Source organism: Cibotium barometz, chromosome 1 (genome assembly GCF_041138505.1).
Source record: "Cibotium barometz isolate CiBa-2024 chromosome 1, ASM4113850v1, whole genome shotgun sequence".
NCBI lineage: Eukaryota > Viridiplantae > Streptophyta > Polypodiopsida > Cyatheales > Cibotiaceae > Cibotium > Cibotium barometz.
This window is the reverse complement of record NC_141046.1, coordinates 46238881-46383059: the sequence shown is the minus strand read 5'-3', so window position 1 is coordinate 46383059 and position 144179 is coordinate 46238881. Positions and strand designations below refer to the sequence as shown.

The window sequence follows — 144179 nt, the reverse complement described above, 5'->3', positions numbered from 1 at the left end:
CAAAGCCATGTATTTCTCTAGGTGGTCTAATGAAATTGTCACTATAATTGGCATCCTCATTGAAGGTTCTATGCCTTCAAGCATAAAGTGCATCATGCAACTTCTTGCTATGATCAATTGAGTTTGGCTAGGTCTCTCATTAGGTTCACACCTGCTATTGAGGCACTTGGCCCTGTTAATGTATTCTTTCATCATCTCAAATTTTTTTTCTTAAGAGTGTTTGGTTCATTTACTGAACTCCATTTGGCTCCAGCCTTGGAATTAGCAATAAAAAAGATTTTTTAAAGCTTCATTAGTTACTTTTCTTTTAGGCTTTAAAGATTCAAACCACCATTTGGTAGCCTCATGCTCTAGGGTAAATCTAAATTCTCCAACCTTAGTGGGGTCATCATCCACTTCTAAAGCTTCACAAACTTTGTAAGATTCCTCCCTCCAGCTTTTGAGGTGTACAGGTGTAAGAACCTCCCCTTCTGATCTTGTAATTATTCCCCTCTTTGAAATAAAGAAAGATTCCGTTTTATCCTATTTTGGCCTATAGAGAGATAATCCAAAATTGAGATATTTTTGGATATAAAAATCCTCCTAGTGTCTAAAATGGTTTTCCCTGAAACAGAAATTCAAAAAGAACTTTCCAATGTGCATTTGGAATTAATTGAAAAGAAGTATAAAGGACCTTAGCCTAAGGGTCTAGATTTTCAGAAATTTTTGGATTATGGTCCAATTAAGGTTCTTATGGGGCCAATAGGATCAATCTAAGTGTGGGGAGGAGATAAATCCAATTTATAAAAGAAAAACTCCCAAAAATGAGTAAATTCTCACATAAGATGAAGAGTTGACTAAGGACAAGGTTTATTAGTAAAAAACTATGAGTATTACTAAAAAAATGAGATATTTTGGGTATAATGATTCAATTTTGACACCTTGGTAAGGAGAAGGGAGCTCTTCAAGGAGGCACCTATTTTACTTGTGTGGTGGAGTTTTAAACTCAAAAATATTGTGATATTTTTATCTCTCCTCTCTCCTAGAGATCAAACCAAATCAAAAGGATATTTTCTATTATCCTCTAAAAATCCTCTACAAATTGAAGAGATTGGAGCTTCTCTCTCTCTTCAATCTTCCTTGGTGACTCCAACAACATACCAAACCAATTGATTGGTTGGGGCCTCTACTGTGATCAAAGAATCAAGTAATTTAGGAGGTAAAGTGTGGATTATTTCATTTATGCTTAATTTATAATGGTTTTTAAGCATTTCTCACTCTCCCCCAAAGAATGGTCATTCTTATGACCTATTCTCAATTCAAATGAAGCTTCTCATGAAGCATTTCTCTAATCTAAAAGTAATTTCTATGCTTGTCTGATTGGAGGCCAAAATAATGGCTTTTAATACTTTTATGCTATTTAATTTACGGTAAAATTAAGAATCAATCCATAATTGGATAATGATCTTATTAGTGGTTATTCTAGTCACATGAATAATACTAAACTTTATTCTTTCAAATTTATTGAGAATTATCAATAATAGCAACGGAGCTATGGCAAAATTTTTAAAAAATAAACACATAAATCATTTTCATTTATATCATGAAAAGAGGACTTCCTACCATATTCTAGGATTAATCATCCTAGATTAATTGAATGATTCTCATTATAATCATAGAAAATCTGAATTTTATGTTTATGCATAAATAGTAATTAGCAAAAGAGAAATTTCTAGTAATTTATTTTTAATGTTAAAAGAGGAATTTCTATGACATTTGGAAATTCCATCATTGAGATGGGAAAAGAGAAATTTCTAACATATTGGAATTAATGAGTATTTTAATTAAATTCAAAGATAAAATTTAGATAAATTTATTTTATCTATGAGAAATATTTAAATGTTAAAAGAGGATTTCCTATCACATTTGGAATTCTATCATTTAGATGGGAAAAGAGAAATTCCTAGCATATTGAAATAATGGATATTTTATTTTAGATGAATTTATTTTATGAGAAATAATTGACGAAAAAAGAGGAATTCCCATGACATTGGAATGCAAATTAGATGAATTTATTTTATGAGAAATAATTGACGAAAAAAGAGGAATTACCATTACATAGCATATTGAAATAATGGATATTTTATTTTAGATGAATTTATTTTATGAGAAATAATTGACAAAAAAAGAGGAATTCCCATGACATAGCATATTGAAATAATGGATATTTTATTTTAGATGAATTTATTTTATGAGAAATAATTGACGAAAAAAAGAGAAATTCCCATGACATTGGAATGCAAATAATCAAATGCAAAAAGAGGAATTCCCAGGGTATTTGAGATCCATGAAATTAAATGGGAAGAAGAGAAAATTTTAGTATAATTCAATTTATGATTATTTACCAAAAGTGAAAATATAGGTAGAATTGATTTCTATAAATCCCATGAATTCTTTTATTCAAAAGAGGAATATTGAATATAATTCAATGAGGAATTGAGAAGGAATATGGAAATAGTCGTCGAGAAAAAAAAACCTTTGATTGGACCAAACAATTGGTAGAAATTTAGAAAAAGTCCCATTATCGGTATCGAACTAGAAAAAGCTATTAAATGGGAATAGCATGTGAATGGATGTGATAAGATGTGTATGGGATGTGATAGGATGTGAATATATGTGATAAGATGTGTATGGGATGCGATAGGATGTGAATGAATGTGATAAGATGAAAATAGGATGTGATAAGATGTGATGTAATGAAATGGATGTGGATGTGAATAATGAGATGAGAGGATATGTGAAAGGGTGAGATGGAAAGTACATGGATGTGGAAGTGGATGTGTATGTGGAAGAATGGATGTGGATGTGCATGTGTGAGAATGTGATGTCGATGTGAGTAAATGGATGAGATGTAATGTGATGAGAATCGGGATGTAAATGGACGAGATGTGATGTCATGTGAATTGGGATGTGAATGAATGATATGTGATGTGAATGGATGAGATGTGATGTCATGTGAATTGGGATGTGAATAAATGATATGTGATGTGAATGGATGAGACGTCATGTCATGTGAATCGGGATGTGAATGAATGAGATGTGACGTGAAATGGATGTGATGAAATGTGATTTAAATTGGGATAGATATGAATGGATGATATGTAATGTGAATGAATGTGATGTGATGGGATGTGAATCGGGATAGATGTGTACCAATGGATAAGATGTGAATGAATGTGATGTGATGAGATGTGAATGAATGTGATGTGATGAAATGTGAATATGGGTAGATGCGAGTGGATAAGATCTGATGAGGATAAATGAGAAAAGATGCAATGAGATGGAAAATGATGTGATTGGATGAGAATGGGAATACATATGAAAAGGATGTGGATTAAGTAATGTGGATTGATGTGGAACAATGTGGAAAGACGAGAGTTCATTATAGAAACTGTATTTATGTCCTATTTTTAAATAACTATTTTATGTCAAGAATGCTGGAGAAGCATTTTGACCGTCTTGTGAGGTCGTGGAGACCTAATCTGATAAAGTTGCAACAGCTAATGGTGGAGAGTCAACGGAGGACGTCTCACGTAGCAAGGTCGGCCGAGGTCTTGACCAGCCTCGGTTCGATTTAAATGGTGAGCTTCCGGTACGGTGGATGAGGGACTAAGGAAGCAGCCTATGAGTGAAGCGTTAGGTCACCTGCGAAGGATCCTAGAGGGTGTTGACCATACGGTGCTCGGGCTCTGGGTCACCGAAGATACCCACACGTGCATCAGGGAAGATATTGGAACAAGGAGTAAGAATTGTTTTCTGAAACCAGGCATGGATCTGGTTGATTGACCTTGTTGGTCCTCACAAAGGAAGAGTCCATGGCTCTTTTATATGGAGCTATTGGTTGATCTTGCTGATCTTCAACGGAGATGGAATGATTGGAAATTAAGATTCAACCGGATATTTTGGAGGATTATGATCAGTGACACTATGGTTTCATTAAAGGATTGTTTTAAAGATAACTAAATCTGTGAAAAAAAGGTAATTTCATATTGGGTGTGTAAGTGGTGTGACTGATGAAGGAATGATTGGAAATTAGGATTCAACCGGATATTCTGGAGGATTATCCGGTTGAATGATTGGAAATTAGGATTCAACCGGATATTCTGGAGGATTATGATCAGTGACACTATGGTTTCATTAAAGGATTGTTTTAAAGATAACTGAATCTATGAAAAAAATGTAATTTCATATTGGGTGTGTAAGTGGTGTGACTGACGTTAAATTTGCATGAATATCCAGCTAGGGGGCCTAGGAACTCTTTCCCTGGTACCCGGGACAAAACCTAACCAAATTCTTAATTGGATCCCATCACTACAGTGGTTGGGCAGTTGGCTAACCCATGGGACTGGATGGGGTTAGGCTGGACTGATGGATCCGTAAAATGAGACTCAATTTTGTTGTAGTACGATAGATGAAGTAAATCCGAGATAGTAATTATTCGATGGAAAAGAATCAACGGCTGTGCCTCTCGATGGGGAAAAAAGCGTTGATCTCTATGATCCAAGTGCAAGTTTCTTTCTTGATCTGACCAAACGACTTATAGGTTTGGTCGGATCAGTTCGGTCAGTAATGACCTTGACTGCATTAGAGCCAAAAATATCTTGGAGGAATCGCCCGTGCTTTTCGAGCGAGGGAAGTTTTTTTGGGTTCGGTTTTGGAAGAACCGAGGGATTAGTCTCTTGTCCGGATATCCATGGGCGAGGCCCCGAGTGAGGGACCCTACACCAGTTAAGGAGTGCTACTTCCGTTGCTAGCACCCTCGAATCCATTGCGCGGAGGGGGCAGGGATCTTTCAGCTGGTATCAGAGCAAATTGACTAAAGTGGATCAACTGAAAAGCCAAAAATGAAAAAAAAAGTGAAGTAATAGTAAAAGGTTGTAATTGTGTGATAAAATTCATACAAATTGATATTCAGAATGAAGATTCATAAAATTGAAAGTGGGTCTTCAAATGGAAGTACTGCAATTGACTTGCTGAGGCCTAGACATGATGATATTTATCTTATGATTCCAAGGACCATGACTACCCGTATATACGAAGGGTATAACTGTAGCCCTTTACTGGCAGTATATACAAGTAAATCTAAGACCTTAAAATTATAAGCAAAAATGCTATCCACCAGATGATGAATTCGAATGTGGTTGATATGATTTTAAAACTGTGGTTGAGAACTAATGAGTTGATTTGGATTCTGATTGAAAAATGATTATTCCTGAGTTTTGGTTGAAAAGCGATAAGTTGAGCAAAGCCACAATGAGGATGAATGGGACAAGTCCCTGTGATGATGTTTGTAACTGGAATGATGATAATGACTTCAACAAATCACTATGAGATTAGTGGATTGTGCTGTCAGATTGCTACTGTTAACACTTGACCCGGTGGATCAAGTTAATGGATGACAAATTGAGAACTTGCTTAACTGAAACTTCCATGGAGGAACGTTCAGATGGAATTTTCAGCCTTATGGACCATTATTGTGTTAAGAATACGAATGATATGTTTTGAATGAATTGTTATCTGATAATGAGTTCTAAATAAGGGATCTTTATCCCATGATTCTGTGGAGAGCTGTCCAATCTAAAGAACCCCAGAATCAGTTGGATCTAAAGTCGGATTTGAATTGTAAATAAAAAGACTTAACAAGAATTTTTCGTATTGATAGGATCATGGATCGAGGTCGTCGTGGTAGGAATGATAACCCCCAACTTGATGAGGAAGAGCTTGACTTGGATGTTCGTAAAACTCTTCATAGATCGCAGCCTGGACCTTTCAAGGGTGAAGGGAAAAACTTGGGCGAGACTGTGGAGAAGTGGATTGAAGCAATGGAAGAGTACTTCGATGTCACCGGTACAATTAGAAGAGCAAAATGGCTCTTGCAAGGCTGAAGACAGTAGAAACAGCAAGAGTAGCATGGAGAAACCACTGCGAGACAAACCGTGTAGATCGAAACACTCAGACATGGAATGATCTCAAAATTTACTTAAGGAAGAGATTCTCTCCTCCCGACTTTTTTGAAACAAAGATGAATGAATTCTTAGAGTTAACCCAGGGGAGCAGAACTATTGAAGTATATCACCAAGCGTTCGCTCTCCTCCTCAAATACTCGCCACCACCGCTGGATGAGGAACAACTGATGGTGGTCAGGTTCATTTGGGGACTGAACAAACCTTTGAATATCCTAGTGAAGAATGCCAAGCCAGTTTCCATGGCCAAATCAGTGCGGACGGTGAAGGATTTCGCCAAGGCCTTTGATGTCAAGGTCCTACCAAAGCCAGCACCATCACCTTTCAAAAGGTTTTTAGCTCCAGAAGGTGATTCCAACCTCCCACTGTCTAAGAGATATAAGGGTCAAGCCCAGGATATGGGAAGTTCCAGAATGGAAGAAATGTCATTTTCTTGGAACTCAATCCCTTGGAATTCAACTTCAAAAGTTCCACCCTTGAACAAGGAAGTGAAATGCTATAGCTGTCAAGGATTTGGACATCACAGTATGGATTTCCCAACACCTTTTGGCACAAGGTTTTCAGGGCGGGAAAATCAGGGATCAAGATTCAAGACTCCAACTCCTTCCTTCCAGAGTAATCAGGTTTCTTTCCCGCCAAAATTAGAGAAATCCCAGAGGTAGAGCGTCTAACCAACCCGTAGTTTTAATCCAAAGTAATAGGGGAAGTCAAGGAGAGATGTTCCCAAATCGGCCATCCACTTCCAAGATCCACTTCCAAGGCAATAACGCTGGAAGTGATTGAAGAAGAAGAAGAGGATGAAAGAGATCATACTCCACCTACGAGATGAGGACATCTCGCGTTTTTTAAGTGGGGTAGGATGTAAGATTCCTCCCTCCAGCTTTTGAGGTGTATAGGTGTACACCTCCCTCCCCAGCTTTTGAGGTGTACTGGTGTAAGAACCTCCCCTTGTGATCTTGTAATTATTCCCCTCTTTGAAATAAAAGAAGTTATAACTATGCCAGTCTCTAGAATGGCTGTCACACAGCCTGTCATCCCACTGGCCGCATATCACCCAAGATCTCACCAACCATGCTAGTGGTGTAAGTGTGGGACCTATCCCCCAGGCGGGTCGTCAGTGTCCACCGCCTCACTAGATGAGCTCGATATCTCAACACTCCCCCTCGAGCTTAACTCCATCTCATGTACACCAAGCGAAGCCCTGAATCTGCGGAGCTTCTCTGTACCCAATGCTTTGGTGAAGATGTCAGCTACCTGATCCTCTGTGCTGACATAAACAAGGTCAAGGTCTCCTACCAAGACCTTCTCTCTGACGAAATGGTAGTGGACCTCTATATGCTTCCTGCGAGCATGAAAAACTGGATTCCTAGCCAACTGTATACTGCTAATGTTGTCACAGAAAATGACAACTTGTCTATCCACTGATAGACCCAAATCTGCAAGTAGCTTTCTCAACCAAGCTACCTCCCATGCTGCCATAGCAGCTCCTCTGTAATCGGCCTCTATAGTACTGGATAGAGCAACCAAGTGCTACTTCTTGCTGCTCCAAGTCACAGCAGCACTCCCCAAAGAAAACATGAAGCCACTGGTAGATCTTCTATCTGAGATACTACCAGCCCAATTAGCATCTGTGTACCCATGTACACATATCTCTGTCCCAGTCTCATAGAATAGTCCACAATGCAAAGTAGACCTCACATACCTCAGTATGCGTCTCAATGCATCCAAATGCGGTTTCCGTGGAACCTGCATAAACTGACTCACCAACCCAACAGCATAGCTCAAATCTGGTCTGGTGATCGTCATATAGATCAAGCTTCCTACTATGCGCCTATACATAGTAGGATCCTCCAAAATCTCTCATGAATCTGCACTCAACTTGCCATTCTAATCCAATGGCACTGAGATAGGCTTACAGCCTGTCATACCATACTTGGACGACATGTCCAAGCCATATTGTCTCTGCAGTAATCCAATAGATCTCTGCATCATGGTCCCCCGTAATGATCAAGTCATCTACATAGTAGATGACAACAAGCACAACCCCTCTATCACCGTGTCTCACATACAACGATAAATCTGCATTGGCTACATGAAAGCCAATAGTGACAAGATATTCAAAAATCTTGTCAGACCATGCTCTTGGTGCTTGCTTTAAGCCATACAAGGCTTTCTTCAACCTGCAAACATGCTCAGGGTGACTCACATCCTCATAACCAAGTGGCTGCAACATATACACCTCTTCCTGCAAATCCCCATGCAAGAATGCATTCTTTACATCCATCTGATGTAAAGACCATTGCTTTGAGGAAGCCACTGCTATCACAACTTTCACTATTGCCATCTTGGCAACTGGGCTGAAAGTTTCCTCATAATCAATGCCATATGTCTGCGCATATCCTTTGGCTACCAATCTAGCCTTGTACCTGTTTATGCTTCCATCACTGTTATGTTTAGCTTTGTACACCCACTTGCATCCAATGGCTTTCTTGCCTTCAGGCAATTGCACTAAGTCCCAAGTTTCATTTTCATATAGTGCAATTGCCTTCAGGCAATTGCACTAAGTCCCAAGTTTCATTTTCATATAGTGCATCCATCTCCTCATCCATAGCTTTCTCCCAACACACATTTCCAACAGCCTCATCAATGCATGTGGGCTCAACAACCTGCACAACCTTTGCCATATATGCATAGTGATGTGCCACATAACCATCATATGTAAACCTCTGCACAAGGTTTTTCACTCTCCCAGATCTTCCAGCTTTTCATTCATGGCTTCCATAGCCTTCTTTACACCAGGTGTTCTCATAGCTGGGATCCCAAGCTCCTCATCAAGGCTCATCTTTGAGCCACTAGACTCTCCATCAACATGAGAATGCCCTACAGAAATGTCAGGCATACCAAGGGGCTCAACCACTTTCTCTTTTCCTTTACGTGATGTACTAATCACATTTGCAGGGCTGGTATTATGACGCAGCCTGCCACTCCATGGTCTATCAACGGACCCACTAGATGAGGACTCTCCTGGTCCACTCAAAGACTGTGATTGCTGACCTGCATTCTGTGCAACCACACTTCCACTCACATCAGTCCCAACAGCTTCTTTTTCAACAGCATACCAGCTGCTCATCTCATCAAAGACAACATCCCTGCTTACCCTCAACTCACGTGTAGTAGGGTTATAACACCTGTATCTCTTTTGCTCAAGAGAAGATCTAATAAACACACATTTTTCAGCTTTTGGATCCAGCTTAGTTCTTAGCTCATCTGGCACATGCACATATGCAATGCATCCAAAGACTTTCAGATGAGACAAATCAGGTTTTCTGCCAGTCCTCTGGAGTTACATCATGTATGGCTGCAGTTGAAGTCCTGTTTATGATGTAAACTGCTATAGAAACAGCCTCAGCCTAATAGCTATGTAGCATATTCTTCTCTTCCATCAATGTTCGCGCAATCTCGGCAATGTGCCTGTTTTTCCGCTCAGCAACTCCATTTTGCTACGGAGTGTCTGCATGTAAACTGTCTCCGAATACCATTCTTCTTCAAAAATTCAGAGAACTCATTGGAGAAGTACTCTCCCCCTCCATCTGACCTTAGGCACTTTACATATTTCCCTATTTGCTTTTCAACCATAAGTCTGAAATTCTGAAAGTGAGTGAACACCTCACTCTTCTCCTTCATGAAATATACCCACACTTTCCTTGTGTGGTTATCAATGAATGTCACATAATACGTGCAGCCTCCCATAGAAATGGTTTTTGTAGGACCCCATACATATGAATGCACAACATCTAGTGCATTTCTGCTCACATATCTGTTACGTGAAAATACATGCTTTGTTTGCTTTCCAAATTGGCATGCTTCACATATTCTCTGCATACCTTCCACTTTAAATTTTGGCAGACCTGTCACAATTCCTTTAGTCTGCATAGACTTCATTCTCTGCACATTCACATGTCCAATTCTTTTATGCCAAATGTCTGTGTCTGCAACAATTCTTGAACCAATCCCCTGGAATTCAACTTCAGAAGTTCCACCCTTCTTGAACAAGAGAGTGAAATGCTATAACTGTCAAGGATTTGGACATCGCAGTATGGATTTCCCAACTCCTTTTGGATCAAGGTTTTCAGGGCAGGAAAATTAGGGATCAAGATTCCAGTCTCCAGCCCCTTCCGTCCAGAGTAATGAGAGTTCTGTCCGCCAAAATCAAGGAAATCCCAGAGGTAGACCCTCTATCCAACCTACAGTTTTTCAATCCAAGGTAATGCAAGACCTCCACCTCAACAAAATAAAGGAAGTCAAAGAGAGTTGTTCCCAAATCGTCCAATCTTTTCCAAGGGAGTAACGCTGGAAGTGATTGAAGAAGAAGAAGATGATGATGAAAGAGATCATACTCCACCTGCGAGATGAGGACATCTCGCGTTTTTTAAGTGGGGTAGAATGTAAGATTCCTCCCGAGCCTCTCAGGATGTCCAGTATCTTCCCCAGTAGTCAAATCCCTCTTCAGAAATATAAAAGATCTTATTTCTACCAGTTTTGGCCTAGAGAGAGAAAATCTTCTAGAGAGTGGTAATTCAGTTTTTAAATATTTTTGGATGGAAAAATATCTCTTCTTATTAAAATAAGTTCCCCCGAAACCGAAGTTCAAAAAGATTTTCAGAAGGTGCATTAGAAATCAAGTATAATCTGTTCAAGAGGCCTTATCCTGAGGGTCAAGATTTTTTCAAAATGTTAAATTAAGGTTCCTATGGGCCAATAAGATTCATCCAAATGTGTGGAGGAGAAAAATGGAAGAAATAAAGAAAATCCCCCCAAAAATGAGTAAATGCTCACATAAGATGAAGAGATTACTATGTACAAGGTTTATTAGTAAAAAACTATGAGTATTACTAAAAAAATGAGATATTTTGGGTATAATGATTCCATTTTGACACATGTGTCAGGAAGGGGAGTCCCTTCAAGGAGGCACCTACTTCACATGCTTGAATGAGTTTTAAGCTCAAAAATAATGTGATATTTTTATTTCTCCTCTCTCTTGGATCAAACTGAATCAAAAAGCAACTAAACCGAATCAAAAAGAAACCAAACTAGGTCCAAATCTGGTCCAAATTCAACCAAACTAAATCTAGAAAATTCTAGAAATTAGTTGGTCTTGGTTAGAGCCTCCCTCTCCTATAAGTAGAACTTGAGCCCTTTGTTAAAAAAATAGGAGAATTATACTATGCCAGAATTGTGCTGAAATAATGATAATTTTTACTATTCTCTAAAATTCTCTCCAAATTGAAGAAATTGGAGCTTCCCTCCTTCTTCAATCTCCATTGGTGGCTCCATCAGCATACCAAACCAATTGATTGGTTGGAGGCCTCTACCCCGATCAAAGAATCAAGCAATTTGTAAGGTAAAGTGTGAATTTTGATCTTTTTCCATAATTTCTCAATGTTTCTCTCTTCTCAACCCCTCTCAAGCTTGAGAAGCTTAATTGAAATGGCTTTTTAATGCTATTGAAGTTAATTGATGAATGGAAGTAAGGAAATACATAAATTTCCATGTATAATGCTATTGAAGTTAATTGATGAATGGAAGTAAGGAAATACATAAATTCCCATGTATGCTTAATTTTTATGGTTTTTTTTTTAAATCTTGTCTTCTCTAAATTGAATATGATGTTATGCCTCATTGAAAAAAGGCATTCCCCTCTCTTCTTTAGTAAATCCAACCATTCTTTATCCTAGATGAATGATTAATGGATAAAATCAAGTTTTTCATAATGTTTCGCTTTGATAAGTAGAAAATGTTTACATTAGAATGATTTAAATACTCTTGGTGAACTTTCAATTAATTTTAGAGAATTAAAAATTAAAAAATGGTTAGCCATACAAAGAAGGTTATGGCAAAATTTTATAAAATTGTGAAAAAATAAGTTTTAATTTTTTTTATTCAAAAAGAGTAATTCCCATTGTATATGTATTCTTAAAGTGTTAAATTTCATCCTAGGTATAAGAAAATGCATACTAAAAATATTTTATTAAAAAAGTGTTACTTTCTTTAGAATTAAATTCCATGCATAGAAGGAAGTATATTGAAATTGTTATTTTGATTATAAAAGTGTGATTTTCATCATAAATGATTTTTATGCATAAATAGATGCACAAAAGAAATTCTTTTATATTAAAAGAGTAATTTTCATCATAAATGACTTGTATGCATAAACATATGCATAAAAGATATTTTTTTATATTAAAAGTGTGATTTTCATCATAAATGGATTTTATGCATAAATTAGATGCATAAGAGAAATTCTTTTATTCTAAAAGTGTAATTCCTACTAAATTGGATTTATGCATGCAAAGATGCATAAAGAATTTATTTTAATCCAAAAGTGTTCTTCTCATCAATTTTGATTTTATGCATAAATAGATGCATAAAGAATTTTATTTTTAATTCAAAAGAATTATCCTCATCAATTTTGATTTTATGCATAAATAGATGCATAAAGAATTTTATTTTTATTTTAAAATAATTATTTTCATCAATTTAGATTTTATGCATAAATAGATGCATAAAGAATTTTATTTTTATTCCAAAAGAGTTATTCTTATCAATTTTGATTTTATGCATAGAAAGATGCATAAAGAATTTTATTTTTAATTCAAAAGAGTTATTCTCATCAATTTTGATTTTATGCATAAATAGATGCATAAAGAATTTTATTTTTATTCCAAAAGAGTTATTCTTATCAATTTTGATTTTATGCATAGAAAGATGCATAAAGAATTTTATTTTTAATTCAAAAGAGTTATTTTCATCAATTTTGATTTTATGCATAGAAAGATGCATAAAGAATTTTATTTTTAATTCAAAAGAGTTATTCTTATCAATATTGATTTTATGCATAGAAAGATGCATAAAAGATTTATTTTTATTTCGAAAGTATTATTTTCATTGAAATTAAATTTATGCATAGTTAGATGCATAAAAGATTTATTTTTATTTTGAAAGTGTTATTCTCGTTAAAATGGAATTTATGCATAGTAAAATTCATAAAAGATTTATTTTTATTTTGAAAGTGTTATTCTCGTTAAAATGGAATTTATGCATAGTAAAATGCATAAAATGTTTATTTTTAATTCGAAAGTGTTATTTTCCTTAAAATTGAACTTATGCCTAAATAGATGCATAAAAGGATTTTTATAAAAGTGTTATTCCTACTAAAGTTATCTTTATGCCTAATTAGATGCGTAAAGAATCTTTATATCAAAAAAAATTAAATTAGAATTCTCTTACGTTCAATAAATAGATGTGATGAGATGTGATAGGAATCAGATAGATGTAAATGAATGGATGGAAGTGATATGAATCAGATAAATGTAAATGGATGAATGGATGAGGATGTTTGTGGATGTGGATGTGGATGTGGATGTATGAATGTGGATATGGATGTGGATGTATGGATGTGGATATGTATGTGTATGTATGAATGTGGAATGTGGATATGGATGTATGGATGTGGATATGGATGTATGGATGTGGATATGGATGTGGATGTATGAATGTGAAATGTGGATATGGATGTATAAATGTGGAATGTGGATATGGATGTATGGATGTGGATGTGGATGTGGATGTGGATGTATGAATGTGGATATGGATGTGGATGTATGGATGTGGATGTAGATGTGAAAATGAATGTATGGATGTGGATGTGGATGTATGGATGTGGATATGGATGTATATGTATGAATGCGGATGTGGAATTGGATGTATGGATGTGGATGTACGAATGTGGATGTGTATGAGGAATAATGAATGCGAGTGTGTATGTGAAATGATGAGACGTCGATATGAGTGAATGGATGAGATGTGATGACATGTGAATTGGGATGTGAATAAATGATATGTGATGTGAATGAATCTGATGTGATGAGATGGAAAATGATGTGATTGGATGAGAATGAGTACACATATGAATGGAATGTGGAATAAGTAATGTGGACTGATGAGGGATAGTGTGGAAAGACGAGAGTTCATTATAGAAACTGTATTTGTGACCTGTTTGTAAATGACTGTTTTATGTCAAGAATACTGGGGAAGCATTTTGACCGTCTTGTGATTAAGGTCGTGGAGACCTAACTGATAAAATTGCAACAACAGGTGACGGAGAGTCAACGGAGGACGTCTCGCGTAGCATGGTCGGCCGAGGTCTTGACCGGTTCGACTTAAATGGTGAGCTTCCGGTACGGTGGATGAGGGACCAAGGAAGCGGCCTATGAGTCAACGGAGGACGTCTCGCGTAGCATGGTCGGCCGAGGTCTTGACCAGCCTCGGTTCGATTTAAATGGTGAGCTTCCGGTACAGTGGATGAGGGACCAAGGAAGCGGCCTCTGAGTGAAGCGCTAGGTGACCTGCGAAGGATCCTAGAGGGTGCTGACCATACAGTGCTTGGGCTCTGGGTCACCTCGAAGATACCACACGTGCATCGTGGAAGATATTGAATCAAGGAGTAAGAGTTGTTTTCTGAAACCGGGCATGGATCTAGTTGATTGAACTTGCTGGTCCTCAACGGATGAGTCCATGGCTCTTTTATATGGATCTACTAGTTGATCTTGCTAATCTTCAACGGAGATTCCATCTTGATTTTTATAAGTGATTATATTGCCGGGTACTATGAGCTAGGAACTATTGAAAAGCCCCTGAGTGGACACATGGTGAGCGTTCTGGTTGCCAATGATGCCATAGATACTCCGATGAAGGAATGGTTGGAATTTAAGATTCAACTGGATATTCTGGAGGATTGTGATCAGTGATACAATGGTTTCATTAAAGGATTGTTTTAAAGATAGCTGATACTGAGAAAAAAGGCAATTTCATATTGGGTGTGTAAGTGGTGTGACTAGTTTTATGTTTACATGAACATCCGGCTAGGGGGCCTGGGAACTCTTTTCCCTGGTACCCGAGACAAAACCTAACCAAATTCCTAATTGGATCCCATCACTACAGTGGTTGGGCGGTTGGCTAACCCATGGGACTGGATGGGGTTATAGTTCGATAGATGAAGTAAATCCCGGACAAAAATTGTTCTATGGAAAAGAATCAACGGCTCTGGCTCTCAATGAGGAAAAAAGCATTGGTCTCTATGATCCAAGTACAGTCTTTTTCCCTAATCTGACTATGGGACTTACGGGTTCGGTCAGATGAGCTCAGTTAGTTAAGGCTTTTGACTACGTTAGGGAAAAGTTATCTTGGTGGAATCGCCCGTGCTTTCCGGGCAAAGGAGGTTTTTTGGGTTCGGTTTTGGAAAAACCGATGGATTAGTCTCTTGTCCGGATATCCGTGGTGGGCGAGGGCCCGAGTGTGGGACCCCGCCCCGTGCAAGAAGTGCTACTTCCGCTACTAGTACCCCTGAAATTGTTGCGCGGTGGGAACAGGGATCTCACAAAAGCTACCGGACTAATCGGGTCCACCCGTCCGTAGGATGGTGCCATCGTCGGGGCATTCCATCCTCCCACTTTCCACCCTACTCACGCGTCAATTTGTTTTCTAATTAATCCTACCACACTGTTTGACATAAATAAACATGTTCCTTAATTAAGGTCCTTTTCACAAGGTTTGCTAAAATAGCCTTTTTACACAATACAATAATGCCAAGACAAGATTTATATATAAAAAAATTTATACATGAATCAATATCATACAAGCCAAACCGGCTCTCTTATTCTTTTCCTTTATACCGCCGATGATCTAGAATTCGGCCTTCCAGCCTCTACATGCTGGGCAAAACCCTACGGGACCATACACCTCATCGTCGTCGGTCGTCGCTGGCGAGGACTCAAGCCGGCCTATTGCCATCTCAGGCTCCATCACTCGATCCTCCCACCCTCAGAGGGATGTTTGCACACTAGGGTGGGCTAATTCACCGCACTAGCCTAGGCCTTGAGAACTAGGCAGCATCACAATCACTCGCCTCAATCGGCGAACCTCATTCTCCCAATGGTATGAGGGATACCATGGGCCAACTTCGGGAATTACTAACATCTTCGCCATCCGCGACTATACAAGCACAAGAACGGGGTAGCGTCAAGGCAAGGAGTGTTGTACCTGTATCTTAATTTAACCAAGATAACCATCCATTTACTCACTAAACCATAGGACTAGAATCCATGTTACCTTCTTAAGAAAACAATCCTTTTCACAAAGATTTTAGCATTTCAACTTGAGATTGCGAGATAAGACATTCTTTATTAAGGCATGTGCTGTTGTTTAAAAGAATACAAACTTTAAATAGTAAATCAATCAAATAGATCACTATTAACAATTAATAGAGAATCCGAGGCCATACCTCAATCCCTAATAATGATATATAATTGAAAAACAAAATATGTATATACCTTATAGAAATTTGTCGTTTATCGTTGCCTTTGCTCGTTATTAACAAGAGCTTTAGAACTTGACATATGAGAATAGAGTCTTCTAATACCTTGTCTTACGATTGAAATCATCCAATCATCCCCAAGCCTTATCTCCTCTTACTCATACCGTGACACTTCTCTCTTTCTAAGGTCTATGGCAAAATAGCCTTCTCTTACAGAGCTACAGCATACTATTCTTTCTCTAAAAGAAAAGCTATAGAGTTTTGGTCTCTTCCTCCGAAAGACCATAGCAATCTAACCTTCTCTTCTAAGAAATTAGATAAGAATGAAGGGATATATACATCTCAAGCTCTAGGATTACCTTGAGGCTACTTCCTGCCTTCTTACAGTTTTCCCTGTGTAGAGACCCTGACAAAATCAGCGAATTGTTTCGGCCATAACTCTCTGATAAAAACTCAGAATATGGTCATATAGCCAGTCAAATGAACCGGAAGTTATCTAGTGTACAAGCTAGCGTGGGTGAAATAGGCAAAAACATCTGTATATAGCCACAAACGCGTCATCTTTAAAAACGCATTGCTTTTCCATATTTTTAGTATGCATGGACTCTAAATATGTAAAAGTACTCTAAATATGACCTCTTATCACCTAAATTTGAATTTCTATTTTTGGAGATACTTATCTCTTTTTAATAGAACTATTCATGTCTTCTTATTTCTTTTAGGATTTTTTTTTGGAGCTAATATTTTTATTCTAACACTTTCCTAATGTTTCTAGCCTTATTGTCTCACTCTTCTCTAAGTACACTCTCTTTCCTTATTGAAATTTATATTAAAAGAGACACATACATACATGGCTTGGGAGAGACCTTACAATCTCCCCCACTTAAAAGATTCGAGATGTCCTCATCTCGCGAGCTAGGGTAGTATCTGAGTAAATCCTCCTGTCTCTTTCAAAGTGGTGTCCCCACACTAGGTAGAAATATTCTTTTATCTAAACATTCTTCCAAGTCCCTTATTTCATGTGTTTGGCTTGTTTTGTTATCCCTCCAAAAGGTCTATTATTCTAAAGTTAATTGGCCTTATTATCCTAAGTTCATGCATCCATATACCTCTCAAATGCTATGAACCTTCGAATTCCTTATTCTATACCCCATGCAATATGGTACTTAATAAATTGTCATGAAGAAACGTAAGGGAATCAATCCTTTACGCAATCTAACCTATGATAGCAATTTCATAATCTTAGTATTGTCTTGTAGAATACCTCTATTCATCATGCACATTACTTCACATGACTCTTGCACCAATCCTCTTCTATTTACTCATAGAAATACTTGTTGAATTCGGTTATCTTTAACCCTGCTATCCCTATTTCTTGACCTAATTTTTGCTCTAACTCATGATTCCTTGTAGCCAGGGGTGGGCTTGATGTTCCTCTTGAATTAGGAGACCTCTTCTTGATACTTGTTGAACTCAGTTATCTTTAACCCTGGTATCCCTATTTCTTGACCTAATTTTTGCTCTAGCTCATGATTCCTTGTAGCCAGGGGTGGGCTTGACGTTCCTCTTGAATTAGGAGACTACTTTCTATATAAAAAAACTTTATCACAGTCTCTGGCTATAATTATGGCTTCTGAAATAGAGGATAGTTTTACATTCTTGATGAGGTTATTCAAAGGTAGATTAAGCTTCCAAATGAATCGATGGACAAGAGTTACCTCATCCGTCTCTAGAGCAAATCGGAGAAGTTTGGTGGTATTCTTTTAGGGTCTTCCTCTTGGGTTAGCTCCAAAAATTCATTCATTTTATCCTCTCGAAATCCTGGAGGACAAAACCTTTCACGAAGGTGTAATTTCATGGCATCCCATAACTGATTCTGGTTCTAGTGGTTAGATTGTGAACAATGCTTCCAACTAATTTGGCATTTCTTATGATTTTTTAGACGCGAGCAAGGGTGAGCTTGCTTCTTTCATTGTATCCATTTAAAGTTCAAAACTATCAATTACTTATCATAGCACCACATTTGAAGGCAGTCGGGATTAATACATCTAAGATCTTCATTTTTTTGAGAATTACACATCTCGTGTGCCTTGGGATTGACACATCCAAAGATTATCAGGATTGACACATATGAGATGATTAGTTTTCTGAAAAATATCACATCTAGTATCTTGGGATTAACACATCTAAGAGCATGATCCTCTAGGAATTACACATCCGAGACCCATGTTTGTCTGAGATGGGTTCAAGATCTTGGATGATTATCCTAGTGTAAAGCATCCAATGGATGGCATTCACACGTCAACTATTCAAACCTTAATAGAGTTATACTCTTAATAATTTGTAATATGCAAACTAATGAGATATATCCTGAAAATGTCTCTAAACAAAGTTTCGGTCTATCCTTCTATTCAGTCTCTCACTAGTTTCTTAATTTGATCACCCTATGTTTTTCCTCAAAAGGTTTCCTCCCCACTCTTATTTCTCAAATTTAGTGTATAAATATCTTGCGTGTGCACCTGCAAGATACAAGCACAATTTCATAGGATGATTGTCTCAACATATGAGGATATTCAAATCACTTCTATGGCCTAGTAGAGATGATTGATTCGTCTATGATAAACAATCACTTGTTTTAATCCCTTGATAGTTAACCTTTGAAAAACAAATCCTAGGAACTAAGATCGGCTCTGATACCACTTGTAAGGTTCCCCCCTTCCAAAAATAGGGAAAACACTTAAGATAGTCCACTAAGTCTTATCTTGGAGAAAATTTCTAACTCATCGACACCTTGACCATGCACAGATTCAAGGATACGATTCATAGGTAAGACCTAGTTCTATCCCGTAGGGGGAGCGTGGTCTTCTAAAAATCAAATCACCCATAGGGTAATTGATCATAATTTGGGCAACTACCAGTCTTGATTCCTAGAGACAGCGCTTTTTTCCTCAGCCATGCAAGGCATAGCCGCTGGCCTAGTCTTCTAGAATAGAATTTCCGGAGAACCTATTTATCTAACGTAGGGCTTTCACTTAATATGTTGGAAAGCTACCCAACTAATTGGGTCCACCCATCCATAGGATGGTGCCGTCGGGGCATTCCATCCTCCCACTTTCCACCCTACGTCAATTTGTTTTCTAATTAATCCTACCACACTGTTTGACATAAATAAACATGTTTCTTAATTAAGGCCCTTTTCACAAGGTTTGTTAAAAGAGCCTTTTTACACAATACAATAATGCCAAGATAATATTTATATAGAAAAAAATTTATACATGAATCAATATCATACAAGCCAAACCGGCTCTCTTATTCTTTTCCTTTATACCGCCGATGATCTAGAATTCGGCCTTCCAGCCTCTACATGCTGGGCAAAACCCTACAGGACCATACACCTCATCATCGGCCGCCACACTGGCGAGGACTCAAGCCGGCCTGTCGCCCTCTCAGGCTCCATTGCTCGATCCTCCCGCCCCTCAGAGGAATGTTTTCGCACTAGGGTGGGCTAATTCACCGCACTAGCCTAGGCCCTCATTCAGAACTAGGCAGCATCACAATCACTCGCCTCAATCGACGAACCTCATTCTCCCAATGGTATGAGGGATACCATGTGCCAACTCCGAGCCTTACTAACGTCTTCGCCGTTCGGCTATACAAGCACAAGAACGGGGCAGCGTCAAGGCAGGGAGAGTTGTATCTATATCTTAATTTAACCAAGATAACAATCCATTTACTCACTAAACCATAGGACTAGAATCCATGTTACCTTCTTAAGAAAACAATCCTTTTCACAAAGATTTTAGCATTTCAACTTGAGATTGTGATAAGACATTCTTTATTAAGGCATATGCTGTTGTTTAAAAGAATACAAACTTTAAATTGTAAATCAATCAAATAGATCACTACAATTAATAGAGAAGTCGGGGCCATACCTCAACCCCTAAGAATGATATATAATTGAAAAACAAAATATGTATATACCTTATAGACATTTGTTGTTTATCATTGCCTTTGCTCGTTAACAAGAGCTTTAGAACTTGACATATGAGAATAGAGTCTTCTAATACCTTGTCTTACGATTGCAATCATCCAATCATCCCCAAGCTTTATCTCCTCTTACTCGTACTGTGACTCTTCTCTCTTTCTAAGGTCTATGGCAAAATAGCCTTCTCTTAGAGCTACGGCATACTATTCTTTCTCTAAAAGAAAAGCTATGGAGTTTTGGTCTCTTCCTCTGAAAGACCATAGCAATCTAACCTTCTCTTGTAAGAAATTAGATAAGAATGAAGGGATATATACATCTCAAGCTCTAGGATTACCTTGAGGCTACTTGCTGCCTTCTTACAGTTTTCCCTGTGTAGAGACCCTGACAGAATCAGCGAATTGTTTTGGCCATAACTCTCTGATAAAGACACAAAATATGGTGATATAACCAATCAAAAGAACCGGAAGATATCTATTCTACAAGCTAGCGTAGGTAGAATAGGCAAAAACGTCTGTATATAGCCACAAATGTGCCATCTTTAGAAACACGTTGCTTTTTCACATTTTTAGTATGCATGGACTCTAAATATGTAAAAGTACTCTAAATATGACCTCTTATCACCTAAATTCGAATTTCTATTTTTGGAGATACTTATCTCTTTTTAATAGAACTATTCTTATCTTCTTATTTCTTTTAGGCTAATATTTTTATTCTAACACTTTCCTAATGTTTCTAGCCTTATTGTCTCACTCTTCTCTAAGTACACTCTCTTTCCTTATTGAAATTTATATTAAAAGAGACACATACATACATGGCTTGGGAGGGACCTTACAATCTCCCCCACTTGAAAGATTCGAGATGTCCTCATCTCGTGAGCTGGGGTAGTATCTAAGTAAATCCTCCTGTCTCTTTCAAAGTCATGTCCCCACTAGGTAGAAATCTTCTTTTATCTAAACATTGTTCCGAGTCCCTTATTTCGTGTTTGGCTTGTTTTGTTGTGCCTCCAAAAGGTCTATTATTCTAAAGTTAATTGGCCTTATTATCCTAAGTTCATTCATCCATATACCTCTCAAATGCTATGAACCTTCGAATTCCTTATTCTATACCCCCATGTAATATGGTACTTAACAAATTGTCATGGAGAAAGGTAAGGGAATCAATCCTTGATGCAATCTAACCTATGATAGCAATTTCGTAATCTTAGTATCGTCTTGTAGAATACCTCTATCCATCATGCACATTACTTCACATGAATCTTGCACCAATCCTCTTCTTTTTACTCATAGAAATACTTGTTGAATTCGGTTATCTTTAACCCTGCTATCCCTATTTCTTGACCTTATTTTTGCTCTAGCTCATGATGAATACCTCTATTCATCATGCACATTACTTCACATGAATCTTGCACCAATCCTCTTCTATTTACTCATAGAAATACTTGTTGAATTCGGTTATCTTTAACCCTACTATCCCTATTTCTTGACCTTATTTTTGCTCTAGCTCATGATTCCTTGTAGCTAGGGGTGGACTTGACGTTCCTCTTGAATTAGGAGACCTCTTCTTGATTAACATGGAAGGACTCATGTCCTTCTCAATACTTTCTATATAAAAAAACTTTATCACAGTCTCTGTCTATAATTATGGCTTCTGAAATAGAGGATATTTTCACATTCTTGATGAGGTTATTCAAAGGTAGATTAAGCTTCCAAATGAATCGATGGACAAGAGTTACCTCATCCGTCTCTAGAGCAAATCGGAGAAGTTCAGTGGTATTGTTTTAGGGTCTTCCTCTTGGGTTAGCTCCAAAAATTCATTCATTTTATCCTCTCGAAATCCTGGAGGACAAAACCTTTCACGAAGGTGTAATTTCATGGCATCCCATAACTGATTCTGGTTCTAGTGGGTTAGATTGTCAACAATGCTTCCAACTAATTTGGCATTTCTTACGATTTTTTAGATGCGAGCAAGGGTGAGCTTGCTTCTTTCATTGTATCCATTTAAAGTTCAAAACTATCAAATACTTATCATAGCACCACATTTGAAGGTAGTCAGGATTAATACATCTAAGATCTTCATTTTTTTTAGAATGATTAGTTTTTTGAAAAATTACACATCTAGTATTTTGGGATTAACACATCTAAGAGCATGATCCTCTAGGAATTACACATCCGAGACCCATGTTTATCTGAGATGGGTTCAAGATCTTGGATGATTGTCCTAGTGTAAAGCATCCAATGGATGGCATTCACACGTCAACTATTCAAACCTTAATGGAGTTATAATCTTAATATGTAATATGCAAACTAATGAGATATATCTTGAAAATGTCTCTAATATAAACAAAGTTTCAGTCTATCCTTCTATTCAGTCTCTCACTAGTTTCTTAATTTGATCACCCTATGTTTTTCCTCAAAAGGTTTCCTCCCCACTCTTATTTCTCAAATTTAGTGTATAAATATCTTGCGTGTGCACCCCCAAGATACAAGAACAATTTCATAGGATGATTGTCTCAACATGTGAGGATATTCAAATCACTTCTATGGCCCAGTAGAGATGATTGATTCGTCCTCATATGATAAACAATCACTTGTTTTAATCCCTTGATAGTTAACCTTTGAAAAACAAATCCTAGGAACTAAGATCGGCTCTGATACCACTTGTAAGGTTCTCCCCTTCCAAAAATAGGGGAAACACTTAAGATAGTCCACTAAGTCTTATCTTGGAGAAAATTTTTTCGTTCTAGTGGTAAGATTGACAACAATGCTTCCAACTAATTTGGCATTTCTTACGATTTTTTAGACGCGAGCAAGGGTGAGCTTGCTTCTTTCATTGTATCCATTAAAAGTTCAAAACTATCAAATACTTATCATAGCACCACATTTGAAGGCAGTCAAATACTTATCATAGCACCACATTTGAAGGCAGTCAGGATTAATACATCTAAGATCTTCATTTTTTGAGAATTACACATCTGGTGTGCCTTGGGATTGACACATCCAAAGATTATCAGGATTGACACATCTGAGATGATTAGTTTTCTGAAAATTACACATCTAGGATCTTGGGATTAACACATCTAAGAGCATGATCCTCTAGGAATTACACATCCGAGACCCTATGTTTTTCCTCAAAAGGTTTCCTCCCCACTCTTATTTCTCAAATTTAGTGTACAAATATCTTGCGTGTGCACCCCCAAGATACAAGCACAATTTCATAGGATGATTGTCTCAACATGTGAGGATATCACTTCTATGGCCCAGTAGAGATGATTGATTCGTCCTCATATGATAAACAATCACTTGTTTTAATCCCTTGATAGTTAACCTTTGAAAAACAAATCCTAAGATCGGCTCTGATACCACTTGTAAGGTTCCCCCCTTCCAAAAATAGGGGAAACACTTAAGATAGTCCACTAAGTCTTATCTTGGAGAAAATTTTCTACTCATCGACACCTTGATCATGCAGAGATTCAAGGATACAATTCATGGGTAAGACCTAGTTCTATCCCGCAGCAGGGGGAGCATGGTCTTCTAAAAATCAAATCACCCATAGGGTAATTGATCATAATTTGGGCAACTACTAGTCTTGATTCATAGAGACAACGCTTTTTCCTCATCCATGCAAGGCACAGCCGCCACACTGGCCTAATCTTCTAGAATAGGATTGCTCGAGAACCTATTTATCTAATATAGGGCTTTCACTTAATATGTTGGAAAGCTACCCGACTAATCAGGTCCACCCGTCTGTTGGAAAGCTACCCGACTAATCAGGTCCACCCGTCTGTAGGATGGTGCCGTCGGGGCATTCCATCCTCCCACTTTCCACCCTACTCATGCGTCAATTTGTTTTCTAATTAATCCTACCACACTGTTTGACATAAATAAACATGTTCCTTAATTAAGGCCCTTTTCACAAGGTTTGTTAAAAGAGCCTTTTTACACAATACAATAATGCCAAGACAAGATTTATATATATAAAAATTCATACATGAATCAATTTCATACAAGCCAAACCGGCTCTCTTATTCTTTTCCTTTATACCGTCGATGATCTAGAATTCGGCCTTCCAGCCTCTACATGCTGGGCAAAACCCTACGGGACCATACACCTCATCGTCGGCTGCTAGGGGCAAGGACTCAAGCCAGCCTGTCGCCCTCTCAAGCTCCATCGCTCCATCCTCTCGCCCCTCAGAGAGATGTCTGCGCACTAGGGTGGGCTAATTCACCGCACTAGCCTGGGCCCTCATAACTAGGCAGCATCACAATCACTCGCCTCAATCGACAAACCTCATTCTCCCAATGGTATGAGGGATACCATGGGCCAACTCCAAGCCTTATACTAATATCTCCACCGTCCGGCTATACAAGCACAAGAATGGGGCAGCGTCAAGGTAGGGAGAGTTGTACCTGTATCTTAATTTAACCAAGATAACAATCCATTTACTCACTAAACCATAGGACTAGAATCCATTTACTCACTAAACCATAGGACTAGAATCCATGTTACCTTCTTAAGAAAACAATCCTTTTCACAAAGATTTTAGCATTTCAACATGAGATTGCGATAAGACATTCTTTAAGGCATATGCTGTTGTTTAAAAGAATACAAACTTTAAATAGTAAATCAATCAAATAGATCACTATTAACAATTAATAGAGAAGCCGAGGCCATACCTCAACCCCTAAGAATGATATATAATTGCAAAACAAAATATGTATATGCCTTATAGAAATTTATCGTTTATCATTGCCTTTGGTCGTTAACAAGAGCTTTAGAACTTGACATATGAGAATAGAGTTTTCTAATACCTTGTCTTACGATTGAAATCATCCAATCATCCCCAAGCCTTATCTCCTCTTACTCGTACTATGACTCTTCTCTCTTTCTAAGGTCTATGGCAAAATAGCCTTCTCTTACCAGAGCTACGGCATTCTATTCTTTCTCTAAAAGAAAAGTTATGGAGTTTTGGTCTCTTCCTCCGAAAAGACCATAGCAATCTAACCTTCTCTTCTAAGATATTAGATAAGAATGAAGGGATATATACATCTCAAGCTCTAGGATTACCTTGAGGCTACTTGCTGCCTTCTTACAGTTTTCCTTGTGTAGAGACCCTGACAGAATCAGCAAATTGTTTTGGGCATAACACTCTGATAAAAACTCAGAATATGGTCATATAACTAGTCAAAAGAACCGAAAGATATCTAGTCTACAAGCTAGTGTGGGTAGAATAGGCAAAAACGTCTGTATATAGCCACAAACGGGCCATCTTTAGAAACGCATTGCTTTTCCACATTTTTAGTATGCATGGACTCTAAATATGTAAAAGTACTCTAAATATGACCTCTTATCACCTAAATTTGAATTTCTATTTTTGGAGATACTTCTCTTTTTAATAGAACTATTCTTGTCTTCTTATTTCTTTTAGGATTTTTTTTTTGGAGCTAATAATTTTATTCTAACACTTTCCTAATGTTTCTAACCTTATTGTCTCACTGTTCTCTAAGTACACTCTCTTTCCTTATTGAAATTTATATTAAAAGAGACACATACATACATGGCTTGGGAGGGACCTTATACATACATGGCTTGGGAGGGATCTTACAATCTCCCCAACTTAAAAGATTCGAGATGTCCTCATCTCGCAAGCTGGGGTAGTATCTAAGTAAATCCTCTTGTCTCTTTCAAAGTGGTGTCCCCAAAACTTCTTTTATCTAAACATTGTCCCGAGTCCCTTATTTCATATGTTTGGCTTGTTTTGTTGTGCCTCCAAAAGGTCTATTATTCTATCATTTCACATCTCATCTCATTCAATCTTATCTCGATTCACATCTCATCCATTCACATCCCATATCATTCATTTACATCCGATTCACATGACATCACATCTCATTCATTCACATCTTGATTCACATCACATTACATCTCATCCATTCACTCACATCGACATCACATCCTTTCACATACACATCCACATACACATACACATACACATCCATTCTTCCACATGCACATGCACATCCATTCTTTTACATGCACATGCACATCCATTCTTTCACATACACATCCACATCCATGTCTTACATCACATCTTATCACATCCATTTCACATGCTATTCCCATTTAGTAGCTTTTTCTAGTTTGATTCCGATAATGGGGCTTTTTCTAAATTTCTACCAATTGCTTGGCCTAATTAAAGGTTCCTTTCTCGAACGACTATTTCTATATTCCTTCTCAATTCCTCAATTGAATTATAAGAAAGCATTATGGGCCCAAGGCCATGGACAACTAGTAAGTAGGTGTGAACTCTTGGGTGGAGTATAAATACCAATGTAAATGGGATTATGGCTCATTCATGATAATGTTATCTGTTCCAAGAATCAATGGTGAGCTTCTCCCGTGAGATGCTAAGTGGTGACTCCTTCATGAGCCACTCCCTTGGTGAGGGACTAACCCACCCTGTTACTTTCTTTCATTGGTATCAGAGCATGGCTTTTGATCCATGATTTTTAATTTTTCTTTTCTTCTTCTCATTTCGTGAAATTTCTGCTTCATTTGATTCATGGGGGAAGGGGATATGGCTAAGGTAGAGTTTGTGGTTCAAATCTGAGCACATGGACCTATTTTTTTTAAATGAGTGGACTAAATTGGGGAAAATTTCTAATCTTGATTAGCAGTTGTTAATCAAAAATGTTTTTTTGTTTGGGAGCTTTCTTGCAAACCCTAGCCATGGAATCTCAACATGAGCAAAGGGCATTGAGTCTCTCATGTATCTAGCAATGTTTTATGAAGTATTTCACCTATTTTCCATGAGCAATGGGGCTCCCAATGTGGCTGCAAATCACTACCAAAGCTGCCCACGTTTTTCACCAAAGTGACCCTAATCTTCATCTCCTTCAACAAATTCAAGCATTAAGGCTTCCCGGGTGACATTGGTGAGTTGCTCCATCACTTCCTTACAATTTTGAAGCATTCTTTCAAGCTATGGAGTGAATTAGGGTTTTATTACACATAAAACCCTAATTTTCAGAAATTGGACTTTAATCATGGCCATTCATGCTGCTCTTTATGCATTATGAATGCTTGAATGCTACACATAGCCATTCAATGCTATGCCTTGCATATTGGCATAAGTGAGCATAGCTTTTGGCACATTTGGGGGATTGAATAAAATGTTTTGGGTTGGAAGCCCACTTTTTGGTGACACCGTTTTCCATTGCCGGTTGCACGTTTTTGGTCATAACTCTCTCATACGAACTCCGTTTTTGGAGTTCTAGTACTCAAAACGACCGGCTCGTCGTCCTCTTCGAGACGAGCTATAGGTATTGAGGTGCAGGATTCAGCAAGTGCTCTCTGTTTTCACTTTTGTACTAGATTTTCTAGTCTCGAGCAGGAACTCGCGCCCAGAACACGACCCGAGATCACCGCTCCGTGACACTTGGATGTTGTTGATGTATGTGGAAATGTATTGACATTGCCATGAGTGAATGTGATGAAGGAAGCACTATGAACCATGTATTATGATATGAATGAGCATGAGTTATGCTATAAATCAATTGTAAGTCAACTCTACTCATTCATTTGAGCTTGTAACCACATTCCACTCACGATTGTACCCCACTTTATTCCTAGAATCTAGAATGAAGTAAGGGTACCTTGGCATTTGGAGGAGTAGCCAAGGGGAGAATGTCTTGAATCTTCCTTGCCGTTAGTGCCGGGTAACACGGTAAGGAAGAGGATTAGGTACTTGGTGGTAAAGAAATGGCCTCAACCTTCACCTTGGATGTAAACTTGGTGAAGGGGTGAGAAGTGCTTGGCCGGGAGATCGGCAAGCATTGACGCGCTTCATCGACCACTTCATTCGACTTGAGCAAACTAGCAAATCCTCTACATCGACTTCTTATGCAAAAGGACAAAATTGATGCCATAAGGTCACATGCTCAGATGGAAAAATGATTGAGGATTGATTTGCTTACAATGGTCAAATGCATAAGGATTTTAATACTTGATTGAGATGCTTTGATTTGATTGAGATTTGGTGCAAAAAGAGGGGAGACCATGGTAAAATTTTTGCAAAATTTGCCTACTTGCAGCCAAGACAAATCCTTGAATTTCTAGGGTTTTTCAAAATCTTTTCAAATCTATCCTGAAAGCTCTTCAATCTACCCGAAAACCTCTTTCAAACAAGCTAAAGATCACTCAAATCGGAGTAGTATTGAGCGGTCAAAGTTAAGAGTTGACTTTCAGCTAGAATAGTTGACTAGTCAAAGGCTGTTGACTTTTTCAAATCTATTTTTGGGGATCCTTACTCGTCTCGTCAAGAGCTTCGCATCGATATAAAGATCACCCAAATCGGGGATAAGAATTGAGCGGTTAACATCAAGAGTTGACTTTCAGCCAGTACAGTTGATTGGTCAAAGGTTGTTGACTTTTTCAGATCTGTTTTTGGGGATTCTTATTTGTCTTGTCAAGAGCTTCGCATCGATATAAAGATCACCCAAATCGGATACCGTTTGAATAGAGAAAAAAAAATCAAGTAAGTGGTCTTTGCAAGGAGGGATCAATTACGCGCATGGAAATGACTAGAGGAGGTCAAAACAAGGGAGCCCGGAATGAAAATGATCAAAGACAACCGGAAGCAATGATGGCAACGAGTTCATCAACGAGGAATGAAGAAAGTTCAACCATAAAAGCACCATCTCCAGATGAATCTCAGCCAGTGGAAATGCCTCAATCTTTGGGAACTACTCCGCTAACAGTGGACATGATGTTAATGGCTATGGAGAGTATGTTTCAAAGGATTGAAAATAACCAAACAAATCGGCAACAACAATTTGGTGAACACCTCATGGAACGGTTCGACAAGCGACACCACTACCTGGATGACGTGATGCAAAGAGGGTTAAAAGACTTGGAGAAAGCCATTAGTGCATTGGCTCCTCTCAAGCTCAACCAAGAAGCCAATATGAATGCAATGGATGGTGTACATTATGATGCCAAACATGATGGAAAGCCTTCTATGCCAGAAGAGAACAAAGTAAGACAAATGATGTCACCTCAAATGATGCCACATTCTTCTTACATGGACAAGGGCAAGAGACCTATGGGTGATGCTTCTTATGAGAGATCCAATGCCAGTATTCCAAGAACTTCATCCTTTATGCAAGATGCAAGAAGAGGGTATGAACAGAAGAGATTTAAAGATGTAGGTGATTGGCAATTGGAAGATGAGCAAATGCATAGACACTTGGGTGAAGGAAGAGGATTTGATGATCCAAGAGCACGGCAGAGGGGTTCAAGAATGCATGGTGATTTTGACAATGCTGTGAAGGACAAAATCATATTTAATAAGTTCAAAGGAGAATCAAATTCTATCGAAGACTTTGAAGAGTGGGCAAACAAGATGGATCTCTACTTCGAAATCAGCCCAAGGAGCGAGATTACCAAAGTCTACTTCGCCTCACTTCATCTTGAAGGTTTTGCTCACACTTGGTGGAGGAGGAAGCAATCTCATGGTTATGTCATCACTACTTGGGAAGAATTCAAGAATGACATGGCAGAAGAGTTTACTTCTCGCATGCAAAGGGACAATCACATTGTGGAATGGGACAAGCTAGAGCAAATCACTACCGTGAAGGAATATTCTCATAAGTTTCTAAAGCTTCTATTATACTTGGACGACTTTGATGAGCATTATCTTGTTGTCAAGTATATAAGGGGCTTGAAAGCTCCTATTGGTGGTGATGTCAAGTCTCATGAACCCGCCACTTTGAAGAAGGCAATGATGCTTGTAGAAATTCATGAAGAGAAGTACTTGACAAAGTGGGCTAGCAAAGGGAATATCAAAGGGGAAGTGATCACAAGGACTGACATGGGTTCTCATGCAAACACAAGACCTAATCTTCCAAGATTTCCTACCGTGTATGGTAGAGGGTCTAATAGACTTCCATTTAAACCATCATTTATGTCCAACAAAGCTACATACAATGAGTCCAAGCCAGCAAATGGGGGTTCAAAAAGTAAGGTTATCAAGGAGGACCGTTTGTATGAAATGAGGCTCAAAGGTCTATGTTTCAAATGTGGAGAAAAATGGAACAAGGATCACTTCAAAGTATGCAAATCCAAGGATATGTCCATAAGCTACATTATCACTGAGGACAATGCTAATCATGAGGAGGAGGAATTCCTTGAATGCAATGATGCCTTAGGATGGGGAGATCCTCATGAGGGTGGAGGTTCTCATGATGATGGTTTTGATGAAGAAAATCCCGAGTTTCCTTTTGATCCGGGTGAGAAACTAAAGTTTGCTCATGACAAAATGGATGATGGGATGCCTCTATGCGTGTGGAATGAAAACAATAGTGCACATACTACCTTGTGTACAATCTCTCATGATGCTTATGCGGGAAGTAAGGGTGCCAACACATTGAGATTGAAGATCAAGGTGAATGGGAGAACAGCATATGCACTCATTGATACTGGAAGCACGCATAGTTTTGTCAATAAAAGGTCTTTGAACAGTCTCAAAATGCAACCAACTTCTTTACCAAACAAGCACATGGTGCAAGTGGCCAATGGTGATTCAATGGGTTGCAATATGAAGTGTCAAAGTACAGAATTGGAGTTGTCCAAGAGCTACTCTTGCAAAGTTGATCTTTTGGTGATTGAGTTGGGACCAATTGACATAGTACTTGGATGTGATTGGCTGTCCACTTTGAACTCTTTTACCATGAACTTACAGAAAAGTTTCATGAGTTTTGTGCATCATGGAGGGGTTATTACATTGAATGGAATGCAAGGGTCCAAGCTCTTCATGATCAATGCTACTCAAATGAAGAAAGAGTTCAAGAAAGAGGGCTATGTTTATGTACTACAGCTTTGCAAAGAGGAAGATAATAGCAAAAAGGATTGCATCGAAAATGTGGACATGGTTAAGCTACTCAAGGATTATGAAGATGTGTTTACCATGCCAAAATCAATGCCGCCAAAGAGGAGTGTTGATCACGCTATTGATTTGGAACCAAATGCCAAACCAATCAACAAGCCTCCCTATCGTTTGTCAAAGGTTGAAAAGGAAGAGGTGGCAAAGCAAGTCAAAGAACTCATTGACATGGGATGGGTTGAACCAAGTCAATCTCCTTTTGCTTCTCCGGTGCTACTTGTTGTGAAGAAAAAGGATGGTACTTTCCGCATGTGCATTGATTACCGTGATTTGAATAAGATCACCATCAAAAATCGTTTTCCAATACCAAGGGTGGATGATCTTTTGGATGAGTTGAAGGGTGCCACATGCTTTTCAAAGATTGATTTGCGTTCCGGATACCATCAAATAAGGATGAAAAGTGGTGATGAGTTCAAAACAGCATTTCGTACAGAAAGGGGTCTTTACCAATTCATGGTTATGCCGTTTGGATTAACTTTTCAAGCATTGATGAACAAAGTGCTTCAACCTTTCCTCTACAAGTTTGTATTGGTCTTTTTCGACGACATACTTATCTATAGCAAACATGAGGAAGTGCATTTGAAGCACGTGAAAGAGGTTTTGGAGGTCTTGAGGCAAAACAAGTTGTATGTTAAGGAGACAAAATGTACCTTCATGGCACATGAGGTGGAATATTTGGGTCACATTGTGAGCAAGGATGGCATTTGTGTGGATCCAAAGAAAGTGGAATGTATTAGGAATTGGCCGGTTCCTTCAAACACTACTCAATTGAGGGGATTTTTGGGGTTATCTTCATTCTATAGGCGCTTTATTGCCCACTATGCAGAAATTGCAGCCCCAATGAACGGACAAATTGAAGAAGGAAACCTTCTTTTGGGATGCCATTGCCAACAAAAGCTTTGAAGATATGAAGAAGATGCTCACATCAGCACCTATTTTGGTATGTCCAGACTTCACCAAACCTTTCACAATAAGGGCGGATGCAAGTGGAAGAGGGATTGGTGCGGTACTTTACCAAGACCATGGAGTCATTGCTTATGAAAGTAGAAAGCTGAATGACAAAGAAAGAGAACTCCATGTGTATGAGCAAGAGATGATTGCTATACTCCATGCTATCAAGAAATGGCACCATTACTTATATGGGAGTCATTTTTATGTGAGAAGTGATCATAGGGTGCTGAAGTATTTCCTCACACAACCCAATTTGTCTCCTAAGCAAAGAAGGTGGGTAGCAACACTACAAAACTATGATTTTGAAATCACATACACAAAGGGCAAAGAAAATGTGGTTGCCGATTCCTTGTCTCGTATGTGGGCCTGCTCATTGTATGCTATTTCTGAGGTGCATAAAGATTGGATCATGGAGATACAAGAAGAGTACTTGTTTGATGAAGAAACCTCACAAATAGTTCAGAAATTACAGCAAGGTGTATGTGAAGAGTTACCCCATTATGAGCTGAAAAATGGTCTCTTCTACTACAAAGGAAAAGTCTACTTGGTTCCTACTTCATCATTTATCAAGAAGATCATGGAAGAGATGCATTGTACTCCTATGGCTGGTCATTTGGGTGTCTACAAAACCTTTGATGCAATAAGGAAAAGTTTCTTTTGGAAGGGGATGTGGAAGAGCATTCATGCTTATGTAAGTGGGTGCCGGTCATGTCAATTGAACAAGGATCCTACACATAAACCGGGAGGTTTGCTTCAGCCATTGCCCATTCCCGAAGGCAAATAGAGTCATATATCAATGGATTTCATTACTAACCTTCCGCGCACAAAGAAAGGGTGGGACAGCTTGTATGTTGTGGTGGATAGATTGACCAAAGTGGCCCATTTCATTCCTTCCAAGGTCACATATTCAGCCCAAAATGTTGCCAAGCAATTTGTTGATGGGGTTTTCAAGTTGCATGGTATGCCGTCACAAATTGTGAGTGATCGCGATGTCAAATTCATGAGCACTTTTTGGAGAACATTGTTTGAATATATGGGAACCAAGCTTACTCCAAGCACCGCCTATCATCCCGAAACCGATGGTCAAACAGAAAGAGTAAACAAATGGGTGGAAACATATCTACGCCACTATTGTCATGATACTCAAAGCACATGGGATGATTGGTTACCTTTGGCTGAGTTTGCTTACAACTCAACATATCATGTGAGCATTGGCATGTCACCCTTTGAGGCTTTATATGGTTACAAGGTCAATTTGCCTATGTTGGTGGGTACATATGAGACTTCTAACCATAATGCCAAGGAGGAAGCTGAAAGGATGCAAGCTTTGTTGCAACAATGCAAAAGTAATTTGAAGGTTGCACAAGAGAAAATGAGACAATATGCCAATGTTCATCGAAGACCATTGGAATTCAAACTGGGAGATTGGGTTCTTTTGAGAATACCAAAGTCAAGATATGCGTCTTTAAAGGGAAGCACCAACACCAAACTAGCTCATCGCTATTATGGTCCTTATCAAGTGATACGAAGAGTTGGGGAGGTTGCATATCAACTCTTACTTCTATCTACAACAAAGATTCATGATGTGTTTCATGTCTCTCACTTGAAAGGATATGTGGGTATGATCGATCAAATGGTTGATGAGTTACCTCCAATGAATGAAGAGGGAATGATTGAATACATTCCAGAAGCTATCTTGGGTACAAGGAAAAAGGTACTTCGCACTCGTACCTTGGTGGAGTATCTTGTTCAATGGAAAGGTTTACCTAAGGAAGAAGCTTCATGGCAACCTATTTCAGCATTGGAGGGATATGAAGCATTGATAGAGCAATATGGGTTGGTGTAAATTCAGCCACATGGAACATTCTTCTCTGAATTTGGGGTATTCATTTGAGGTTTCGAGGACGAAACCATTGGGGAAGGGATGGTTTGTAAGAAAGCATTATGGGCCCAAGGCCATGGACAACTAGTAAGTAGGTGTGAACTCTTGGGTGGAGTATAAATACCAATGTAAATGGGATTATGGCTCATTCATGATAATGTTATCTGTTCCAAGAATCAATGGTGAGCTTCTCCCGTGAGATGCTAAGTGGTGACTCCTTCATGAGCCACTCCCTTGGTGAGGGACTAACCCACCCCTGTTACTTTCTTTCATGAATTATATTCAATATTCCTCTTTTGAATAAAAGAATTCATGGGATTTACAGAAATCAATTCTACCCATATTTCTACTTTTGATAAATAATCATAAATTAAATTATACTAAAAATTCCTCTTCTTTCCATTTAATTTTTTGGATCTCAAATACCATGGGAATTCCTCTTTTTTGCATTTAATTATTTGCATTCCAATTTCATGGAAATTTCTCTTTTATCAATCAATATTTCTCATAATAAAATACCCATTAATTCCATATGCTAGGAATTTCTCTTTTCCCATCTAGATGATGGAATTCCAAATATCATAGGAATTCCTCTTTAACCATTTAAATATTTCTCATAGATAAAATAAATTTATCTAAAATTCATCTTTGAATTTAAATAAAATACCCATTAATTTCAATATGCTAAGAATTTCTCTTTTCCCATCTAAATGATGGAATTCCAAATGTCATAGGAATTCCTCTTTTACCATTTAAATATTTCTCATAGATAAAATAAATTTATCTAAAAATCATCTTTGAATTTAAATAAAATACCCATTAATTTCAATATGCTAGGAATTTCTCTTTTTCCATCTAAATGATGGAATTCCAAATGTCATAGGAATTCCTCTTTTACCATTAAAATATTTCTCATAGATAAAATAAATTTATCTAAAAATTATCTTTGAATTTAAATAAAATATCCATTAATTATAATATGCTAAAAATTACACTTTTCTCATCTAAATATTTGAATTTCAATATGGTGGGAATTCCTCTTTCATCATTTAAATTTATCTATTCAAAAAGATTAATTTAACTAAAATTCTTCTTTAATTTTTAAATAAAATATGCATTATTTTAGCATCCCAATTTTTCTTTTGCTTCATTGGAATACATGGATTTCCATTGTCATGGAGGGATTACTCTTTTAACATAAAAATGAATTATTAGAAATTTCTCTTTTTTCTAATTAACTATTTATGCCTAAATATAAAAATTAATTTTTCCATGATTATAATGAGAATCATTCAATTAATCTAGGATGATTAATCCTAGAATATGGTAGGAAGTCCTCTTTTCATATTATGAATGAAAATGATTTATGTGTTGATTTTTTAGAAATTTTGCCATAGCTTCTCTACTATAATTGATAATTCTCAATAATTTTGAAAACATAAAGTTTAGTAATATCATATGATAGAATAACCATTAATTGGATCAATATCCAATTATGGACTTGATTTCTAATTTTTCCATGAATTAAATAGCATAAAAGCATTAAAAATCCACTTATTTAGCCTCAATTTGACAAGCATAGAAATTACTTTTAGATTAGAGAATAGCTTCATGAGAAGCTTCATTTGAATATAGAATAGGTCATAGGAATGACCATTCTTTGGGGGAGAGAGAGAGAGAGATAGAGAGAGAGAGAGAGAGAGAGAGAGAGAGAGAGAGAGAGAGAGAGAGAGAGAGAGAGAGAGAGAGAGATGCTTTAAAAAAACATTTAATTTAAGCATAAATGGAAATTTATGTGTTTTATCACTATAATTTATTAAAGAACTTCAATTGTATTAAAAAGCCATTCAATTGAATGCTTCTCAAGCTTGAGAGGGGTTGAGAAGAGAGAATCATTTGGAGATTTTTTAAAAAAAGACCATAAACCACACTTTACCTCCTAGATTGCTTGATTCTTATGTAGAGACCCCCAACCAATCAATTGGTTTGGTATGCTGATGAAGACTCCAAGGAAGATTGAAGAGAGAGAGAAAGTCCAATCCCTCCAATTTGTAGAGGATTTTTAGAGGATAATAGAAAATATCATTATTTCAGTATAATACTGGCATGGTATAGTTCTCATATTTTTTTACAAAGGGCTAAGGATCTATTTATAGGTGAGGGAGGCCTCTAACCAAGTCCAACTAGTTTCTAGAATTTTCCAAGTTCAGTTTGGCTAAATTTGGACAAGATTTGGCTCCCTTTTGATTTAGTTTAATCCAAGAGAGAGGAGAGATAAAAATATCACAACATTTTTTAGTTTAAAACTCTACCACACATGTGAAATAGGCGCCTCCTTAAAGAGCCCCCTTCTCCCAAGGTGTCAAACTTGAATCATTATACCCAAAATATCTCATTTTTTAGTAATATTAATAGTTTTTTACTAATAAACCTTGTACTCAGTCAACTCTTCATCTTAAGTGAGTATTTACTCATTTTTGGGTATTTTTCTTTTATAAATTGGATTTATCTCCTCCCCACACTTGGATTGATCTTATTGGCCCATAGAAACCTAAATGGACCATAATCCAAAAATTTCTGAAAATCTAGACCCTTAGGCTAAGGTCCTTTATACTTATTTTCAATTAATTCCAAATGCACATTGGAAAGTTTTTTTTGAATTTCTGTTTCAAGGGAAACCATTTTAGACACTAGGAGGATTTTTATATCCAAAAATATCTCAATTTTGAATTACCTCTCTCTAGACATTTTCTCTCTCTAGGCCAAAATAGAGTAAAACAGGATCTTTCTTTTATTTCAGAGAGGGGAATAATTATAAGATCAGAAGGGGAGGTTCTTACACCTTTTCAATCAGAATCCAAATCAACTCATCAGTTCTCAACCAGAATTTAAAAATCATATCAACCACATTCGAATTCATCATCTGGATAGCATTTATGCTTATAATTTCAAGTCTTAGATTTACTCATATATACTACTAGTAAAGAGCTGTAGTCGTACCCTCGGTATATAAGGGTAGTCAGGATCCTTGGAATTATAAGGTAAATACCATCATGTCTAGGCCTCAAGCAAGTCAGGGATTCCATGCAATTGCGGTACTTCCATCTGAAGACCCAATTACCAATTTATGAATTTCAGTCTGAATAACAATTGGTATGAATTCTATCACACAATTACAACCTTTTACTGCTTCTTCATAAATTTTTGACATTTTTGGCTTTTCAGTTGATCCACTTTAGTCAATTCGCTTTGATACTAGCTGAAAGATCCTTGCCTCCTCCACGCAACGGATTCGGGGATGCTAGCAGCGGAAGTAGCACTTCTTACGCGGGGTAGGATCCCTCACTCAGGGACTCGCCCACGGATATCCGGACAAGAGACTAATCCATTGGTTCTTCAAAAACCAAACTCGAAAAAACTTCCCCCTACTGGAAAGCACTGGCGATTCCTCCAGGATATTTGTACTCTAACGTAGTCAGGGTCATTACTGACCAAACTGATCCGACCGAACGTGTCAGCAGACACTTGGTCAGATCAAGGAAGGAACTTGCACTTGGATCATAGAAACCAACGCTTTTTTTTCCCATTGAGAGGCACATCCATTGATTCTTTTTCCATAGAATAATTACTATCTGGGATTTACTTCATCTATCGTACTATAACAGAATTGAGTCTCATTTTATGGATCCATCAGTCCTGCCTAACCCCATCCAGACCTGCACGTCTGGGTATCGTCGGGGCGACCCAGAGCCCGAGCCCCGTATGGTCAGCACCCTCTAGGATCCTTCACATGTCACCTAGCGCTTCACTCATAAGTCGCTTCCTTGGTCCCTCATCCACCATACCAGAAGCTCACCATTTAAATCAAACCGAGACTGGTCAAGACCTTGCTACGCGAGACGTCCTCCGTTGACTCTCCGTCATGTGTTGCAACGTTATCAGTTTAGGTCTCCACGACCTCATTCACAAGACGGTCAAAATGCTTCTCCAGCATTCTTGACATAAAACAGTCATTTAAAAACAGGTCATAAATACAGTTTCTATAATAAACTCTCATCTTTCACATTGTTCCACATCTGTCCACATTACTTAATCCATATCCAATTCATATGTATTCCTATTCTCATCCAATCACATCATTTTTCATCTCATCACATCTTTCCTCATTTATCCTCATCCACTCGCATCTACCCATATGTATTCCTATTCTCATCCAATCACATCATTTTTCATCTCATCACATCTTTCCTCATTTATCCTCATCCACTCGCATCTACCCATATTCACATCCCATCACACCTCATTCATTTACATCACATCTCATCCACTCGCATCTACCCATATTCACATCCCATCACACCTCATTCATTTACATCACATATCATTCACATCTATCTCAAATTACATCACATCTCATCACATTCATTTCACATCTCATCTCATTCATTCTTATCCTGATTCACATCTCATCCATTCACATCCCAAATCATTCATTTACATCCGATTCAAATGACATCACATCTCATTCATTCACATCCTGATTCACATCACATTACATCTCATCCATTCACTCACATCGACATCACATCCTTTCACATACACATCCACATCCATTCTTCCACATGCACATCCACATCCATTCTTTCACATACACATACACATCCATTCTTTCACATACACATCCACATGCACATCCACATCCATTCTTTCACATACACATCCACATCCATTCTTTCACATACACATCCACATCCATGTCCATTACATCACATCTTATTTTCATCTTATCATATCCATTTCACATGCTATTCCCATTTAGTAGCTTTTTCTAGTTTGATTCCGATAATGGGACTTTTTCTAAATTTCTACCAATTGCTTGGCCTAATTAAAGGTTCCTTTTCTCAAACGACTATTTCTATATTCCTTCTCAATTCCTCAATTGAATTATATTCAATATTCCTCTTTTGAATAAAAGAATTCATGGGATTTACAGAAATCAATTCTACCCATATTTTCACTTTTGATAAATAATCATAAATTGAATTATACTAAAAATTCCTCTTCTTTCCATTTAATTTCTTGGATCTCAAATACCATGGGAATTCCTCTTTTTTGCATTTAATTATTTCCATTCCAATGTCATGGGAATTTCTCTTTTATCATCAATATTTCTCATAATAAAATACCCATTAATTCCATATGCTAGGAATTTCTCTTTTCCCATCTAGACAATGGAATTCCAAATGTCATAGGAATTCCTCTTTTACCATTTAAATATTTCTCATAGATAAAATAAATTTATCTAAAATTTATCTTTGAATTTAAATAAAATACCCATTGATTTCGATATGCTAGGAATTTCTCTTTTCCCATCTAAATGGTGGAATTCCAAATGTCATAGGAATTCCTCTTTTACCATTTAAATATTTCTCATAGATAAAATAAATTTATCTAAAATTCATCTTTGAATTTAAATAAAATATCCATTAATTTCAATATGCTAGGAATTTCTCTTTTCCCATCTAAATTATGGAATTCCAAATGTCATAGGAATTCCTCTTTTACCATTTAAATATTTGTCATAGATTAAAAAAATTTATCTAAAATTTATCTTTAAATTTAAATAAAATACCCATTAATTTCAATATGCTAGGAATTTCTCTTTTTCCATCTAAATGATGGAATTCCAAATGTCATAGAAATTCCTCTTTTACCATTTAAATATTTTTTATAGATAAAATAAATTTATCTAAAATTCATCTTTGAATTTAAATAAAATACCCATTAGTTTCAATATGCTAAAAATTACACTTTCCTCATTTAAATATTTGAATTCCAATATGGTGGGAATTCCTCTTTCATCATTTAAATTTATCTATGCAAAAAGATTAATTTAACTAAAATCCTTCTTTAATTTTTAAATAAAATATACATTATTTTAGCATCCTAATTTTTCTCTTACTTTATTGGAATACATGGATTTCCATTGTCATGGGGATTACTCTTTTAACATAAAATGAATTACTAGAAATTTCTCTTTATCCTAATTAACTATTTATGCCTAAACATAAAAATTAATTTTTCCATGATTATAATGAGAATCATTCAATTAATCTAGGATGATTAATCCTAGAATATGGTAGAAAGTCCTCTTTTCATATTGTGTTAATTTTTCAGAAATTTTACCATAACTTCGCTGCTGCTATTACTGATAATTCTCAATAATTTTGAAAACATAAAGTTTAGTAATATCATATGATAGAATAACCATTAATTAGAACAATATCCAATTATGGACTTGATTCTTAATTTTTCCATGAATTAAATAGCATAAAAGCATTAAAAATCCACTTATTTGGTCTCAATTTGACAAGCATAGAAATTACTTTTAGATTAGAGAATTGCTTCATGAGAAGCTTCATTTGAATATAGAATAGGTCATAGGAATGACCATTCTTTGGGGGAGAGAGAGAGACATGCTTTTAAAAAAACATTTAATTTAAGCATAAATAGAAATTTATGTGTTTTATCACTACAATTTATCACTACACATAAATGGAAATTTATGTGTTTCTCACTACAATTTATTAAAGAACTTCAATTGTATTAAAAAGCCATTGAATTGAATGCTTCTCAAGATTGAGAGGGGTTGAGAAGAGAGAATCATTTAAAGATTTTTTTTAAAAAAAGACCATAAACCACACTTTACCTCCTAGATTGCTTGATTCTTTAATCAATGTAGAGGCCCCCAACCAATCAATTGGTTTGGTATGTTGATGAAGACTACAAGGAAGATTGAAGAGAGAGAGAAACTCCAATCTCTCCAATTTGTAGAGGATTTTTAGAGGATAATAGAAAATATCATTATTTCAGTATAATACTAGCATGGTATAGTTCTCATATTTTTTTACAAAAGAAGCTTCATTTGAATATAGAATAGGTCATAGGAATGACCATTCTTTGGGAGAGAGAGAGAGACATGCTTTAAAAAAAACATTTAATTTAAGCATAAATAGAAATTTATGTGTTTTATCACTACAATTTATTAAAGAACTTCAATTGTATATAAAAGCCATTCAATTGAATGCTTCTCAAGCTTGAGAGGGGTTGAGAAGAGAGAATCATTTGGAGATTTAAAAAAAAAGACCATAAAACACACTTTACCTCTTAGATTGCTTGATTCTTTAATCAATGTAGAGGCCCCCAACCAATCAATTGGTTTGGTATGTTGATGAAGACTCCAAGGAAGATTGAAGAGAGAGAGAAACTCCAATCTCTCCAATTTATAGAGAGGATAATAGAAAATATCATTATTTCAGTATAATACTGGCATGGTATAGTTCTCATATTGTTTTACAAAGGGCTAAGGATCTATTTATAGGTGAGGGAGGCCTCTAACCAAGTCCAACTAGTTTCTAGAATTTTCCAGGTTTAGTTTGGCTGAATTTGGAAAGGATTTGGCTCCCTTATGATTTGGTTTGATCCAGGAGAGAGGAGATATAAAAATATCACAACATTTTTTAGTTTAAAACTCCACCACACATGTGAAATAGGCGCCTCCTTGAAGAGCCCCCTTCTCCCAAGGTGTCAAAATTGAATCATTATACCCAAAATATCTCATTGTTTTGGTAGTAATATTCATAGTTTTTTACTAATAAACCTTGTACTCAGTCAACTCTTCATCTTAAGTGAGTATTTACTCATTTTTGGGTATTTTTCTTTTACAAATTGGATTTATCTCCTCCCCACACTTGGATTGATCCTATTGGCCCATAGGAACCTTAATTGGACCATAATCCAAAAATTTCTGAAAATCTAGACCCTTAGGCTAAGGTCCTTTATACTTATTTTCAATTAATTCCAAATGCACATTGGAAAGTTTTTTTTGAATTTCTGTTTCAAGGGAAACCATTTTAGACACTAGGAGGATTTTTATATCCAAAAATATCTCAATTTTGAATTACCTCTCTCTAGACATTTTCTCTCTCTAGGCCAAAATAGAGTAAAACAGGATCTTTCTTTTATTTCAGAGAGGGGAATAATTATAAGATCAGAAGGGGAGGTTCTTACACCTTTTCAATCAGAATCCAAATCAACTCATCAGTTCTCAACCAGAATTTAAAAATCATATCAACCACATTCGAATTCATCATCTGGATAGCATTTATGCTTATAATTTCAAGTCTTAGATTTACTCATATATACTACTAGTAAAGAGCTGTAGTCGTACCCTCGGTATATAAGGGTAGTCAGGATCCTTGGAATTATAAGGTAAATACCATCATGTCTAGGCCTCAAGCAAGTCAGGGATTCCATGCAATTGCGGTACTTCCATCTGAAGACCCAATTACCAATTTATGAATTTCAGTCTGAATAACAATTGGTATGAATTCTATCACACAATTACAACCTTTTACTGCTTCTTCATAAATTTTTGACATTTTTGGCTTTTCAGTTGATCCACTTTAGTCAATTCGCTTTGATACTAGCTGAAAGATCCTTGCCTCCTCCACGCAACGGATTCGGGGATGCTAGCAGCGGAAGTAGCACTTCTTACGCGGGGTAGGATCCCTCACTCAGGGACTCGCCCACGGATATCTGGACAAGAGACTAATCCATTGGTTCTTCAAAAACCAAACTCGAAAAAACTTCCCCCTACTGGAAAGCACTGGCGATTCCTCCAGGATATTTGTACTCTAACGTAGTCAGGGTCATTACTGACCAAACTGATCCGACCGAACGTGTCAGCAGACACTTGGTCAGATCAAGGAAGGAACTTGCACTTGGATCATAGAAACCAACGCTTTTTTTCCCATTGAGAGGTACAGCCATTGATTCTTTTTCCATAGAACAATTACTATCCGAGATTTACTTCATCTATCGTACTATAACAGAATTGAATCTCATTTTACGGATCCATCAGTCCAGCCTAACCCCATCCAGTCCCGTGGGTTAGCCAACCGCCCAACAACTGTAGTGATGGGATCCAATTAAGAATTTGGTTAGGTTTTGTCCCAGGTAGTACGAGGGAAAAGAGTTCCCAGGCCCCCTAGCCGGATATTCATGTAAACTTAAAACTAGTCACACCACTTACACACCCAATATGAAATTGCCTTTTTCACAGAATCAGCTATCTTTAAAAACAATCATTTAATGAAACCATTGTGTCACTGATCATAATAAAAGAATTCATGGGATTTACAGAAATCAATTCTACCCATATTTCCACTTTTGATAAATAATCATAAATTGAATTATACTAAAAATTCCTCTTCTTTCCATTTAATTTCTTGGATCTCAAATACCATGGGAATTCCTCTTTTTTGCATTTAATTATTTGCATTCCAATGTCATGGAAATTTCTCTTTTATCATCAATATTTCTCATAATAAAATACCCATTAATTCCATATGCTAGGAATTTCTCTTTTCCCATCTAGATGATGGAATTCCAAATGTCATAGAAATTCCTCTTTTACCATTTAAATATTTCTCATATATAAAATAAATTTATCTAAAATTCATCTTTGAATTTAAATAAAATACCCATTAATTTCAATATGCTAGGAATTTCTCTTTTTCCATCTAAATGAATGGAATTCCAAATGTCATAGGAATTCCTCTTTTACCATTTAAATATTTCTCATAGATAAAATAAATTTATCTAAAATTCATCTTTGAATTTAAATAGAATACCCATCAATATGATAGGAATTTCTCTTTTCCCATATAAATGATGGAATTCCAAATGTTATAGGAATTCTTCTTTTACCATTTAAATATTTCTAATAGATAAAATAAATTTATCTTTGAATTTAAATAAAATACCCATTAATTTCAATATGCTAGGAATTTCTCTTTTCCCATCTAAATGATGGAATTTCGAATGTCATAGGAATTCCTCTTTTACCATTTAAATATTTCTCATAGATAAAATAAATTTATCTAAAATTTATCTTTGAATTTAAATAAAATACCCATTAATTTCAATTTGCTAGCAATTTCTCTTTTCCCATCTAAATGATGGAATTCCAAATGTCATAGGAATTCCTCTTTTACCATTTAAATATTTCTTATAGATAAAATAAATTTATCTAAAATTCATCTTTAAATTTAAATAAAATACCCATTAATTTCAATATGCTTAAAATTACACTTTTGTCATTTACATATTTGAATTCCAATATGGTGGGAATTCCTCTTTCTCATCATTTAAATTTATCGATGCAAAAAGATTAATTTAACTAAAATTCTTCTTTAATTTTTAAATAAAATATACATTATTTTAGCATCCCAATTTTTCTCTTACTTCATTGGAATACATGGATTTCCATTGTCATGGGGATTACTCTTTTAATATAAAAATGAATTACTAGAAATTTCTCTTTTTCCTAATTAACTATTTATGCCTAAACATAAAAATCAAATTTTCCATGATTATAAATAGAATCATTCAATTAATCTAGGAAGATTAATCCTAGAATATGGTATGAAGTCCTCTTTTCATATTATGAATAAAAACGACATGTTAATTTTTAAAAAAATTTACCATAGCTTCGCTGCTATTACTGATAATTCTTAATAATTTTGAAAACATAAAGTTTAGTAATATCATATGATAGAATAACCATTAATTGGATCAATATCCAATTATGAAATTAATTTCTATGCTTGTCAAATTGAGACCAAATAAGTGGCTTTTTAATGCTTTTATGCTATTTGATTCATGGAAAAATTAGATTAGAGAATTGCTTCATGAGAAGCTTCATTTGAATATAGAATAGGTCATAGGAATGACCATTCTTTGGGAGAGAGAGAGAGAGAGAGAGAGACATGCTTTTTAAAAAAAAACATGTAATTTAAGCATAAATGAAAATTTATGTGTTTTATCACTACAATTTATTAAAGAACTTCAATTATATTAAAAAGCCATTCAATTGAATGCTTCTTAAGCTTGAGAGGGGTTGAGAAAAGAGAATCATTTGGAGATTTAAAAAAATACCATAAACCACACTTTACCTCCTAGATTGCTTGATTCTTTAATCAATGTAGAGGCCCCCAACCAATCAATTGGTTTGCTATGTTGATGAAGACTCCAAGGAAGATTGAAGAGAGAGAGAAACTCCAATCTCTCTTTAATTTGTAGAGGATTTTTAGAGGATAATAGAAAATATCATTATTTCAGTATAATACTCGCATGGTATAGTTCTCATATTTTTTTACAAAGGGCTAAGGATCTATTTATAGGTGAGGGAGGCCTCTAACCAAGTCCAACTAGTTTCTAGAATTTTCCAGGTTTAGTTTGGCTAAATTTGGACAAGATTTGGCTCCCTTTTGATTTGGTTTGATCCAGGAGAGAGGAGAGATAAAAAATATCACAATATTTTTTAGTTTAAAACTCCACCACACATGTGAAATAGGAGCCTCCTTGAAGAGCCCCCTTCTCCTTACCAAGGTGTCAAAATTGAATCATTATACCCAAAATATCTCATTTTTTTAAGTAATATTCATAGTTTTTTACTAATAAACCTTGTACTCAGTCAACTCTTCATCTTAAGTGAGTATTTACTCATTTTTTGGTATTTTTCTTTTATAAATTGGATTTATCTCCTCCCCACACTTGGATTGATCCTATTGGCCTATAGGAACCTTAATTGGACCATAATCCAAAAATTTCTGAAAATCTAGACCCTTAGGCTAAGGTCCTTTATACTTATTTTCAATTAATTCCAAATGCACATTGGAAAGTTCTTTTTGAATTTATGTTTCAGGGAAAACCATTTTAGACACTAGGAGGATTTTATATCCAAAAATATCTCAATTTTGAATTACCTCCCTCCTCTAGACATTTTCTCTCTCTAGGCCAAAACATAGTAAAACAGGATCTTTCTTTTATTTTAGAGAGGGGAATAATTACAAGATCAGAAGGGGAGGTTCTTACACGTGCACACCTCAACAAAAGTTGGAGGGAGGAATCTTACAAACAGGAGGGGGGAGTTGGTATTTCTATCAGTGTGAACAACTCTTACCGCCCCGACATGGTTGGCTCAGGTGTCATAGTCACTGGGTGATCTAAGTGGGTTACCATTAGGATTAGAGACAACTGTGTGGGTTTCCTCAATGTTTATGCCTCAAACATCACTGCAAGTAGAGCCACCTTCTAGAGTACAGTCCGTCAATCCCTCCCTCAAGCTAACTTTTAGTGCATGGGTGGAGGCTTTAATATGATCGAATCAACAAAGGACGGACTTAAAAGAGGCACGGCTATAGTCCCAAGCTCAGAGTACTCTATTTGGGAGGAGTTGCTCCTAGCACTTTTAGGGGATAGGACCCTTGGCACTTACCACCAAAGTTTGGGATTAACCCCGGGAGTTTGTGTTTCTCATAGTCTAACAAAAGGAGTACCAACCCTAATCTCTCTCGACTTGATATATTCTATGTGGATGAGTGGGCTTGTAGTCATGGTGGCATGATTGATATCCTAGCAAGCACTACTTTCTCTGATATCAATCACTACTTTCTCTGATAATGCTTTGGTTATTTTATCCTTGGAGGACCCCTGCAGGCAAGACAAGAACTTGAGAACTAGGATTCAAGACAGCCTCATACAAGACCCTAAGATTTGCAAACAACAAGATAGAGCAAATATGGGAGGGATTGGATTTTATCTCATGTTCTACCGCACGCCCCTTGGATGTGTGCCTCGACGAGATAGTAGCTTATTGCAGGAGGCAATACATAGCAGATTGGTAGGATTTTGTGACCAAGAAAGGAACATTTGGTAGGGTCTTCTCTCCAGCATCTTCAAGAGAGTTCCCCCGATAAAACATGGATTGAGAGTCAGGTAGATGTTGCCCATACAGAGATCAGATCCATAGAGGAGAGGAGGGTGGCGTATAGATACCATGCCATAGCTTCCTTCTACGAGATAGAGTCACTAGGGATTTCTTTGAGATTGCAAACCCTTACAGGCAGAGAGATGTTATTCACAAGTTGTAAAGCGAGGATGACGCTAACGTTTCTACCCCCCCCATGTGAGAGCCACTGCCATGGATTTTTTCAGATCCCGCCCCATTATCCTCATAGGTGGTGGATGCACAAGAGAGAATCTAGTGGCACAAGAGAGAGGTGGTTCCCCCTGCTCTTTGGACCTTCTTATTGACTCCCTTCACAGCAGCAGAAGAGTTGGTAATGGCCTTGAGACGGCTCTTCCTAGGGGCGAATGCATGGTGGCAGACGGGCTTCTAGTTTCCTTTTTTCTTTACCCACTAGGATCTCATGGAAGGCGGCCTTCAAGCAACCTTCAATGAGATTATGACTATAGATGCCATGCCAAAGGGGCTCTCAGAGGGTCTGGTGACAGATTGGAGATTTGGCACCCATCACCCTCCTTTTGGGACCCCCTACAAGATTTTGGCCAGGGCCATCAGCCATGTGCAAACTTCAACCTTTCCTCCCCAACTTGATCCATGACACTCAAACAGGTTTTGTTCAGGACCATAGCACTCTGGACAACATCTTCACTTTTTGGGAGGTGACAACTTCGGCCAGGATCTTACATCAGGACCTCGTTGTGCTCCTTCTAGATTTTGAGAAAGCTCATGATAGAGTTGACTAAGGCTTTCTCAACAGCATGATGTACCAAATGGGGTTCCCAGTGGAGTGGATCCGTGGTGTTTCAAGCCTCTACTCAGCCTCTCATAATTAGGTTCTCATTCAGGGAGCCTGAGGTGACAGATTTTCCCTTTCTTGCTCGATCCAGTAGGGTTATCCCACCATTGGCACCATACCTCTGTCATGAGAATATATTTTAAGTCCTCTAGAAAAATATTATTTATCCCCTCTTGAGTAATTTGGGGACGCCTAGATTACTCTTGCGTCATGCCGGCTAGGTTAATATCGTGGGTGATACCACTATAAATATTAATACGTGCGGTATATGACGTATGTTTGAGGCCACCTATGATTATTTCAGTTAGGTTTGTATGGCAGGGTGATTCCTGGGGTACTTACGCCTGGTAGTCATCATGAGTTGGTGATGATTTGTGCCTGTTTAATATTTGTGGGATTAATTTAATAATTAATTGGGCTTATATTTTCAGGTGATGAAGACTATGGGAATTGAAGAGTTTACTTTGGAAGAAATGTCTTGGATCATCACATTTCATTTTTGGCAAGCATAGTAGCTTGTAATCTTATTAAATGATTTTTCCATTTTGAACTTTAGGAAAGATACATTTATTTATGTGGAATTTATTAAAGCCTATGGCTTTACCCTAGTCCCAATTTGACACTCTATTTTTGTTAAAGAAGAGTGCCGTGCTCTCTAAAAAGCACATCTTGTATTTTGGGGACTATGGCCTAATTTTGGTGAAAAAGAAAGCTAATAAAGAAATACTCTTGTGTGGGGAGAGGCCACGCACAAGAGGGGGGAAGATTGCACCCAATATGGTCTTTTTGGAGCTAAGTATTTTTGTTTAAGTGTTTAATTTTTCAATTGATTTGATTTAGTTGAAGCTTACAAGCAATGGTTTTTATGATTGAATTAATTCTCTACTTTTCCACAATCAATTCCTAGAATAAGATTCCGGTTGCAACCTCTTCATGTTTGTCGTCGAGGCCATGAGTAGTTTTCTCTCAGCTCAGGAGATGGGGCTCCAAGGATTGTGTCTCCCCATTCGTACTCAGGAGGAGATACTAGACTCAGAGTTTGCATATGACATAGCAGCATAGTTGTCCAAAGATGTGGGGAATCTCGAGAGATTCGCTGAGGTGATAAAGATCTTCTGTAGCGCATTAAAAGAGCAGATTAACTGGCACAAGTCGTGTGGTTTTTGGGTAGGATCTCCACCTACCCCGACTTGGTGTCAAGTTGAGGCTTTCCAATGGATCCCAAGGGGCACTCTAGTCCACTTTCTTGGATCCTAGGTGGGCATATATCTCCCTAAAGCACTAAGCATTTAGAAGAAGCTTTTGTACTAGAGTTCTATAAGGCTTTCCTAAGCCAGGTGCATGGTGGTGGGAAAACCAAGTCCTTCCTGCCACCATGTGGTATATTACTTCCTTTTGGTCCTTCTCTCGAGCCTGTATTGGTTAGGTACAGTGGTTGATCCATAAATTTTTGTGGGCCGATAGCGATGGGAGGCCTACTCGAGCCAAGGTGTCCTGGAGAGTGATCATTCAGTCACCACCCACAACATAGAGGGGGCCTTGGCATCATCGACCCCGCTATTCAGAGCCCTGTTGGGGGCAAGTTGATTGTTAGAGAACTTCTCCCATGTGGTGAGCCTTGGAAGGACTTCCTCTAGGGCAAGATTTCAGCCTGTACTCTGAGCCTGGGGAGCCTTTGGTTGTAGAGCACCGGATGGATCTTCACAGAGATGCAGGCTCACGGCTTTAGCCCAACTTTTGAGGATAGATTTGCCACGAGCCTACTCCACGCTTGGGATCACCTTATGTCGTCCCTTTAGTCAATTTTGATAGCCTCGAAGGAGCATCTTCAACAACCCCCCTGATCTGGAACCCCCTAATTTGTTTACCCACAATGGGGGCCAGCCTCTTTGAGCGTTAAGCATAGGGCCTGCCAGATCCCTTGGAGATTGGCATATATTCAGACAACTTCCCCCCCTAAGGCTTAGGAGAGAGACCTAGTCAAGATCCGGGGTAAAGACAGACTTAGCTTCAACATCGGCTTTGCTATTCCTCATGAGTGGCTGACCCCTATCCCTGAATCGTGCTATAAGATTCCTCCCTCCAGCTTTTAAGGTGTAAAGGTGTAAGAACCTCCCCTTCTGATCTTGTAATTATTCCCCTCTCTGAAATAGAAGAAAGATCTTGTTTTACCCTGTTTTGGCCTGGAGAGAGAAAATGTCTAGAGAAAGGTAATCCAAAATTGAGATATTTTTGGATATAAAAATCCTCCTAGTGTCTAAAATGGTTTCCCCTGAAACAAAAATTCAAAAAGAACTTTTGGAATCAATTGAAAATGTGTATAAAGGACCTTAGCCTAAGGGTGTAGATTTTCAGAAATTTTTGGATTATGGTCCAATTAAGGTTCCTATGGGCCAATAGGATCAATCCAAGTGTGGGAAGGAGATAAATCCAATGAATAAAAGAAAATACCCAAAAATGAGTAAATGCCCACATAAGATAAAGAGTTGACTGAGTACAAGGTTTATTAGTTAAAAACTATGAGATATTACTAAAAAAATGAGATATTTTGGTATAATGATACATTTTTGACACCTTGGTAAGGAGGGGGGGAGACTTCAAGGAGGTGCCTATTTCACACATGTGGTGGAGTTTTTAATTCAAAAAAATTGTAATATTTTTATCTCTCCTCTCTCCTGGATCAAACCAAATCAAAAGGGAACCAAATCTTGTCCAAATTCAGCCAAACTGAACCTGGAAAATTCTAGAACCTAGTTGGACTTGGTTAGAGGCCTCCCTCACCTATAAATAGATCCTTAGTCTTTTGTAAAAAAATCTGTGAACTATACCATGTCAGTATTACATTAAAATAATGATATTTTTTATTATCCCTTAAAAATCCTCTACTTTTGGAGAGAGTGGAGCCTCTCTCTCTCTCTTCAACCATCCTTGGAGCTTTCCTTTCAACACACTAACTAATTGATTGGTTGGGGGCTTCTTCTAAGATAGAGAAGTAAGCAAAAATAAGAGGTAAAGTGTAATTTTATGGTTTTTCTCTACTATTCTCAATGTTTTCACTTCTCAACCCCTCTCAAGTTTGAGAAGTTTCTAAATTAAGTGTTTATAATGCAAATCAAGCTTTTCTTAAGAGTTGTAATGAATAATTAAGAAAAGTTTACATTTATGCTTAATTAGGATGCTTTTTATGTTTATCTCTCTCTCCCCCAAAGAATGGTCATTCCTATGACCAATTCAATAAGACATAGTGTAGTGGAAAAAGTTAGTAGAAATAGAGTTCAATGTCCAGTCAACAATAGGTAACACTCTCTAACCGACACCACTACCTTGAAGATGCTAAAATATCACTAAAGTGGAAAAGAAGGGTGGAAGAAGACCCAAAATTGCAAGAGGCAAGAATGCAACTGACAAACCTTTTTAGTTTAGAGCAAGAAGGTGACTAAAAATATCAGGATGATAGGCTTGCGACACTCTCAAGGATTATGATCCAAACTTCACAAAATTGGAAAAATAAAGGTCTGAGAAGAAGAAGGAACAAATAAAGTTAATGAGCAAGCACATCTAGGAGCTCCAAGCCCAAGTAAAAGAGTCTGAACCACAAGAGAATAGTTGGAGGAAGAAGAGAGGACCTCAACACTATGGGCAATGAAGAAGCACAAGATTTAAAGTGACATAAGAAAAGTGCAAGGAATGGATGTAGGAATTATGAGCTACAAAGAAATATAGGGATCAGCAAAGTAAGGACAACAAGGAGCTTTCTCGGTAAATAAATCAGCTTCAAACAATTAAAGATAAAGTAGAAGGGGAACTTTTAGATGAAAGAAAGAAGAATTCTCAGCTGACAAATCAATGCAAGGATATGGAGAGATAACTTCTAGAGCTTCTAAAGGCTCGGGAAATTTTTCTAAAACAACTCCAAAAGTACTAGGAGGATGAGAAAAAGGCAGCAAAAAAAACAAAAGAGAATTATGAGAAAGCAAACCAAAAGATGGAAGGGCCCTTCAACTAGCTCAAATGTACAAAGATAAATCAGAAAGAAAGGCCAAGGAGATCTTCGCAAAAGCAAATGGAGATGAAGATACAAGCTCACCTCAAAAGTAGCCATGTAATTTCATGGACACCCTCTTCTCTCATGCTTCTCAGTTAGCCACCCTAGCTATTGCACCTAGAAGCCTGGATCAAACTTAGGCCTTCTTTACATCCACCTTATTGAATTCAATGTGACTGAAAGGGAGATATATTTCCTATCTCCCACTAGCCATGATGAAGTAGAGTTTATGTCCAAAAGAAGATTGTCAAAACGTACTGCATCTACTTTTATTATGGCCACATTTCATAGGGATGTAGAACTTCATGAGCGCTTGATGATGTGTTTGAACTTCCCATTCATCCTATAGTTCTTAACTTTAGGACATGGATCATTGTACTTATAGAATCTGAGGCTGATGATGAAGAGCCCTTCCTGCTCAGTTTATGAGAGAGGATGTTTGAAGATTACCAATGCCCTAGGGAGTTTATTTCTAATAGCCTAGCTTGGATGCATAATTATGGGCTATATAAAGCTAGGGACTGTTATTTGTACCTAAAATCATGACACAATGGGTCATCTTATCATCCTCCTGGAATCTGGACATTGTTCTTAAATCTATGTTCCCATCTAAAATTTTTTAAAACGTCTAGTTCTAGGGAATTTGAATCTGTTCACTTAAATTACCCTAGCTTAGATGTTGAGAGCATACCTTCCTTGGAGGCTGAATTAGAAAGTCATTTTAGAGACAAACCACAAGACTCTAATGTCTAATAAGGATGAGGAGAAGAAGTATCTAGAAAAGCTTACTCATTCCTATAGAAACACCTTTCCATTTAAAAATTAACATAGGAAGAATCCACAAACAATAACCCTCCAAAAGGATTTTGATAGTCATCCAAAAGATCTCTTGGCTGAGAAAAGGAAGGAAGGGGTACTCACAGCCTAATGGGAAGTCTACAAGATGGAACATTTTTAACCACCTTAAGGAATTTCTTCTCAAGATCAGTGAACAGAACAATGACACTCCACTATACAAGAAACTCTGACATTGATATAGGAAGGCCAAAAACTTAACCATAAGGTAGAATAGAATCTTGAACATGCGTGAAAGAGACTTACAATGAGGATTAGCAATGTTGGCAAGATAGGAGTGTGGTGGCAATAAAAGGAATTTTATGACTTATAGCAAGCTTTGTAAAGACTCGAGACAGAGAGACCATGATGTCTATGGGATAGGGGAATGTATTTTTAAGTAAAGCTCCAGTGGCCCCTAGAAATGTTTTCACCATAATTAACATGTTGACAAGCCTCTTATCTCTCTTGTGGTGTTCACTCTCAAAATGGATCTCCACAACATAACTAGGCAAGATTTGGATATCCTTTCACATAATCTTTCACACACTATGCAGTACAAACTCTTGTGTTTGCTACATTCTTGGGAGACTACATGCTGCAAAACACCCATGACTACCTCATGTTTCTATGCATCCTCTAGTACTCAATTTTAGGGCACATGCAAGGATTTTTACAATAACTCTTTAGGAATGAATAACCCACCATTGGCTTGGTAGTTCCAAGAGAGCTGTTAACATTTAGCGGTAACTTATAATGCGTACATTATAGCATATGTGGTTGGAAAGATTTGGAGACGCGCAAGTTAAAAATGTATACATGCACTTGCAAACATAGGATAGTGGTATTTTCCATCCTTTGGGCATAGTCTGACTATATTCTTAGGTTTTAAGGTATTTGAAGGAAATGATACCTAACACATGGAGTGATGTCTTTGTAGATTTGGTCAACTATCCTATAGCAGATTCAAAAGATGTGTGAGAACTTCAAGAACTTCACAGGAATCTCATTAAGAGTTTCTCACAAGAGAATACAAAGGGTGAAGAACTCAGGAGGAGCATGTTAGCTTATTCATGTCACGATAAACACCCAACTCTGCTATCATGTCAACCAGGAGATATAGGGAATATGTAGATGATTCCTTATGTTCAAGAAAAGGCAGTGGGGCTAGACTATGACTTTCTAGAACTAGAGTCATGGATGGAAGATGGCACTCCAGCAAAAGCGGGTTCAACAAAACCACCTCTATAAGAATATACTGAAGAAACAAACCCAATTAGGTATAATCTCTTCCTTGTGCAACCACCAACACCTGATGGCATTAGGGAGCTATTTGAAAAGTCTGATATTTCTAATGACATGTAGGACACTTCTATCTTGAGGTCATTAAAAACCCTTGAACTTGACCTCAATTATTATATGAAGCTTTGATGCAAGTCTCCACTTTTGATCCTACATTGGAAGCCATCAAGACCACATAAGAAGTAGTTTGAAAGAAGCCTTATCTAGCCTATGAACTAATAGGGAGTGTGAAAAAGTATGTGAAACAAAGGAGGTGGAAGAATATTTGTTTGAAACTTGAAAAAGTGAGCATCCTAAAGCCACCAACAAGGGAGGGTACAATGTGCCAAGGAGTTGTCATGATGTGACAAGCTACATGAGGATTGGTAAGGAATACAACCATAATAGAGACAAACCTACTTAAAACAATTTTTCATGACTTATATCAATGCTCCTAGGAGTTTGAGAATTAACCATTGTTTAATACCATACCCAAGGAGAGAGTCACATTATGAATTTTGCAAAAAGAGGGAAAGGAATCCTCACTATGTTTTTAACTTCCCAAGGTTCCATCCAATTTTACCTCCAAAAAAGAGATGAGAAAAAGCTTATAGGAAAAATATTATGCCTGGAGGATGTAGTATTTCTGGCCATAGTCAGGTTCATATTGTTAACTTTCCAAGATTTCCATCCTTCCACTTTTATCTCGAAAAAGAGATGAGAAAACTCTTATGGGAAAATTATTATGCCTGGAGGATGTAGTATTCATGAGTGACCACAATCAAGTTCATTTTGTTAATCATCAAATTGATGGGCATGCCACATGGAGACACTAAAGTGGGGAGATGAGGAGCTAATTATTTGATCTAAACATAGGATCAGATGTATGGACCAAAGTGCCTTCTATTTCCACAAACTCAGATTCTTTCCGGGTTACATGCTTTATGACTATGATTAACACTGAGTTTTGGCCCCCCTTACAAAGCTTTCAGAAGAACCCAATATTCCTTGGAGCTCAGACGTCTACATTGGATGGTAATCTCTTAAAAGTTCTTGCATTTATGTCCTAAGTCTGGTTTGCCATGCCTAAAGATGGCCAGCATAAGAGTCAAAAGTCTAAGTCATCCGTCAGTTGTTGGAAATAGGATTGCAAGAATGCACACACACACACACACACACACACACACACAGTGGATAAGGTCAAGGGAGCACACAATGAGATGATAAATAGATAATCAATGTATGCTATACAAATATGATAAATATACCCCAAGATGGGTGTACACTAGCACGGGGGAAAAAATCTCCTAAAGAGGGAAAAAGTGTCACACACATCAGTACCAAATATGGCTACAAATCCCCCCTAGGAGTGACGATGTGGACAAGGGGTGATGAACAAGGTGTGAGTTGGCACTAAAAATACAGAGATGTGCTAGGCTCTTTGGACTATGAGAAGAAGCCCAGACTAATCCCTAAAGGAAAGTAACTTTAAAGCTTTGTGAAAAGCTTCAAACTTCTCTCATGAGAGGCCTTTGTGAATAAATCTGCAATGTTGTCCTGTGTTGGCACATAAGCCAAGCTGATTTCCCTTGCAGAGCATCTCTCCCTGACATAATGATAATGCACCTCAATGTGCTTTGTGTGAGCATGAAAATGTGGATTCCTCACAATTGTCGTAGCGCTCTAATTGTTAGCAAATAAGGCGTCTAAGCCAAACACACTCACAATTGTAGCTATAAATGTTGCTACAATGGGTTGCTTCTTGTTGAGCCATGATATACATGAATCACCAAGGTGAAAGTAAAAACCACTCGTGGACACTCGTGTGTCGGAACATCCCGCCCAATTTGAGTCTGTAAATTCATGTAGATGTGGATAAAACAACCCAAAGTGCTTGGTGCCCTTTGTTATGGCCTACTACACCCCCAAGAGAACTCTACACATTCACCAATGGAACAAGCAATAGACAACCGTCTTGTCGGGTACTTACCAATGTTCCTAGCTCACATCCCTTGAGGCTCTTCAAGCTCGCTTATAGAAGCTCCAATCCTCCAATCTCCACCTCCCCTTTGTCACCGCCGCCACCCACAGAGTCACTCACACCACAATGCAAGGCAATCGTCCTCTCACTCTCCCACACTCAAGCATAGAAGAGGCATATGCACTAGAGTACACTCTTTCTCTCTCTCTCTCTCTCTTATACACAAGACAAGACAAGACAAGACCTCTCATAGCACAAAGGGGGATTGTGTGTTTCCATTATGAGAAATTGCCTTATATACAACTGACCCTTATTCACACTTGGGCACGCAAAATTTACTAACTAAAGCCTTAGCTAGCCAATATCTCATAATGCACAACCTTTATAGTGCCATTACATAATACTTATTAATGTCCTCAAATGGAGGAGCATCTTTGTTAATCCAAAATGGGATGAACATCCCCCCTACTTGATGTAGGTTCTATCCTCAAAACCTGTTACCTAGATCAAAAGACCTTGTCGCCAAACTTATGTATGTAGAAGTTGTAGCGTGACTAAAGCTTTTTAGGATTCTTCTGAATGCTCAGTGGTGGGAAGTCCAAAACCCGGTGTCTATCATATCTTTGAATGTGACATGCATGTATCCTGGTAGACACCAGAGGCAATGATAGTAGAGCATCATCCCTCGTTCCTATGGGCCTCTGTTCATGTCAAAGCAAAGATGTTCTGCATCATGCCCATCATATCTCTCCTTTGGCTGGTCGATTAGAACCATAATCAATTTTAGAAATCGAACTGTAGCCACAATGTCTGGATCTGGAATCCTACGCCATGATCGAATCCATGTGAGCATTTGATTCCTCTAACTAGATATATCTGGAAACTCCGATGGTGAGAACTTTGGAAAGTTGTAGCATACGTGGGAGTCCCTCTTCTTTGCTTCTTTGAACTGGAGTGGTGTGAGTCGCCCACTTGATAGGCATGTATAGTTGGTTGACTCGTTTGTTTAGTGTAGAGCTTTTGTATTCCCAATTGTATTCTGGTATGGTTAGGCACTCCTTGCGCGCCAGTCAAGTTGTATGCCGAAATATTCCAATCAGGGGGTTGTCGCCATCTATTTCAATTGCATAGTACCCACCTCGTGTATGTATTGGATTTTGTCTTCGCCACCTTTGGAGACAATAACTTATCATGAATGTGACCACCGAATTTCCAAGAGATCTGCAAGGTGTGGATTTGTCATCTTGGTGTGTTGCGCCACATTCTCCCACAAGGTTTCTTCTCTGCCCATCGGCATTAATTCTTCCATATCGGGCATTGGGGCTCGGAGAGGGTAAGGAACATTTTGCTACCACCTCAACCCTATTGTAGAGTAGGCCATTGGCAAAAGTCTACGTGCTGGCTCAAAAGGGGGTGATCTGCATGAGTACTTGGAACATCAATTTTGGCTTCAAGAGTGGGTTCCTTGCTTTGATTAATCCTTTGTACTTTGCACAACAAACAAAGAATCCAATACATTTTGATCAATAAATTGTGCAATGTCATCCCAGGGGTGGAGAATACGCACCTCATTAAGCTGCCTGTGTGGAGATATGTTCGTTATTGCCGCGGCAACTCCTTGGGTTGAGAGGATTAGTGGGAAATTTAATAGGGGGAAAAGATTAACGTGGAAAGATACACTCTGCCTAGGTTTTGTTAGTAGGAGATACACTAGGATAAGGATTTAGTAGCTTACTAGTAGAGAGGGATGGAAACATGGAATAAGTTACAGAGGAGGAGGATTGTGGGGTTTCTTCTCTTGAACTACATGGAGGTTGGGGTTGTTTCACAGTCTTCATGAACTCATGGAGGTCTGTGATTTCTTCCGGGGCTACATTTGGATATTCTGTATGTTCCTAATCAAAATCATAAAGGACATTTGTTAGCATAGCCTCCATCTATTTATGTATTTTTCTATATAGTTTTATGATACCCAAGGGGTTATATAAGCTAGATTCAGGAAGGTTGAGGTATTGACGAGTATCATAGACTTCCCACCCATGGCTAATTACCCATTGATAGCTTCTAGCAATAAGCTCATAGTTGGCTAGTGTGGATGGCATGTCATCTGGCATGAATAGGTCAAGTTTGTTGACACTATCATCCAGGATGACCAATTGTTGCAACACCTGACACCAACTACGAAGGTTGAGCACTATGGGATGTAGTTGGAAAAAGTAAATATCAACGGGATTAGTAAGCACCACATCTCCTCTAAGTATTCCCACCATTACTAAAGTGGGGTCTGCATCCCTCTTTGTGTTTTGATGTATTAGAGTTAAATCTCCTAAACCAAGGTCTTCTGCTAGGTTAATTTCATATTGTAGTAGTGAGAGGGTTAGTGTAGACAAAAACAAAGTAAGGGTTTGAGGAGGGGCCCGACGAGTCACCGGCAAGGAACCTATCTTTGAGGCACGCTTGATAAGTTGGCGTAACTCATCTGTTTGCTCATGTCTTTGATGTTGTTCTTTGAGGGCTAGTTTCTTCTCCAATTCTTATATCCTTCGATATTTTGCGTTGAGGAGCGTGGAAATTGTAGCATTTCTGGCCTCCCAAGCAGTTGTGAGCTCTGTGTATCTTCTCTCTCTAGCAGTTATGTGGGTAGTTACTTGGGCCTGAGCCTCCTCTAACTGCTTGAGATGATCCTATGCCAGTGCTTGGCTACTGGTAAGCTGTTGGTTGTGTTCTTTGCACTAATATTCTTGTTCAGCTCTCGTATCTTCTCTACATATGCTTTATTGAGCTGTTCATGCTCTGTTTGCATGTTCGTCATTTTTTGTTAAGCGAAAGCTTTTTCTTCTTTGAGCTCACTTATCTGTCTTGTAAACCCCTCTTCTTTAGCTTGGAAGGTTGCATGAGCTTCTTTTAGTTGGTGTTTGTGTTGTGCTTCCTCCTGAGCTTTGTTATTTCTAGAGTTATTTCTTAGCATGTTCGAACTATGGGCTGAGTGTCTGATTTTCTTTGTGCCTCTTGATAATTTTCTTGCTGAGTAGCGTATTGTGTTCTTCCAAGGCCCTTATCTTTGTTTCTCGATCCTCTACAGCCTTTAAACTCTTAACAATTATTTCTTTGTGGTGTGGCCTTGGCTGTAGAGCTAGCTGTCCTGTCAAGGCTTGCACCTAGCTGTTGGTTGCTTTGATATATTTCCATAGCTCGGCATGCATGTTGAGTAGTAGATGTGTGGTCATGAGGTGGCATTGCCACACTCGCAGTTCCTCGTGCAGAGGGTACTGTGTCAGTAGGACTGTTGCAAAAACCTTGTGCAACCAAGTATGCATGTATCTTCTCATACCATGTCCTAGGAGCCTGCTTAAGACCATATAAAGTGTTTTTCAATTTGCATACTTTTAATTCCTCTAAGCAAGGTAAAGAGGAAATGATGGAGCATTACAAAAAAACCCAAAATATTTAGATTTTGGGGGACATCCCATGCAGAGAGCCCATGACTTATAATAGGAATTAGAAGAACTTTTGAAAGTTTAGAAAAACTCCCCATGCTAGTGTAATGTCAATGAAGATCTTCTTTTAACAGTGTGCCAAGCCCAAGCAATGGATAATTTTTTTTAGGCTCGGGGATCTAAGGTAGAGTATCTTTGTATACACAAATTAGGAGTAGCAGAGGGAAAACCCCAATTTTTGGTTGATGGAAAAGCTCCAATTTGATGCGAGAGGCTTAATGTTAAAAAAAACCCCCAATCCTTGTGAGCGTCAATCTTCAATTTGATGAATTTCTCCATATTGGAGAAAAGCCCCAAATTTCTTAAGTTGCAAAATGGTAATTTCTCATTCAATCTATGAAATACCCAAAACTCTTGAGGACCATAAAACCCTATTTACATTAACCAATAGACTTGCATAGAGTGGGAGTCATTGGCTGAATGCTAGCCCCCTTGAAGTAGACTCTGCTAGAAAACTTCTATGATGTGCATTTTTCTTCTACAAGCTATTAGATCGATGATGATCTAGGATCGATGATGATATAGGACTATTGTTGACCTCCTACATATGCCCTTCGCTACTCTAGATAGAGCCTGTTGTTTTCTAGGCTTTTGTTCAATGGTTACATAAGCATCAGAGGAAGAGATATCATGGGTAGTGCTCTTAACCAAACCACACAGATTTTCTTTCATCAAATGAAACTTTATCTTCACTTTCCAAGTGTGGAAACCTTAGCCATTAAACTTGTCTATATGAACATGTGAGAGCTCATAGTTGCACAAAACATAAAATATTTTCACTTCATGGTCCAAAAATTTAGGGTTTCCAAAATTAAGGCTTTTTAAAATTAGGGTTTTTTGGGAAATGGTCCTATAGAAGGCTATATGGAACACCCTAATGCTTGATATATCCCCTCAATTTTAAAAAATTATAGGGGATTTGGGATTAATGCTTTAATGAAGCAAGACTTTATAAAAGGTTCTCCCCTCTGTGTTGATGTGCGGGTTATTGATTACGTAGGTGCAGCTCGTGTGTGGTGAAACAAGACAGCCGATGAGATTAGAAAGGCAACTATGCTCATGTGAATAGTACAAGCAACTGTGAGGTGGTCGGGCTGCACAATAGGCGTCAAAGCGGTGTGCATGGGCAGAGGGGTTGGCAGAACAAATAGTCTATGCAACATGGCAATGCTAGTGGCTTATGGTAGTAAGGTGGCAATGTTGAGCATAGGTGGTAACTTGTGGTAGCTCACGATAGACTTCAATAGTGTAATGAGCTGTATATAGTCCACGTAGATAGGTGGGTAGCTAGTGTCAGGTCAATGTTGACTAGGCAAAGCTGTTGCAACACGGTGCTAGCCGGCACACAACAAAGAGAAAAAAGGTAGAAAATGAGCATTGGACAGGGAGCAAAAAGGCAAAAACCCTAAAACACCTACTCTAATACCATGTTATTTTTCATGGTAGAGCTGCAAGTATAGTGCATGGTAGAGCTGCAAGTATAGTGCTCAACTATGGAGGTTGAAAAATCTTCATGACATAGGAGTGTGTGTTCAAAAGGACATAGAGATAATAAAGAGAGAGAAGATAATGCTAGAGAGAGAGTGAAGTGCAAGATTGCTGATTGATTTCTTCAATGAAGTAAATGCACCTTTATAGGTTACAAAGGTTATCACAATGATATCACTACTTATGTCAGGTACACATAATATCTAGATATTATTCTTATGCCTCTAAGGGTGGGTTCACACACAAACAAGACACTTGCATACTACCACTCTCTAGGAGGTGGTTCACACACACACACACACACACACACACACACAAGAAATACCTTGATCCCAACATTATGTGTAGCTTGGAAAGCTTTCTTTTTGAATCGTAGACCACAAACCTTGATGATTACAAGCTTTCTTTTTGAATCGTAGACCACAAACCTTGATGATTACAAGCTTAACATATACCTCCCAATTGAGATTCTCATTAAGAAAAGTGGAATTTATGTCCAATAATGTGTATCGACTTGGTGCCAAACTGACCTTGAAATATTAGTGAACTCCTTTTATGTTGCCAACGTTAGAATAATGTGTATTGACTTGGTGCCAATGACCGTGCTATATGTTTGTAACTTCTCATTCAATTTGAGTTCTCTCACACTTGAAGAATATTAAAAGAAAAAGCCAACTGCAGCATGCTAAATTAATGTCATTGACAAGTTGACAACTCATTGTCAATGGTCATTACTAATTTTGGTAAAGTGGTAGTTGGAAGTTTGGAACTTTGCAATTTGAAAAGCGCTTAGCGAACGCCTTCCCCAATCCCGAACAGCTGTCTCTCTCTCTCTCCCTCTTGTATAATCGTATTTGCCTTGCGTGCAGCGACCCTCGGCCCAGGAGTCAGGACTCGGTGGCCTCTGGCCCTATTTATGAAGCCCCCCTGCCTCAGTTCTCACTCCACTCCAGCCTCCTCCTGCCTCCTGCCTCCTGCCTTCCTGCTTCTAGTTCACCCTCCTTCCTGGCCTCTGCTCCGTGCTCGAGCCTCTGCACCTTGCCTGCTGCTGTCCAGCTCACTTCAGCCCTTGGCCACCTTGCTTCCTGCCCACCTCTCCCTCAGTTCGGCACTTATTTCAGCCCTTTTCTCTGGCTCCTGGGGGTGCTTCCCTCCCAGAGGTGTCCAGAATTTGTCTGCAGTATTCAGCCATCGTTTCCAGCACTCTTCTCGGCCGGGCCAGGAGTCCTAACTATTTATTATGGCAGAGTAGATAGAGTGTGGCACTGTAGTCTGTGGCGTAGGCAATACTTTGTTTCCATTGCTAGAAACCTATCCGAGGACCGAATCTGTTCATGTAAGCTTGCGATTTTTCACCACGGGTTGTCAACTTGGTAAAGGTGCAATTTTTCACCTTTTCTTGTGCATGTATGATGTGACCTCTAACTGGCTATGGACCTGGCTTGCATGTTATCGCTCCAAATCACTAAAGGTTTTATATGTCTTGTAGACTCACAAAGATTATGCCGAGAAGCGCATCCATGCTTTTGTTTGTGATGTGACTTGTGATGACTTGACTTCAGTCATCCCAGTTGATTCAATCGATGTTGTCACCTTCAAGTGCTTCAGAATATCAGGGAAGTTTTGAAGGTATGCTCAAAGACCCCTTCTTAGGTTATATTCATTAGAAGTTAGCAACAACAGCATATTGCGTTTGTTGTTTGAATTTCATGATATTAATCTACTTGTGCAGCCAAAATTCAAATGCTCATGTGTTAGTACGAGACTATGCTGCAGCCTGCCGGTGACCTTGCCCAGGTGAGTTAACTGCTATCTTCAGTTATCTTATATGCATAATGCATGGTTGTCTTTTACTCTTTGTTACTACCCCAGTAAGCACAGCGCTGGGAAACTTGACCATGGGGCATAGTTTGCACATCACTGCTTATAGTCGTAAGCATGAATGCCTGTCTAGACTTTAGAAAGATGGGGTTTTCGAGGGACAACTGGAAGGCTAGGGTTTCGTGATGTGTAGCATGTGGGACCAGTTGGAGAGTGACTGCGTGAGTGTGGTGGGGGCTAGTTAGGGTTCACACTGGAGCCCCAGGATTCCATTGTTATATGAAGGAGTGGTGATTTGACCTATGCCATGCTAGGGTTTTCATCCTTGTTATCTTCTTACTTGTGTTCTCACGTGAAGGAAGCTAGGGTTTGCTAGGGTTCTGGTTATGGGGAGTGGGACATTTGGTATCGGAGCGGTGCTAGCTTGAGAGTGGCATGGCAACCGCATAGGAGAAATGATGAAAAAATTTGAGAGTAGCAGGGGAAAACGCATGGGAAAAGTTCTGAGGTGAGATTAGGAAAGGGGAAAGGGAAATAGAAACGATGCCTTTAGAGAAACAGAGTTTCTGCAGTTTTAGCCAGGAAATTGCCATTTCCTATTACTATGGTGTAGGGTTCTTGGGCTGTAGCTGTGAACACAACAACTGGACGCTTCAATGCAGCCAAGTTGCCATCTTTTTGGGTGCATGCTTAGCTGTTAGCTGCACTGTGTGGTAGTAGCGGGAACTGCACTGACTGGTGGACGATTTATGCAGAGCTGAGGTTCTTGTTGTTCATGGGTTTGGGCAGCACTTTTCTTTTTAGTCCAAATTAAGGTTTAGGTGTATGCCTAATGGGCTGATCATATTGCTTGGTTGAGTGTGGTTGATCTTTCTGTCTTCCGCTTCCGCTCAGAAGGTATGGCCTGGCAGCAAGCTGTATGCTGTAGAGCGCTAGCCTTTATGCTGTCTTGAGGCGGGGCCTGCTGTCTAGTGGAAGCATCCTTTGTCTTTCTAGTTTTGAGGGCTGCTTAGTAGTGCCAGTTGTTTTGCATCATGGGCAACCATGGGGGTTGTTTTCTGCACTGTTCAAGATTCTGGAATCTGGGGCTAAACTGCCTTGCCACTGCTTATGTGCTAAGTGTGATGTACTTGGATGGTGTCAAGCTTGGAGATGTACAAGCTACAAAAGAGAAAAAAAAGTATCATGCTTTGCAGGACACAATCAAGCTTCATCCACGACATCATCTGGAGCAAGCTACAACCACCACATTATCTCCAAGATCTAAAGGTTGGTCTTCTTTTCACGCATTATCTTTACTTGTGAATTCTATGACTACTTGCACAAGACATGAAATCGTTGGCATACTAAGCATGAAGCTTAATAATGTATTTATTCAAAGAACACTGCCTACATTATAGACTAAGGATAGAAAAAGATATGAGATTTATAGCAGTATCTTGAAAACTTCACAGCATTTCAAATCACATTATTATTTATTGTTATGTACAGAATATGGCGCCACTCGGTCGACCTGAAAAAAGCAAAAAACAGAAAACCCTTGAGCAATCTCTTGGGCTTCATGGTCTAGTTACTAATGTAACAAGTGATCAACGTAATGCTGCCACTTCTAGTCAAGTTGTGGCTGCACAAGAAGCCACAAAAGAGAAAAAAAAGTATGAGCGGATTTTCTTGGAAAGTTGGAAAATTCCACATACATGGGTTTTCCCTATTGATGGGCCTGATGGAAAAGAGAGGCTCAAATGCAGGTGGTGTACCTATGCACACAAAAGGAATCCTTATGCTCAACCTCAAGGTGCTACAACTAAACAAAGGAGTGCCTTAGATGAGCATAGTCTCTCTAAAGAGCATATACAGGCAAAGGCTATGTGGGAAGAACATGAGAGACGCTCAACACTTCCCATTGAGAAGCATATTGCGATTATGACAGATGATGAGAAGGACACGATTGTCACGGTCAGGCAAAGCATGTGGTATGTACTCAAAAGAAATTTACCTCTTGAAGAGTTTCCACACCAATGCAACTTTCAAAGATTTTTGCGCACACCTAATATGCCAATTACTAGTGAGTACTCTGCGTACACTAGTAAAGATGCAGGAAAGGAATTTGCCAAGGGAATCAAACATGTATATTGGAATAGATTAAAGAAGGACATTGTTGAGAGTCCTTTTTACTCTATTCAAATCGATGAGAGTACTGATATTAGTACAAAACAATACATGATTGTTTACATCACGTACATGCAAAATTGTGGAAATGGCCCAATATGTACATGCTTTGTGGAACTCTTGCCAATCGAAAATGGTGATGCAGAGGCCTTAAGTAAAACTTTGCTTGACTTTTTGGCCAAAATGGAGTTGCCTTTGCACAAGATGATTGGTATTGCTACCGATGGTGCAAGTGTCATGATAGGCTTAGCAAATGGTGTGGTTGCAAGGTTGAAGCAAAATATTCCACATCTTTTGAGCTTTCATTGTGTTGCTCATAGGGAGTCACTTGCAGCTGGAGATGCATTTAAAGTGTTCAAAGAGTTCAAGTTTGTGGATAAGATTGCAAAAAAGCTCTTTGAGTGGGTTTGTAGATCGGCAAAGAGACATGCAGCTCTTGCAGAAGTTGTAAAGGCATTCAATCTTGGTAGACATGGAAAATTGAAATTGTTAAAGATGCACGATGTAAGGTGGTTGTCTCAAGGTCAAGTCATGGTTAGAGTGGTGCGTCTGATGCCAGCTTTGTTGACAGCATTGAAGCATGAAGATAGTGAGTTATGTGCATCATTGACAAACTATAAGGTGCAATTTCTTTTGAATTTCTTTGCCGATGTGCTTGGAGAATTAAATGTGCTCAATTGCAAGCTCCAAGAAGAGCATCCAGATATTTCTGCTATTGGAAGTCATCTAAAGTCTGTTGTAGAGACACTTCAAATGTCTTTCTTGGGTCGAGTATTTGGCTTTGATACAAAACACACACATGCTTTTTTGACCATGGCTCATGGACAAAATGGGGTGGTGAGTTTTACAGATAGGTGCTGGCAAAATACACTCACGTCTTACACTTGGGGCCTATGTGTGAAGGAGATATTGTGAATGCATATGAAACTCTACATATAGTGATTGAGAATTTAGTAATGATGGCTACTACTTATGTTAGAAGTTTAGTGGATGCTTTATGGAATCGTTTTAAGGTTGATTTTGAGCTGTTTGAAGCTGTGAAGTATTTTACTCCAAGAGACTATAATGAAGATTTAGAAAAGCTTGATGATGCCTCACGACTATGGTTGGAAACTCTTTGCAAGCACTTTGGAAAGGAATCTGGCTCTTTCATGAATGAGGTTGAATGCAAAGGAGAGCGTAGATCTTTTGTCTCACGGATGCGAAATTGTTTTAAGCAAAATAATATGCATACTGCTTGGCAAGATTGTTGTAATCATGAAGAATGGGAATTCTCTTTTCCATGGACTATGAAGCTTTGGAGAGCCTTGCTTTTGTTACCTCTTTCATCTGTAGCATGTGAGAGAGGTTTCTCAAAGATGAATAAAATCAAGGACAAGTTTTGGAATAGGTTATCCCTTGATATGTTGGGATTGGTGATGTTTGTGGGATTGAATACTCCCAAGGTAGACAACCCTGAAGACATGCTTTGGGATGAATGTTTTGAAGCTTGGAAAGCTATGAAGAGTAGAAGATCAAGATCCATGGAGACCACTTCTATGCGAGAAGCTTGAATTTGAAGTTTCCTTCTTATGCATTTTGGATTTTTAGGTTCCAAGGCACTTTTTACCCTCTTTAAGAGGGGTTTTTTCCCCTGGGTTTTTATTTGCTTTCTATTGGCCTTGTATACATTATTCAATTTGCATATTCAAGGGCTTAATGTGAAGATTTTGTTGAAGATTTTTAGATTAAGGTGAGATTAAGTGATTTAAATATTGTATGAAGTGAAGATCTTGTCTAATTCATTTAAAGTTATCATGAAAATCTCTCTTATGATGTAAGTTGTTTATATGAATTCAAATAAATTTACTTTGGATAAATGTAGTAATAAAAGTTACCATGAGATGATGATTGTACGATCTTCTGTGTTAGTACCATAAATTTATAACTTTTTCTTATATAGATAAATATGGATATGCTTTTAAATGTCAATAAGTATTATGCAATTGATAACTGATAACGATCTTAAAATAAAATCTTGTAAACACAGTACAAAATGCTTTGTATCTATTTGTACATGACTCAAGCATCACGATGATCTTTCGATAGGAAAATTTTTTATTCATCTGTCATTAGACGGGCATTGTAGAAATTTGTTCTTCTTGAAAGAAGGGCAAAATTTTTAGGTGTCTGTCATATGAAAGATTTGGGTGCCCTTCAAATCCTATCGTTGATTAGACCCAAGGTTTCTCATGGGGATACCTGCTTAATCTAACTAATAGAAAATTAAGAATAAGATTAGGAGCTATGGGTTATCATAGGATCCAAGCTTAATCATCATCAATAATATTATCAAAATTTTGACATGGGTTTCACTAACAAGTGAATCATATGATTGGACCTATGGTTTCGCATGGAAAAATATGATTAGGCCTAAGGTTTCTCATGGGGATCCCTGCTTAATCTAGCTAATAGAAAATTAAGAATAAGATTAGGAGCCAATGTGGCAATCATCATCAATAGTATGAGGAGCTAGTGAAGCCATAGCCATCATCAATAATTTTATAGAAAATTTTGACATGGTTGAATAAATCCTCTCGTGGCAAATATTTCTATCTTCGGCACTGTAGTAACGTACCGTTTTTTCACGAACAGAATCGTTGAAATTCTGAGCTCCCCATTTCGTCTGCACTTCGAAAGGCAGGAGAGAAGGCTGCTCGCCTGGCTATTTCGCTCACATTTTTGGACTTTCTATCTGAAGGTTTGCCATCTTTGTTTTCGATTTGGTTGAAATCAAAATCAGCTCAGAGTTTTGCCTTTGCCAAAACCACAATAAAGATGTGTCAATAGAAAATGCTCAAATTAACAAAATCAAAATAGAGAAAGCTGTCCATGGTCGATATGATGTATATGGAGAAATTGTATCTGACCGATGTGGTATATCATAACCTTAATGCCCTTTTCCATGCATGTCATTGAGCATGCTGTCCGCGGCGAGTTTAATTTCTGAGATATTGGACCAACTAAGATTCCTTTCAATTGTTAACACAATTCCGGACTTCAACCGGTCAAGTCCGATCTTGATACTCACCACAATGCTACCTTGCACGACTATATAGCAGCTGCTCTTGCCACCAAGCAATTGGAGCATAAGTTGCAGCGTTCCAGTAAAGGAGACCATGCATTCAAGGGCAAAGACAGGGCTGGTCATAACCAGCAAAAGAGCGGACAGCATGTCACGTACACCCTGCACTAGGGTACACAGTGACACACTGGCAGCATCATCATCAATGCAACATGTGTATAGAAGTAATACCTTTTCCTAGTAATATTTGTCGTACGACGTGACCCCATCGTGAGCCCTCAGCCCAGGGACAATCAAGCACAAGCTACGTAGGTCAGTCTCCAAGCCATAGAGGTCAGTCTAGAGTCAGTCCTCTCAACCCACTTAGAGAATTCATTAGATCATTCCATATAGAAGTCATTGCATTAGCAAGCATATAGATGCATTAATAGCTCTATGGGCCAGCCCATGGCATGGCCAACCCATAAGGGGCAATAAACAGGCCATAGGGGACCTAAGGCAACCAGTCGGCAGCTTGTAAGTACCCCTATTTGCAATCAACCAGCACTAGGTGCCCATTGGCACCAGTCGGCCAGCATGGCAGAGGTGAGTCAGTCAGTGTCAAATCCCCATAGGATCTCCTCGTGGAACGCTCCTAGTACAAGACTCAAAACCTGCAATAAACAAACAAACAAGAAGGGGGTGCAAGCATGACTCACCTCCCATCCTCTTGTTGCTCTTCTTGTTGACTCATCTCCCACTCGGTGAAGGAATCTGCCTTCTTGGTCACGCTCTTGCAAAGCATTCGCAAGTTCGCGCTGACGAAGACAAGGTCATTGGCACGCTCTACCCCGAGTCGGTTCCTCTTCCTAGAGGCAATGTGGCTGTAGGTACTCCAAAGTTGCTCCAAGCAAGAGGAGCTGACGGCTTGGCTAAGTATGCGGATGGCAAGCTGCTGCAGCTTCGGTCCATTTGAACCAAAGTCCTCCCACCATAGAGCAGCACCAACTTTGGAGCGGTCAACCTGTGCATCATGACAGCCATAGGAGCCATGAAATGACCTATACAGAGAAGGCTGGTCCCTGATCTTGCGCCTAACCGATGCATCAGGCACAAGACGATCCAAGATGATCCTCCATCCAGCGCTCACCTCCCGATCGATGTCCTGCTTGTTGCCTTAGAATTCTGGGTCCACCACATAAGCTGCTGCATGCAATGGAGAGTAGTAGGAATTCCACCTTCCTAGACACAAGGCATGGATCTCCTCGTATGTGTCTTCGTCAGGCACGAAGTCTTTCAACTTCTCTATCATGCGATCCATGGCCTTGTAGACCTTGCGTATGCATGGTTGCATAGCGTCTACAATCCTCAATAGGTGGACTATGGGCCTCACCATAGCATCTGTGGTCTTCACACGCTCCCACCAAGAGGCGTCATCCGCCCGTAGCCTACACTCTTGGCCAATGTTTGTATGGGACTCTTGAATGGCGACAAACTCGTCGCTAAGGAAAAGCTCCCTCAAAGCACCGCTACAATCCTTCAACCGGCCCAACATGAGAAAGTTGTAGGCAAACCGGGTGTCAGAATATTTGAGGAGAGAGGGACAGGACCTCTTGTTGAACTCATGCCGAAGTCTTTGGTGGTTGAGGACAAAGGAGACCATGGTGTTGGCCTCCTCAATGAGCGGGCTGATCCATGGTAATGCCCCGATGTCCTTGAGGAGGTTGTTTAGGCAATGAGCCATACAAAAGGACACCGTGACATGTCCATAAATACCTTGGAGAATAGCTCCCGCCGCCGTATTGGAAGGCTCCCCATCCGCAACAAAGCCCACTACATGCTCGGGGCCAACGATCTCCATGGTGGTAGCCCACTAAGCCGCAAGCACATCCACGCTCTTCCCAGTGCGCCGGATGCATCATGAGATGAGATGAAGTACATCTCTCCGCGGGAATATACAACCATGCCGTGAATACTCCTCTTGCGGGTGTCACTCCATCCATCCACAATGAGGGAGACTCCGTTCCTCTCCCATTGCCGCTTTGTGCTGTCGGCCGCTTGCTCTACAATGCGCTTCTCCTTCTCGAGCAATGTAGTGCGCAAGCTCTCGGATGAGGGGGGCGTATAGGTTGAGCCATACTCCCCAATCTTCTTAACCATGACCTTGAAGTATTCCGACCTATTCAAGAAAGTAATTTACTAATGAGAAGGGGACTAGGATGATGAAAACATGAATGATGAATTGGCAATGATCGATTGCACTTGCCTAGCCGCTTGAAAGGCAATGTGGTCGTGGAAGAAGAAGCGGGCCACCGCCATATCCACCTCCTCCAACTTGGGGTTCCAATTCTCCCCAGTAGATTGTCGCTGTGGGCCAGGTAATGATTGAGAGGCCGTAGAGATGGAGGGTGCCGGCGTCGTGGATGGAGTAACATTCCGACTTGATGGTGAAGGTGATGGTGTGCATGATCCCGATCCACCACATGACTCCATTGTAGAGGCATGAGTTCCTCTCCCCATCGTCGCGGGATCCACGGCCACTCGTAGTGTCCTTCTTGTCGCTTCGACCGCTTCGTAGGCGCTAAGCTTGTCAAGAAGTTCCCGTCTCTTCTCGGGCGTGACATTCGTGCAAAACCTCACCTCATGCCCACTCTCATGCAAGAGGTGGGCTCGCACTTTGTCGGCGCCACCCGTTCGCCGGTACGGGCAAAGCTTGCATACCCATGGCCGAGAACCGCCTCCATGAACGGATGTGGTGTAGTTAACCTCCTCTCACCATGTCCATCCCGTTGTCCTTCTACGAGAAGCCCCGGCACGTGAGGAGGATGCCATGGTTGAAGATGGCTTGACTCGAGCCTTGAGGAATGAGAGAGAGAGAGAGAGAGAGCGAGAGAGCCTTGAGGAATGAGAGAGAGAGAGAGAGAGCCTAGAGGCTTGGAAGTTGGAAGAGTCAAAGACTCAAGAGGCTTGAGGGAGAGGTGAGAGAGAGAGAGAGAAAGAAAGAAAGAAAGAAAGATATATTAACGTCTACGAGAGGCCAAAGTCGGCCTATGAGACAAAAATAATAATACAACTGTGTTCTTCTGGTCATCGGAAGAAAAGAAACAAAAGAAAAAGTGTGCATGTGTCTGGATACAACTGTGAATCATCATGGATCGGTGGAGCCCATATACAAATAATATAAGGGGGGTGGGGATGTGGATGGAGTGCTAAGGCAAGATGCATCTCTATATGCTGAAGGGGTAGTACAAGCATGCTATGCAGATCTATGTCTAACTCCATCCAGTGCCATAAGAGGGATATAAGATATCATACATCGCCGATGCTGAGGCTGTGAATGGCATGAACATGTACCCTGAGTCTGAATGAAAGCGAGCTAGCCTCTCCTGTGTCTCCATCTGGTGTCTCATTCGGATAGCTGCTATCTCTCGGTGACGGAGTCGGGGTGCTCTATGTCCAGTCTGTCTAGGTCTCCTCCTGGCTCTCAATTCCTCTGCTCTTTGTGCGGTCACCCCACGTGGTGCATCAGGTGGCACTGGCATAGCTCTCTGGAAGAAATCTGTGAGCTGGGACTGTCTCCCACCCCTAGTGGGAGCGGGTGTCTGGAGGAGTCTCTCTCGAGAACTATGAAGCTCTAGTAGTAGTCTGCCAAGCTGTCGCTGGTCCGAGGCCTCCATCAACTGATGTAGTGAAGAGTGCTCCTCAAACAATCCTGCATATCTATCTCTGACCCCCTGGTGGGCTCTACATCTACATACAAAGTGATCCTCAGTCTCCACCTCCTCGCAACACAATCTGCATATCCGCTCAGCTCTAGGAACCCGTGCCGCTCTCCCAGCCTCTATCTCTAGCTGATGTGATGAGACTCGTAGCTGTCCAATAGCAACACGAGAGCTGTGTGGCATGTATACATCCATGTACCGCAGTCGATGTATAAACCCATCCCCTGAGATGCTCATAAAGTGGTCTCTGTAATACAGCATCTTCGGTGGTAGTGGTCTCTCTGGTGCTGTCCATGTCTCCTGTATGTAGTGCTGCCATATGTCCTGTCTCATCACTCTGTTCCTCTCATTGAGAGAGAGGTAACCCCGTGGAGCAGACTGATCATACTGAAAAGGTGGCAACCGCTCAATGTGTATACCATGATGTGAGAACCACTGTAGCATCTGTGCATACCAAGATCCAGTGTGTCCAGCCTCGGCCAACTGTCTGGATGCCTCAAAAGCTCGGCGGGATAATCTCTCCATGGGCATCTCCCTCATCCTGTATATAAAGGAGATCGTCTGGAACAATGCCTCGACTGCCATAGGTGGTGCAGCAAACTCAGCTCGAACAATGTCGTGCGGGACGGATGGTTTGCTGCGTATCATCCTCGAGAGCATCAAGATCTGTGGTCTCTCCAGCTGTACCCATGTGGAGGCTGCAAGCCCTGGTGCCCAAACCGCTGCTGCATACATCAAGGCTGGTGTCACTAATGTATCAAAGAGCCACCCCTTCGTGCGGGGTTCCTGAAAATGTGCCTGATGACACTGACGCTCAAGGCCAGCAAGAGCTGCATATCCCCGGGTCACTCTGTCTCGGACTGCCTGAGCCATGGAGAAGCGTCCAGCTGAGCTAGTAAATGTGATGCCAAGGTAAACATAAGAGCTCACCACCTCGACCTGTCCTCCTGCTAATGTGAGAGTAGTGTGGCTCCTGACTGCGGGTGAAGTGTGGAAGATCATAACCTTGGTTTTCCCAAGGTTCACTGTGAGCCCTTGCTGTGCGCAGAAGTCATCAAGAGCCACAAGGTGTCTTTGAAGCCCAACCTGCGTGTCGGATACCAAGACGATGTCATCAGCATAAAGCATAACATGGACAGTAATACCTGATAGCTCAACTCCAGAGCCTCCTCCCTGTGTGATGTAATCGACCACCTCATCAATATAGAGCCCAAAGAGCGTGGGGGAGAGCGGGCACCCCTGCTTCACACCAATGGTGCTAGCAACTGTGTCGGACAAGCCTCCTGGGCATCGAACTCTCCCAAAGACCAGCGAGAGAGAGAGAGTCTAGATTCTAGAATCTAGATAGTAGAGCAGCGGCCCGTGGGCCTTGTGTGAGAGCCTAGAGGCTTGGAACTTGGAAGTTGGAAGAGAGAAGAAGCTTGAGCCTTGAAAGCTTGAGCCTTGAGAGTTGTGAACTTGTGTGTGCTTGTAGCCTTGTAGAGGCTTGTTCTTATATAGATAGGCAAGAGAGAGAGAGAGAGGAAAGCCTCAAGGGCAAGAGAGAGAGAGAGGGCCAAGCCTCAAAGAGCCAACAGCCATAAACGGCTAGAAACGGGAAGCGCAACGGCCAAAAACGGCAGGCGCAACGGCTCTCTGCCGTCCCCGACTGGTGTCCCCGTCCCTGCGCCGTCCCCTGTGAGAAACGTGCCGTGGGGGACGTCCGTCCGTCCCCGTCCCTGGTCCGTTCCAAGCTGCCATCCCGGCGTTCCAAGCTGCCATCCCCTCCGTCCCCTGTGACTATGGTTTCAGCTTGTACTTGTAGGTACAGTCAAAGTGCAGCATGTACAGTAGCTGGCTATAGTAGGTTCAACGGGTACACAGTCAGGTGCAGCAGGTACAGAAGGTGCCCAGATCAAGTACACAACAGGTACAGAAGGTGCCCAGATCAAGTACACAACATGTACAAGTATAGCAGGACCGTAAGTACACAACAGGTACAACAAGTGCCCACATCAAGTACAGTAGGTATAGAAGGTGCCCACAGTAAGTACACAGCAGGTACAACAAGTGCCCATAGCAAGTACATAGTAGGTACAGAAGGTGCCCACAGTAAGTCCACAAGTGCAGTAGGTACAAAAGGTGCCCACAGCAAGTACACAACAGGTACAGAAGGTGATACAGTAGGTGCAGAGTCGGGTACTGCAGGTACAACAGGTACAAACAGCGGGTACAGTAGGCGACTGCAGTAAAAATAGTAGGTATAGCAGCAGCAGGCGGCTGCAGTAGATATAGCAGGAACAACAGGTAGAGGAACTATCCACAAGGGGAGCAGAGAAAGAGAGAGGTAGAGAGATGGTCGACTGTCAGCCAGGGAGAGTGTCACGTGCACACCCGTGCCATGGCTTAATCTTCAGCATGAACATCATTAATCCTTGGTTAATAAGCAGCTATGTCACCATCAGTAGCATCAGCATAAGATCAGCATCTTCGTTAGCATTATCATAATCATCATCATCATCATCATCAGCATCACATCAGCATGAGCATCATCATGGGAAGGCATAAGAGGATGTCGGTTGGCAGCAGCAACCTGTCGGCTGGCAACAGGCAGCCAGTACCATGGCATGGCAGCAGGGGTGGCAGGACCAGCGGGCAGATAAAGCGCAGAATTTATTCAAGCAATTATTCAAGGATCATCAGCAGCATCACATAAGCTTGAGCATCATCATGGGAAGGCACAAGAGCCTGTCGGCTGGCAGAAGCAACGGGTTCCATGGCATGGCAGCAGGAGTGGTAGGCATAGTTGCATGAAACGGAAACGGAAACGGCAACGGCAACAGTCGGCCTCTAGGAAATGGCAACGGCTCAAATTTAGGAAACGAAAACGGCTAGGAAATGGTGGATGTATGATACATAATATAAAAATAATGAGAAAATTAATAACTAGGGAAATGTAGTACACCATCATAATTTGAAATAAATAGTGAGAAAAATTTGTAGAAAATCACTAAGCAAGCACTAGATGAGACAAATCAATGGGTGATTGCAAAAAAGATCAAAAATCGACGCTCGCTGAAGTTGCGCCCCGTCTCCTGCCTGCGCGACCTGCACACCAGCTCTCCCCCACCATTGCGCTTGCTCTTGCCCCCCCCGCCTGCTGTTGTTCCTGCGCCCCCTTCCCTCGTTGCTCTGCCCGCCACCCTTCGCCTGCTTGCTGCTATGCCCCCCCCTCCCTCGCTGCTGCGCTCCCCCCCTTGCCCCCTCGCCCCCTCCCTCCTCGCCTCCTCGCCTTGTCGCCCCATCCCCTTCTTCGCCCATCTCACCTCTGCATCGCCCCCTTCCGCCAGCATTGTCCTCCCCGCCCCTCATTCGCGCAGCTGCCGCCCCCCCCCCAGGCTTTTCCTTCGCCGTTTTTACCCCCCCCCTCCCTTTTCGTGCTGACCTCCGCCCCCCTGGGGGTTTTGTTTCCTTTTTTTCCTCCGGTCTTCCGCCTTTCTGTGTGCAGCCCGTTTCTTGCAGGATTTCCGCTTTCGCCTCGCCTACGCCTGAGCTTCAGACTCTGATGGAGACTCCTCCCGCCTCGCCTCAGAGGGACTCATCCGCAGCCCCCTCGCCCGCCCCCGAGGACACCCCCATCAGGCTTTCTCTTTCGCCGGAAGAGGAAGCGAGCCTCACCGCAGAGGTGGAACGCCTACAGGCCCATTCCACCATCTGCCGTATAGTCGGCACTCGCCCCAGCAGAGGGGAGATCCGGGATCTTCTCCAGGCCCATTCCACCATCTGCCATATAGTCGGCACTCGCCCCAGCAGAGGGGAGATCCGGGATCTTCTCCAGGCCCGCCTGCTTGCAGATGTGGGCAAGATCCTGGACGTACAGCTTCTGGGCCGGGGACATTATCAGATCGAGTTCGAGACCGCCCAGAGTGTGGCCAAGGTCCTTGCCATGAGTCCCCTTGACATCAGGGGTGCTCGGGCTTTCTTCAGACCTTGGCAGCATGGCTTTGATCCAGCAGCAGCTGAGCAGGGAGAGCGCCTTTTTCATGTTACAGTTTGCTTCCCTGGACTCCGTCGGGAGTATCTTCCGCTTCTCTCTCGGCTAGGAGCATTGGTGGGCTCGGTACTCGAGACTGGCCCAACAGCAGCTTCAGTGGTGGCCAGAGCAGCTGGGCTACCCTCCGTCAGAGTTTTGGTGTCTGACATCTCCTCCCTTCCTAAGGTCATTCAGCTACCTAGGATAGGGGGGGGATGGATTGATCAAAGAGTGGAGTTCTCGGGGCTCCCGAACCAGTGCTTCATATGCAGGCAGGTCGGCCATCTGGCCAAGGCCTGCCCTCGCAGGAGACCTCGACCCTCACCACAGCAGCAGGCCCCTGATGGAACGCCCACAGATGCGGCACGGCAGGCTGCCTCCGGGACACCTGCTCAGGCCACAGAGACCTCGGAGTGGCAGCCTGGACAGGGGCGCCGCCGAGGGAGACAGTCACAGCAGCACGCACAGAGACCGCTGCACCAGCAGCCACAGGCTCAGCCTCACTGGGTTCCCGTGAGGAACAACTTTGCTCCCCTCCAGGAGGAGCCCCCTGCAGCAACTGAGGACCAGGAGATGCCAGCACCCCCTCCTTCACCCCCCCCACCCCCACCCTCATCCCCTCCCATTGCCTCGCTTCCACCTTCGCCTCCGCCCGCCCCCGCTCCGGTCTCGGCAGCGGCTCCCTCTCCGCCCCCCTCGCCCCCCCCTCCTCCCCCCCCACCCGCCTCGCCTTCCCGGGAGACCCTGGCAGCCCCCTGGCGCTCGCCCGCAGTCCGGAGGGCGCTGAGCACCGATCTCGCTCGAGCACCACAGAGGAGACCTGCCATGTCGATCCGGGCTTCACGGATACCATCTATCCGCAGTCGGCTGAGTCGCCTCGGTGTTAGACAGCGATCGGAGGCTTTCGGTTACGCCTTCACTCGGCTTTTTGGAGCAGAGGGCCCCCATGAGCCAGCACCCATCCGCGTTCATGTAGTGACACCTCCGGCCCGCGGGGAGGAGGCACTTGATTCAGCAGTGGCCTTCTCATTCCCTCTCTGTGGCCCTTGCGACCGGGAGTGGACTCTAGAGCTCGCTATTAGCACTTTGAAGACTTAGGCAGTTGAGTTTTCACATCATGTGAGCGACCTGGAGGTGACAGATGTGATAGGCCGGCTCTGGGAGTTGGCTCATTTTTTCTTGGATCCCGGGAGTGTGGATGCCTCAGGGATTCGTCATTTGGTCGTGCGTATAGTGGCAGACTTAGCACGCGACCCTGGATATGTATGTATACACGAGGTTGCTCTGTCAGAGCGGGAGGCAGTCGCCATGGGCCACAGCCACTGGCGCCTGATCCGGGATTCTTGCAGTACACCGGGTGGGCAGATTCGCAACCGCTCGGATGGGGACTACTCTCCATCCAAGCCGCTTGCGAAGGCCCGCCGCACGGCTGAGACAGCATCTACCTCAGCAGGTCATCCATGAGGATCATCTCATGGAATGTACAGGGCCTGGGCGGAGCACATTTTATACGCTATCGAGGTTGCTTGAGGCAGGAGCTTCAGAGATGCCTGGTTGGTGGCAGCATTGATATTTTGATGATGCAGGAGCACCACTTGGGTGAGAGCAGGATCCGGAGATATGGTTCGGTGATGCCTGGTAGATGGGATACCTTTTGGTCTACAGGGTTTGGTCCTTTGGGTGGACAGGGAGGAGTTTGCATGGTCATTGCAGATGTATGGCGGCAGGCCATTGTGGATCGAGGGATCATTGTGCCTGGTAGAGCACAGTATGTCATTCTGAGGATGCATGATGAGCTATTGGGCGTGCTCAACGTCTATGCGCCTAATCATGCTAGTGCCAGAGCAGAGTTCTGGACCCAGGTTACGGATGCATTGCCAGAGGCCGCACATTGGTGTGTCGGGGGAGACTTCAATATGCTTGAGGACCCGGCCGATAGGGTGGGAGGTAGTCATGTTACAGTGCACGGCACGGAGCTTGCAGCTTGGGATCGGTTCTGCATGACACTGAGGATCACTGATGCATGGCAGCATGGGGCCTTCTCCCGTTCTCAGGACAGTCTTAGTTTCTCTCGGTCGGATCGTCGACAGGGAGGGACTAATTTATCACGGATTGATTGCTTTTATGTGGGCGACTAGTTAGGGGAGCGAGGGGGCTCCGTCGGCATTCTCGCTGGCACCTCATTTTCAGATCATGCGCCAGTTATCCTGACATGGGAGGAGAGGACACGGGAGCCGAGCTTGCAGTTGAGGATCCCAGAGAGGGTACTTACAGATCCCAGTCTCGCTGAGGACATTGAGAGGATCTGGCATGATAGTCAGTGCTCTGACCAGGATGCAGCAGGCCAGTGTGCCCAGGGACTCATCGAGCTTAGCTCTTTTCTGCACGCTGCAGCTTTGACGCGACTGGGAGAGATTCGCGAGAGGGAGCATCGGCTGAGACGCAGCCTTGCCTCGTTACAGCGCGTCCAGGAGCAGCAGCCGGCATGTGAGTGGTTGGCGTCCCAGCTGAGCCAGGCACGCCAGGAGGTTAGAGAGGCAGAGGAGCAGAGACATGAGTTTTACTATCGTCGTCAGGCCTCTCAGTGGACGCAGCTTGGTGATAGAGTGACTGGTGAGTTTTTTGAGATCACTGGACTCCGCCATGCTCGGGCAGGAGTCCGTCAGCTTGGTAGACCGGATGGTTCGGTAGCTACTGAGCCCGGGGAGATCAGAGCCATAGCCACTGCATTTTATAGAGACCTGCTTTCAGCGGAGCCAGCCACTGAGGACAGAGATGCTTGCAGACAGACTGTGTGGGCCCATGTGCAGAGGAGGGTCACAGATCGTATGCGTTCGATTCTTGGTGCGCCTCTTTCAGAGATTGAGCTTGCCGAGGCCTTGAGGGTCTTGCCGCGACATAGTTGCCCAGGGGAGGACGGACTGACGTCGGCCTTTTTTATGCGCTATTGGGACCTTTTGGGGCCAGGCCTCCGCAGGGGCTTTCAGCATGTTTTGGACACTGGGGTGATGCCGCAGAGCTTTTCAGAGGGCTTGATCTATCTTATCCCCAATGGGGAGGGAGTATCAGATGATATTCGGCATTGGAGGCCTATTACGATCCTCAATACTGTCTACAAGGTCTTAGCAAAGGCCTTGAGTTTGAGGATCCAGCCCTTCCTGGGGGAGTTGATTCATGCTACTCAGACAGGATTTGTCAAGGAGCGCAGTATCCTTGACAACATCTTTACTTTCTGGGAGGCGACGGCCAGAGCTAGATTTCTTGGCGAGGACTTGGTCGTGATGCTTCTCGATTTTGAGAAGGCATACGATAGAGTTGATTGGGGTTTCTTAGAGGGCACTATGCTTCGCCTGGGCTTTGAGCCAAGATGGATCAGAGGGGTGGCGGCTCTGTATTCCACAGCTCGCAGCCAGGTGTTGATTGCAGGAAGACGGGGGCCGAGTTTTGAGCTGACCAGATCAGTCCGTCAGGGGTGTCCCCTCGCCCCCTTTCTTTTTCTCTTCTTTGCGGAGGCTATGAGCATGTATTTGACGGCAGAGGAGGTTGGTTTGAGAGGACTCCAGCTCCCAGTCCGGGGGGAGGACTTGCTTGATGCTGAGTTTGCAGACGACACGGGCTTATTTTTGCATGGCCAAGAGGCCAATCTTCTTCGGGCAGAGCAGTCGCTCCAGGTTTTTAGTGCAGCTTCGGGAGCATTGATCAATTGGCGCAAGACAGTGGCCTTTTGGATCAGTAGTGCTCCCACTCCGGCATGGAGCCCGAACCCCGGTTTTAGATGGATTCCTCCAGGCACAGCAGTGCGGTATTTGGGATGCCAGATTGGCCTAGATTTGTCACTTGAGCAGCAGATTGCCCCGCTTCTTCTGAGCATTCGGAAGAAGCTTTTGTATTGGAGTACAGCTCGACTTTCCTTGACTGGGAGGGTGGTGGTGGCAAATCAGGTGCTGTTAGCGACCATGTGGTACATTACGTCTTGCTGGATCTTCTTGAGCTCTTGCATCAGCCAGGTACAGAGGCTGATCAGGAACTTTCTGTGGTCTGGGCGGGACGGTCAGCCAGCTCGGGCTAAGGTTGCATGGGCAGTTATTACACTTCCGCTGGCTCAGGGAGGTTTGGGCATTATAGATCCAGTCGATCAGAGCAGAGCCTTATTGGGGAAGCTTATTGTTCGGGGGTTGCTTCCAGGCGGTGAGCCTTGGAAAGAGCTTCTCTTGCAGCGGCTGCAGGCTCGGGCGCCCCCAGCAGGGGGCACTTGGGCACCAGAGATTCGCTGGATCTTCATAGAGATGAGGAGGACAGGCCTCAGTAGAGGATGGGAGGATAGATTTGCTTTGAGTATCCTGAGAGCTTGGGAGCTGCTGAGACCGGGGCTCTCTCAGCGACCTCCTTCTTGTGTTGAGGAGCGGGCCAGACAGCCGCTCATCTGGAGCCCAGCGGTTCGCACAGAGCAGGGTCATATGCTGGGTTCTCGGCCTCGTTTAGCCTGGGGGCCTTTAGCGGCAGGCCCAGCTCGTAGTTTTGGAGACTGGCAGGCCTTCTGCAGTCTCCCAAAGGAGATCCAGGTGGAGAGGCTGAGTCACTTCAGAGGGGGGTTGATTATGAGAGATGATATTCAGGAGGCACTCATAGAGGAGTGGTTCACGCCTCTCGAGCTAGTGACCCCACGGTGGATGGGAGCCTTTACACAGTTGGAGATCCTGATTGCTGTCAGAGCTTGCACTGAGGATGGCAGTTGCCTCTACTTTGAGATTCAGGATGAGGGCAGACTCCAGCGAGTGGAGGAGGAGTCGCCTTTGGTTGTAGAGTGCACCTTTCAGAGGATTCGGGTAGTGGCCGCTGCTTCTCGGAAGTGGCATATAGACCCCGATCCTGCTGATGTGCTCCCGGATTGGCGCATATGGGCATATGCAGCACGCCCCTTGGCCCGGCTACAGTGGGACCCCGGGGAGTATGAGTGGCACGATCCTTATGCATCCCTCGAGGCCACAGAGATTACCTTTTTCCAGTATACTGTTCGGCTGGGGCGGCATATTTTGACGGCGAGGAGGACGGTCTCTCCATCGGCAGCGGGGCATTGGCGTCTACAGGGACTCTCACAGGAGTTCCTGGAGGATTTTTGGGCTCGGCTCTGGGCTAGTCGACAGGCCCGCAGGATCTCGACTTTTCAGTGGCTGGTCGCCCACAGGGGCTCAGCAGTTGGCACTTGGCTTGTTTACAGCGGTCTTCCGGCGGCCTGCGTCCGATGCGGCCACCCTATGGAGACACAGAGACACTGCCTTTGGGATTGCCCTCAGGCGCAGCAGATTTGGCTGCGGATGCTGCGTATTCTGGCTCCCCTCTCTCCAGAGGGTATGTTTACGTGGGGTGCCGCTGCTTGGTCGACTTCGTCAGGGCCTGCTATGGGCTATGAGATGGAGCAGGGCAGTCAGGCCATCAGATTTATTAGGGGCCAGCCTCGCCTGGTTCCGGCACCGGATTTCTCGTCCGCCAGCTGGACACAGGAGCGGGATTTACGATGGGAGCTCCTCAGCAGCCTAACCATCTGGTTCACCTGGAGGGCCCGGTGCTTTACGGCCTTTGAGGGGAGATTGGAGCCACCAGCAGAGACTGTACGTGGGATTTGGCAAGAGTTGATCCCCACCCTGCGAGGACAGTACGACCGCATCCGGGGAGACTCGGATGAGGCGATCTTGCGGCGCCAGGCCTTTCACACCACTTGGCGTTGTGGCCCCTTCTACACCTTACACACGGGATCCCCCCCGTTGGCACTACAGGCCACCTGTTTGGCTCTTTCCCCCCCCTATTGTATGATTTAGCCTCTCAGTCCTTTGTACTGATGCTTGTATTTTGCAGCACCTAGGGAGAGTCTCCCGGACTGCCATGCTGTATTCACTGCTCTGTTTCTCTTATGAGCAGGAGAGATCTTTTGTAGCCCTACGGGCGTTTTTTCTATAACTAATGAAAGGATCTTTTCTCGGAAACAAAAAAAAATAAAAATCAATGGGTGATTGTTTATTGGAGATTAGGAAACGGAGAAATGGAAACGGAAACGGCGACTCTCTAGAAACGGTGTTTCCTCGTTTCCGGGCTAGGAAACAGTCGTTTCCTGTTACTATGGTGGCAAGACTACAGGCAGATAAAGCGTAGCATTTATTCAAGCAATTATTCAAGGGGTTCATGTCCACCGTAGGTCCACAGGCTTTGGTTGCTTTCCAAAACATATATATAAGCACAAGTCATTTCATTCATCAATCATCAAGTTCACAATTAAGTTCAGTCATCTAGCATCAGTATAAGTCATGTAGAAAGGGGCCAAGGTCACTCCTATGTGGGCTGACCAAGGTCTAAGTCATGTACAAGCATTAAAGTAACCTTTTTGTACCATACGAATAAAAGAAAACCGTGACACCCAATCTCTCTCTTCTTCTCTCTCCTCTGTCTTAATTATCTCAGTAATTAGCATCAATGTTCTTAATTAAGCTTAGAGTTGTGGATCAATATAGCAAGGCTTCCGTGCATGCAACATCGGTTCCAGAGCATTTAGGCTCAGCTCACTAGGCAATGTCCCAAGGAAGGTGCAAAGTTTCCAGCAGGAATGTAGCAGGGTAGCAGATGGAGTGGTCTGCAAAACAAGCAAAGCCAAAGGAAGCATTCCTTGAGGGTATGTAAGTAGAACCAGTACATCATTGAGCTCTCGTAAAGGCCTAGCAACGGGCATGATCAGTCCCGGCAAGGACCCGATGCTGTGTTAAGGGTAAGGGAAAGTTGGCACGGGGACAACTGTTGAATAGATGCTCAGTTCTTCAGCAAGACTTGGAAGTGGAGATCTAGAGTGAAGGTGTTCAAACAAAAAGATCAGTCAAGTCAAAGTCAGTAAAGTAGAAGTCAAAGTTAGTAGCAGTCTAGGGAGGAAGGACGACAGAGTGTACACCTCATCATCAAGTTTAGCAGAAGGAAATGTCACGTGCACGCCCGTGCCATAGCTTAATCTTCAGCATGAACATCATTAATCTTTGGTTAATAAGCAGTTAGGTCACCATGAGCAGCATCAGCATCAGATCAACATCATCATCATCCTCATCATCAGCAACATCACATTAGCATGAGCATCATCATGGGAAGGCATAAGAGCCTATCGGCTGGCAGCAGCAATGGCAGTAGGCAGCCGGTACCATGGCATGGCAGCAGGGGTGGCAGGACCAGCAGGCAGATAAAGCGCAGCATTTATTCAAGGAATTATTCAAGGGGTTCGTGTCCACAGTAGGCCCATAAGCTTTGGTAGCTGGCCGATTGCTTTCCAAAGCATATATATAAGCACAAGTCATTTCATTCATCAATCATCAAGTTCACAATTCAGTTCAGTCATCTAGCATCAGTATAAATCATGTAGAAAGGGGCCAGGGTCACTCCTATGTGGGCTGACCAAGGTCTAAGTCATGTACAAGCATTAAAGCAACCTTTTTGTACCATATGAATAAAAGAAAACTGTGACACCCAATCTCTTTCTTCTTCTCTCTCCTCTGTCTTAATTATCTCAGTTTTTAGCATCAATGCTCTTAATTAAGCTTAGGGCTGTGGATCAGTACAGCAAGGCTTCCGCGCATGCAACAAAGAAAGAAGGGAACCTCACGTCCACCTCCAGGAGAGTCGTCGAGAAGATTTGGGAGAGGTGGTGGAAGGGTCTGCCATGTGGCACAACCCATCTTGAATAATGGTGGACATAAGGTGCCCACATATTTGAGTGGCCACATGGTGGGTTTAAATGATTGAGTGGGTGGCCATGCAAATGCCTTGTATTCTAACATGGTTTGTGGCATGTGAATAAGTGGTAAGTATTCATTTTAACCATTGAAATGGTGGGAAAAGGTTAATAACCTTTGGGCACTTCATTAAAGTCTCGACTGCCCACTAGGTTATGCCCGGGGCCCAAGAGCCGTGTGTGGGCAGCCCAAGCCTTGGTTCACGAGTGGGTGTCCCCTGCCTGTGAACTGGACACGTCATAGCAGGCAGTCACCGGAAAACAAGTCATGTGAAACCAATTCAAGCAAGCACAGATGTGTGCAATGGATATATCTCCTGTTCTTGGAACCTGTCTTCTTGAGCACAAAACCGGCTCAATGGGAAGTGTTAACTGGGATCCATGACAGTGGGTTCCACGTTCTGGCCACACCACGGGTGACACGAGGCCTGACCTCTGATAGGTGATGCAAGTCTGGCCTCGGTACGGGCAACATGAAGCTCCCTGGCCTCCCATACCTTGGCACAAAATAGGGGAAGACCACTTGGGCGGCCAAATGGTGACAGCCATGCACGAACCTAAAGCTGTATCTCGTCGGCTGTTGCAAACCTTACGGAACAGCCATGTTCAGACTCCCTTGCCAGGGAAAACACGTGCTAGTTCTCGCCATGCATCTGGACACTTGTTTGATCATGCCTCATGAGCACCTTGTGCAATGATGAGGAGCTTGTTTCTTTTGAGGAAGCATAGGAAGATCTTCAATGGATGCATGCTATGCAAAATGAGTATGACTCAAGACACATTGTATTTGGCATATTTTCCTCATGGTAAAAAGGCCATTGGTATGAAGTGGGTTCACAAGTTGAGGAGAAAGCAGGTGATAGTGTAGACCACTACAAGGCAAGGCGTGTTGCCAAAGGTTATGCTTAGCAAAAGGGCAGCAATTATGATGAGACTTTTGCACCCACGTCTTGTATGACCACCAATCGGTCCATCATTGCATTGGCAGCACATCATGGATGGCATGTACATCAATTGGACATTCAAACTACTTTCTTGAATGGTGACTTGCACGAGGAGGTATATGTATTTTAGCCTTGTGGTTCTGTACCAAAAGGACAAGAAAGCAAAGTACGCAAGCTCAAGAAAGTCTTGTATGGCCTTAAGCAGGCTTCTAGGGCATGGCACGAAAAGATGCATGCATACGTAGTTGCACATGGTTTTTGCAATAGTCCTACTACTGAGTACTCTCTATGTACAAAAGATTCACGATAGTTTCTTGATCATCGTCTTGTACGTTGATGACATGCTTCTCGAAGGCCTTGCTGAGGAACAAATTTCAGCCTTCAAAGCTGAATTACATTCATCATTTGAGATGTCAGATCTGGGCTAGTTGCATTTTTATTTAGGCATTTAGTTCTTAGAGCGTGCAAATGGCATAGTCATGATGTAGTCAAAATACATACGGAGATTGCTTAAAAGGTTTAATCTTTAGGATTGTAAGCCTTTGTCTACACTAGTTGAGATAGGTGCAAGGCTTAGCATTCAAGATTTTGGAGAGCCTTTTGATCATACATTATATCAGCAGGCTGCTGGTTGTTTGATTTATTTATGCAACACATTCAGTTTGGGGTCTCTCAGTTGATCAGGTTTATGCATAGTCTAAGCTCTAGGCATTGGCAGGCTGTCAAGCGGGTTTTCTGCTACTTACAGGGCACTCAGCATCTCGGATTGTTCTCTCTTGGTGGGGGTAATTCACAGCTACATGCCTTTATAGATTCGGATTGGGTTGGATGTTACGACACGTGAGTGTCCACTATGGCTTTTGCTTTCATCTTGGTGATTCATGTATATCATGGCTCTGCAGGATGCAACCAACAGTGGCCATTTCCAATTGTGAAGCTGAGTACAGAGCAGCTTTTATTTCTACAGTTGAGAGTGTCTGGTTTAGATGCCTTATGGTTGATTCGGCTAGTCAATTCGCTCTGATACCAACTGAAAGATCCCTACCCCCTCTGCGCAACGCATTCGGGGGTGCTAGCAGTGGAAGTAGGGTGTTACTATGTGTCCATGAAGTGACTGAATCATGGAAAAAACATAAAAAATCCCAACTAGAGCTGAAAGAAAAAATAGTCTTACAATGCACCTTTGGTTTTAGACTCTATGCATAGTCTTACAATGCCACAACGATAAAATGTGAGGGAATCAAAGTGGTTCCTTGACATCTGTGACTATGTATAGGCTCTCCACCTACATTGCTTATGGAGAGGCACTCCTGTATCTCTGGAGGATCTTTCAGATCTGAAGTTGTCAGGTGGAGCATCTCCTCGGACCAGTGGTCTCGGGCATCTAGCTCATTGCACCTGGATTGCTTTGTAGCAAGACACACCTGTGGCACATGGGCTGTCAGTGTGCATTGACTGGTCCGTTGAGTAGGGATAGAATTATTAATGTCTACTAAAGGCCCAAAGGGTCAATGAGACCAAAAGGTAGTACATGTGATCCATGAGTAGATTGAGTGTCAAATTATGAAAATGAAAAGGCCAATTTCCCAAAAACAAGGCCCACGTACTATGTGAGCCTTGCATGTACAATGAACAATGAAAGTAACCTATCCCATCATGTAGTATCCAGATAGACAACTCTTCAAGGAGACTAGCAGATTTAGAGCACCCTTGCAGCAGCATTGATTTGCATAGCACCTCACCTACATTATGCCTCTATGACAGGTGACATTAGGCTGAGACAGCTACTATTTGTCCTATAATTTTTCCTGTAGTTTGGGGAGTGATCATCTTCGTCCAGCCTTGAGGGTTGGGAGTCAGGTTTTTAAGCGTGCGAATTTTATGTAGATGTGTTCAGATCAAAACAAAAGGATCACATAAGCATTATGCTGATTTTGCTCCTATTTATCTCTATACAGCAGAAAAAGTTATAGCTGACTTTTTATCCACATAGTTGCCTATTTATCCTGCATATGTGGTCTTACGTATTTTTGCAGTCTAAGTTGCATTGACGATCATGTATGGCTTTGAGGCATTAACTTTCAACATCCATGCTGGGTATTTGGAAGCAGTTGTCCGTGGTTACAAATCTGGTCTTCTTAAGTCGGCCGATTATAATAATCTTTGTCAATGTGAAACACTCGATGATATCAAGCTGCACTTATCTGCCACAGATTATGGGCCATATTTTCAAAATGGTAACTTCTCTGAATGTTGTTGGCTTTAGAAGAGTTGTGACCATTAAGGAAGGTGGCATGCTTTCAATCTGTTGTTTCCTTCTTTTGTGTTTATACAGAGCCATCACCCTTGCATACGACCACGATTGTTGACAAATGTACTCAGAAGCTGGTTGATGAGTTCAAGTATTTGTTAGCTCAAGCTACTGAGCCATTGTCAACTTTTCTTGATTATATCAGGTAATATTAGGTAATTAGATGGAGTTGCACCCTATACATAGATATCTGTGGTTTTCCTAATATGCTTTAGATGTCTGTTGACTTCCCAAGGAATCCTGGTTTATGAAGCTAGGTATGGGCACATGATAGATAATGTTGTACTCATTGCCACTGGTACCCTGCATGAGCGTGACGTTCATGAGCTACTTGAAAAGTGTCACCCCTTAGGTATGTTCGACAGGTATTATCTCCAAACCATAGCCCATTCAGAGATTTACAAATATTTTTGGATTGAAATACGATCTTTAGTTTAACATCTCAGGTGGACTCCAACTTGCTTTGGTCTGATGCAGCATAGCAAGTTTGGCAGTTGCTCAAAACATGTGGGAGTTATATCGGCTTGTTCTTGTAGACACTCCATTGGCTCCCTACTTTTCGGAATGCGTTACTTCTGAAGTACGTATACTCAAATCTTTCATTTGTGTGTACCTGTTTGAATGTTGCTTCATCTCCCTTGCAGAATCTGTTTGTACTTACCCTCCTTCCCCATCAGCCCTTTCTGCTACCCCCCACACGTCCCTCTTTACACCTCCCCTTCCTGTTCAGTGGCCTTTCACCCAGTTCTGCTGCTTGTGTGAAGTGCTGTTGCGTATGCTGTTGCATGGGAAGTGCAACTGGACATCCTCTTTCTGTGCTCAAGTGCTAGCATGCATGCTTCGATCAGCAATCCTGCGTGACCCCTAGTTCCCCCCCTTAGGAATCCTCCATGGCAGCCACTCTAGGGCACGCTGTGACTTATAACCTGGAAGCCTTATAGATATACCCACTCCTCCCACTGGATTATGCCACATGTTCACCTTGAGCTGCTTCCAATCCACATCTTCAAGAATCTGAAATGCACTACAAGGGTGGTAAGAGACAGTACAGGTGTCAGGAGCACATCAATCATAGTCTTTCCAGCAGAATAGTAAAGCTATCAGCAGACTAGTTATTGATGTGGACCAAGGCAATTAAATTTACTTTACACAAAGCAATGATCTGTTTGGGATTCACTCCTTGAGTATCTATGCTCCCCAAAATCAGTGAATTCCCGCCCCCCAGAGCTTCCAAAGACATATTCTTGACAAACCAAACAAGGCATTAGCTTCAGGAGAAAGACCCAGAGGCTTGTCAAAAAGCCAGTGGGAACAGGAAACTCTGTATCAAAGACTCTCAAGGCTCATCTGCCCAATCAAGCCCACATGGGGCTCAAAGCAGGATATCCCCAAAATGAGTGCTACAGTGATTCATCATTAGACCTGCACCTAGGACATCTGCCAGAATCCAGATGACTTTCCATTAATTTGAAGCCCAAGGGGATGCCCCCATGAACACCCTCCATAGTAAGGTCTTAATCTTACAGAGGTAAGAGTAGCCTCCCACAGCAGTGTGAGCCTCCTCAACCAAACTTGTTCTGCCCAGTCAAGCCTCCAAATCCTGCTCAAGTATTCCACATTAACATCTACCTTGAGCAACTTCAAGTACAATACACTAGTTTTAGGATTAGTGAAGGAGACACTGTCAGCCCACTGCCAATCCTTGTACCAGCAGTCCCCTCTGAATGAAATATTGATGTTGAGCCCTTGTAGCTTGTCCAAAACCTGTTGAATCAACCTCTAGTCTGTAGGATTCACATTAAACATAATCTTGATCTGTTGTACATCCCACCATCCATGGATGGGGCCATCTCGGAAGTCCCCAATATGGGATAGGAGCTTGTTGTGTAGCCTTCTGGCAGTTTTTCTGTCCTCCAAGGTTAGAGGAGGAGTGAACAGTTGGGACCACCACACTTGTAGGCTCGTGAGGGAGTTGCCAGTCACCGTGTGAGACCTACACCATTCTGCCAGGTGGAGAACATTCTTCCAATCTTGAATAAAGAAATTACAAAATAAAACCCTTTACATTTAAGGGGGGCAAGTGTAAACAATTTATCAATCTAGGATAACCCTTTCCATTTACCATTCAGCACCACATTGCAATGATCAATCACCTGTTGCAATAGCATAGTCCCAAGGCTGATTCTGCTCTATCATCTTACTCATTGTAGAAGCAATCCTGGCCAGGCATAGCCCTAAGGCTGATTCTGCTCTATCATCTTACCCATTGTAGAAGCAATCCTGGTTAGAGAGTGGATCTGCAAGTCCAAAATCCCAAGACCACCATAAGCTCTGGGAGAGGACACCATCCAGCCCAACCAGTGAGAGGTCTTCCCTTGACACTTGTTCTTCCAAAGAATGGAATTAATTGGGGAAAGGATCTTGATCCAATATGACTTACAGTTTTTTAGGGGGCAGAAAAAATCATGATATGGTTAATCACAATTACTCTGGCATGGAAGGAAAGAGTTGCACAATCCCATTTCTCCATCTTACCCTGGATCCTAGGAACCACTTAGTCAACAATCTGTTTATCAGAAACCCCCACTCCTATAGGGCAACCCAAATGTCTGACAATAGAGCTTTTGTTCACCACTTGGCAACCCCCATCTCAATAGGTCATAGTCCTCTTTAGTGAGACTAATAATTCTGGAATTGGCAGGATTGCATCTGATCCAGAAGCATCAGCAAACACTTGAATGATTGCCAAAGTTCTCGTAAGGTTCTCATCAGCTTGGAGAAACAAAATGGAATGATCAGCAAAGCATTGGATGACCAACTAACCCCTTTCTTGGATATTCAAACCAAAAAATTGCTTTTCTTCCATAGCAAGTTCCAAATCAATGATAAGAGGTGTGTAGCAACAGCAAAGAGAAGAGGGGCTAACGTGCATCCCTGTCTTATTGTAACTATTTGGCCCTCCTAGCTCTATTTCACATGATGGAACACATGCCTAGACACATGGACAGGTTGATGAAAGCATGGAAACATGAATCATGAATTTGGCTTAGGAAAAAGCACCAGTTTTAGTCAAAAAGCAGGGAAAAAGCAAAAAGTCAAACTGGTGGTTGTCCACGAGCTGAGGGCACCATTGGAAAGAGAAGATTGAGTTGGACCAAAAAGGTAAAAGCCGCTTTTTCAAAAAGCAGCTCCAGGGCCAAAAAGCAAGGCCTTGAAGTCAGAAAAGCAAACAACTTTATTAAAAGACGGGTAATATTTTATTAGTAATAAAAGTTGAAAAAAAACAAAAGCAAAGAGTAGAAGGCAAAAGCTAAAGCATGGACAAGCTTTTGGCAAAAAGCAAGGCTTCCCCAAGGTATAAAAGAAGCTAGAGCCCTCTTGTTTGGGCATCAAGTGCATAAAGTTGTGGAGATCATCATCTTCATCATCTACCTCACCACCGGCTTCACCTCCTTGTGCCACCTCCTCCTAGCTCAGCCCGGCTGCCTCAGCCGGCCGCTGCTGCCCAACTCAGCCGCCCAGAGCCGCCGCCACCGCCACCGCCACCGCCGCCCAGTTCCGCCCCTGTGCATTGCCGCAAAGCCGCCGACCGCCCATAGCCACCAGTGCTGCCACTTGAAGGAATGCACAACGGAAGATGGGAAAGTGGAAACACAGGAGAAAGAAAGAAAGAAAGAAAGATATATTAACGTCTGCAAAAGGCCAAAATTGGCCTATGAGACAAACAAGTAGTACAATGATGTTCCTCCAGTCATCAAGAGGAAAATGTGGAGTGAGAATAAAATGTACAAGTATGACAACAACACGACCATAGGGGACTCAATAGTGGTGTACAAACGAGAGGGTGTGGATGGAGTACTAGGGCTACTAATGCATCTCTATATGCTGAAGGGGTGATACAAGTATGATATGTTATCTACTCCTAACTCCATCCAGTCCCATAGTCTGGGTACAATATGCCATACATCCGATCTGAGGATGCCGTAAATGTCTGGAACATGCGTCTTGGATCAGAGCGAAAGTGTGCCAGTTGCTCCTGGACCTCCTGCTGGTGTCGAGACCGGATGGCCGCGATCTCTCTGTGGTGTAGCCGTGGTGTCTAGTAGCCGGCTAGTTTGGGTCGTCGCCTAGCTCGAATCTCCTCCGCTCGCTGAGATGTCACTCCCAATGTGTTTGGCTGGGCTACTGGTGCCAATCTCTGGAAGAAGTCAGTCAACTGGGACTCTCTTCCTCCGCTATGATGTGCGGGTGTCTGAAGTAAGATCTCCCTGTGTCTCTGTAGTGCTAGTAGTAGTCTGCCTAGCTGTCTCTAGTCCGATCTCTCCCAGATCTGTCTAAGTGATGTGGTCCTTCTGAAAACCTCAAGATAGCATGCCCTGATCTCCTGCAAAGCACCACACTGGCAAACAAAATGCTCCTCTGTCTCTACCCCCGTCTGGCATAATCTGCAAATGCGCTCTGCTCGAGGGATGCGTGCTGCTCTCCCAGTCTCGATCTCTAGTTGGTGTGATGAGACCCTTAGTCGCCCAACGGCTACTCTGGCTCCATGTGATAAGTGGACCTCCAAGTATCGTGGTCGCTGGATGAAGCCGTCTGTGGAGGTGCTCAAGAAGTGGTCTCTGTAGTAGAGCATCTTCGTCGAGAGTGGCTGACTGGGAGATAGCCAAGTCTCCTGTATGTGGCCCTGCCAAATGTCATGTCTCATGACTCTGTTCCTCTCTGTCTGAGAGAGGCGTCTGTGTGGTGCAGCTAGGTCATACTGTAAGGGTGGTAATCTGTCAATATCAATCCTGTGTGATGATATCCACTGTACCACCTGGGAGTACCATGACCATGTATGTCCCTCCTCAACAAGCTGTCTGGATGCCTCAAAAGCAGCCTGAGATACCCGATTTAGTGGGAGCTCCCGCATCCTGTGTATAAAAGATATAGTCTGGAACATGGCCTCTACTAACATAGGTGGTACAGCAAACTCCGCTCGAAGGATATCATGTGGTACTGAAGGTTTGTGGCGGATCATCCGTGAGAGCATCAAAATATGAGGGCGCTCTATCTATGACCATGAGGATGTAGCCAAACCTGGTGCCCATACTGCTGCTGCATACATCAATGCTAGAGTAACTAGTGTATCAAATAGCCACCCCTTAGTACGGGGCTCCTGGAAGTGTGCCTGGTGACACTGGCGTTCCAAAATTGCTAGTGCTGCATACCCTCGTGTCACTCTGTCTCTAGCTGCTTGTGCCATAGAGAATCTCCTTGATGAGCTGGTAAATGTGACCCCAAGGTATACATATGAGCCCACCACCTCTACCTGACCCCGGGCTAGTGTAAGGATAGTCTGGCATCTGACTGCTGCTGATGTATGAAAGACCAGAACCTTGGTTTTCCCAAGGTTCACTGTGAGTCCTCGCTCCGCACAGAAAGTATCCAGGGCCTGTAGATGCCTTTGTAGCCCTGTCCGAGTATCCGACACAAGAATGATATCATCAGCATATAATAGAATGTGTACAGTCGTACCTGAGATGTCAATCCCAGAGCCTCCTCCGTGTATGATGTAGTCTGCTACCTCGTCGATGTATAAGCCAAAGAGTGTCGGGGAGAGAGGGCAGCCTTGCTTCACACCAATGGTGCTGGCAATCATATCTGATAGTCCCCCTAGGCATCTAACTCGTCCAAACACTTGCTCATATAATCTGTAAATCCCCCACATCATGTCGGGGGGTATGCCCAGTGTCTGTAAGCGGTGGAAGAGGCGCTCTCTCGAGACTGTGTCGAAGGCTTTGCGGAAGTCCACAAAACAGCAATAGAGTCTTTGTCTCCGTGCCCGAGTTTGGTCAATCAGGCATCTCAGGGTGAAAATGTGATCAATAGTAGAGAAGGCTCGCCGAGAACCTGCCTGACAAGGGGCACGAAGCCCCTCCCTCTCAGCGTGTGTGCTCAATTCTGCCTCCAGGATAGCCCCATAGAGTTTGCCAAGGTATGACCAATCATGATAGTCCTGTAATTACCGGGGTCCAACATGTCCCTAGCTTTGTGGATCGGTACAATAGTGTGCATCGTCCACTCAGCCGGGAAACCTTCTACCAGAGCCCTGTTAAAGAGGTAAGCAATAAAAGGAGAGAGTGTGTCAGCTGCATAAATGAAATGCTCACCCTGTAAGCGAGTGTGATCCTCAGCTCTCCCATGTTGGAATCTATGTATAGCTCGAGATACCATATCGGTAGTAAAGAAAATCGATGAGGTCAGTGGAGTCTCGGTGGGGCGAGGGATGAGTGGTTGGTACGGAACATCATAAAGCCCTTCTGCATAACTCTGCCAGCGTTGAGGATCAGTAATCGAGGTGGGGGGGCGTGGCTCTTTGAGTCGTCGCCAAGCAGTGGCTGCATCTTTGCTCATGAGCATGTGGTAGATGTCCCAGTATTGAGCCTCCTCATATGTGCGTCGCTTACGGCGTTTAAGAGACCGCATCTCTCTACTGGCCTGCTGCTGTGTTATTTCCCCTTTCGCTATCTGGGCTCGGAGATGTCAATGAAGCTCTCTGCACTCATTATCATACCATCTATTCTGGGGCATGCCCCCGGATCTAGGTGGCTTCCTTGTCTGGAGATGGTGTGGAAAGCTGTGGCTAGCTGCTGTGCAAGCTCCCGGGTAAAGTGGAAGATGGTATGAGATGCCTGAGTGGTCGGGGGTGGCAGATCAAGAGAGCTCCTAAGAGAAAAAGCCAAATAAGTATGGTCCGCAACAATGGGGCATGTAGGGATAGTGAAAGAGTCTATCAGGTCTGTGCTCTCCCGCGAGCCCAATATGTAGTCCATAGTGCTGCTGCCTCCTGATGATGGGAAACATGTGAGTCTTCCCGATTCTGGCCATTGTGACATCCCGTTGTAAATAACGAGATGGTGTCTAGCTCCCAGGTGCAGAAGGTGTTGCCCATAACCTGTACTGTCTGGCCCACTGTCCTCTGACATCCTCGTGGTCCTTGCATCTACATCGTCTAGTGCCTGTAGGATGAGGGGATCTATGAAGTCGAATGATTTACACTGTCGATTCTGTGTGCGTGCATTGAAGTCCCCCATCAGGAGAACCTCCCCCATGGTCGAATAGTGTAGGATATCTACGGATAGAGTGGCGTATGGAGACTCACTAGGAAGGGCCCCTCTCTCCTCTCCTCCTCCAATCTGGTCCTCCATGTGACCTGTGTTGAATCTCGACCCCTTCGGTGGGAAGTAGCATATTGCCAAGTAAACTGTTCTCACCTCTGAGAGTTGTAGGCTAATCCACATGTAGCGTGCCTCTGGGTCTCTCGACACCACCCTGATACGCTGGTGTAGTGCTCGTCTGAATAGTATGGCGATCCCACCTGAGCCTCTGGAAGTGCCCTGTCGCATCCCTTGTCTGTACACTGATTCCCACTGGTACCCTGCTCCCCGTGGTAAGCCTCTCTCTGGGCTTTCATGCGTCTGTGTCAGAAACATGATGTCCCGGTTCTCCATAACTTCCTCTAGTCTGCCTGGATGTGTCCATAGAGCCCCATTGCAGTTCCAAACTGCTGCATATATCTCCTTGTGCTTCTTGATAATTTCCTGTGTCCCATAGGCCATATGGCGCTATGCCACCATCTTGCCCTCTATGTATACATGGCCGTCTCTGTAATGTGCCTTTTTCCCTTCAGCACGTGCTGCTTTAATTTGTGGCATGCATGATTTCCTATGTTGTCTCTGCATCCAAGTTAGGTCATCATCAAAGTAGATGGGGTCCCCTGGTAGGTTTCTCAGAATAACTCTCTGTGTCATGAAGGTTTGCCTGCTCACTTCGTCTGCGAACTGTAGCATTAGGGCTTTACTTTGGGTGGGGTCCTTGTGTGGGGCTGTCCTCCATATCTTGGTGAATGGAAGTGGTGCATCCTCCGCATGGCCTAATTTTATGCGTAAGTTTCGGCCGTCCGCCTCAGGGTGCACCCCTCTGTCTCTGGAATACCTGTCACGCGTATGTTCAGGCGACGGATTCTCCTTAGCTTCTCTTCATCTAGTGTGGATTGGACCATGTGCGTGTCCTCTTGTACTTCTTTCTTAATGTTTTTCTTGACCACTTTCACCCATCCTTCTCTTACTGCTTCCATCTTGCCCTCCAGGGTTTTGGTAATCGTCTGGGTGAGCCCCTCCTTCATGGCTTCTTTGTCTGCCTCGAGGATTTCCCCTTCTTCTGGGCGTTCACGCAGTGAAGCTACTTCGCCTTTAAGCTGGGCAATCTCCTCCTGCATTGTTTCCTTTTCTTTCTTCCATGTTTCTGCCTCGGTCTTAAAACTTAGCAATACGATCGAGGAGGTTCTTCTGGACAATGTTGAGGTTGCTGTCCGTGGTTTTCTTCAAATCCGCGGAAGCTCTGGGGGTCTTCTTTCAGCCCTAAACACCACTGGAAACAATCTGATGCAAAACGCAGACATGAAGAGAGAGTAGAGAGAGAGATATGTTGGAAAGTTCAGTATATTCATATAGTACAAAAAGGTACTCCTAATCTACAGCCATAGGCTGCCTTCATAAAAGGTGGGAAACACCCAAAAACTGTCCTAATGCTGGACCCATTCCCTAGAGGAATGAATGAGTACAATGATGAGCACACTAGCCCTTTCATAGGCATGTTGGACAACTGCAATGCTGGCCGACTGGGCATGAACTCCAACAAATCACTGGTCGGGCTGCACCTCTCCATGGACTGAAGCGCCTGTTGCAGCCGACCCCTTCTGGTACAGCCAACTCCATTTTCCTTGTAGCCGACTGAGCCCCCTAAGTCCTCCAAGTTCTCCAAGCCTTGCACTGTCCACTTCTGTATCTTGTGCTCCAAGTCCTAGCTTTAATGGTCTTTTGTTGGCTGCTCCTTCTGGATTAGCCCTGAGAAGGTACATGAGCATGTCATGCACATGACAGAAATGAAATGATATATTAACGTCTCTAAGAGGCCATAGTGGCCTATGAGACCAAAACTGAGAGTACATCTGAAGTTGGTGTCTCATCAAAGAGAACAACTAAATGAGACTAAAAAGTACAATAAACTGATTGTCCTACAGTTATAAGAACAGAACTGCAAGACTCCGAGATGATACTGAGTAGAAAATACTGGAAAATATTGAAAAATGTATATGAGGTAGATCCATGTATGCTGATCAGTTGAAGTGCTGCCCTCTCCTTAGATCAAGTATCTCCGCCATGGGGCTGTCTAGAATGGAGAGGTCGTAGAAGCGAGGTAGGCGCCTCCGATGCCGAGCAATAATGGCTCTGATCTGGGGATGGTGAGGATGCCGTGGTTGGGATCCTGGTGGGCGTGGCTGACGAGCACGACATAAGATAACTGCTCTATTAGTGGTGACTCCCTGGGAGCGTGGTCGGTGCCCTGATGGCCCAATGGAGGAGGTATCAGGAGGTGTGTGGGCTGGGTTGCTGGTGCTGGTGCCAAAGAAAACTGTCAGGGTCCTCTGTCTAGGTACATCATGGCTCGGCCTCCTGCCAAGAGGGTGTCTCTGTGTCTCCTGAGCTCAAGTAGAAACAATCCCAGGCATCTTTGACTCTCAAACTCCATGACCCTGCATAACGGCCCAAAACTCTCTCGGAAGAGGCAATGATATCTCCCTCGCATCTCATAATAGACTGTACATCGGCAAATGTAGTGTTCCTCTGTCTCTACCTCCTGGTAGCATAGCTGACAAATGCGGTCATCCAAGATCTGATGCACATATCGCCCTGTCTCAATCCGCAGTTGGTGTGATGTGGTCCGGATCTGTCCAATGGCACAACGTATCCCATGTGACAGGTGTACATCCATGTACGCCGGGCGGGTGATAAAATCACCCGGTGAGAGGTGTAGAAAATGGCTCTTGTAATGAGCCATTTTCGTGCCCAAGGGCTCAAGGGGGCTAGTCCATGTCCTCTCTGTGTCCACTCTGATGATATCCATCCTGATCACGTGGTTTTGCTCTGAGCGGGTGAGATCCAAAAATGGACAATCCAGACAGTACTGAAAGGAGTGCCTCTATCCGCAAACCATGTAGGTCAAACCATGATCTCATCTCAGTACCAGCAATGAGTATCTCCATCCTCTGCCAGCTGTATGGATGAGGTCAATGCCAATCGGGAGTACCTCTGCTAAGGGAGCTCCCATAACTGCTGTAAAAAGGTAACTGCTTGGAATAGGGCCTCGGTTACTACAGGTGGGGCACCCAGCTCAGCCCAAACAATCTCATGTGGTACTGATGATTTGCTCTGAATCATGCGGGCAATCATCATAATCAGTGGTCTCGTCATTTGCCTCCATCCCTCATCTGTCCCTCTCTGAGATCTGTGATGTATACTGGGTCCCCAAATTGGAGCTCCGTACAGGAGGGTCGGTGTGACAAGCGTATCAAATAGCCACAATTCGGTGCGTGGCTCCTGAAACTGTATGTGTGCACACTGCCTCTCAAGTGCCCCCAAGGCTGCATGCCCTCGAGCTAATCTAGGTGCTACTCCCTCCTTCAGGGAGAAACGCGGTCCTGTGAAAGTAACTCCCAAGTAGACATATGACCTAACGTACTCTATCGGCTCCCCTCGGAAAGTGAACTGAGGCTCTGATCTTGTCACCCATGCCTGTGTGGTATTAAACACCATAACCTTGGTTTTCCCAAGGTTCACTATCAGATCTCTATCCGCATAGAAAGCCTGTAATGCATCCAGGTGTCTCTGTAATCCCTTCGGAGAGTCTGAGATTAGAACAATATCATCAGCATATAACAAGATGGGTATAAACACCCCTGCCAGGCATGCCCCTGGGCCTCCCAATCTGTCTACATAATCTGAGAGCGCATCAATGTACAGTCCAAAGAGGGTGGGCGATAGCGGGCATCCCTGCTTCACCCCTATTGTGCTGGTCACCCTATCAGATAGTCCGCCTGGAGCTCGGACTCTGCCTGTCACAGACTCATACAAAGCATATATCCCCCTTTGCATATCCTCAGGTACCTCAATGTCATGCAATCTGTGCATAAGCCTGGCACGTGGTACGGTGTCGAAGGCTTTGCGGAAGTCCACAAAGCAGCAGTATATCCTTCTCTTCTGGGCCCTGCCCCAAAGTGTCAGTATGTGATCCAAGGTAGTAAATCCTCTCCTGAAGCTAGCCTGTCCATGTGCTCGATGACCATGCCTCTTTGCCCATCAGCTCAGCTCCGACTCCAATATAGAGCCATATAATTTGGCCAAGTAATGACCAATCATGATCGTCCTGTAGTTGCCTGGTACCATGGGGTCCCCACTCTTAAAGAGTGGTACAATGATATGCTCTATCGAGCTTGTCGGGAAACCCTTACAAATGGCACGATTAAACACATGTATGATGAGCGGAGCCAAAGTGTCTCGTGCATATGAGAAGTGCTCTCCAACTAGCCCATCATGATCCTGTGTCTTTCCATTCTGTAACCTGTCTATCGCATCTAGCACCATCCGCATAGTAAAAAAGGTGCTGCTAGCCGGTCTAGCTCCCAGTGGAGGGGGGGTGGGGGGCTGTCCTGGTGCATCATATAGCTCTCTAGCATAAGTATGCCATGCCTCAGGTGCAGTAATCGGAGTACCAGGCTGTATCTTTTGAAACATCTTCCATGCCCTCTTGCTGTCCTTCCCCAGAAGAGTTGGTAGATCTCCTCCTCTAGCTTAGCCAGATAGGCTTGTTTCTTCCTCCGCACAAGGCGCCGAAAGATCATCCTGGCCTGTCTATGCGTGTGAGACCCAATGGCAATCTCAAGCTGTAGCTGTGCTCGTGTCTCACGACACTCATCATCATACCAACTGTTCTGTGGGGCAGTTCTACGGGGGTGGGTGGAAGGGATAATAGTTTCCGTGTGCATCAAGGCTTGGGCTAATTCCATCTCAACCCGTACTTGGGCTTGCATTTCTCCCTTCAATTGGACATATATCTCTTCCTTCAGCGTTTTGTATCTCACTTTCCTTTGGGCATGCATCTGCTCGGTCCATTCCTTTTCAAGCTCCTCTCGCATGGTGTTCATCATCTGTCCTTATGTGAAGCTGTAGCTCTTCATAAAGGGCCTCATCTGGTTGGGCCATCTTCGTAATCCTTCGTGAGCCAGGGGACATGATTCCTTCCCTCAGTCTTCTGCGGTAGGCATTTGGTGCCTTCGTGGGGGTGTGAAAGGTTGTCTCACCATCCTGAGACATGTTTTCCCCTACTAGTTGCTGCCTTGGGGGCCTGAGCAAGGGTGGGTGAGAGGGAAAAGGCAGCAGAACTGAGAACTGGCAATGCTGTGTTGTTGCAGCAGCAGGCGGAAATTCTGCACAGGACAGCAACAGGTGAAGAGGCGCAGCCAGGCAGTAGGTAAGGAGACGGCGCAGTTGCTGGGCAGAGGCGACACAGTAAAAAGTGGGGGACGGCGCTGCTGGACAGAGCAAGGGCTGCACAGGATTGAAGGCGGCACTATAGGTGGTGCTGCAGGGCTTAAGGTGGCGCTGCAGGGTATACAGGTGAAGAAGCGCAGCCGACTGAGGAGGGCGCTACCTAGAGAGAGAGAGTGCTAGCTAGAGAGAGAGAGAGAGAGACCTGAACACTGAAATCGGGTACACAAGCAGTGAGCACAAAAGTCCCGAGGGCCAGGTGATGTTTCGCGCAGGTGAACCATGACGTTTCGTGCAGTTGCTTCGCGGAGGTGAACCCAGTTGCTTCGAGCAGTTGCTTCAATCCATATGAGAGAGAGAGAGAGAGAGAGAGAGAGAGAGAGAGAGAGAGAGGGAGGGAGAGAGAGAGAGCTGTATTAACGTCTACTAGAGGCCGAACTCGACCTATGAGACAAATCAATGTACAACTGTCAATGTCTTCTGGAGAGAGATGGAGAGAAACGCAGGTGGATACCTGCCCTCAATATCAACCAAACAAGAAGCACATACTAGTACAAGTCCCGAGCAGGAGGGACTGCGGCAAGCCAAAAAGGCAGAGGCACAAGGCATGCAAGGCGAGCATAAAAAGTGTGTGAGGGAGGAAAGACCCAACTATATATATGCCCAAAAAGGGGCAGCCGACCAGCACATGACATGGACAAATAATACCCACGACTCCATAAATGGGAAAAAAGGTGGGAAAAGATGTAAGGGGTGACCAGCCCCTCAAGCTAACATGGTCAGCCCTAGAGGCACAAATATGACACCATAGAGGAGCCAGCAGCAAGGGGATGATTATGTCTAACACCCCCTCTCAGTATTAGATGCTCAGTGAACTCCAGGAAACCAGAGGCGTCGTCCTTGATCAAAGATGAAAGACTGCAACAACAGGTACCACGAAAGCTCCACAAGCAATCTCGTCAGCAACTTAGCTACAAAAACAACAGAACAAGCTACCAGGTACACCGCTCCTCTGAAGAAAACAACCATGTAGGTTGCTTCGTGCTGCTCCAAATAATGGTTCCACTCCCAAGTGTAAGAACACTCCCCGAAGTTGAATGTCGTGTTTCTAGGCTAGAGAAGGTTTGAAAAACCTCAAAACCACCAAGATGAGATCCTATAGATAATCAATCCTGGGAGAAGCAAGCTGCTCCTCACTGGAACCCTCGAAGTCTATATGCTCAAACTCTGTAACAAGAGTAGCCAAACACTGAAGAGAAGCGTCCTTTGGAAAGATTGGCATTGCTAGATGTAAGGTTGGCATTGCATGAAATCTCAATGCCAAAAGGAATAATGTGCAGGATGTTGGAAACATAGATCCTCCCACTTCCCGGGAGTTCACCCATCCTAGTTGTGTTCCTACGCAAGCGCGCTTAACTGAGGTGTTCCGCAAATTAGTCTAGCCATCCAAACCCCAAAACCTTAAGGTGTTAGGTGACCTCCGGTAATCCAATTTGTAGAAACCTCGACTTACCAAGATTCAAACCCAGTCTCACCACATGAGCTGGTTCTCTCTAGAAGTGTGGATTGCATCTCCAACACCCAGCCACACTTTGGTTGAGGTCTTGGGCTCTGATACCATGTTGGAAACATGGATCCTCCCACTTCTCGGGAGGTCACCCATCCCAGTTGTGTTCTTGCGCAAGCGCGCTTAACTGAGGTGTTCCACAAATTGGTCTAGCCATACAGACCCCAAAACCTTTAAGGTGTTAGGTGACCTCCGGTAATCCAATTTGTAGAAACCTCAACTTGCCAAGATTCAAACCGAGTCTCACCACATCTAGAAGTGTGGATTGCATCTCCAGCATAGGATGTAAAATCAAGTGTGAATGTTATACCCGATGTACAGGGTAATACTGCACATGACTCAAGGAGCAAAGTTTTATGCAAGGCTTGGGGCAAGTTAAAGGATCAAACAACTTTATTCCTTTTTGATAATGCCTCTACAGATAACTTTATATCCATTCATATGGCTACTGCTCTTGGGCTAAGGCCCGAGGAATAGGGCATGGACTTTCATGCAGATGCCGCCTTTGAGGCCATGAAAGTCAAAGTCACTCCCATCATTGGGAAGCTTTGCATACAAATTCAAGGATATTTGGATCATGAAGACTTCCTCGTAGCACCGCTTACGAGATGTGATGTGAGACTTGGGATGCCATGGCATTATTGTTTGGATTTGAAGATTTTACACAAAGAGAAGAAAGTACTGTTTACTCATAGGGGTAGGGAAGTTTGTATTGATGCGGGTACTACTGGGAGTCCCATTGTAAGCCACATTTCTATTTCCAAAGCAATAAAGAAATCAACTTGTTCTTACTTGGTCTTTGTGTACGTGATAATGTTGAGCATGATGCTGTAAATCCCGTAGATCAAGATAAGATTGATTTCTTAAGTGATTATGCAGATTGTTTTGTTGACTCTCTACTTGGACAGTTACCCTATAGAGATCCAGAGGATCATTGTATTGACATAATCCCTGGTAGTTCTCCTCCTAACCGACCTCCTTATAGAGTGAGTACTGCCCAACAGGAGGAAATCATGACTTGAGTGAATGATCTACTTGAGAAGGGATTGATTAGGCCAAGTTCTTCGCCTTATTGTTCTCCAGTTTTGCTTGTGTAGAAAAAGGATGGGTCATACAGAATGTGTGTTGATTACAGGGCCCTTAACAAGATTACCATCAAGAACAGGTTTTTGATTCCTAGAATCGATGATATTCTTGACAAGCTTGAGAAAGCCGGTTGTTTCAGTCGCATTGATCATAAGAGTGGTGTGGTACCTCAAAATGTACACAAAACGGCTTCCAGAACATCATTTGGGCTCTATGAATATTTAGTGGTGCCATTTGGTCTTACAAATGCTCCTGCCACTTTCAATTGAATGATGGACAAAATCTTTAGACCTCACCGCAAGTTCATAGGACTTTCTTTGATAATATTATTATCTTTTCTAAGAGTGAGGTTGAGCATAAGGAACATGTCGCCATTGTTTTTGAAGAGCTTAGGAAACACAAGCTTTTCATCAATGGAAAGAAGATTCTTCTTGTCAGAGATCCATTATTTGGGGCATATTGTTTTGAAAGATGGTGTACACATGGATCCTGCAAAGATTCAAGTTATTAAGAACTGGCCGGAACTTCATAACGTTCATCAAGTCAGGAGCTTCATTGGTTTATGTTCTTACTGTCATCGATTTATTCAACACTTCGCTTTCTTGGCTTCTCCATTGCTTGATTTAACGAAGAAGAAATTTGCATTCCGTTGGTCCAATTTCAAAAGAACAGCTTCCCAAAAGTTGGACACCATCATCTCAGGGCCTGTTCTTATTATTCCAGACTTGCATAGACCTTTTGTGGTGGAGTGTGATGCATGTGGAGATTGTTTGGGGGCTGTTTTGAATCGAGAGTGACATGCAGTGGCTTTTGAAAGCTGCCGTCTGCAACATGTATAACTGTATTTACAGGTTTATGAGAAAGAGTTATTGGCCATTATTCATGCCCTACAAACATGGAAGCATTATCTTTTGGGGGCTGAATTTATGGTTAAAACAGATCATCAGAGTTTATGGCACTTTCTCACACAGCCTAAACTCTCAGAAAAGCACCTAAGGTGGACAAATTTCTTGTCCATGTTTCATTTTCAGATTTTGCATACTCCGAGCAAGAAGAATTTGGTAGCGGATGCTTTGTCACGTAGGCCTCAAGTGCATGCAATGACTACCGCCTATCATCAGGACTTGTCAGGGATGTGGGATATGTATTCTTTGGACATAGATTTGCAGCTTATTTGGGCTGATTTGAATGGTGGTATTGCTGTCCCATCCTATTCGATTCGAGATGGCTTTCTGATGGTGCAAAAACGTATTTGTGTGGTCCAAGAATTGCGCCAAAAGGTTATGAAAGAGTGTCGGTCATGTGCACACACATGGACAAGACTAATCTCCGGGATAATCCTTGATTTGGCAGTAGGTGTAGGATTAGTTTAAGGCATTTAATAGGCTTTGACAGGCAAAGATGAAGCCCCCAAGGTCAAAGGACCAGTCAGCTAGGTCATAAGCCTTCAGACAAGGGGGTCAGCAGCATTAAATGATGTTTAAATGATTTTTGTGCTTGTCTTTGCTGCCCGACGGGCTGCTGTAGTCAGAATTCAGTCCATTTTGGAAGGCCAAAGGCCACAGTCAAAGACATCTTTTTGTATCATATGAATATACTGAAAACACAGTTCATCTCTCCCTTCTCTTTGCTGTCTAATCATGGCGGTTGCATTAGTGTCCCTAACTAGTAGGTGTAGGGGTTGGATCAAGTAAGTCAAGGCTTCCACATTTCGCAAAGAGGCCATTGAGCAGAAGACTTGACTCTTCTTCAAAACACAATACATAAATCATAGTGGAAATAGAGGGCCAAACGGGCCAACATTGTGATTAAGGACCATTGTGCTGTCATAGGCTCTCTCAAGATCAAGCTAGAGCATAATGCATTTCTGATCCAAGTGTAGAGTCACCTCCTTTCCTATCAGCACATAGTATATATTATCCATGATGGACCTACCTTTTATGAACCCATTCTCTTGGAAACACGCCTTTGTAGGAGAGGGGTCATCACGTGATAGCAATGACCTTGGCCAATATATTTTGTGTAGTATTGAGAGCTTTGTGATAGGCCTCTAGCAAGCCAACTTCTCACATGCAACCTACTTAGGGATGAGTTTTCTAATGCCTTCTTTGACTTTCTTTTATCTTGGTCAGGAGGTCATTCTATAGTTGGAGGAGCAGTCCAAGGAGGAGGTTACTTTAGAACCGGAGAATGAGTGTGAAAGAGATGCATGCGTGTGCGCCTCAGCTTTTTTCATTTCTTGGGTTGAGCACACACCTAGGATGTTTCATTGCATCATGCCACATGCTTGAAGAGAGAAAGTTTCTGGCTAGGCCTTTGGTGGAGAGTCCTCACAGTTGCCGTCTGCACTCGGTGGAGAATCTTTAGACTCAGTGGTGGTTGCTTCAGTTTCAAGGCTTGAATAGAAGTCCTCTTCTCACCTACCATTCGCATTGGGTGGAGTTTCTTCAGTGTTTGGTATCATGGTGGGGCAGAACAGGGACATATCACTAGATTTGTCTTTACGTCGCCGGGGGCGGGGGGGGGGGGGTGCTGTGCTTCATAGTGCACATCTTGGAGATTGTACCGACAACAACGAGAAGTTTTACTTCGGTGTATTGGTGGAGGTATTACTTGGAGTATGTTTCACAAGGAGACGGTGGTCTTGACATAAAGGAGCCAAGTAGTCTTGGTGTTACGTCCCTAATTGGGCTAGGACCAATGGTAACCGGGGGGTTAGAACGGGTTTAAGTGATGTGCTAACCCAGGATTAGGGTTAGGGCTCACCCAAGCGTAGCGGCTGATAGGGCCCCCGCCCAAGGGCTAAGGGCTAGCGAGTATGAGGTTGGGATTGGCGTAAAATTAATAAAAACCTAACTAGGGCTGAGAGGACCCGCCCAAGGTCTAAGGGCTAGCAAGGATGAGGTTGGGATTGGTGAAGAGTCAATAAAAAACTAACTAGAGGCTTATAATGGCTAAAAGCTTATTTTATAAGCAATGGGCTAATAATAGCCTAGTTACTACATAAGTGAGTTTGAGCTCACTTATGGGGATTGTGAGGTCTCCACTGAAAGAGGGAGATCTCCAAGGCATGCATGACCTCAGGGCCAGAGTAGTTGCAAGCAAGCAGGCGGTCTGGTGGTATAGGATGCCAGGGCATGCTGTCAGGGCTTGGCACTCACGGAAATCTGACCATAGGCTCATGGGTGGTTTTGGAAGGAAGCCTATGGTTGGGAGGTGAGCTGCTAGCCAATGCGGGTTATCTTAACCCTATTAGGGTTTCCAAGTATGTGGTCATTTCACCTGGTGGATACATATTTGGTGCAAGTATTCTAGGAAGTTTTGTTCTTGGTTCTTCTTTCTTCCTTCAAGGTGCATTGAAGTTGGTGCAAGAAGTTCTTGTGATCCATCTCAGTAAATGCATTGGTGGTGGGAGTGTGGATAGCAGAATTTTACCATGCCTTTCTATGGAGTGTGCTTTCTGCGAGCTACCGAAGGATACTTTGCAGCTTACAATGTTTCTTAATGAATGGTTGGACAAATGGAAAGTGCTAGATCGAACAACAGTTGGCCACCGCAGGTTTCTTTAACGACTTTGTGTTGACGTGGCATAGACGGAACATGAAGTGTTCACACTGCATGCAAAGTGGCGTGGACAGAATGTGAAGCGTTCACACTGAATGTGAAGCGTTCACACTGGATGCAAAGCGGTCTTGCAATGTTCAGGATCTTGGGTACCATGGATGGCAGGTGGTTTGGCCAAGTGGACAGCCCGCCATCTAACACAGGGCAAGTCGGGCAAGAGTCCGGGCAAGAGGTCGACCAACAGTGATGGGACCTATATAAATGCGCGTAGGAAAATCATCATGTTCATCTTCTTTCCTCAATGATTAGAGCCTACATAGCATCTTTCTGTAGTACATGATGATCAAGGAGATCTTAGCCAATGTGGGGTGAGAATTGACGTCTTCATTCTCAGTCATCTTTTGTACTCGAAGTATAGTGGTAACACTTCTTTCTTGTACATAATACAGATTAGTAGTTTAAAACTCTTGTTGTGATTCTACCGTACTCTTTTCTATCTATGAACCCTAGCACATAGGCACAAGTGTTCTACACTTTTTGCTCATGCTCTCGAGGATCATTCAACAGTCAGAGCAAGTTGAGTATTTCGTGGATGGTTTGTAACCATCCTTGCACACTGATATTTGTGTACATTAGACCCATGATCTTTCATATGTGGTTCATCTTGCCTCGACCCTTGAGACGCGAGAGAGTCCCAAGCGTGGGACTCGGTAGAAAGTCTAGCGGCAAAAAGGGCAAGGAGATTTCTAAAGAAGTTGTTAAGGCCATGGAGGACAACAAGAGTTCTAGTGGGGGAGTGTCATAAGTACAACTCTCTCAGGAGGAATTTCGAGGAGGCCAAGCGAGCGGGTCAATGTTAAGTGTGACTCTAGTGAACACATCGCAAAGTATTGTCCGAGAACCTTGGAGGAGCAGTCCGAGGAGGCGGCTACTTCATAACCGGAGAATGAGTATTCCGTGTTAACCACTTCGTAGGTTAACATGGTTTCACCCCAAGTACCAACGTCAAAGGCCCTAGGAGATCTTTTTTTTGGTTAGCGTAAGTCTGAGCTCGATCCTGAGCTATCATTACACTCTCCTTGGCAAGGCTAAGCATCTCCTGCATATCCTGCAAGAAATCTCTAGCTTGCCGGTCTTGGATTTTACTCAATCCGTTAACAATCGGTGATCCGGTTGAAAACCATACATAAGCATAAAATTATCGAAGCATGTTGCCGAATGCTTATTACTGTTGTACGTGAATTCAAGTAGTGGAAGGTACCTTTCCCACTTCGACTACCGTTTTGAAACAAAGCCCGTAGTATATCTTCCAAACTCTGATTAGTTCGTTCAGTTTGAGCATCACTCTCCGAATGACTAGAGGAAGACACACTTAACCTAGTTTCCAGTTTAGCGAATATCGCTCGCCAAAATCTTGTAGTGAACTTAGGGTCATGGTCATAGACTATCTTCTCAGGCAAACCATAAAGATTGTATAGTTGTTATACCGAATAAGCAGCCAATTCATGACTCTTAATTGTAGACGATGTTGAGAGAAAGCTTGCCATCTTGGTTAGTTTATCCATGCCTACCCAGATAGGATCATGCCCGTGGATTTGTTCGAGGTAATCCAACAGTAAAATCCATTGAGATACTTTGCCATTTGGCTTCTGGTATCTCCAAAGGATGAAGTAAACCACCCTGTGTAGGGCGATCAGCCTTATTCACTTGACACTAGTTACACTTCTTCACATAATCATCTACATAGGACCACATCTATGGCCAATAGAAATATCTCTTGACTAATGCAAGAGTTCTATGAATGCCTAGGTTCCCTTCACTTGGAACATCATGACACTCGAAGAGGATTCTCTTTCGTAGATCATCGACGTCCAACACACAGACTTTATCTTTTTGCATCCATGAAGAACCCATTACTAATGGAGTATTACTGAGCTATCTTCTCTTCGGCATGGCTCATTTGGGTATCCGGACCTCTCAGATCTCTTGAGCTGCCACCAATTTGAATGAGCTGCCAGATCTTTCCAAAGAAATGATCTTCTTGGCAAAGCCCGTGAAGAGAGAGAGAGATTAGTTGATATATCAGCTATTGACAAGGCATTAACCTTAGGAATCCGACTAAGTGCATCTGCAACTCAGTTTCTTGATCCCTTATGATATCGTATCTCAAGATCAAACTCTTGCATGAGTTCCACCCACCTGGCTCTACGACCATGCCAATCTCCTTGGTCACAAATGGACTTCAAGGAATGATGATCAATCCATGCAACAAACTTGGAACCGTAGAGATAGTGTCTCCATTTCTTAAAGTCATGAATGATTGCAAGCAACTTCTCCTATGTCGGATACCACATCTCTACCTCAGTGACTTCTTGCTCTCAAAGGCAACGGGCCGACCATCGTAAAAGAGTTGCCCCTATGGCAAAACACTAGCTCTGTCTTGACAACAAACGGTTTGCTAGGATCCACTAAATGCAACATAGGTGCCGTAGTCTTTAGTACATCCTTAGATCAAATCCTAATCTGATGATACCCTGACTTGAAATCAATTTCGTGAAAGGTTTTGCTCCCCAAAGCCAATCCATGAGATCGACCATGTGTGGCAATGGATATTGTGAAATTGTTAAGCCCTTTGTGATCTACCTAGAAGCACATCGTGCTGTCTTTGTTCTTGGACAAAAGCACCCGTGCCCCCCATGGAGACTTACTCGGCACACAAAGCCCCTCGTTGCATACAGAGAGCAACTTTGCAGTGTTTGCTCATAATGCACCACACTCTTCTTCATTGTGAGTCTTAGCAACTTTGAAGTCTTAAATATCCAACAAAATTTGCTTCCATGTTTCAGCAAGAAGTTTGCTTATCTCATGAATATTAGTCTCCTAATGATTGTAAACAGTCAACGTGAAAAACCAGGAGAGACTCATAGGCGTGAGTGACTTGAGTTTTTCATGCCCGTGCCTTGATGAGTTTCATTTTACCACTTCTTGTGGATGAAGACTGGAGCCACCAGCAGAGACTGTTCGGAGTATCTGGCAGGAGTTGATTCACACCCTGCGAGGACAGTATGACCGCATCCGGGGCGACTCGGATCGAGCGATCTTGTGGCGCCAGCCTTTCACACCACTTGGCGCAGCGGCCCCTTCTATACTCTACACGCGGGTACCCCCCGATGGCACTACAGGCCACCTGTTTGGATTTTCCCCCCTCCTATTGTATGATATAGCCACTCAGTTATTTGTACTTGTACTTGCACTTTTTTGCACCTAGGGAGAGTCTCCCTAGCTACCTTGATTGCATCTCTGCTCTGCCTTTTTATGAGCAAGAGAGGGGTTTTGTAGCCCAGTGGGCGTTTTTTTATAACTAATGAAAGGATCTTTTCTCGAAAAAAAAAAAAAAAAGAGCTACAGCCTCGTGGATCGTGCAAAGTGTTACAAGCAATTGACCATTGAAAGGAGAGATGCACCGTGCATGAATTGCCTCTTAGAACCTTGGAGTAGAGAACCTTAGGCTTGAAGGTAGCTACACCATTGACTTGACTCCTTGAGGGAGTTATAAAAAAGAAGAGCAGGAATAGTCCTCCAGTTATTTGGAACAAAGTCCTTAATAGGAGCTTTGAGGCTTTGAAAGAGTTAGTGCTAGTGATTTCGCCATAGGGGCAGCTCTTTTCTAGGATGGTTGGCCCATTGCCTTTGAGAGAAAGAAGCTCGTTGAGACTGAGATCACTATCCAACGCAAGAGGAGTTGCTTGCAGTCATTCATGCCTTGAGGAAGTGGAGACATTATCTCTACAGTTCCAAGTTTGTTGCATGGATTGTTTTTCATTCCTTAAAATATGTTTGTGACCAAGGAGATTTGTGTGGTCGCAAAGCTAGGTGGGTGGAATTCCTGCAAGAGTTCGATCTTGAGATACGATATTTGTTACGACCCTTACACGTGGCAACACGTGGAACTTACACGTGGCAGCTACACCATTGACTTGACTCCTTGAGAGAGTTATAAAAAGGAAGGGTAGGAATAGTCCTCCGGTTATTTGGAATGAAGTCCTTAATAGGAGCTTTGAGGCTTTGAAAGAGTTAGTGACTACGGCACCTATGTTGCATTTAGTGGATCCAAGCAAGCCGTTTGTGGTCGAGATAGATGCTAGTGATTTCGCCATAGAGGCAACTCTTTTCTAGGATGGTTGGCCCATTGCCTTTGAGAGAAAGAAGCTCACTGAGACTGAGATGCATTATCCAACACAAGAGAAGGAGTTGTTTGCAGTCATTGATGCCTTCTTGGGGAAGTGGAGACATTATCTCTATGGTTCCAAGTTTGTTGCATTGATTAATCATCATTCCTAAAAATATATTTGGGGAGATTTGCATGGTCGCAAAGCTAGGTGGGTGGAACTCTTGCAAGAGTTCGATCTTGAGATACGATATCTATTACGACCCTTACACGTGGCAACATGTGGGACGCATAGACACTGATACGCAAGATTTACACACTAGTAATGTGTCACCATTTGGTCCATCTCCATTTCTGGAGCCACTTCTATGGGACTGTCACTCCATAGAGCAGCCATATTTGTACCATGTTCACATGGGGCCAGACCAGTGTCCCATGTGGAAGGGCCAGTCTTTTGGTGTCACATGGACGGGAGCCAAATTAGTGCCACCTGTGTGTGCCACCCGTGTGACTTGCTTCGTGCTGTATGGACGGGAGTCTGGTGGTGCCACTCGTGTATGGCCAGGATGGCGTCTTACCTATGGGACTGTCACTCTATAGGAAGACCAAGACATATATTTATATTTCTGTTGCGCTAGTTTTGTGCCCGATAGAAACTTTTTGTACAAGTTTCATGAAAGGGAGATTTCGTCCATAACATGTGCACATGCATTTATGACTGCATGCATAAATTTGTTTTTGCATGACTTGTTTGTGTGTGTTTGCCTGTTATGATGTGCCAGTACAGTGGATGGGGACGCTCCCAATGTACCGTGGAGTGCTGCTTGCCGACACATTGGTGTGGCGTGTGAACATGTGGTAAGTATTACCATTTTTCCCTTTTAAAAATGTAAAATCCATAAGTTATAGCCAACTTTAATATTTATAAGCTAATGTGTTCACACATTTAAAAGAAGGGCTGGACATTTTCTAGTGTGGGTGCCCATGGTATTAAACATGAATTAAGGTTTTATAACCTTTGGGAAAAATCTTGCATGAAATTTTTGAGTAATTTTTCCAACGTGGGAGGGCTCGCTGCATTTTTCTCCATCGCCTGCTATGTCCTCTCTCTTTCTCGATTGCGTGGCCCTAAATCTGCTGCTACTGAATTCACACGTGTGAATCTGTTGTACCCGCTTGCTGGACCTGCTATTGCTGATTACACACGTGCTGAAATCTGCTGAATCTGTTGTACCTGCTGAACAATATCTATTGTACCCTTTCACATGTGTGTTGTACCTACTGAACAATACTTGCTTGTACCTGCTGGCCACGTGTGCTGTACTTGCTGAACAGTACCTACATGTACGTGCTGCCCACGTGTACTGTACTTGTTGTACCTTTTACACGTGTGATGTACTTGATTGTACCTGTTGTACCTTTCACACTTGTGATATACATGATTGTACCTGTTGTACCTAAATTGTATTTCTTGTACCAGGTGCCTCCATGTTTCTTAATTATGTAAATCTAAAATTTGTTAAATTAAATTTAGAGAATTCTTTGAGTTTTGTACAGAGCAAGAACAAAGCATGTTTATGGTGACCATGCTCAATAAGTTTTCCTGGTGTGGTTAGTATTTCCCTGTGTGGTGGTGCTAACTGCGTCCTTAGAGCTTCTGAGAGCCAGTGAAGGTTGGACACACTAGGGAATCTGGGAGCAAAGCTTATTTGGGAAAACCAAGCCATGTTCCCTCCGTGGTGTACCCCTTGGCCTCTGTTAGTACGGGCGTGTCCGTTGGTGCACGGTCATGGAAGACCAGTGAAAGGCAAGTGTGCATCCAGTGAAGGTGGGAATGTGCCTGTGATTTGAGACTTCTCCGACCAACACAACTTCATCCACTTGAACCAATTTGTTTGGATTGTATTCACTCCCTGTGTGGATAAATCTGGTCTTTTAGGCCCGTGACAGTTGTACATATAAATACTCCAAGAAATACAAATGTATTGGGGGGGGGGGGGGGGGGGGGGGGGGGGGGGGGGGGGGGGGCTTTCCGGCCCCAGTGCTAGTGTCATGTGTATTTTGGTATTTTCAGTATTTATGTTGCTAATGTTGTTTCCATTGTTAACTTTAGTTAAGTGTTCTAAATATGTGTATATTGTCTTCCGATCTATAGGCCTCCTGTAGGGAGCGGTCACATTGGTATCAGAGTCTAATCGTCTCTCTTTCTCAAGAGAAGACACGGAGTTTTGAGATCAGAAGCAGTATGGACACTTAACTCAATGGACAGCCAAGGCAACCCATTGGAAGTGCCGAATTCGAGGGGCCAATCAAGTGCTTCACGGGATTCGGATGCATTGTATGCCTCTCGAGAGAGTTTATGACAGTGCATTGATGGGACAGCCATCATGTGGTAAAGAGTCCAATGCATTGAGGGCTGAGTTGGAGCACATGAAGAGGCTCTTGCAGGCAAAAGAGCAAGTGCTGAAATTCTTGCATGAAGACCCCCATGTACAAATAGAAGCCAAGAAAGCTGATGCTATGGTGGACATGACTTTTGAGTCTATGGCTCGAGAAGTGGGCAAGAAGCCAAGGGAGTTGGCACTCTCTTATCTTATCCGAAAGGGTGACCTAAAAGAAGGAGAGGATGGACATTTTATGTTCAAGAATCCACCCCGTTTGAAACATGGAGACCCAACCTCTCAAAGATTGAGATTATATTTGCATAAAGAAGAAGTGTCGATCACTTCTCGCCATGCATCCACTCCTCATGGCACAGGAGGAAACAGATTTATGCATGCTGAAGGCCTTATGGATATCTAAGTATGTACATCATGGAGACAGTGGTCGGCATGCAAGCCAAAAGACTTTGCCTATTGAGTTGTCTCGTGGTGAGACTGCATCTTTCAACGAGGTCACATGCAGTGGGGCCACAAGAACAAAAGGCATATGTCACTTTGCTTAGTGAAACACCTAAGATTCCCCATGAAGCTCATGTAGTGAGAGCTGCCCCGTTGGACAAGGGCAAGAGAAAGAGGCAAGAACTTGAGCCTCATGCCAAAAAGCTCAAGGAGTTCAAGACGGGGGACAAGTCAATGAAGTTTGATATCTATCATGGGGAGTTTGATGCTTCTAAGGTGCTTGCTTTTGTGGTTCAGTTTGATATTGCATTTAGTAAAGAGGACTTCAGTGAGAAGTCCAAAATCCATCATGTAAGCATGTTTTTGAAGGGGACAGCTACCCATTGGTGGATCACTGAAAAAACCACCAAAGACCCCATTTGCACTTGGAAAGAGTTCAAGGACAGATTTTATGCCCAATTTTTACCTCCAAATGCAAAGCATACACTCACCCAAAAGTGGGATAGACTTGACCAAAAGGATAATAAGAGTGTACAGCAGTATGTGAGCAAATTTTGGAAAGTTTTGCTCAAGGTTACTTCTATCATGCAACTCTCCAAAGACGAAAAGAAAAGAAAGTTTCGTTCTGGGTTGCAACCAGCCTACCGTTCGGGCATCGAATTGCACCTGAAACACACCTTACAGCAGCAGCTTATAGCATTTGCTCTTGCTACGGAGCAATTGGTGCTTAAAATCAAGCAAGATCAAGGTGGTTCCAAGGGCAAAGAGAGGGCGGTCCCAAACCTACAAAAAGGTGGACAGCCACCTAAAAAGAGCTTTCGGGAAGCCCAAAAGGGAGGCAAAACTGAAAATACCTCAACCAAGGATAATGGGCCAAAGAAGAACAAATTTGGCTTGACTCCCGAGCAAAGGGAGCAATATGCAAAAGAGGGGAAATGCTTTTCTTGTGGAAGTAAAGAGCATATGTTTAGGCAATGCCCCAACCGCAAACAAAAGCATGAGGACAAGCAACCCAAGGCAAATGTGCATGTTGTTCCCAATGTACAGGAAAACACGAAGCATGATGGTAAAGAGAGGACGGTATGCAAAGCATAGGGCCAAATCAAGGATCAGCCCGCTTTATTTATGTTTGATGATTGTGCAACAGATAACTTCATCTCTACCCAGATGGCAGCTGCCTTGGGCATTGAGGTTGAGGACAAGGGGCCTCAAATTGAAGCATAAGCTGCCTTTGTTGGTAAAGAGGTGCAGGTTACCCCACTTATTGGGAAGTTACACATACATATTCAGGGTTATCTTGATCATGAGCATTTCTTGGTTGCATCTCTTAATGGATGTGATGTATTGCTTGGCAAGCCATGGCATCATAGGCTTGAGCCCCGTAAAGAGTACAAGACGAACAGAATTTCCTTTATGCATAAAGGCCGTATGCATGTTATTGATGCTGGCAAGGAAGGGGATTCTATTCCAGTTATATCTCTCGTCCAGATTAATAAAGCAATGAAAAAGAGTCTTTCCGCATATTTGGTTTTTGTTCGTGATAACATTGAACAAAGTCATGAAAATGTGGATGTTTTGACTCAGGATAGGCTGAATTTTCTTAATGCATACAAACATTGTTTTGCTGATGCATTGCCAGGTGAACTACCTCCTCAAAGGCCCGAGGATCATCGCATAGATCTTGTGCCAGATAGTTCTCCACCTAACAAACCTGCATATCATGTGAGTGCTGCATAACAAGAAGAGATTATGAAGCAGGTTAATGAGCTTTTGGAGAAAGGTTTGGTTCGGCCAAGCTCCTTAGGTTTGGTTCAGCCAAGCTCCTCACCTTTTTGTTCTCCCGTGCTTCTTGTACAAAAGAAAGATGGGACATTCCACATGTGTGTGGATTATAGAGCTCTAAATAAGCTCTCCATCAAGAACCGATTTCCAACCCCACGCATTGATGACATCTTGGATAAGCTTGATGGCTCAGCTTGTTTCAGCTGTATTGATTTGAAGAGTGGTTATCACCAGATACGAGTGGTGCCAGAGGATGTCCACAAAACTGCATTCATGACAGCTTTGGATTGTATGAGTTTTTGGTGATGCCTTTTGGTCTCACCAATGTCCCAGCCACATTCAATCATATGATGGATAGGATATTCCGACTCCATCGAAAATTCACAGGTGTATTCTTTAATGACATCTCCAAGAATGAGCAAGAGCATAGGACTCATTTGGCTACAGTGTTTGAAGAGTTGCGGAAGCATAAACTCTTCATTAATGCCAAGAAAAGTGAGTTCTCTCTTTCATTTGGGCCACATTGTGTCCAAGGATGGTGTAAGAATGGATCTTGCCAAGATTGAAACCATTCGGAATTGGCCAGAGTTGCAAAATGTACATGAGGTACGTAGCTTTCTGGGGTTATGTTCATACTACATGCGCTTTATAAGGCATTTTGCTATGATTGCCACACCTTTACATGATCTCACGAAGAAGAAAGCCACTTTTAAATGGACTTCAAAGGAGCAAGATGCCTTTTTGCAACTCAAGAATGTTATCATATGTAGATCCATATTGATTGTTCCCAATTTGCAAAAGCCATTCACGGTGGAATGTGATGCATGTGGGAATTGTATAGGGACTGTCCTAAATCAAGGTGGTCATGCAGTTGCATATGAGAGCCGTCGATTGCATGATACCAAGCTTCATATGGACATCTATGAAAAAGAGCTCTTGGCTGTAATTCATGCCTTAAAGATATGGAAGCATTATCTTCTTGGGCTGAATTTGTAGTCAAGATAGATCATCAAAGCTTGAGATATTTTCTATCTCAAACAAAGCTCTTGGAGAAGCAAATGAGAATGGCAACTTTCTTTCCATGTTTCATTTTTAGATTGTACGTACTCCGGGAAAGAAGAATGTAGTGGCAGATGCATTGTCCGAGAGGCCTTTTGTGGCTACAGTTTCAATGGCCTCTCATGGGGACTTATCTGCCATGCAAGATTTGTATCATTTGGATGCTGATTTTTGCCATATATGGACTGATTTGATTGCTGGGCACTCACATGCCTCTTATGTGATCAAAGAGGGTTATCTTATGAAGGATAACTGCTTATGTGTGGCGAATGTCACGCTCCATCTTATGTTGGTCATAGAGGTATTTTACCTACAACACGCATTATTGAAAGATATTTCTTTTGGCCAAGCATGTGTAAAGACATTGAGGCATATGTACGCGCATGTATTACTTGCCAAAAGGTGAAATTTGACATGCAAAAGCCTCCAGGTTTGCTTCAGCCTTTGCCTATTCCCTCGCAGCCATGGGAAAGCATTACTATGGACTTCATTATGGATTTGCTTAGATCCCAGCATGGGAATGATGCTATTTGGACCATTGTGGGAGACAGGTTTAGCAAGCAAGCTTACTTCTTGCCTGTCAAGAAAACCATTAAACTTGATCATATGGTGAAGCTTTTTCTTGCTCGCATATTCAAGCATGCCGGTTGTCGCCTGCAGGTGGTGGCTAAGCCACAAGCACCAAGGTGTGGTGCTTGTGCTTCTTACATAGCGAGCATAGTAGCAACGAAACTCGTTTAAGTCCATTTGAAACGGACTGAAACGTTTCACAAAAGTTTCATACTTTGAAACGCGTTTTTTATCTATTAAAAAAAAGGTCTTATCACATCTTTTCGCCCAACATGTACTTCGTGTACTTTCACACAGCCACATACGTTTCCACTGTCGAGCTGCTGCTACTGTCGCGTGCGCCGACTGAAACTGTCCACGACTCCACCCGTGACCTGTGACCCGACTGCTGTGACCTGTCCACCCTGTTCACGACTGTTGGCCGAGTCCCGACGGTTGCTATTCACGACTGATTGGTGACTCCCGATTGCCGTGACCTGTCCATTCGTGCCTGGCTGCTGAGGAGCCTGTGGTCGACTGCTGCAGTGCCGTGGTCGACTGTTGTGTGTTCACCTTCACCCGACCGAGTGCTGTAGCCTGTGCAGTGTGACCTGTCCACCACCCATCTTCACGAGTCACGACTGCTGTCCAGACTCCAAGCCTACTGCCCAGTGCCAAGTCTCAAGGTAAGCCTAGTTGCCTAGGTGTTTTATGTTTCTAGAATTTATACTATTGTGTTTTATGTTTCTATACATTATACTATTAACTATACATAATACAAGCTGCTCTAGCCTACCGCTTGCAGCCTATATCAGGGTTTTTTTCCCATAACTAAAATGAGGATTTTATCACAACCTATGCAGGCAACAGGTTACAGGGTATTTCTCTTGCTGCTTGCAACTTTGCAAGATGCCTCGCGCACAGGATCCCTTGTGGAGCAATGTCACATGGGAGAGCAAGTATGTAGGCTCAGGCTCGGGAAAATGGAGGTGCAATTTTTGTGCAGAAGTGCATCCTGGCAGCATTACACGGTTGAAGGCACACTTCACACATACAAAGGGCCATGGGGTGGGACCTTGTAAGGTCGTACCAAGGCACATTTATGAAAGCCTTAAGGCTTGGAAGGCTAAGGAAGTAGGCCTTCCTGTTGAGGAGATTGTGGATCCTGAGCATTTAAGAGAGGTTGCCATGACTGTGGGAGAGCAAGATTCTACAGTAGGTGACATGCAAAGTCAGTATCATGGGACTTTTACTGTTGGGGGTAGCTCTAGTTCACAACCTCGAGCAAAGAGGAGAGCTTTACCTTTGTTGTAGAAAGGACATGTGAAGGCAGGGTTTCAAAAGGCTTCCATGAAGGAGGCAACAAGGGAGATAACCAAGCTTTTTGTGCAGTGTGCATTGTCCTTCAATATTTTGCGGACTCCTCGATGGAGGACAACAATTAGAGCAATCTCACGCATAGGTTGTGAGTGGGATGGTCCCTCATATCAAAAAAAAAACCCCACATCTTTGACCTACAACTGTCACCCACAATCAGTCCATGCAACAAACTTGGAACCATAGAGATAATGTCTCTACTTCCTCAAGGCATGAATGATTGCAAGAAACTCCTCCTTCTACGTCAGATACTACATCTAGTCTCAGTGAGCTTCTTTCTCTCGAAGGCAATGGGCCAACCATCCTAGAAAAGAGCCGCCTCTAGGGCGAAATCACTAGCATCCGTCTCGACCGCAAACAGCTTGCTTGGATCCACTAAATGCAACATAGGTGCCGTAGTCACTAACTCTTTCAAAGCCTCAAAGCTCCTATTAAGGAATTCATTCCAAATAATGGGAGGACTATTCCTACCTTTCTTTTTTATAACTCCCTCGAGGAGTCAAGTCAATGGTGTAGCTACCTTGGCATAATTTCGAATAAACTTCCGAAAGAAAACCGTAAAACTCAAAAAGGATTTTACTTGCTGTATAATATGCGGCATTGGCCACTCAACAACCTGTCTCACCTTGTTTGGGTCTACACGTATATCACACACAGAAATGAGAGAGAGAGAGAGAGATGTTGAAATTTGAGCATAATGATGAGCTATGGTGGATCAAACACTAGAATCAACATCATTAACAAAGTGATTAAGAAATGATTAAGACGTAATTAGTGGGTAATTAGCAAATAGATTAATGTAGGCATGGATACTCAAAAACCAGCAAATTCTCATTAGGGCTATGTCTCAATTTATAGAGTTTACATCAAGCATCTAATCCCATTGATTTCTCCATGATTCACTCCCAGAATATCTCCACCTCTTTCCTGATTCTCTCCACCTCTTCTCTTTTCCCTGAATATCTCCCAGAATAACTCCACACTCCTAAATTCTCTCATGCTACCCTTTATTCTCTCCCAGTAGATTCTTCTCACCTTTTCACAGGTTCTTTCACAATTACATCTCCTCTTTTACAGCCTCTATCCAAGAGCTTGTTCCCACACACACCCTATTTACTTGTATATTTCAACACCTCCCCTCAAGTGAATACTCCTAGTACACCTAGACCCTATACCAAGTTTGCCTCCCTTTACTTGGTAGTCCACGACCAGTGTCTACTCCTCCCCTCAAGTTATCTCAGCACACCTGGACCCTGTATCAAGTTTCTTTCTTACTTGACAGTCCGCGACCAGTGCCTCAAGTCCCTAAACTCCATAGTCCTTGACACTCTCTCTCTCTAGGTGTCCAAGGCTACTATAAGTGCCCGCGACCTTGACTAAAGTGCTCACACATACATCTACCACGTGGCCTACATCATCGGTGGCTCAGAGGTGGTTTTACTTTATTGGGGCAGGTTACATTGGGTTGTGGGGTCTCTCTCTCTTTCTCTCTTTCTCTCTCTCTCAGAGATTTTCACATGGCTCTTCACTCTTTGGAGCCTCACATCTTCTCTTTTCTTCAGTCTTCTTGTCGTGGCGGCTTCTCTCCACGCGTCCGTCTCTTCTTTCAGTCTTCTTGGGGCAGCTTCTCTTCTCGTGTCCATGTCTTCCTTTAGATCTTCTTCTCGGTGTGGATCCTCTTCTTGGAAAGAGATATTCTTCTTCTTTCATGGCTGGGGCCATGAGCTTGTCCGTCAGGTCATTTTGCTCCATGTGAGCAACATGTTTCAATGTTTTGCTGACAGTTCCTTTGGGCTTTTTATGTTTATCTTGTATCATTATGCAATGCAAACCCAAATTTATGCGGATGGTCTTACCTCTTGCCTTATTCTGGACAAGGGCAGTGTCTGTTCCCGTATTTACACTGATGCAATGTGCCCAATACATAATGCGTATAGCATTCATTCTCATGCACATTCCAAATGCAACTCTGGCTGTGAATAATCTTGATTTTGAGTGAGATTTACAGGCATTAACCAAGGGTTAAATGCAAAATGATGATTTTCACAAATTTATCAGCACAATTTTCCCAGAAATTACATTAAATTAAGGGTAACCAATTTGTACGGGATGGTTGGAGTATCAAACCAACTCCGATTTGCAATCTGAAGCTATAGGGATCTGTATCAGATACCTAATGGTTAATTTGAACCCTCAATTGCACCAAAATACAGTGATTAGCACTGATTAATCACTGATTAGCAAATTAATGCTCTGTTTTGTGTGTAGAAAACAAAGTATGCGGGGAGTCCAGATCTGGTGCCTTCCGCTTCAAATGAGCTCAAATGCTTTCAAAGGCATCAATAGCAATGAGTCTAGTAGAGGATTAAGCCAAGAAACACAAGATTTAACCAAATATTGAAAGCTTAATCTCTGTTTTACCAAAGTCACCTGCAGATTTGATGAAGAGCTTGGATCTCACTGTAGACTTGATGAAATTGAATTCTGTCTTCACCAGCTTGTAGAGCATGCTTGATTACACCTTGGGCTAGGAGGAATTAGAAGGATTTGACTTGATGAAGTAGCAATGACAAAAACTGCAGAGAAAAAAGGCGCCGGCGAAAAACGCGAAATCTCCTGAATCCTTTGGCGGTTTGCTGCGCCGTTTCGCTGAGCTTGTAGCCAAGGATGTTGGCTAGCTTGTGTTAGAAGCTTGTGCCCTAATTCTATGTGTGTAAGGTGCTAGAGATCCTCCACTGGCTGGGGGTGAAGGGGGAAGTGAAAAACTAACTAAAAATTTGATTTTTGCTAATTATCTACTAATCTAGATTAATTAACTAATGGGCTCATAAACCTGATGGATTCTAGGCATGGCTCTGAGAGAGATGTTGAAATTTGAGCATAATGATGAGCTATGGTGGATCAAACACTAGAATCAACATCATTAACAAAGTGATTAAGAAATGATTAAGACGTAATTAGTGGGTAATTAGCAAATAGATTAATGTAGGCATGGATACTCAAAAACCAGCAAATTCTCATTAGGGCTATGCCTCAATTTATAGAGTTTACATCAAGCATCTAATCCCATTGATTTCTCCATGATTCACTCCCAGAATATCTCCACCTCTTGCCTGATTCTCTCCACCTCTTCTCTTTTCCCTGAATAACTCCACACTCCTAAATTCTCTCATGCTACCCTTTATTCTCTCCCAGTAGATTCTTTTACCTTTTCACAGGTTCTTTCACAATTACATCTCCTCTTTTACAGCCTCTATCCAAGAGCTTGTTCCCACACACACCCTATTCACTTGTATATTTCAACAAGAGAGAGCCAAAGTGTGGTATCCACAAAATGCAAGTCAACCCTTGCATGTGTGCCACATCCATATAATATAGAAGTACAAAATATTATATGTTATGTCCTTTCACACTTGATGTCCAAGGGAAAAAAACCACATGGAAAAAAGTGCCCTTGGTTAGGCCCTGTTCACACATAGCACTACCATAAGTGAGCATATGCCTACAAATCCCCCCTGTAGTGGAAGTGTGAACCTGTACAAGGTAGCAGATCACTCTCTGTATGAGAGTAAGCCCAAAGCTTTGCGGAAAGCTTCAAACTTTTCTCGAGGTAAAGCCTTTGTGAATAGATATGCAACATTATCCTGTGTAGGGCAATAAGATAAACTGATCTCCCCTGCATGTAGCCTCTCTCTGACATAGTGATAATGAATCTCTATATGCTTGGTACGTGCATGAAATACTGGATTTCGTGCCACGGCCATAGCACTCTGGCTATCGGTGAGAATGGTGGTGGGTGTCTGCTGACACTCACGAAGATCAGCCAATAGTCTCCTCAATCATACACAATCTACTATAGCTGTAAAGACTGTCCTGTACTCAGCCTCACAAGTAGATGTAGCAACAGTGGGTTGCTTTTTACTCAACCAAGATATGCATGAACTGCCAAGAAAAACGCAATTCCCACTACTGGATTGCATGGTATCATAATCACCAACCCAATCTGAATCGCTGTACGCATAAAGCTGCAAGCTGTCCCCCCTGGGATAGAACAAACCAAGATCGAGGGTGTGACTTGGTTGAACACAATGCTAATCAATACACTTAAATACACTAAGATTTGAAGGACACTTGCTCAAATACAAGAAGTAAATTGTTGCATTGACAAGAGACACACAATGAGCCGGAACGGCCGACCCCTCCCTTGAGTAATTTGTATTACTATTGGAGAAATTCAATACATAGCTTCACGGGCATCCATTGCCAAATCCTCCATGCCAATGCATATGAAATTCAGCTTTTAGAAAACAATGGTATGTCGATGTAGATCACCAAGGAGCTGCCTTGATGCCCGGCCCGACTTCAGTGCCCATATTCTCTACCATTGGCTCTATGTTCTACCAAGCAAGGTAGCAACATCTTCAAGAGCACATAGGACAAGAGAAATACTACACAGGGCGGCTAAACAAGGAGTCCTACCCTTCTCTAAGTAATGACAACACATTGTCCAATTAGCTTACCAGTCTTCATAGAAGTTGTTGCAAGCGGAAGCCTTCGCGTTGGAAGCTTTAGAAGTGTTGATATCTTCCATTTGCCACAATCCTTCGCGACAAAAGTCTTCAAGAGGATGAAGGGAACCCTGGGAAAGCTTCCCCTATGGTTCAACTTGAGAAAGGAAGGCTGAAATTAGGGTTTTCAGCAAAAGACCAGAAATTACAGCAAAAATGAGAGCTGTTTTGCGGAATTTCAGTCATTGGGAGTGAGTAGGAGAGTAATTAGCACTTGGAAACACTCTTGGAAGCTTGGAAAACACCCTAGTAAGTTGGGTATGGCTATGGAGAGCTTGGAGATGGAGAGAAATGGTGGAAAAACAGAGTTTTCAGTCTCCAAAAATCCTCATGAAGAGAAAACACGAATTTTCTCTTAATAAGTAAGTGAATTGGGGTCCAATCAGGTGAGAGGACATGGGGAGATGCCCATTTATGAGTAAAAAGGAAGATCAGGTCCTGGACATTGAGTCTTGTCCGCCTCGGGACTTCAGTGAGTGTGAACTTGGAAGTGGTCATAATTTATAAGTGACTTTTGGGCACCCAAACTTTAATGAAGTGGGAACGCACTCACTTATAAATATTGGCTAAGTCCTAAGGGCTATTTGAGCCTAGTTTGGGTAATACTTACCACCTGTTCACATGCCACACAACCATGTCAGCAGACAGTTTCACACGCACGGTTCACGGGCGGGCGTCCCCTAGCCCCAAACTACACATAGGTCATGCAGGCATGAAAACAGAATGCAATTTCATTTGCAGGCAAGCACATAAAGATGCTATGCAATGCAACATTGGCATGAGCAATTTCTGTTCATGAAACCATATAAGATCAGGCGTTTCCAGGCAAGTATATGCGATACCAGACCCAGTGGAAAGCCAATCCTCCAGGCGTTTCCGGGCATATACACAAAGGCACAAGTCCCAGCGGAATATCATATCCAACTATACAGCATGACACGTGTCAATCACATGCATAGGCACATTCCATAAGCCATGGACACCAATCCAATATGTACATAGTGTGAAAGCAAGAGTGAACCATTCGGGTGGCCAAATGGTGACACAGGGTACCCTTAAGATAACGAAAAATCCGTTTGACTTCTTGCCAATGCTTTGTGCCTGGACTGTGCATGAATTTGCTCAACAAAGACACCCCAAAAGATATGTCTGGCCTTGTGTTACACAAGTAAATGAGACATCCCACTGCCTGGTTGTAAATGCCGGCCTCAAAAGGCTCTCCAATATCATGCATAGTAAGCTATACACCTAGTTCTACCGGAGTAGAAATGGGCTTACATTCATCCATGTGAAACCTTTTTAGCAAACTTTTTATGTACTTAGTTTGCTGCATAACAATGCCATCATCTGTATGCATAAACTGTATGCCGAGATAGTAGTGTAAAGGCCCCAAATCTGACATATCAAATTCAGCTTTCAAATCAGCTTTGAAATCTGAAATTTGTGCTTTGCTTGTACCTGTAATGAGCATGTCATCTACATACAAGATGACTATGAGAATATCGGCATCGGTTTTCTTCACATACAATGTGCTTTCAGCTGGACTATTCTCATAACCTTGGCTGGTTAGATGAGCATGTATCTTATCATACCAAGCTCTTGGAGCTTGCTTTAACCCATACAATGCTTTGCGTAACCTGCATCCTTTATGTTCCTCACCAGGAACTACAAAACCAATGGGCTGATTTACATATACTTCCTCCTGTAAATCCCCATTTAAGAATGTAGTTTTGATGTCCAATTGATGTACTATCCGTCCTTTATGGGCAGCCAATGCTATCACTGATCTTATTGTGATCATTCTCGAAGTAGGAGCAAAAGTCTCTTCATAATCTATTCCCTTTTTCTGGGAGTAGCCTTTAGCCACAAGTCTTGCTTTGTACCTGTCAATAGTACCATCAGACTTTCTTTTGACTTTGTACACCCACTTTGTTCCAATGACATGCTTGCCTTTAGGCAATTCCACAAGATCCCATGTATTGTTCTTCATTATAGAAGAAATTTCAGCTTGCATAGCTTGCAACCAATGCTCATTCTCATGTGCTTCTTCATAAGAAGAAGGCTCTTCTGAATCAAAGAGACCACCCATTGCTAATGCAGACTCCCCACGATGTATATTCAAAGCATGGCTGGAACTAGCCCTTGTTCTACCTGTGAGTGGAGCTGCAAGTTTGCTTTCTTGCAAAGTTTTCAGCAACCATCTTGGCACTGACTTGGCTGTGTCTATGGCTGTTTGCTCTTCCCTGACAAGATCATCCACTTCTTCCATAGAAGGGGGCTGAATGGCTGGCTGTTCCACATGTTCTACATGAGGATTTTCTTGTGTAGGGGCTGGCTGATCTGAATCCCCCCTAATTGCAATGGGTAAAAGTCCATCAAACATGTCCTGTATGCCTGTATCATTGCTTTTATACAAGCTGTACATGGGCTGTTCTGAATTTTCAACAAATACCACATCTCTACTGACAAAAATCCTTCGTGTAGTTGGATTATAAAGACGGTATCCTTTGCTCTCATTGCTGTAGCCCACAAAAATGCATTTAATTGCTTTGTCATCTAGCTTTGTTCGGAGTTATTCTGGCACATGTGCATATGCCAAACACCCAAATGTACGCATATAATCCACTGTTGGCTTTCGGCTATACCAAGCCTCAAATGGTGTTATGGTTTTCAAAGCTTTTGTTGGACACCTGTTCAACACATGAGTTGCACACATTATAGCTTCCATCCAAAATTTGTGAGGCAACTTTTGTGCTTTCACCATGCATCTTGCCATCTCCATGAGAGATCTATTTTTCCTTTCAGCTACACCATTCTGCTGTGGTGTATAAGGCACAGTACATTGGTGTTTGATGCCCTTTTGAAGCATATAATCCATGAATGCATTTGACATGTATTCTCCACCTCTATCTGAGCGGAATGTTTGGACTTTACATCCACACATATTTTCAGCCATTGCTACAAAGTGTCGAAAGCATGTAAACACATCTGCTTTCGCTTTCAAGGGGTAAGCCCAAGCAAACTTGGAGTAGTCATCAATGAATGTGACAAAGTAAAGATGCCCCCCTATGGATGGTGTCCGCATTGGACCACATACATCACTATGTATGAGCTGTAATTTACTTTCAGCTCTAACAGCTCCATCTTTGGGGAATGGTTGTCGTTGCATCTTTCCCAAAATACACCCCTCACATACATGTCTTGGTGGAGACTCAAGAGGCGGCATATTATCAACCATATGATGCTTCTGCAAAAGCATCAAACTCTGAAAATTTACATGCCCAAAACGAGCATGCCATAGCTCTGCATCATGCATAGTAGGAGTGTGGGCAGCCACTGTATTTGCATCATAAGTGCGCTTGTCATAGCTGTCCAGCTTATACAAGCCTTTGTATCGTGTTCCAGAAGTGACTATTTCATAACCCTTTGATGGGTCTTTTACCAAACACTTCCCGTCTTCAAATTCAACCTTTAAACCTTGGTCGTTTATGGCTGAGACGGAGAGCAGATTTTTCTTTATCCCTGGAACATACAATACATTTTTCATACATATATTGGCACCATTGGCTGCAATAAGTATGACATTACCAATTCCCTTTACTGGATATGTGGTATGATCTGCACATGATACAGTGCGGCCATTTGAAGCATAAACCAAGTGCTGAAATACATCTTTGCATGAAGTGATGTGGCTCGAAGCACCACTATCAAAATACCATGATGCATTCTGTCTGTCAGATGCAATTCAAGACATATCAGTGTCTGAAGCACTTGGTGTGTCACTAGTGCATGTGACCAAAAAAGTGTACTCTTCCTGGATTACATTAGCTGATTGTTGTGCTTTGTGATCAGAAGAGTCTGCTACTGCATTGCCTGCTTCTTTCCTTTTCTCTTTTGCAATCCGCTTCCTACATTCACTGATGTAGTGTCCAGGCTTATGGTAGTAGTGACATTTGCCCTTCTTTTTGGGCTTGTTTGCATCCCCTTTGTCAGACTTTTCACCACCAGAAGAGGGCTGTCCATGACCAGCCTTGCTAGACTGTTGTCCCCCATGCCTAAAGCTCTTTGCTTTACCCTTATCCTTGGCTGTAAATGCCTTGTCTCCACCACGGTTGCTCAATAAGTTTGCTCTTGTTTGCTCTTCCTGCAAGAGTAAACCCACGAGCTCTTCAAAAGTGACGGGATCACCACCTCCTCTCATTGAGAGGTTGAGAGGTGTGAAAACCCAAGTAGGAAGGCGGTAAAGAATGAAGAGTGTTCGTGACCATCTATCTGTCTTGGATAACCTCATCAATGTTGAGCAATTGTTCCTGCAAATCTTTCACTTTGGTGAGATGATCTGCCATGGAGTCACCCTCATCCATATAAAGAAGATCCAATTGCCTCTTCAAGTAGGCAACTCTTGCCTCGTTGCGTACCTGATACATTGCTTCCAATGTGTCCCATGCAAGCTTCGATGTCTTGCACGAACGAATGTGCGGAATAATAGTCCTTTTCACTGAAAGGGCTATCAATGACATGGCCTGTGCATCTCTAGAGTCCCATCTCTTTTGCTCTTGAGGTTCTACATCAGGAGCTCTTTGAGCACCTCCCTTTGAATGGTTGGCTGTATGGTAAGTGGGCGTGTGTCATCACCACACACGATGCCCCAAAGCCCTTTGGCTACCAGCAAATTACGGATCATGAAGCTCCAGAGGGAGTAGTTAGATCCATCCAGCTTGTCCTCCTGGGTGAGCACACCAAATACATCTGTAGCATTCTGTGCCATGTCAACAAAATATATCTGCAAGCAAACCAAGCACCAATGTGCACTGCCAGGCAACCAAATGTCTTGTGCAAATGTATGCTTGCAACTCAAAGCAAGTGTAAACCTGCACCAAATTGTCCAATTACACACAATGTGTATACATACGCGACAAATCGTAGCTGTAATGCCCAATTACATGCTCCAATCAGAAAATCCCCATTTTTTATGCACTCCAATCACTTCAATGTGCATCTAATTGGCCAATTTTCACAAAAGCCCCAAATTTCTGCAAATGAAAGAGGTTCAATTTGCTGATTTTGACCTCAATTTTGAAAACCCCCAAATTGCAATTTTTCAATTTGTCCTGAAATTGAGAAATCCCCCAAATTGCATCTGCAATTTTCCTTTCAATCTGACTTGCACATAAGTGTCTGTAAAATCTGCATATGACCTGCACTGGAATGGCTGCAAAATCTTGTATTTGTGTTTGACCAAAAATTTGTACAGAGAATACCTTTGGCAGCACGTGTGAGGAAGCAGGTGCTAGGCGGGGAGCAGACAGTCGAATAGAGTTGACGGTGGGAGCCGACAGAGCTGTGCAGAGCTGCAGGTGTCGAGGAGGTCTGCAGAGCTGCAGACGGGTGTATGTACAGCAAGGCGGAGGCGTGCAGAGGACGGATGCGGACTCCTGGCGGTGGCAGACCAGCAGAGGCGGGCGCTGGGCGCTGGGCGCTGGTGTCGGGCCAGCCAGAGACGGGCGTTGGAGTCGCAAGTGTCGGACCAGCCAGAAGCGAGCGCTGGGCGCTGGAGCCAGAAGCCGCAGGCAAGTCGGAACAGGCGGGAGCTGTCACCTGGGCACGAGTCGCTGGCGGGTGCGTGGCGGGAGCGAACGGACGGCCGGAACGAAACGTCGAAGGCGGGTGCAACGGAGCGAAGAGGCGACGTCGGACGTGGTCGGCCAGAACGGAACGGCGAGCGGGTCGGCGTTGGGCGACGGCGACGGCGGCTGTGATGGAACGGAGGCGCGCCTGGGCGGCGGCGGTACTGGGCGCCGGCTGTAGTGAAGAGCCGCCCATTTCTGGTGGCCAGACGGTGGAGCAGCGACGGAACCCGACGGACGGAAGCAAACAGTCCGGCGATGGAAAAACGCAGGCGACGCAAATTCGCAGTCTGTCGACAGAATTTCGCAAGTTTTCTTCGAGTTGCAGATTTTCAGGGCCAGCTCCGAGCTCCCAGCTCCCAGCTCTGATACCAATTGTTGGGTGTTGGACTCACACACTCACACACACAAACCTGCACATTAGGGTTAGGTGCAGGGTAGAGAAGCTCACACACAGAAATATGAGAGAGAGAGAAAGAAAGACAGAAAGAAAGATATATTAACGTCTAGGAGAGGCCAAACTCGGCCTATGAGACAAGAAATAATACAACTGTGTTCTTCCGGTCATCGGAAGAAAAGAAACAAAAGAAAAAGTGTGCATGTGTCTGGATACAACTGTGAATCATCATGGATCGGTGGAGCCCCTATGAGAGAGAGAGAGAGAGAGAGAGAGAGAGAGAGAGAGAGACAAAAGTGTGGTATCCACAAAATGCAAGTCAACCCTTGCATGTGTGCCACATCCATATAATATAGAAGTACAAAATATTATATGTTAGAGTGTTCTTTCACACTTGATGTCCAAGGGGAAAAACCACATGGGAAAAAGTGCCCTTGGTTAAGCCCTCTTCACACATAGCACTACCATAAGTGAGCATATGCCTACATTTGGGTATGAAGACTCTAGGTGTGAGCCACCTCTTAGTGCCTATAAATACATTGTACATGGTGTGAGTATTATCATTCATAATACAATCATTGTGTTCATGTGCAATCTCTCTCACTTGAATTCTATTAAATCTCTCTCTCTCTCTCTCTCTCTCTCTCTCTCTCTATACACAAGATCATCTGTTGATCACATGTACTGTCAGATGTTTTCATTTTACTTTTTCTTTCAATTTTCCATGGCTCAGTATATCCTTGGTACCATTGTATTACTTTTGGTCTCATAGGCCCTCGGGGTCTTCCGTAGACGTTATTATAACTCTCTCTCTCTCTCTCTCTCTCTCTCTCGCTTTACGACCTCTCCATCCTAGACAGCCCTACTTGATCTAAGGAGAGGGCAACACTTCAACTAATCAGCATACATGGATCTACCTAATATACATTTTTTAGTATTTTCCAGTATTTTTTACTCAGTATCATCTCGGAGTCTTACAGTTCTGTTCTTATAACTGTAGGACAATCAGTTTATTGTACTTTTTAGTCTCATTTAGTTGTTCTCTTTGATGAGACACCAACTTCAGATGTACTCTCAGTTTTGGTCTCATAGGCCACTATGGCCTCTTAGAGACATTAATATATCATTTTATTTCTCTCCCCCCCATATCCATGTTTGTGCTTCCACACACCATGGCTTGATCTCTCCACCTCTCCTTCCACTCCCACTCCCTCCTAGACCTGGCCGTGTTTCCAACATGGTATCAGAGCTAGGCTCCATTCCATCGCCATGCTTCACCTTCTCCCCTTCTATGTTTTTAGGGTTTGCGTTTTTTAGGGTTTTTGTGTTTTTAGGGTTTTTGCATTTTCAGCCTTCCATGAGCATCTATGCGTTTTTCTCTTCATGAGCCACGCCCTTCATATGGTGCGTTTTTTCCTCCCTTCACATCTCTCTCTCTCTCTCTCTCTTCCATATCCATCTCTATGCTTCCACACACCATGGCTTGATCTCTCCACCTCTCCTTCCACTCCCACTCCCTCGTGGACCTGGCCATGTCCAACAGTCCACCAGCCTCAGCCACTTTAGGCAACTCCAGCAATTTTGCCGCCAACCAGCCTACCTGCCTGGGCAGCGTGAGTGGAGAGAGTCCGCCCATTTCAGTGGCGCCTTTTGATTTCATTGTCTCAGCCACACCGGCCACCAGCCACCTTGTCTGCCTAGCTGTCTCAACCACACCTGCCGCTGCATGTGTCATTATTTTAAGTGGCCATTTTTGTGGAGCAATCACCGGCTGTTGTTGCCCTGTTTTGAGTGGCTCCTGCATCTGCTCCACCTCATGACTAGTAAATAGTTTTCATACGAACCAGAAAGAGTGAAGGACAGTCCGGGATCAGCTTTTTGCATACAGAGGTACACACATTTTGGGGCTTTTTTTGCATGTGTCAATCTTTAGGCAAAATAAAAGTCTTTTGTGCGTCAATTTGGGGATTCTTGTTCACAAGGGGAAGATTTGTGGAGTGGAAGCAGCCAGAGGCACCCTTGTACCTGTGCAAACTCTAGACACTCCCGTTCTTGTGCACGTATCCCAGAGCCTTTTTCTACTCACTCAAGTATACATCCACAAGCCAAGAAGAAGAAAGGAAAGTGTCAATATTGCCGCAAGCCAGGACACTACATCGAAGAGTGTTGGAAGAGACTTGTAAAGTAGAAGGCTCTACAAACTTTGCCACTTCTACCGCCGACAAAAACACTACCAGCCAAATGAAAAAGCAAACCTAGTCAATGATGATTAGGCCTTTTAGCCACATTTTCACTATGGGGGGAATGTTCAATATTAATTGGTGTTTAATGTGGGAATAAACAAGTGCTAGGTGGTTGTATAAACTAGCATTGTGTTATGTGTAAGCGCAGAGTTTAAAAATAAGGCGGTTCCAATTCACAAAGGGGTTATCGCTCGCTGAAGCTTCCGCTCCCCCCCTGCTCGCGCTGCAGCCTGTACGCACACCCCCCTCCCCGCCTCCTATCTACCTTCGTGTCTACTCCCCCCGCCTCTGCTCATTAGCGCCCCCCTGCCTCTGCTCCTTCGCGCGCCCCCCCCCCCCCCCCCCCCCCCCCCCCCCGACACTCCCGTTCTTGTGCACGTATCCCAGAGCCTTTTTCTACTCACTCAAGTATACATCCACAAGCCAAGAAGAAGAAAGGAAAGTGTCAATATTGCTGCAAGCCAGGACACTACATCGAAGAGTGTTGGAAGAGACTTGTAAAGTAGAAGGCTCTACAAACTTTGCCACTTCTACTGCCGACAACAAACACTACCAGACAAATGAAAAAGCAAACCTAGTCAATGATGATTAGGCCTTTTAGCCACATTTTCACTATGGGGGGAATGTTCAATATTAATTGGTGTTTAATGTGGGAATAAACAAGTGCTAGGTGGTTGTATAAACTAGCATTGTGTTATGTGTAAGCGTAGGTTTTAAAAATAAGGCGGTTCCAATTCACAAGGGGTTATCGCTCGCTGAAGCTTCCGCTCCCCCCCTGCTCGCGCTGCAACCTGTACGCACACCCCCCTCCCCGCCTCCTATCTGCCTTCGCGTCTACTCCCCCCGCCTCTGCTCATTAGCACCCCCTGCCTCTGCTCATCCCCCCCCCCCCCCCCCCCCGCCTGTGGTCACTCACGCGCACCCCCCCCGCCTGTGGTCACTCGCGCGCACCCCCCCCCCGCGGCTCCGTCTTCTTCGTCCCCCCCCTTTTCGTGTTTCACCCGCCCCCCCTGCCCTTTTGCCGCCTTTGTTTTAATCCCCTCCCCTCTTTTTCTTTCCGCCCCCCTTTGTTCTCCCCCTCCTCCGCTGTCTTCTGCAACTCCCCGCTCCGCCTCTTGTGCAGCTCGGTTCCTGCAGGGCTTTCCGTTTACGCTTCGCCTTCGTCAAAGCTTCAGACACTGATGGAGGCTCCTCCCGCCCCACCTCAGAGGGACTCTTCCGCAGCCCCCTCGCCCGCCCCTGAGGATACCCCCATCAGGCTTTCTCTTTTGCCAGAAGAGGAAGCGAGACTCGCCGCAGAGGTGGAATGCCTCCAGGCACATTCCACCATCTGCCGTATAGTCGGCACTCGCCCCAACAGAGGGGAGATCCGGGATCTTCTCCAGGCCCGCCTTCTTGCAGATGTGGGCAAGATCCTGGACGTTCAGCTCTACTGGGCCGCGGACACTACCAGATTGAGTTCGAGACAGCCCAGAGCGTGGCCCAGGTCCTAGCCATGAGTCCCCTGGACATCAGGGTCACTCGGGCCTTCTTTAGACCTTGGCAGCATGGCTTCGACCCAGTAGCGGCCGAGCAGGGAGAGCGCCTATTTCATGTCACAGTTTGCTTCCCTCGTGGACTCCGCCGCGAGTACCTTTCGATCCTTTCTAGGATAGGAGCATTGGTGGGCTCGGTGCTTGAGACTGGCCCCACAGCAGCTTCAGTGGTGGCTGGAGCAGCTGGCCTGCCTTCGGTCAGAGTTTTGGTTCCTGACATCTCCTCTCTTCCGAAGGTCATTCAGCTACCTAGGATAGGGGGGGAATGGATCGATCAGAGAGTGGAGTTCTGGGGGCTCCCGAACCAGTGTTTTATATGCAGGCAGGTCGGCCACCTGGCCAAGGCCTGCCCTCGCAGGAGACCCCGACCTTCACCACAGTAGCAAGCCCCTGATGGCCCGCCCACAGATGCGGCTCGGCAGGCAGCCTCCGGGACACCTGCTCAGCCCACAGAGACCTCGGATTGGCAGCCTGGACAGGGGCGCCGTAGAGGGAGACAGGCACAGCAGCAGGCCCAGAGGCCGATGCAGCAGCAGTCACACAGTCTCAGCATCACTGGGTTCCAGTGAGGAATTGCTTTGCTCCCCTCCAGGAGAAGACCCCAGCGCAAACTGAGGATCTGGAGATGCCAGCACTCCCTCCTTCGCCCCCACCCCCCCCCTCCCCCGTCCCCCCCTCCCGCCTCGCTTCCGCCTTCGCCTCCTCCCGTTCCCGCTCCCGTTTTGTCAGCGGCTCCTTCCCCACCCCCTTCTCCCCCCCCCCTCTCCCCCTCCGCTCGCCTTAGCTCCTCGAGAGGCCCTGGCAGTACCCTGGCGCTCACCTGCTGTCCGGCGGGCACTGAGCACCAACCTTGCTTGAGCACTGCAGAGGAGACCTACCATGCCGATTCAGGCTTCACAGATATCCTCTATCCGCAGTCGGCTGAGTAGGCTCGACACTAGACAGTGCTCGGAGGCCTTTGACTACTCCTTCACACGGCTTTTTGGAGCGGAGGGCCCCCATGAGCCAGGACCCATCAGAGTGCGTGTGGTAATACCTCCGGCCCGAGGGGAGGAGGCCCTTGATTCAGCGGTGGCCTTCTCCTTCCCTCTCTGTGGCACTAGTGACCGGGAGTGGACTCTGGATCTCGCTCTTAGCATACTGAAGACTCAGGCAGTTGAGTTTTCTCACCATGTGAGCGATCTGGAGGTGACAGACGTGATAGGCCGACTCGTGGAGCTGGCTCACTTCTTTGATTCCGGGAGTGCGGATGCCTCCGGGGTTCGCCACTTGGTGGTTCGCATAGTGGTAGACCTAGCACGCGACCTTGGATATGTATGTATACACGAGGTTGCTCTCTCTAAGCGGGAGGCAGTCGCCATGGGACACAGCCACTGGCGCCTGATCCGCGATTCTTGCAGCACACCGGGTGGGCAGATTCGTAGCCGCTCGGATGGGGACTATTCTCCATCCAAGCCGCTTGCGAAGGCCCGCCGTATGGCTGAGACAGCCTCCACCTCAGCAGGTCATCCATGAGGATCATCTCATGGAATGTACAGGGCCCTGGCGGCGCACACTATGTACGCTATCGTGGATGCTTGAGGCAGGAGCTTTAGAGATGCCTGGTTGGGGGCAGTATTGATATTCTGATGATGCAGGAGAAGGATTCGGAGATATGGTTCCGTGATGCCTGGCAGATGGGACACATTTTGGTCTGCAGGGTTTGGCCCCTTGGGTGGGCAGGGAGGAGTATGTATGGTCATTGCGGATGCATGGCGGCAGGCCATTGTGGATCGCGGGGTCATTGTGCTTGGTAGAGCACAGTATGTTATTCTGAGGATGCACGATGAGCTCTTTGCGCTCAATGTCTATGCGCCCAACCATGCTAGTGCCAAAGCAGAGTTCTGGACCCTTGTTACAGATGCATTGCCCGAGGCCGCACATTGGTGTGTCGGAGGAGACTTCAACATGCTTGAGGACCCGGCCGATAGGGCGGGAGGCAGTCATGTTACAGTGCACGGCACGGAGCTTGCAGCTTGGGAGCGATTTTGCATGACACTGGGGATCACTGATGCATGGCAGCATGAGGCTTTCTCCCGCTCTCAGGACAGTCTTAGTTTTTCTCGGTCGGATCGCTGGCAGGGAGGGACTGATCTATCACAGATTGATCGCTTCTATGTGGGCGACAGGTTCGGGGAGCGTGGGGGCTCCGTTGGCATTCTCGCTGGCACTTCATGCGCCAGTTATTTTGACACTTGAGGAGGGGACACGGGAGACCAGCTTGCAGTTGAGGATCCCAGAGAGGATACTTACAGATTCCAGTCTTTCTGAGGACATTGAGAGGATATGGCATGATAGCCAGAGCTCTAACCTGGATGCAGCAGGCCAGTGTGCTCAGGGACTCATCGAGCTCAGCTCTTTTTTGCACGCTGTAGCCTTGACACGGCTGGGAGAGACACGAGAGCGGGAGCGCCGCTTGAGACGTACCCTCGCTTTGCTCCAACGCCTTTAGGAGCAGCAGTCTACATGTGAGTGGGTGGCGTCCCAGCTGAGCCAGGCACGCCAGGAGGTTAGAGAGGCAGAGGAGCAGAGACATGAGTTCTACTATCATCACTAGGCCTCACAGTGGACGCAGCTTGGTGATAGAGTGACTGGGGAGTTCTTTGAGATTACCAGACCCCGCCATGCTCGAGCAGGTGTACGCCAGCTCAAGAGACAAGACGGCTCGTTAGCCACTGAGCCCGGGGAGATTAGAGCCATTGCCACTGAGTTCTATAGAGATCTGCTCTCAGCGGAGCCAGCCACCACGGAGGCACGTGATGCTTGCAGACAGACTGTGTGGGCCCATGTACAGAGGAGGGTCACAGATCGTATGCGCACAGTTCTGGGTGAGCCTCTTTCAAAGGATGAGCTTGTTGAGGCTTTGAGGGTCCTTCCGCGCCATAGTTGCCCTGGGGAGGACGGATTGACGCCTACCTTTTTTATGCGCTATTGGGACATTTTGGGGCCAGGCCTCCGCAGGGGCTTTCAGTATGTTTTGGACACTGGGGTGATGCCACAGAGCTTTTCAGAGGGCTTGGTCTTTCTTATCCCCAAGGGGGAGGGAGTGTCTGATGATATTCGGCAGTGGAGACCTATTACGATCCTCAATACTGTCTACAAGGTCCTGGCCAAGGCCTTGAGTTTGAGGATCCAACCCTTCCTTAGGGAGTTGATTCATGCTACCCAGACAGGATTCGTCAAGGAGCGCAGTATCCTTGACAACATTTTCACCTTCTGGGAGGCGACGGCCCGAGCTAGATTTCTCGGCGAGGACCTGGTCGTTATGCTTCTCGATTTTGAGAAGGCATACGATAGAGTCGATTGGGGTTTCCTAGAGGGCACTATGCTTCGCCTGGGTTTTGAGCCAGTCTGGATTCGAGGAGTGGCGGCTTTATATTCCACAGCTCATAGCCAGGTGCTGATGGCAGGAGAACGGGGGCTGAATTTTGAGTTGACCAGATCAGTCCGTCAGGGATGCCCTCTCGCCGCGTTTCTTTTTCTCTTCTTTGCTGAGGCTATGAGCATGTATCTGACAGCAGAGGAGGTTGGTTTGAGAGGACTCCAGCTCCCAGTCCGGGGTGAGGACCTGCTCGATTCTGAGTTTGTTGATGACACGGGATTATTTTTGCATGGCCAGGAGGCCAATCTTCAGAGGGCAGAGCAGTCGCTACAGGTTTTTGGTGCAGCATCGGGAGCATTAATCAATTGGCGCAAGACAGTGGCCTTTTGGATCAGTAGCGCTCCCACTCCGGCATGGAGCCCAGACCCGGGTTTTAGATAGATTCCTCTTGGCATAGCAGTGCGGTATTTGGGATGCCAGATTGGACTTGATTTGTCACCTGAGCAGCAGATCGCCCCGCTTCTTCTGAGCATTCGGAAGAAGCTTTTGTATTGGAGTACAGCTCGGCTATCCTTGGCTGGGAGGGTGGTGGTGACAAATCAGGTGCTTTTAGCGACCATGCGGTACATCACGTCTTGTTGGATCTTCTCGAGCTCTTGCATCAGCCAGGTACAGAGGCTGATCAGGAACTTTCTATGGTCTGGGCGAGATGGTCAGCCGGCCCGGGCTAAGGTTGCTTGGGCAGTTATCACTCTTCCGCTGGCCCAGGGGGGCTTGGGCATTATAGATCCAACTGATCAGAGTAGAGCCTTGTTGGGGAAGCTTATTGTTCGGGGGCTGCTTCCAGGCGCTGAGCCTTGGAAGGAGCTTCTCTTTCAGCGGCTGCAGGCTAGAGCTCCTCCAACAAGGCGCACTTGGGCACCAGAGATACGGTGGATCTTCATAGAGATGAGGAGGACAGGCCTCAGTAGAGGATGGGAGGGCAGATTTGCCTTGAGCATCCTGCGAGCTTGGGAGCTGCTGAGACCGGGGCTTTCTCAAAGACCTCCCACTTGTGATGAGGAGCGGGCCCCACAGCCGCTCATTTGGAGCCCCGCGATATGCACAGAGCATGGTCATATGCTAGGTTCTCGGCCTCGTCTAGCCGGGGGACCAATGGCGGCAGGCCCAGCACGCAGTTTTGGAGATTGGCAGGCCTTTTGCAGCCTCACGGAGGAGATCCAGGCGGAGAGGCTGAGTCACTTCAGAGGGGGGCTGATTATGAGGGATGACATTCAGGAGGCACTCCACTGAGGAGTGGTTCACGCCTTTCGAGCCAGCGGCCCCACGGTGGATGGGAGCCTTTACACAGTTGGAGATCCTGATTGCTGTCAGAGCTTGCACTGAGGATGGTAGATGCCTCTACTATGAGATACAGGATGAGGGCAGACTTCAGAGAGTGGAGGCGGAGTCGCCTTTGGTTGCAAAGTGCATCTTTCAGAGGATATGGGTAGTGGCCGCCGCTTCTCAAAAGTGGCATATTGATCCAAACCCTGCAGATGTGGACTCTGATTGGCGCATATGGGCATATGCTGCGCGTCCCTTGGCCCGGCTCCAGTGGGACCCTGGCGAGTACGAGTGGCATGATCCTTATGCATCCCCCGAGGCCACAGAGATCACCTTTTTCCAATACACTGTTCGGTTGGGGAGGCATATTTTGACGGCGAGGAGGATGGTCTCTCCAGCTGCATCGGAGCATTGGAGACTACAGGGACTCCACAGGAGTTCCTGGAGGATTTTTGGACCAGGCTCTAGGCTAGCCGACAGGCACGCAGGATCTCGATTTTCCAGTGGCTGGTTGCCCACAGGGGCTCTGCAGTTGGCACCTGGCTTGTCTACAGTGGCCTTCCGTCGGCCTGCGTCAGATGCGGCCACCCATTGGAGACACAGCGACATTGCCTATGGGACTGTCCACAGGCGCAGCAGATTTGGCTGAGGATTCTACGCATTTTGGCCCCCCTCTCTCCAGAGGGCATGTATACATGGGTCAACATCGTCAGGGCCTGCTCTGGGATATGAGACGGAGCAGGACAGCCAATCCATCAGATTCATTAGGGGCCATCCTCGCCTTGTTCCTTCACCAGATTTCTCGTCCGCCGTCTGGACACAGGAGAGGGATTTACGATGGGAGCTTCTCAGCAGCCTCACCATCTGGTTCACCTGGAGAGCCCGGTGTTTCAGGGCCTTTGAGGGGAGACTGGAGCCACTAGCAGAGACTGTTCGGGGGATTTGGCAGGAGCTGATCCACACCCTGCGCGGACAGTATGACCGCATCCGGGGCGACTTGGATGCCGCGATCTTGCGGCGCCAGGCCTTCCACACCACTTGGCGCAGCGGCCCCTTCTATACACTACACGCGGGTACCCCCCGCTGGCATTACAGGCCACCTGTTTGGCTTTCCCCCCTCCTATTGTATGATATAGCTCTCAGTTATTTGTACTGATCTTTGTACTTTCTTGCACCTAGGGAGAGTCTCCCTAGCTGCCTTGATTGGATCTCTGCTCTGCCTTCTTATGAGCAGGAGAGTTTTTTTTGTAGCCTAGTGGGCTTTTTTTTTAAACTAATGAAAGGATCTTTTCTCGGAAAAAAATAATAATAATAAGGCGGTTCCAATGTGTGAACAACCGCTAGTGTGTATGAGTTCTTTTGTGTGGGAATAGCCTCTTAGAAGGAACAAGTGCTATGGTTGTGTAAACTAGCATCGCTTTATGTGTAAGCTTAGGGTTTAAATAAAAGCAGTTCCAATGTGTATTAACAGCCGTTAGTTTGCATGAGTTCTTTTGTGTGGGAACAGCCCCTTAGAAGGATTTTATGTAAGTAGTGATGTGTGGCGAAGTGACACCTATTAGGAACACTTGGCATCATGTTTGGCGTGGTGGCACCAATTTCCATAATGCATATATGCTTTTCCACGACTCGTGTATTTTCTCTTGTTCCCTTGTTAATTCTATTGATTATCTTTCTGATCAACGTCACTCTCTCTCTCTCTCTCCATCAATTGAGCTCCTTGCTCTCTCAGTTGGAAGCAACACCCTGGTTGGTTGCACTCGAAGCACACCCTCGTCTTCTTTGCTTTCACCTTCTAGGCTGCCTTGCGTTCTTGTCGAGCCTTCTTTGTACTTTGCTAAGGTGGATCCGTCGACTGTTGGGGTTCGGATGAGCTTTCAATGCCACCATGGGATCTCTTTTTATTGCCAAATTCCTGGTGGGGTTTTGCTAAGTGCGCTTATGACCATGGATATTATCAAAGTTTTGGGTTGGTTAAATTTAATAGCATCTTGCAAAGTCTTGGTTCCATTCTTGGAGACCTCTAACTTGTAATCTGGATCTAACCCATACGTAAACATCACCATGGCGTAGAAAGGTTTCACTTTACCCTATGCCATATAAGTACAGAAGTCGTGCAAATATCGCTCGAACTGTTTCCCCAACATGCTCAAATCTTGTAGTTTCCAGTAGGCCCCTATCGGTTCTATCGTGGCAAACTGCTTGCAAAAAGCATCCACAAAACCTTGCCACGTCGTGGGCTCGGGTTGAAAATCACGCCACCAGATGTAAGCCTTGTTCTTTAAGAACATCTGGGCTTGAGAAATCCTTCAATCATTCGATGCACCAATCAAGTCAAAGTAAGTTGTCAATTGATCCAATTTCGAACTACAACTTCCTTGCACTCCTTTCTCTCCGGAAAGAGGCACAGCTTGAAATTGTAATTGGTTGCCAACAAGCCTACATCGTGCGGCGAGAGACTAGTCATGGTGGTGATGGTAGCTTGCAAAGTATTAAGACTTTGCTCCATCCATACCTGGTGCCCGACCGTAAAAGGAATCTGGGTGGGATCATTACCTTGTGGGCTTTCGGCGGTGTTAGTGGCTGGTTTGTCCTCCATGGTAAGGAATTGAAAGGTTAAAGAGCAGATATAAGGGTCGATGAGAGGGGTGAGGCGAGGTATTCAGCCTTGGGAGATCCAGGGTGTAGCGATGGTGCATGTCAAGCTTGGCTGAATGTTTAGTGTATGGAGTGTGTTTTTTTTTAAAGCTTGCTTTGATTTGTGCTTTTCCAAAAAGTTAAGGCTTAAAATAGAAGCCCCCCACTTTTAGCACAAGAAAAAGTCAACATGCTTTTTATTTAAAAAATTCTACACCTCCCTCTTAGCGCCCAACTGCCCGCTGCCCTGAACCAATCTGTTCCACTGTGTCTGTTCCACTGTGTTCGCATGCTGCCCAACCGACTACACAAGCTTCTGCCCTGTTTAGCGCTGGTGCTTGACACTTCTGCACATGTTTGAGATCGCTATGGCTCTGTTGTGTACATGCCTGCGAGAAAAAAGGAACCCCTTGGTCTGGCAGCCCAGGCTGGCTTGGGTGCCCCACGCAGCCTCACCTAGCAGGCCTGAACCTGGCCGCCTTGCAGCATAGCCAAACGTAGCTGGTTTTGCAGGCTGGCTTGGGTGCCCCACGCAGCCTCACCTGGCAGGCCTGAACCTGGCTGCCTTGCAGCATAGCCAAACGTAGCTGGTTTTGCAGTCCATGCGCTTACCCAGAGGCCTGCCTGGCCTTAGTGTGTTGGTTGTCCAGTTAATGTGGAGCAGCTCTTACATGTTGCCACCATCTGCCAGATGCACCCTCTCACATGTGCGATTCATGCATAGCCCCAGTGCTTTTATAAGCTTTTAACCCTATGATTACTTATAACTATGCCTTCACTTATAAGCCTCTTCCCACGTTAGGGACATCTCCCCACTAAGTGTCCCACATCTAGCCTCCAGCCTAACCCCACACTAGCATGCCCGTGTCTTGGACGTAACAGCAGAGGGGGGGAGGGGGAGGGGTGGGGGGGGTGGGGTGGATGTTGGGGGTGGGTGGTTGGTTTTGAGTTTTGACTCTTGGGAGTTGATGGTTTGGTTGTGTGCAGGATCTTGATGATATGAAGGGAGGGGGGAAGGTTTGGTTTTGAGTTTTGACTCATGGGAGTTGATGGTATGTTTGTGTGCAGGATCTTGATGATATGAACATTGAAATCATGCGGAATACACTGTATAAAGCATATCTTGAGGACTTTTATCAATTTTGCAAAGCAAGTAGTTCGAATCACATTGTATTCATCATTGTAAGATGAGCTGATTTTCATTCAGCTAGATCATGTGCTGATGGATTCAATGCTGTGTTCTCAGAAATTGGGTGGAGCCACAGCACAAATGATGTGTGGTTTGTTGGCATTTGAAGCTGATCGGAGAGCAGTTAACATCACAATTAACAGGCAAGCTACCGATTTCTATGGATTATTCTGCAAATACATGAAGTTATCAAAGGCCGTTGACTGTTGAATATATGTAGTCATTGATACTCGCTTCTCTTAACAGTATTGGCACTGAGCTTACTCGGGATGACCGGCGGAAGCTATACTCTAATTTTGGGCAGCTGTAAGTGAACTTGGATACAGAAAATGCTATTGTTATTTAAATTTTGTTCAGTAACTCTTGGCATGACTGGATTCAACTGATGACATTGGAATGGACATAGTCATCCTTATGGGCACGAGGAGCTGGCACTGTCTGAAGACTTTGATCAGGTTGATGAAAAAAAGGCATTAGATTGTTTAGTCTATATGTATCTTTACGTCTGTATGTATGTATGTTCATATGTACATATGTATATACATATACATCTTGTCACCATGTTAAAGGAAAGGTGAAATGCTTGCTGATAGGTCCGAGTTGCAATGGAAAAATATCCAGCATATCAAGAGATCTTCTTCAAGATCTCATATGGCCAGAGCCAGATGCTTGACAAAGCATTTTATGAAGAGGAAGTAAAACAGCTGTGTCTAGCCTTCACACAGCAGGTAAATCCCTTAGTGCTGTTTTTTTCTTTTGGTGTAAGGTTATAATCTTAATTAGTTTGATTATATTGGAACATTCAAGCATGCACATCTTTTGTGGGGGTTTATTATTGCAGTTCCATTATGCTGTTTTCTTCGCATATGTGCGGTTGCGAGAGCAAGAGGTACGGAACTTGATGTGGATATCTGAGTGTGTAGCCCAGAATCAGAAATCACGGATTCACGATGGCATTGTACTTGTGTTTTGATTTAGTAGATCAAGCAATTTGGTGAGATGCACTCTCAAACAGGCTGTAAAGAATGTAAATTTTTAAAAGGCATTTCGTGTCACTCCACTTCAATCTTCAAGGAACAGTTTGACAAAATACCGCACAGATTCGTGAACTGATGTATGGGTTTCTTCAGAATATTTGACCTATTCTCAAAAAAGAAAGGTAGCCAAGCATTGCACACGGTATTTCAAAAGAAGCTCAATCTTACTGACCTAATTATAATGAGTAATGAATGGCATCAACACAAGGTCTCGTTAAAAGGAAGTGTATAATTTCAAGGGAGCATATGAGGAACCATAAATTTTTCATGGTTTCACCATGCAGTTTGTAATGTATATGAACATCGTAGTGTGCTTGGGGTGATGAGCATTGTTGGCTAAATGGTTTGCACAGGTCTAAAATTTCTTGTTATGTCCTTGAAATGCTCCCTACCTTTTTTTTGTTCTTGTTGACAAGCACTGAAGTTAGGACTCGTTGAGTGTTGTAAGTCTTGCTTCTAGCATTGATTTGGATTATAAAGTTAAGGATTTAAATATATTTATAATACAATGGACACGTACTTTGACAATGAACCTAAATTATTCATCACATCATGTCTTTTATGCATTAAAATATCAACTATACACGTACATAGTGGGATCTTCCAAAAGCTTACCTTGTATCTATGGAAAGCTTTGTGTTTTACTCCAATGACACTAAAACAGGCTTACAGGCTTAATCTTGGTCATACCGTACTTAGATAACATGTCTAAGCTATATTGCCTCTCTATGTCATAGGTGATCTCACCACCTCTAAGTATCACAGCTCACCTTGGATTAAAACTTGGATATCTCTAAAAAGATACTCTCCTTAATTGTTGAGAAGTATAAAACACTGTATACATAAAAGGAAAAGCCTCAACAGTCATAATGCCTTGCATGAAGTAATTTGTGTGACTAGCAAGGTTGGCCATTGACGAGAGCAAGACTGAAGTCTTATTGTTCGCACTATCATCTTAAATTCATACTTTAATTAGAGTTTAAATATTTTTATTTGTCAATAGAAAAGTTGTTAACTCTAATTTATCTAAGCATTGTCGTGTATGAACGTCAAAAATAGTTGTTAACACTAATTTATCTAAGCATTGTCGTATATCTAAGCATTGTCGTATATGAACGTCAAAAATAACTAATTAGAATTTTGATCATCTTGTTAAAAGGCTATATGATAGATTAAAAATGTGGCTTACAAATGGGAAAGTTATTTATTTTTCAGTTAATTTTAGAGTAATTTTCTTTGAACTTTATTGCTAAATCTTGTAGATTAGTGATTTCTTTTATTAAATCTATTCATAACCTTAGTTTTCTTATATATTTGTCTAGCTTATGGGAGATCTTGGCAATTTGGAGGATATTGAAGGTTTCTTTGTAGATCTTGGTACAATTTTTATCAAGAAAGTGTGCAGACTGAAGATTCTATGCAAATTTTAGTGCAGTTAATAGTTTTGTAGCATATCTGTATGAAGATTATAATTCACATGTCATAAGATGGATGCAATTCAGTTCTCCTTGAATGAGAACTTAATTTCAAGTGTGTAGTTGGTAGGTCAATTCTAGATTTATAAAAAGCTTACTATGCATAGTCAAATTTCAAGAACCTTGGTGTAAAATTTTCAAAGTTTGCAAAAGATTATAGTGTAGAAATCAAATCTTGAGACATCAGTTCACTACAAAGAATCTTGATGGAATGTGGTTAACCATACTCAACACATTGGAAGGGCAATATTGGGAGGATAATGCAAAGATTAAGCATACTTAAAGCTTATTCAAGGAGACTAAGTTTAGACCTGCAAAAAGATCAGAGACATTGGAGATAATTTCTTGACAAGCAACATTATTGTTTGTGGATTGAGTAGTCGAAAAGCATCAATCATAATCTTGCCTTTCACACTTTGAATCGGATCCACAACAGCTGCAACGTCCCTCTAATTCAAATCTTCAAAAGTTTGTTGTGTTTATGCTCACTCTAGAAAGCCAACAATCAAAACCAGGATGTGAATGATATCAATTCACGACCATCTCTAGTTTGCCAATCTGCTTTAACATATCAAGCATTTTGGCCTCGAACACAGCATCTACAGCCTCATCAACAAACTCTCCAAACATTAGCCACATCACGTCTATGGGACTTCTTGCTCTGCCATGGTTGAGAATTTTGAGCAATGCCAAGAACGAGATGTAGACCTGCCCAGAGGTGTTCACTAGAGGTGAGTTAGGGTGAGGATCACCAGCACCTAGAGCTCCAACTCTTTTATACATTTCAAGGCTTCCTTAGCAAGACCGCGCTCGGCATACCCTCTAATAATGTGCCATGTGACTATGTCTCTAGCTGGGAGCATGTTAAACACATGTTATGCTTCTTCAAGTGATGTGCACTTCAAAGACATATCCACCAAAGTGTCATAGTGTCTGTGGGGTTTTCGACTAAAGCAGTGTCTATGGGGTTTGAAGATACATTGTATGTGGTGCTAGTAGTGATCAAAGTGAAGGTTGTTGGCATGAGCACAAGCTTGACAAGATGATGATCAGCAGCGAGTGCAAGCAGGAGATGATCATCAACGCACTGAGACCCTAGTGCAACGTTTCATCAACGTTAGAGCAGCATTTCTGTCGTCATCAAGTAAGCATTTTTGTTGTCATCAAGCAAGCTTCATCGCCTTCTTATTCCAGGCTCAGTCAAGTTTTTGTCATCATAGTTCTTTAGCAAAAAAACGGCCCTTGAGCATCGTTCACAATGCAACAGCACCTACTACATATATATAAAGAGAGACACACACACAGACACTAGCATTAAAACACATACTCGTATTCAGGGGAGAGGAGAGATAGGCTTTATATTTGAAGCCCATTTTGGGTCTCATGGCCCTCAACTTGGCTATCTATATATGAACACGCCATGCTTGCCATATATATCCACGTAGGAGCTCCTAAAACACTTACTTTTCTTTGAACAAAGCATCAAACTTGGCATACAAATACATCTAGCATTCCAACCCACTGTTGTGACAATCTTAACACACATAAGCAAATCATTAAAACAATCTTCAAGCGACTGGATTATCTCTCCTTGGAAACCTATACTCCTCCAGTCCATCTGTCCAAAAATATATCTATAAGATAATAACATTAGCTATTGAAAAAGATATAATTTTAAAAGAAAAAAAGCTGAAAGATAAAACCTAATAAAACTCAT

At 43.0% G+C, this 144179-nt stretch overlaps 2 protein-coding genes across 4 annotated transcripts; both read left to right on the top strand.

Annotated features, from left to right (window-relative positions):
- The first annotated feature begins 65860 nt into the window (after window positions 1-65860).
- On the top strand, window positions 65861-66469 carry LOC147642073 (uncharacterized). Its single transcript, XM_086801782.1, has one exon. It carries the CDS (start codon window positions 65873-65875, stop codon window positions 66467-66469), a length of 597 nt encoding a protein of 198 aa, XP_086657908.1. The 5' UTR covers window positions 65861-65872.
- A 998-nt stretch (window positions 66470-67467) lies between these two features.
- LOC147642072 (V-type proton ATPase subunit d2-like) lies at window positions 67468-141140 on the top strand. Of its 3 annotated transcripts, XM_086802601.1 has the most exons (12): window positions 67470-67656; window positions 86433-86633; window positions 86732-86852; window positions 86965-87072; window positions 87185-87287; window positions 139830-139910; window positions 140008-140093; window positions 140197-140256; window positions 140357-140405; window positions 140544-140678; window positions 140792-140839; window positions 140932-141140. In XM_086802601.1, exons 2-12 carry the CDS (start codon window positions 86453-86455, stop codon window positions 141061-141063), a joined length of 1104 nt encoding a protein of 367 aa, XP_086658727.1. In that variant the 5' UTR covers window positions 67470-67656; window positions 86433-86452; the 3' UTR covers window positions 141064-141140. The 3 variants fall into 3 exon arrangements, with proteins under 3 accessions (XP_086658745.1, XP_086658727.1, XP_086658736.1); XM_086802619.1 differs by lacking the exon at window positions 139830-139910 and having other exon boundaries at window positions 67468-67656; XM_086802610.1 differs by having other exon boundaries at window positions 67475-67656; window positions 140792-141140.
- The last annotated feature ends 3039 nt before the right edge of the window (window positions 141141-144179 follow it).

Bases quoted from the DNA above. Each gene is read 5' to 3' on its own strand.
- LOC147642073 (XM_086801782.1), top strand. From the start codon at position 65,873: ATGATGGCTACTACTTATGTTAGAAGTTTAGTGGATGCTTTATGGAAT.
- LOC147642072 (XM_086802601.1), top strand. From the start codon at position 86,453: ATGTATGGCTTTGAGGCATTAACTTTCAACATCCATGCTGGGTATTTG. The intron at 86,853-86,964 runs GTAATATTAGGT...TTATGAAGCTAG, and splicing joins ACTTTTCTTGATTATATCAG to GTATGGGCACATGATAGATA. The intron at 139,911-140,007 runs GCAAGTAGTTCG...CTGTGTTCTCAG, and splicing joins ACTTTTATCAATTTTGCAAA to AAATTGGGTGGAGCCACAGC.